This window comes from Melospiza georgiana, chromosome 17 (assembly GCF_028018845.1).
Source record: "Melospiza georgiana isolate bMelGeo1 chromosome 17, bMelGeo1.pri, whole genome shotgun sequence".
Lineage (NCBI taxonomy): Eukaryota > Metazoa > Chordata > Aves > Passeriformes > Passerellidae > Melospiza > Melospiza georgiana.
The window spans coordinates 15,219,026-15,362,156 of NC_080446.1; the positions used below are offsets into that span (position 1 = coordinate 15,219,026).

The window sequence follows — 143,131 nt, forward strand, 5'->3', positions numbered from 1 at the left end:
AAGTCCTCTGGCATCCTACCTCCACTGAGCAGCACCTCAGGTCCCTGCTCAGGAGGCTGCTGAGCATGTACTGTTTCCTCATGTCAGAGAAGCCCAACCCTCACAATCTGAGCTGCCCTTTCCCACCCTCGCTCTATTTGTTTTGGAGGGTTTTAGCTGCAGGACCTGTGATTTTGTGCTGGGGACGGTGCAGGGCTGAGGCTGAAAGCAGAGCCAGGCTCTGTATTCACAGACGGTGTCTCTCAGTTCTGAATTCAGCAGCCCATGTCCTTCCAAGCCCCAGCATAAGCATGGCCATGTGATGGCTTCACTTCCCCGGCTGTTTCGTGCAGTGCTCCCCGAGGGTCCCCATGGTCCAGGGCTCTCTTAGCCAGCAGAGGTGCGTTCTGGGGGGCTCAGCCGGGTGGGTTGAGGGAGGGAGGCAGTACAGCCAGGGCTTCCCCTCCTCCCTGTGTCCCTCGGCAGGGGCTGCCCAGCCCATGGGCCACTGGGGTGTGGAGAGTCTGGCTGGACCGGCTGGGTGAGTCGAGGTTGAGTCACTTTGGGTGGTGCACGCTGAGCGGAGGCAGCAGGGCCCACCACCAGCTCCATGGCGCTCAGTGTTGGTGTCCGGCGGCTCTCCCAGCTGCCGGGCCATGGCGAGCGGCAGGTCCATCTCAGCTTCCGAGGTGGGCTCAGGTGGCCGGGAGGGTGGGGGTTTGGGGATTTAGGGCTGGGGACTGCCTTCTCCTGCCAGCACCTTATGCCTCCTCTCTGCTTCTCAAGGCTTCACCCAGAAGACAAGAAAGGTCTGCTGTGGCCCAGAGGCCGTCTTCAAGGAGGTGAGGAAACTGGGATCATGTGGAACTTGTGGGACTGGGATGGGACAAGTCAGTGTCTCGGTCATAAAATCATAGATTGGTTTGTGTTGGAAGGGATCTTGAAGATCATCTCATTCCAACCCTCACACCATGGACAGGGCCACCTTCCACTGGTCGGTCTTCTGGGAATTTCTCTGTTGTCTCCTTCTTCCTTTCTGCTCAGAGGGGCAGATGGATTCCTCACACTGTGTATGTGACCTACGTGTACAAGCCTCCAGGAACTGAAATTCAAGCGAGTGACACTGCCTGGAAGCTTGGGCATATCAAAGCTGAAGGCAAAACTCCCCCTGCCCTCAGAAAGCCAGACTGTCACTGCAGTTGATGCCTTGTGGGACAGGAGTGCGACTTGTGTGTTTGAGTGCATGTATGTGTGCATATGTGTGAGTGTGCAGGGGCAGGGATGGGGTGGCCTGGGAAGCATGTCCATTCCTTCAGTGCCATCCCCACTGAAGCCTGTGACAGCCCACCTGTGCTGTGCCAGTGGGTGGTTCCCACCTGTCCCTTGCTCAAGGCCCAGTGCCAATATGCTGCCTGGGGAAAGGCAGTGAAGGTGGCAGGGAGCAGGAGGCCCAGCCACTGTTTTGGATGTGTGGTGAGTTGAAGCCTCAGAGTGCAGCTTTTCTCTAAGCCAGATGACTCCCTGCCTGGATGATCACTTCTCCCCAAGCACCTCTGTACGTTCTCATGTTCTGTCTCACTCCACAACCTGCCAGCTCAGGAACTCCAGCAGGCACAAGCATCCTTCTTTTTCCAGGGTGGTGCTGCTCTGACTTCTGTAGCAGCTGGCTTGTGGTTCTGTGCTGCTGGAGGGGCTCTATGCCTGGCCAGCAGGAAAGTAACTTTCTGTCACAGCTGCTTCTCACCATATCCATGGACTTGGTCACCTCACAGGGGAGCCAACCAGCCATGAGACATGGGAAAGTGTGGCTGAGAATGAGTTGTCATCCCTTCCTGCTCCATTTGTTTGCAGCTCTTTCGCTGGCCGCACTATGGGAAGCTTGTCATGGGTGAAATGCTGTCCATTAAGGTTTACAACTGCAGCAAGGTTTTCAGTAACAGGTGGGTCCTTTGATTGTTGGGGTGACCTGTAGAGGTGGGGGAGAAGACATACTGGTCTTTACATTGTCTTCTGGCAGTAGAAAATGTTTATTGAAAATTTGATGGAAAGAAGATGAGCAGAATGCCACTTATAGAGGAAGGATGGAGTGGTTGTTCTGGTGGGGCAGCAATACTGTATATATTAAGTTAAATAAGGGAAATGATTTAGCTGTGCCAGCAGTAACAGGGACTACATAAGGATCCAGATCAGACCTTCAGCTGGGAAAAAGGTTAAACAAGGCCCTAAAAAATAGCTACAAAGGCAGGTCTTGCTGGAGACTGAGGACCTACTGTCATCCTGAACATCCTTGTGACTGTGACCATGCTGCACCCAAATTCAACATATCTGTTGGTGTAGAAAAGCCCTGAATGCATTGTGTTATGGTTTAACCTTTAAAAAGACAGCATTTTCAATTTAAAAGATCAGAAAAGATCAGCCAGAATTTAAAATGCTTCTAGGTGGCACAGGCACATTGTCAACTCAGTAGCTATTCCAACACTTGTAAAACACTGCAAGGGAAACCCAAGAATGGAGATGACGGGGAGATCTCCTTCGCACTCCATGAGTCTGGATCTGCACAAACCTTTAACCATCAATGGCAGCTCAGTTGCAAGTAGCTGCCTGGGGAAAAGGCAGGACCTGCTGCAGGGTCAGTCTCAGGTATTCAGCTGCCCGACTCCCTATGGAAAACACTTCAGGGTAGCTCAGAGGGCCTGTGAGTGGGAGAATGGAGGTCCCAGTTCTCCCCAGGATGTAGGCACTGATGCTATGTACGGTGTTGTTGCAGTCTCTCTTTTTATTCCAGTGTTAGGAAAATTAATCCACAAACACCATAGGTTTCTGTCCAAAAAGGAGACAGAGGAGTCCTGTAGCTTTGTTTGAATAAAGGGAGAGGTCATGGGTGTTTTCCATGGGATCTCTCAAATTGTTAGAGGATACAGCCTCCTTTTTGTCCTGATCTCCCAGCCACATTTCCCTTCTCTTTTTCCCCATTGGCTGGCGTACTTGAGAGGTACAGACTTCCCGAATGCCTAATACCTATGACTCCCTTGTAATTTGTATACCCCCACCCCCTTTTTTTCCCCTTGTGTCAATCTATGGAATTTCTATGGAATGTATGGTTCTTCTTTTATCTCTCTGTATTTAACTTTATTTATCAGCAGACTTACTGTTTGTAAAGACAAATTTCTCATTCCATTCATCAATCAGTGGAATCCTTCCCATTGTTTCTTTTATCCCTCAGTACTAGTTTTATCTACCAGCAAACCCACAGTTTGTAAAGACAAATCCCTCATTCCTTTCACCAGGCTGCTCGGTACCCTTGTCCTCAGCCTTCAGCACCTGATGACATCTGGAAGACTAATTCTGCGTGAGTCCCTTGTGGACAAGAGCAACAGAGTCACTGATGTAAGTTCTCCAAGGACAGCCTGCTATCAGCAGTCAGTAAGGCTTTTTGGGAAACTTCACATGGAACTCTCCAGGTGGATTGGGGACTGAGGGGGAATCCAAAATGCTGTTTGAGCTGGAAGCACTGTGGCATTTATGCCATCTCTGCACAGATACTTCACATCCACCAAGAGGTTTCTTGGAGCATCTACAAATGCATGGGTTGGACTGGGGCTCCTGGAGAACTGTCAAGGGCCTGAATGAACAGAGGGAGGCTTCGTAAAACCTTCTCAACTCTGGGAAATGGATGTAGGAAGTGGCATCTTCTCTGCTTCATGCACCATGAAATGCGTGTGTATGGGCTGCTGCAGTGATGGAGTGAGGTGGAAGGTGGTAGCGTGCCTTGGAACCCCCAGCAAGCTTTTGGGTTAAACACTAGCATTAACTGGATGACTTAATGAGTGTCTGGGACAGCATGAGTGTCACTGACACCTGACTGCCCCTCTGCTCTGCGGGTCCTGCTCTCCTCCACCCCAGCACTGGGGCTCAGTTAGTCCTTTGCACTTGTAGAAGATGAACACCACCCTAAAATGAGCTGTTTCCCACCAGCTGGGCGTGCAGACACAGCTCAGTGGGTTCCAGACTGCCACACCTGTGCCAGGGCAGCTGGCAGGCAGGAAGAGCAGAGGCGGAGGCAGTGGTCCTGCAAGGTGCTCTCTGCTTGCTCTTCACACTGGCAGTATGACTAAACCACATGGTGGCACATGGTATGCAAGCTCTGTGGCCACCAGACCACCAGCCTGAGTGGCACAGGCACAAGCTGCTGGTGTTACTGGACTCCTGGAGCAGGTCCAGATAGAAATTGACCATTTCCAGGATGATTGCCCATGCAGCTCACTGGATAAATGTTCATGCCAGCAAAGAGACAGGGATTAGACTCACCTCTTGGTGCTGGTGATGATTTGAAGGGACTCCGTTGTGTAAGGTTAGAGGTACAATGTGGCCCAGCCCTTTGCCCCAGGTGCCTCTTCCCTTGTGCTAACAGCAACACGTGTAAGAGCCTAAATGAGAGATTCGTGACTCAAGGTGGGTCTCCAAAATGCAGTTTATTCCATCCAAGAGGTTACAGCAGTCCAGGGTCGTGGACAACAGTGCCTGTGCCTACAGCTGTCAGCTCCAGCTGCAGGCAGGCCTGGAGACCCTTTGGTTTTGGTTACATTGCATTATATACTCTTCTTTGCTGAGCATCTTAATACAGCAGAACCAATCTATACCGTAACTATTATCTATAGCCTATCATAACTACGATAATTACCATATTCATGTTACAATTCTCCAATCACTAGAAGTTAGTTCATTACAGTTTAAGCTAGAAGTTGTTATTCAGTTTTCTTGCAGTGAAAATTCTGAGACTTTTTTCTACTTCCCACATCAGCAGGCTTGTTTGCCTGTGCTATTTTCTTGCTTGGTAAAAACATCTTGTTTGAGGTGGGTTTATCCTTTGCTCTAAGTCATAAAAACCCCTTCCAACCAACACACCCTTTACCTCCTTGGTTAGCCAGCAAGTCAAAACTTGCTTCCATCTCTATTCCTTCATCAGACTCTACATTTAAAAATCTTTCTGCTAAGCATACATATCTGTGAGACTTTCTTGTCAAACTTTCATCCTTCCCAACACACATGTGCTGATGAGCTGCTCCAGCCAAAACCCAACCACATTCAGTTTTGCTGGTTTAGTTTTGGATTGTGCAACCCTGGCGGCACAACAGCTGCAGGGGATAGAAATAGGGCAAACAAGATGCTCATTCAAGTGGAGCCTGGGACCCTCTCAGCTCAGCTTGGAAGAGACATGACCCCAAGAAAGAGGCTGCTCCCGTAGAAAAGTGGGAACAAACCATTAGACTTCCTGCTAGTCCAAATCCAGTTCTCCTCTGGGATTAGAGTTACTTGCATCTCTTCTCCTGGTGATTTAAAGGAGCGTTTTTAGGCCCTTAGCTTTTCATCCAGCTTCGTCTCAGGCTTCTTCACCCTCTAGTCTTTTCTGCTGTCTCTCCTGATCACCGTACTGCTGATTTCTTGGGCTGCATTTCTTTTCCCAGAAATATGCATTTTCCAGAGATTGAGCTCTGAACCCAGAGTACATCCCCTTCAGCCTACTAAGGAGTCATCTCCTCCATGCTAGTGTTTTTGGCCTCTGCTGGGAAATCATTTGTGTATGTGTTGGTTTGAGATCAGGCTGGCCACCTGCAGACCACGGGTGTTAGACCTGTGTTGGCTGTGCCAATACCCAGCGTGCTCTGTGCGTCTCTGGCTGTCCTTCCTTGTCTCTTGTGATGCAGGCTCTTGATGTGTTGGTGGCTTCTCCAGCATTTTAATCCAAGCTAGGGATTCCTAGCTTGTTAGGATCCTCTGCCAGCTGTCTTGTGCTTCCTCCAGAGAGACTGCTCCAAATCCCTGCATGTTATTGTGCAGGGCTTTCCCCAGTTCCCTTGTCAAAAATGCCTCGAGGCTATTCTCTGGGCCTCTTTATGGGAGATTTGTAAAGTTGAGCCAGCCAGCTTTTATTCAATGAAATATGGAGTTTAAGAAGCTGTGGAGGTGGGAGTTTTGTTATGTCTAGCCTATTGGTGGAGGCAGACAATGGGAGTCTGGTATAAATATGCTTCTTGTGGGGACGCTTCTCACTTCTTTTTTTCTTCCATGTCCCACTTTCTCTTTTTTGTGACATTTTTGCCTTTGCTTTGTGGCTACCAAACTCTCAGGCCCTTTCACTTTCTGCTTTGTAGATCTACATTGAATTGGATTTGCGCTACCAGCCTCCAAATAGCTCAGCGGGGAGCTGGGTTGAAGAGGATTTTGTCTATCTTATAAAAGACAGGTATGGAAATCCTAGGAAGAGTAAATTTCCAGGCAGTCTGTACAGCTGCCTTTGTCAGTGGCAGCCTTTGGGATGCAATCCAGCCTCATTTACTCTCCACTTCTGGCCAGGCTGATGCATCTCAACTCTACAGCAGCAGTAAGGGAGCAGGACTCTAGGATAGAGAGATTCCTTGTTATCACAACGAGCCTTTGACTGCAATGATCCACTGTAGGTGCTGGGAGTCCTGGGACTCCCTAGGAGAGACTTGAGAGCATTTCTGCAGCCCTCCTGGCTTGTGGTTGCAAAGTTGCAGAGAGCATGGTTTTGGCCTCCAGCAATTCCATGCACCATGCATGCTGGTAATGCCCAAAGCCAGGGGAGTTGTAGGTTTCTGGGCAAACACAATGACAGGCAGTAGCAGGGCCTGCAGAGTGTCACTTGTGGAACTAGAGAGAAAACAGCAGACACACGAGGCAGACAGTGGATAAGCTTAGGAAAAAATTGCTGGTGTCCCTGCCAAAAAATAAACAGGAGAGTGGCTGGGGCACTGTTCATTAAATGAATCCGAAAACAGCTGTGGCACACTGGTCTTTACAGAAAAGCATCTTTTGTTTTTTACAGTTCGGAGTTAATCATCCACAATCCTGGATTTGAGCAGCTGGAGTAAGTAGCCCTTGAATGTCTTGGCTCACCCTCCTGGATGGAGGGCAGTGAACAGCCCACTTGTGAGGGCTGATGTATGGCTCATGGCATGCTGTGGGGCTTGCAGGACTGCCCAGTGGCTGAGAGCGAAGGAACTGGACAAGAAGGCTGCTGCACTAGGCAGGAAGCTGGCAAAAGGTCTGGAGACTGATGAAGAAGAGGAAGAGGAGGAAGATTTCTATGATACATCTGAGATTGAGGCCTCGGGCATAATCTTCAGCCCTGTGAAGAGGTATCCAGAGCATGGTCTTCTTTCTTGCCCTTGCTTGGGTCCTGGTGTAGAAAGTGCCATATCCTGAGGAATTCCCGCAGCTCATGACAATCTGCTTTGGCAAAATGTCAGAAGACTTCCATCTCTGAAGGCCCTAGATAGGGTGTGTTGGGGACTTGCTCATTCCCAAGGCAATGAGCCATTATTTTCTGTTGCTTCCCTTGGTGGGGACTTACTCAGGGTTCATGTTGACAAGGACACCTGCTCACTTGGGCTTTTTTTCTGTGCAGCCGCTCCAGACTCTGCTCTGCACGGGACCTCTTTGCCATCCCAACGCCGCAGAGTTTCCAGGTACTGCAGCACTGGGTGCATGTCCCCATAGCTGCCTCTAGCCCTGCAGCCAGTCCCTTTCTGCCTTGCTGGAGGCCTGGGCTTCTCCAATTGACACATACTTTGCTGAGGCCTCTAGCATGAAGACCATCATGCTTTGTGTGACTTCCCTGGGCAAGATGTAAGATTCCCTGCATCCATGTACGGCATGCAGAATGAACTGCATCCATGAGTGCTGGCCACAGTATCAGTAAGCCCATGTAGTTAGCTATGGATAAACAGGAGAAGGGAATCAGCTACATGTGCCATTGCAAAACACTGCCTGAGCAGAGCTTCAGAGAGTACCCAGGCAGGGCTGGTGCCTGCCAGCTTTCTGCCAGGGTCTTGTCTGTCTTCCTTAGGGACAGCTGTGGGACACGACCAGGGCCAGAGGGCTGTGTGGGGGCTTGCTTGGACATGCCAGAAGGCTGTTAGGAAGCAGTGGCTCTGGCTGATTATCTCATATCTGGCTAAATTGATTTCAGGGCAAGTCTCCCAGCATGGCTATGGATATAAATCTTCCTCTGGTTCTAAGTAAACATGGACTCACATTTTGTCCGATCAACCAAGCAGGAAGTTTTTGTGATGATTGAATTTACTGACATCATTCTCTTGAAGCAATCATTCTGTACCTTAACTATGGTCTATTTACTTGTACTAAGAGCAAATGTGAGAACATTTCTTTTATGTCTTAGACTCATAAGCAGTTGCAGTAAATGTAAGTAAATCTGAAGCAGCCACATTCCAGTCTCTCCAATGGTGCCCATCTCAGTAGGATTCAAAGAGGAGTATTAACAGAAGATACAAAAAGCATCTTCTCCAAGATGCTCTGTGGACCCTCCCATGTGGGAGCAGTGGGTTTTCAGTCACTTGGGATCAGAAACTGAGGGTACAGGTGCTGCTGGGAAGGTCAGCTCTTGTCAAAAGTACTGGGGCTCTTACACTTTATTTCCTCGCTTGTCTGAAAGAAACAAGTATCTCAAATACTACTTTGGTCTTTCCTGGCTGTAGTAGATTTCAGCAGGTATGCTTTTGCCTGCCCTAGGCATCCAGCTCTGAATTGAGACTGCCCTGTACATGTGCATACTGGTATTCTTGAAACAATCTCAGGATGGAGGTGTAAACAAGGAGAGTGCTGATTCAGACAAGGAGAGTGCTGGTTTTCTCCCATATTTTCTCAGGTTGGGATTAATGTAATTGAAGCACAGAAGTTGGTGGGGGTGAACATCAATCCCTTTGTTGTAGTCAAGGTGGGAGAAGAAAAGAGGCATACGGCAACACAGAAGTCAACAAACTGCCCCTTCTACAATGAGGTATGTGACATGGACAGAGGCTCTGTCCTTGCCCCACCAATGTCCCGAGTGCCTGGGACCATCCTTGCAAGGGATGCCTGGAAGCCTGGGGCTAAGCTGTCTTGCTCTTCTCTTCCAGTGTTTTTTGTTTGACTTCTATGAGCCAAGGGACATTTTATTGCACAGACTCATAGAGATCTCGGTATGTATGTCTTCCTCTTCATCTTTCACTGGTTAGTGGTACAGCCTGATGCTTCTGTGTGTAGACACTGGGTGCAATGGGAAAAGCAAAGCTACCAATACCATCAAGGTGTTCCAGCTGGAATCACCTGCCCAGAGAGCCACAGGGCCTTCCTGTGGCTACACTGGGACAGAGACCTAGCCTTGCTCTGAGCCAGTGCTGGGCAGTGTTGCCTTCCCAACTCCTCCAGGTAAGGGTTTTTTGTCACCCTGTGACTGCAGTGGGGCCTCTGGGGCACTTTCTTGCCTTTTTCCCTTGTTGCCCTGCTATTTGGCAGCAATTCCCTACTGCCCCCTTACCCTGGAGTCTCATCCTGCAGGTCCTGAAGGTAAGCGACGGATGTGAGGGGAGCTCAGAAATTATTTGTGCTGTAGAAAAGCCCAAGCAGGCAGAGAGTTTGAAAATCCCTTGGCACAAAGCGCAAAGACTTTCCCAAGACACAGGGATATTCTGAAGATAGCTAAACCCAGCCAGCACGCCCTTTGCCAAGTGGCCTCCAATACTTTCCTTGTGAAAAGCTGTGTGTCTCTTCTGCTGCCGAGAGTTCAGCAAGAACTGAGCAAGACTTGGGTTTTGGGAGAGATGCTGGCCTGGTGGGGTCATGGCTCTGCCCTAACCCAGCAGGATACGGACACAAGGACTTCCTGTGGGAAAACAGATCTGTCCTATCTCCATTGTTGGGCTGTGGCTTACCTGGGACTGCAGAAGCTGAATTGTTTGCACATGACTGCCTCGGTCTAGGTTTGACTGTGGGCTATGGGCTGGTGGGCTTTGTGGGAGTGGTTGGGTAGGAAAGGGTTGGTCCTATAGCTAACACAGATGAGTCAATCTGCATGAAAAACTCGCAACCACTGCCTCAGCTGTGCTTTGGAACACCTCTTGGCAGCCCTGTGTTCCTCGGAGATATCTGGATGTGTCACCTGGCCGTCCACACCTCATGGTGCTCAGGGGAACTTGTGCTGTCTACAGGTTTTTCACTCAAAGAAGATACCATTTCTGGGAACTTGCATAGGAACGTTCAAGATGGATGTTGAGACAGTGTACAGCCAGCCAGGTATGAGAACTGCACCACATACCTGTGTCTGATCCTGGCTCTGTGTGAAACTGGTGTTTCCTTCATGCTCTGATGGGTCTGGTCAAGGCCCTGGTTTTAAAGCACTTAGTTTGCATGAAGATCTGAGCTTGCTTCTCCAGTGACACCTTCTGCACCTTCAGAGGCAGGGTCAGGGCCAGAGCAGTCTGTGCAGACAGAGCTGGATGTGAAATGGTAACCTAGCTGCTCCCTAGGAAACTCCTCCTCTTCCCTCTCAGATCACAGGTTTTTCCAGAAGTGGGCAGTTATCAGTGACCCCATGGACACCCAGGCAGGCGTGAAAGGCTTTGTGAAGTGCAACATCTCTGTCTCTGCACGCGGGGATATTGTGGGCTCCCTTCCCACCTATTCCAGGAACCAGGATGAGGACATTGAAAGGTAGGTGCAGTGGGATCTTGCATGGCCCTGAGGAACACTGCCATGTCTCTCTTCACACAACCTTTTTTTCCCCATTTTCCCTTCTTCTGATGGGCAAAGACCCAGTGAAAAAGACCTGTGGTGAGGCAGGATCCAATCTTTCTGCAAATCAGTGAATTTCCCATCATTGTGTTCCGTGGACTCCAGGAGAGAGGCAGAACATGAATTTGTCTTTCAGGAATCTGCTGCTGCCTAAGAGAGTCCCTGCAGAGAGACCTTGGGCCAGGGTCTGCATCAAACTCTATCGTGCTGAGGGCCTGCCCAGCATGAGAGCAGGCATCATGAGTGGTATCTCCAAGATCATAGGGGAGAGAAAAGTCTTTATTGACCCATATGTGCAGGTCTCATTCTGTGGGCAGCAGGTGAGTCTGAGGGGAAGCTGTGTTGGGACAGGCTGATTCTCCCTTGGCTGTGTGGCAGCACGTGGTGGGCTCACGGTGCCAGGAGCCTCCATGAGGCACAGCAATCCCACTGAAAATAGGCTGGGAGAGCTCAAGTGTTGCTGCCTTTAGCAGTGGTCTGAGCTGTGTGGCCATGGCTGTGCAATGTCTGAATGAGAAGGCTGTTCTCTGCTTTTGTCTCTACAGAGTGCTGCTTATAGGACATCCTCAGCCCTGAGCACAGCTACTGGCTGAGCTACTGGCTTTGCAGGCAGATATTCATATCATTAAATACAGGGATAAATCCTGGAGCAGAAGTCCTTTTTCTGTGTCAAGCTGGGCTCAGCCTGAGACCCTTGAGAGACTTTACTGAGATAATGACCCAGTTTTTGCACACAAGGTCAGGCTTTTTGATCCCATTATATCCATTAATATGAGAATCAATCCCTGATTGGCAGTCTTGTGGGCCTGGAGTGCTCCAGGCAGCCCTTAGATACCTATGAGTCTGCTGCTCGTTTGCATTCCCTTGATTGTGTAGGTCATGCCAGGGCCTTGGGACAGGCCCCATTAATGAAACAGAGAGGAATTGCAGGAATGGGGATAGGAGCAGGGACACTGCCACATCCAGAGCCTGCCTGTCACTGTCTGCAGGTGGTACAAGAGTGCATGCCATTCCAAGACAAGCTTTGAGGCATCCCTTTCTCTGGGCACCAGTTGGGTCGGTGACACTTTCACACCTTCCTCTTCCCAGGGGGAAACGTCAGTAGACACCAGCACCACTGAGCCTGAGTGGAACGAGCAGATCAGTTTCATTGAGATGTTCCCACCTCTGTCCAGGAAGATAAAAGTCCAGGTGCTGGATGATGCCAATGCCGGTGATGTGGCCATTGCTACACACTACATTGACCTGCAGGAGATCTCAGACCCTGACAGGAATGGTGAGGCTTGGCATGGCTGCCTTGGGCAGGAGGTCTTGGGCAGCTCTGTGCCATGCACTTTCTGCTTGGCATGCTGGTGTCCTGGGGCTGGGAGCAAAAGTGGCTGAAGCACGCTGACACTCTGGTGTCATGGGCAGTCCTTTTTGGGGAGGTCTTTCTGCAGCAGCACCCTGGAGCACAATGAAACCCTGTCTCTGTCTCGGCAGGTTTTAACCCCACATTTGGCCCAGCCTGGGTGAACCTGTATGGCTCCCCCCAGAACTCAACTCTGCGGGATGTCCACAAAGACCTCAATGAAGGCATCGGTGAGGGCATCTTCTACCGTGGGCGCATCCTCATGGCCATCACAGTGGAGATCTTCAGCAGCCCCAGTGCAGGAGAGAGGAAGCTTGGGTACCGGATGAGAGGTGCCCTGAGAAAAATGAAGCTGAAGAAGAAAAGTAAAAAATCCAAGGAGAAAACTAAAGAACTGAGCCAGCTGCAGGGAGAGGGGGAGGCTGGGAGGTCTCAGGAGGCTGAGCAGCCCAGGGAGGTCACTGTGGAAGTGGAAGAGCTTCATCCACTCCCTGAGGTGAGTTCTGTGCTGACATGGCTGATCCATGCCAGTCTTTGGCATGCACATCTGTGAAGGGAAAGAGGCAAGGTGGGAGGCAGCTGTGTTGATGCAGTAGCCATCCCTTAGCCTACAACCTGCTCAGTGGCTTCACACAAGCATCAGCCAATCCATGGCTCTGCACCAACACCTCAGGATTTCCAAGAAATCCTATCCTGCTTCTGGCAGACCAGTGGTAATCTCAGCAGCATCCTGCTGAGGTCCTGTGGAAGGGCTGGCAGACATCAGTTATGCCCTGGTGCTCAGGCAGTGCTTTGGCACACGAGGGTCTCAAGCTGATTTCTGTCTCCTTGCTCAGAATGTGTTGGGGAGAAAGGATGAATTCCTTCTCTTTGCTGCCTTCTTTGAAGCCACTATGATGGACTCCTCTCTCAGCTCGAAACCTGTCAACTTTGAAGTCTCTATAGGTGCGTATTCCCCAGGGCCCCACGTCCAGAAACTATGGGAACAGTGTGAATCTCCCTCTGACAGGCAAGTCAGTTCTTCATACTGCCCTGTCAAGTCAGCTCAGGAAGTTGGGAAAGATGAGGAATGAGTCCAGGGAGTGTGCACAGTGCTTTACTAAAACCCTGAATGTCTTCTATGGGACTGGAGATTCGCACCATTTGTGGAAATACCTGTTTTGGGAAAGTTTGAGGAAACTCTTCTAGTAAGTAGGAGTACAAAGAAGTAGAAGAATTTGGTAGCAAGAAAGGGAAAAAAAGGAGGGAAAGCTGGGATACTGGGGTTGGCCATGTGGCACTGAGGGGATATGACAACAAGTGATGGGGAAACAATGGTCTGAGAGTGGGTCAAAGCCCTCACCTGCTAAGCTGGACGGGTGAAGATGCTTGATGCTGAGATAGTACTTGAGGAGCTGATGCTGGTCCCAGTGTAGGGATGTAGATGGTAGTCCGCAGGCACTTGGTGGAGCTGATAGAACTGAAGAAGGCATACACAAGGACCTCCTTGCAATTGCCCAGCTCCCTCTCGGACCTCCTGGTTGTCCATGTGATGTGCCAATGGTTGGACACAACTACTAGTTCCCAAAGAAGTAAATGCCTCTGTGGCAGTCTTCCTGCCAAGAGTCTGGTATTGCCAGCTAGAAAATGTCTTTTCTAAAAACACCTGAGTGATCCCACTTACCAGTTTATAATTTAATGCTCACCTTCAAGGAAACTACGGCAAATGTGAAGAGGTTGTGACCAAAGGATGGCAAAAAGTGGAAAAGGGAGAAGTGAAAGAGGAAAGGCAGCCTTTACTGGATGCTGGTTCAGATGGTGAGCTGGATGCTGAAATGCTGACTCCAGCTTTAGCAGCAATGAACAAATCAGTTACAAAGAGTCAGAGACCAGAGCCCATGGAATATGACAAGTAAGTCTTCTATATCTTTCTATTCCACCTTTCTTGGAGCTGTTACAGCTTCCCACATTGGTTGTTCCAGATGTTATTAGAGGTCTGCTCTAATAACATCTAATGCATCATAGGTTTCTCTTCCTTGCAACCCTGCAGCTTGCCATGGCCTTGCTGACTGGGATTTCCCACTAGCTCTATGAGCCCTATGGTGTCTACTTGATGTTTGCAGATGGCCAAGGATGGGGTCCCAAGGAAACTGAGACCTGTCAAAAACAGCCATCCCAGTGAGGAAGGAGAGGAGTACTCTTGGCATATGCTATCCTATGTTGAGCAGACAAGACACATACAGAAGCTCTTCTGATGTTTGTTCTGGGAATATTGCCTAGTTTGTCCCATAGGCCTGGCAATGTCTTAGTCTTTGTGTTGTGCAGCCTGTGCCTGCTACTATTTAGTCCCATAGCAGTGAGAAATCTTGGCAACTTCCCATGCTCCAGTCAGCCTCATTTGTCTAAGCACGTGTTGCTGTCTCTACTAGAAACCCTGTGTGCTAGTTTGGGATGGCAAAGGGCAGATCCAGCAGCTTGTACCCATGTCCATGGTGCAGAGCTCAAAACAGACAATTAATTCCCTATGAGGGAGACAGAGTTCAGCCTCTGCTCCCTTGCTGGATGTGCAAGTGCATGTGTTATGATATGGCATATGCTTTCTGTAGCAGTAGCCATAACCTCCTCTGCCTGCTGTCCTTAGGTCATACAGCTGCCTGCCCATGACACATGAAAAACCCTGCGTGTACGTATGGAGCTACTGGGAGGATCACACCTGGAGACTCTGCATTTCAAACCGGATTGTCAAACTGGCAGAGCGTCTGGTAGCATTCTCAGAGTTTTTGTCTGTGTCATCCTCCTTCCTGGTGTGCTTTGTTGCATGTGCAGTTGCTGTGCGAGATGTTTGCTGTCCTCACCCCCCATGCAAGTCCATGTCTCTCACAGGGCTTAGTCCCACCTGCCCTTTAGACACGATTGGGTAGGCCACATGGACTCATGCTGTGCAACTGCCTAATGGTGGTTCCTGGAGGAGTGAGTGATGTGATATGATGTCTGTGACAAGTTCCTCTGCTGCCAGTCCTGAGCTGTGTGAGCCATGGGCAGATGATTGGGCAAGCAGACTCTCAGGTTGTCGTGAAGGGGATGCAGTCTCTCCCCAGAACCTTGCCTTTCCCTTTTGGCTTGAAAATATGAAAGTAGAGCTTGCCACAATGTATATTAGTGGCTGCTTGAGGACTGAGACACAAGGTGTTGTAACAACAAATGCTAAGGTTATCCTCAGGCTCTGGAGAATCCCAGGCAGCATAGTGCTGATCTGCAGCTCATGAATCCCAGCTCTGCAGAAAGGCATAAGCCATTTGTGACAAATGCATCCTTGCAAGGTTTTACTCTGACCCCTCAGCCAGGTGCAAGTTTTGTGATATTGCAATTTCGCTGCAGGAGCAGGGGTTGGATGACGTGGAGAAGCTCTTGAGAAGACCAAAAGCTAAAGCAGAAGAGCGGCTCAGAGATGTGCTGGAGGAATTTGTAGGTGGATGCAGGTTAGCATGTCCCTGATGTCCTGAAGATTCTTGTTTTCAGATTAGGAGGTCATATAATGTTCTGCCTCAGCTGTGTGCAGCCTTCTCTCTTCTCCTTTTGAGGTGCATGTGCAAAAGAAAATGAGGATGACTTGGGAAAAGGACCTTCTCTGTAGCTCTTCAAGCTTGGAGAGGAGACTCCAGTCCTGTTCTAAGAATCAGAGGGGTCATAAATGAGAGCTTCAGTGCTCCTGGGCTCTCATGTCTTTCCTAAATGTGAAGGATATTTCCTTCACTATTTTCAATCACACAGTCAAAATATCACTCACTGACTATCCTGTTGGGGGCTGCTATGCACTTCAGTCTGCAGTGCTACAGTAGAAAGGGAGCCTCAGGTACCGAGAATCTCCAGTGTACCTTCTGAACCGACAAGCTTGCAGAAGAGAAGGCATTGTAGAAATGGAGCCACCTGACACATCTGGATTGGTACCAGGGATTTGGAGCTTGTGTCCCTGCTGTGAGCTGTGCTCAACATGCTGGGTGCAGAGGATACAGAGTCTGTGCTGCTTTTCTTATTGCAGGCAATATTCACTCAGCGCAGAGAGAAAAACAATGGCTCATCCAGATAACCTGGACAGATGTCGGACAAAATACCTGATGCGCAACATTGTAAGTCATGGGGTTTGGTGGTGGTTGGTGGGAGCCTGTGCAATCCCTGCTCTGGGGAAACTTCTGGAGGATCAGCAGGAACTGATGCTAAGAAGGAAACCTGGAGCTAAAACTCACCGTATCAGTCATGGGCTTTTACTACAGCATCTCCCAGTTCTGCTCAGAGCAATACAATTTCCGGCACAGGGAAAAGAGAGAGAGTCTGGCCATGGCTGCCCCTTTTTCTGTGCAGATGCTGTGCCCTGATACCTTTCTTCATCTCCACTGGGGCATATGTGGTTGAGCACGTGCATATTGCTGCCCAGTAGGTTGCTGGAGGCCTTTTGGTGCACCATATTCCTGCAGGCAGTTTTGTGGTGGCTCACTGAGATCCGCTACTCCTGAAAACTCAGCCCCTTGGCTGAGTACATATCCAGCAGGTCTACAACAGCCATTCATCTGTCTGTCCTTAGAAAGGGCAACACTTGGGCACTTATCACCCGGCACACAAGACTAGCTAGATGAATGAGAGCACAATTACATACCCTTCATCACAGCACAGCTGTAGAGTCATAGCCCCCGTCAGACTACAAAGCTTTGAAAAGCTGACCAAAATGCAGTGACAGCAGCAGGAAATAAAATTTAGGCATATCTGGATCCCAGTTCCCTTCTCTCTGCTTCCTTGCGGGTCGTCACCTGAGCTATGGTGCAGGTACTCTTCAAAGCCTGAGAGACTCTGTAAGAGAGAACCCACCTAAGAGATGAGTTTTCTGGCCTTGCCACTCCATAGTGGGTGTACACCCTGAATTTCTTCTGGATTTAATTATTAGTTTTGATTCATCCCAAAGTTTCTTTTCAGATGTGTACACTATCTCCGATATGTACTAATATCGGTGAAAGCCAAGCCCTGTGTTGCAGTTTACTACATCTTCATAATCTCACACTACTGTGGCCCCAAGTTGCTCCTTGGCCAAGATCTCCTGCAGGCACTATCTGGAGCCTTAGAACACCAGCTTCTGGAATGTTTATTCCTTAGACAACTTTCTGCCCCAAATGATTTTAAAGCTTATGGACTTCTGTTCCCAGATTATATTGGCCAGGCTGATGAGTTACTGTAGTCTCCAGTTCATGGAATCCTTTGTTAAATGGCTTGTGACAGGTTCATGAAGGTTTGCTCTCAGCAACTGGGCAGTGAGCCATGGTGGACATCAGGGCGCAATGGGGCAAGATGGACTTGGTCAGCACAATAGGCTCCCTGCAGACCCCCCATGTGGGGTGGCAGTGGGGCATGGCTGGTTGTGTAACAACTGTGCTTTGTGTTCAGATCCTGTGTGCAAAGCAGGGGCTCCGTGTGAGGCGGCACCTGACCCGAGATAATGTCAAGGAGAAGGTTAAGGAGACAAGGAGGATCCTGGCAAAGATACGTTCCATGGCTAAAGAGGTACAGTGGCTACGAGGGAACCCCTGCTCTGAGCTGGAGAGGTTAGGCAAGGAGAGGATACTAAGCTGGCTGCTCGGGCTCTCACCAGTCTGAGCTGAAGCTTTTCCTCTGCTGCTATGTAAAATTCCAAGTTCCAGCTACTGGAAGTTACCATGTTTCCTGTGATAGCTCTAATGAGGGATGAGGCCTGGCAGCTTTGCAGGGCTGTTGGTGGCGGGGCAGGGGTCCAAGCAACTTTGTAGTGGGTAGGAGGCAGAGCAGGGCCAGCTCCAGGCCTCCTGGGCCTCTCTGCCCCACCAGCCCAAGGCCTTGTCTGCAGCAGACAGTTTTGCCTTGGAAAACAGCCTTGCTTGTGCTGCCTGCACTTCCACCAGGGTCTGACCCTTGATACTTTCTGCAGATTCAAACTTGTATTGGAGTAAGATTCTCATCCATAGCAGAGACTCTTCACATTCAGAGTTTCACTTTTTCATTTTAAGTAACTGAAAAAATCGGCGTGTTGTGCTGTAGTGTCAACCAGAACGCCATGTTTGTTGACATTAGGTGGACAGATGCTGTTGAAGTTTGGAGAAGTCTTTCACCAAGTAAAGTCAAATAATTTTCACGTCTTTAGCTATGTGAGGGTAGAGTGATGTACAATTGTAGTGATGATGTTTTTCTTCCCAAGTCATCATTTCTGTGATGGAGCTCTGGTGTTCTGGGGATGGTTGAAGATCTGCCTGTCCACAGGAAGAGGGGAATGAATTCTTTGGTTTGCTTCGCTTGTGTGTGAAGTTTTTTCTTTCCCTATAAAACTGTTTTTATCTCAATCCATGACTTCTTTCAAGTTTACATTTTGGATCCTGTTTCCCATCACACCGAGGGACAGTGTGTGACAGGCTGCCTGGGGCTGAGTTGCCAGCCAGAGTCAAACCACAACACCTCCAGAGCCATATTGCAGGGCTGACTTTCAGAAGTACATGGCCAATGTTAGGTCCTTTATTTCTGGATCTCTAAATCACCATTGCTCAGCAGTCCGTCCTGCGGGGAGATGAAGCTTTCACCATGTCACTGGAGGGAGGATGACACATGCTGTTGTTCTGCTGTGATGTTCCTCCCTTCCCTCCCTCCAGCCCCAGTGCACTCTCCCTGATGTACTCATCTGGATGCTCAGCAACAACAGGCGTGTGGCATATGCCAGAATTCCTGCACAAAACATCCTCTACTCAGTAGTTGAAGAGGAGAAAGGCAAAGACTGTGCAAAGATCCAGACTGTCTTTATGAAGGTAGGGTTTATACCAAAACAGTGTGCTCTTGCTTGCTTCTCACTGTTTCCTTCCCCTTGCTTTCAGCCCTCCTTCCTGAAATCCTTGAGTTCACAAGGAAACACAACTCTCATTCCACAACTGCCTTTTAGCTCTGCTGATGTGATGCTCTTTCTCCTGTGCTCTTTGGTCATTCCCAGGCTGATGGTGGTCATCTTGGTCTGAGATGTGAAACCTGCTAAACCTTCTGTGCTTTCAGGTTCCTGGCTTACACACTGGTGAGATCTTTGCCAAACTGGAAATCTACATGTGGCTTGGGGTAACCAAATATGTGAAAAACTGTTTGGCAGAGTTGCCTGAGCAGTTAATTTCCGAGAGTGAGCAGGAGATAGCCCAGCTCTCAGCATATAGCCTTCCCAGCCGGCTCAGCAGGGATGGTGAGTGCAGATACCAGTTCTTCACATAAGCAGGAAAATAGGGAGTTGAGAGGTCCCATCCATGGATTAGTGTCTGTGGTGGTGCATTGTCCCCTCACAGTCCTTCACCTCAGGCCACACTCTGATTTGAGAATTGTAGTATGTCTGAGAATTAGGACCTGATTTAGGGTTGTCTCCAAGGCATGACTGGGATAGGCGCATCCAGTTTGATCTCATGAGGATGTATTTGCACATTCACAGCTAAAGCACCAGACAGAATGGGTGCTTTGTAGGCATTGAATGTGCTGCCAAATTGTCAATGGGCATGAGTTCTGCCCCTCTGATGAGGCTTGATGGTGCTCCCCCACAGTAGATGCTCATAGCAGAACACTGCACATTTCACATGTTGCATGTCATGTACTTCCCAGACGTGTCTGGGGAGTCCACTGAGCTTGTCGGGCTTGGCTAAGCCTTTTGAGATGTATTGGCCGGAGAACCACAGCCCCTAGAAGTGGCAACTATTTGTCACAGAATGCACCCATTCCTATCTGGCTGGCCTTCTCCTTCAGGCATTTTTTGGCCTCATACAGGACTTTGTCGGGGACTTCCTCTCTCCTTTTCTTACCAGACTTCAGCTATTTCCAGCTCCGAGCCCATCTGTATCAGGCTCGAGGGATCCTACCTGCAGATGATAATGGCCTTTCAGATCCATTTGCAAGAGTGGTGTTTTCAACTCATTGCCAGACCACCAGGGTGAGACCACTTAAACTCTTGCCTCTGTCATCTTGGGAACTTGGGGAGAGAAAAATGACCATGCCCGCACTGACATGTTTAAGGTCAGTGCTATGGAAGTCCTCCTGGGACTTTTGTATCTCCAAGGACTTGGGTATCTATGCTCTGAGCAGTGTAATTATGTTCAGAGAATATCTGACAGTCATTGAGCATGGTCTCAAAGGTTGATTGGCATGTGCTAGTTGACCTTGAGTGCTGATCCCACATCCCTCCTGCCAACCACCAGCTGCATGTGGCTGTGTGAGAGAGGGAATCAGCTCGGAGTTCCTCTCTTTCCTGCATGTGGTTTATTTCCACTGACTGTGGAACACTTGGGCCTTCTGTCTCCATCTGCAGATGCTGGAGGAGACACTGAGCCCTATGTGGAATGAGCTACTTTTGTTTGACCAGCTCATTATTGATGGGAAGAAAGAAGAGTTGAAAACAGAGACCCCCATCATTATAATCAACCTTTTCAGCCACAATAAATTTGTAAGTATGGCCACACTGCCCTCCTTATGTTGTTTCTGGAAAAGGGAAGGCAAAGGATTTCTGAGTACTGCCACTTCTCTGCTTGGTTTCCATGACAGCTTGGTGCTGGTCCACTGGTAATCGTGAGTTGTGGGGACTGTGGCTGAGGTTGAGATTTTCTGACTCAGAGATACTCTAAACTCATCAGGGGCTGATGAGTTCTTGTTGGATCCAGGATCTCTTATATTTTAAGAAACATTATGCCTGCTTCCTTGGCAGGTTCACACTGCAGAGGGCTCATATCATGGGGGAACTGATATTGCTTTTAGGGCTATTCCTTCCCTGTGTCCTCACATGTCATCAATCATCCCTCCTCAGTCCTTCCTTTTCTCTCTTTATAATGCTTTAAAGTCACACTGTCTCCTAGAGCCTCTTTGCTATCCTAAGGCTAATGACATAACTTGCACCAGGTTCTCCAGCTGTAACTCAGCAGCTTTCCTGTGGTTCCAGTACAAGACAAACCCTGTCATATTGGGATGAGTCCAGAGGAGGCCACCAAGATGGAGCACAGGACAGAGGAGGAGAGCTGAGTATATTCAGCCTACAGACAGAGGTTGACAGAAAGCCAGTGTCTTTTTGCTGTCTGCAGCTACCTGGTGAGAAAGGATGGAAAAGCTCAGTTCAGATTTCTCATGGAAGGTATCAAGGGGCCCAACGGCAAGCAATGAACACAAACTGGCAAGGAAGAAAATCCATCTTGATATAAGAAAGAAATTTTTACACAGAGGTAGAACGCATGCTGGGCTTGTAGCTCAGAGAGCTTGTAGTGTATCCATCCTTGGAGATACTCAAACCCTGTCTGGAAGAGACTCTGAAAAACCTGATCTAGCTTTCATGTCCTCTGGTACATGGTGCCAGGCTGTTTGCTGAGTTCTGCAGGGAGATGAACCGGGAGTTAAGTGGAGCTGCTGTAAACATGCCTTTATCTGTTCCTAGCTCTGGATGGAGCAGAGAAAATCAAAGCAGAGGATAACATGGGTGGAAGAGTAATTTTGTATTGTCCCAGATTGGCTGGAATTAGTGGTGGTCTTTGAGGTGGTGAGATACCACAGGGATGATTTGAGTCACTCCCCTCTTTCCTGCAGGGCTCCCCTGAGTTCCTTGGGCAGGCCTTTGCTGTCCCACAGGTGAAGCTGGTTGATGAGCCATACACCAAACCTGCCCTGCAGTTCTTTGACTTCTACAGAGGCAGCAAAGCAGCGGGAGAGCTCATTGCCACTTTTGAGCTGATCGAGCTCAATTACAGTGGCTATTTGGAGGTAACAGGCTTGTAGAAAGCTGCACATGGTTGTGAGGTCTCTGAGGAGAGCTGTGTGGGTGAGGAGCTGGTTGCATGGGGCCCCACCAGAATTCCAAGTTGGAGGCCATATCTGGCTTTCCAATGAGAGGAGGCTGCCTGTGAGCACAGAACTAGAAGGTGGAAGACAGTGGGCTTGTCATGGCATGGAATAGAAGTAATTTTCATCAAAACCAGTCCTGGTTTTACCTGTTCAGCCATCAGTGCCTGAGGATGTGGAGCCCAAGGAGCCAGACTACCTGGAAGACCCTCGTGCGGGACGGTTCATCATCCCTGAGGGCATCCGCCCAGTACTGAAGGAGTTTCGCATAGAGGTGTGCCTCCTTCTGCTGCACTGGCTTTCCCCTTAAGCTGCCCCTGGGTGGAGGGCAGGGCTTGGTGAGAGAGTCCAGTTTGATGGTCTAATGTGCCTGTGAGGCCTGAGCAGATGCCAGAAATGGAAGAGCTTGACCTGAGGGGGAAACCATCTGAGTAGTTCAACAGGCAAAGCTGCTGGGCAGCTGAGCTGGGAGAGCAGGCTTGTGCCTCTTCTGGGGACTGTGTCCTGTGGGTGGGGGGTGGTAGCATGGGCAGTGTCATGGCTGGCATGTCTCGGACAGCAGCTTCATGTTGTGCTTCAGATCCTGTTCTGGGGCCTGAGGGACCTGAAGAGAGTGAACTTGTTTGAGGTGGATGAGCCTCAGGTGATCATTGAATGTGCTGGCAAGAAGGTGGAGTCAGAGGTTATTGCATCCTACAAAGAAAACCCCAACTTCACTGAGCTGGTCAAATACATGGATGTGGTGAGTGGGAAGGTGGATTCCACCATGGCAGGGTACACCATAGCTACTCTGCATCATATCACTGCATGGGACAACACGGAGGGAAACTGCTTCCAGGATTTTGCTCTCCCATGACCACATGGTTCAGCTGTAGAACAAAACCTTTGTGAAATTGCTCACCAAGAACTGTCTTAGCCATGGCCTGTCACTGCAAGGCTTTGATTTTTGGGCATAGCTGCAAGGTGCCAGCAGGCTTCTCCTTATGTGATAGGGCTGCCATAGTTTGACAGCTCAACACAGATTGATCACCTTTACTCCTGTGAACCCCATGCACAATTCTTTTGCAGGAGCTCCCAGAGCAGGTGTACCTGCACCCTCCCCTCAGCATCTTTGTGGTGGAAAAGCGTGCGTTTGGGCGCACTGTGCTTGTGGGTAGCCATGTCGTCTCCGATGTGATGAAATTCTCTCCCAGAGAGTTGGAGGAGGAACCAGAGGATGTGCCCAAGGGTAAGCTACTTGGAGAGGTTCTCACAGGGACGACAGGCAGGTTTTGCCAGTGGCAAAGATCCCTGGCTCTTCCACTTTCTCTTAGAAAAATGATTTCTTGCAGCAGAATCCTCTCCCTGCAATCACAAGGTCATAGAATCACAGAATAGTTTGGGTTGAAAGGGAGCTTAAAGATCATTTTGTTCTACTTTCTGCCATGATTACGGACACTTTCCACTAGACCAGATTGCTCAAGCCCTGTCTAACCTGGCCTCGAACATTTCCAGGAATGGGGCAGCCACAGCTTCTCTGGGGAACCTGTGCCAGCGCCTCACCACCCTCACAGGGAAGAGTTTGCTCAATGAGACCTTCATCTTTAGGGAGCTGGTCCACTAGGACCAAGGATTGAAAAGTTTTCAGTTCTCTCATGTTGTCAGGTCAAAGTCTGTTCATTGGGTAATAACTTAGCTAAACAGCTCTATGATAGCAATAGCCAGCACTCCTGATCTGGAAGCATGAAGAAGAAGCCAAAGATTGATCCATCTGTGGCTATTTCTGAGTAGGGAAGGTATATCTCATAATTATGAATTCCTGGGAGTCAGCAACAAGCATATTGATGATGGTGGTTAATCTCAGTACTGTAGTTGGATTTCCAGCAGTATTTTTTCAGTGTCTGATTTAAAAAGCTCTGAAATCAATCAGAATAGTGTTTTAACAGTGAGGATTTTCCTATGGCTGAAAGTAAGAAGTAGTGGGCACAAATAAATGCATGGAAACATTAAGTTTTTTATTTTCGTCTCAGCTTGCAATGTCTCATCTCACCGTCTTCCATCTCAGACTGTGGTAAACATTGGACGGGCAGCTGGTGACCCGGGTTCCAGCACTCACCCCCTAAGTTTTGTGAAGGTGAGTCATATGTTGGGTCCAACAAATTTTGAAGTTTGTAAAGCCAAACTGTAGATTACAAACAACAACAACAACAACAAAAAGTTCAGAAATTCAGTGTTAGGTTTCATCCACCAGGTCTTTTTCTGGACTGAAATTCTCCTCTCTCCTGCCTGCTCATTGGCAGCATAATGTGCTGGGGCTCTGGCACAGGGACATTAAAGAGGTCTGCCCTGTGCCTTGAGAATGGCTTCTTTTGTAGCAAAGAACAAAGCTGGAGCCACGGGCAGCTTTGCACCTCCTGTGCTGTGCCTGAATGCTGAGACTTTGCCAGAGGCTCCCAGGGCACTGGAGGAGGGTGCATGAGTGTCCTGGATGGTCATTTCTTCCCTCTGAACCCTGTTATCTTTTCTCTCAAGGCTCCTTTGAAGAAAATTCCTATCAATAAGCTTGTAAAGAAGGAAGATGAATATGAAGAGGAAAAACTAGAACTGGAAGAACTGGATTGGTGGTCCAAGTACTATGCGTCCCTGAAAGAACTGTATAACCAGGTAATATTTTGTGACAGCTGCCAGCAGAAGGGAAAATAGGCTGCACTAGTCTGATGAAGATATTTTCAACCATATTGAGTGTCACAGGAGCTCTCCTGGCATGGATCTGCAGGAAGATGTGAACTTTAGTGTATCAAGCATATTTAAGGTAGCCAGGTATCAAGCATCTACCAGGTGGGCTGATTTCACTAGGAGGTGGGTATTGAAACATCCCTGAGGCTCGGTGCTCAACTGGTGTGAGAATGAGGCAGCTTCTGTCAAGGGACTTCTGAAAATGTGAGGTTGCTGACTTTAACAGGGACTTTCATACTGCTTACTCTGTCCTGGTTATGTACTAGTATGTGTTATGGGAGCAGGTCTGCTCCAAATTTCCTTCCTTGCACTGTCAACTTAAATTCCAATCAAAAGAAGCTAGAAGGAGGATCTGGGGACAAGAAAAAAGTCATTAAGACACTCGTTGAATGCAATCCTGCAATAATGTTATTGCAGAATGATTTCAGCTATGTCTTACTTACTCTGCCAGCAGGAAAATGTCAGTGTTGTGTGCTTGGAAGGTGAAGCTTTTTCTGTCAGAGATCTGAGGTGACTGTGTATGTTTCAGGCATGCAGTGATGAGGAAGATGCTGAGAATGATGACCTGAATGATGCAGGTGAGCTCTCTAGCAATACCTCACTCTTTAGTGGGGAGAACCAAGATTTTATACCATCCCAGAGGGTACTGGACTTGTGAGAATAGTGTCTGTGCAGACACCCTTGCAACATTCAGCAACAACAACATAAAAGTGAGCAGAGAGGCCGAAGACATTGAAAAGGGCTATCAGGCTATTTCAAGTTGAAAAAACACCAAACTTTCCTGAAAAAAATTCGGAAAAGTCAGAAAAGTCCTGGAAAATAGTTGAGTCTTGTAAAACGGTGTTAAAGCAAGTGTTTTCCTGTGTGAGAAAAATGAAGAAAAATCATCTGCAGGGATCATGGGATTGTCTAGGTGAGACCAGGAAGCAGTGGTAGGATGGAGAGAGGATGATGGACAGGAAAAACTGTCCAGGATCTGGGAATCACTCTGTGCTTATGGGGTACTCACGTGGGGTGCAGATGAATCAGGTAACAGGAGATACCAGAGGCAACGGACAACAATAACAATCTTTTTATGATCTGAGAATAGTGTTACAGCTGTAGGTTCAGGTTTGCAGAGGTGTAAGCAGTGACTCATATGGCTCTGGCCTGGGAAAGTGCAAAGTATAAAAATGATGTAAATCATCACAATTTAAGGAGAGACTTTGAGGGTACCTGCATCCCATTAGCGCTTAAGGGATCTGGAGCCTTGGGAAATGAGACAAGCACACACCCACTCTGTCCTTGGTTTGGTGGTGCCCCTGAGAAAGGTCTAGACATGGTCTCTTTCAGCTGGCTGTGCCAAAAGTGGCAGTGATGCTTCAGTTAGCCACCCAAACTACCAGGCTAGCAAATAAGCTCTCATCCAAAGAGGAGGGTGGACTCTCCTCTGTGCCTTCCCTGACAGCACCTGTAAGGTGGCCCAACCACCTTCCTTCATTTGGTTTCTGCCCAATTCCTGTCTAAATGGTGGCCATGCAGACAGATAGGCAGGTAGGTCTGTGCTAATTTTTGTCCCCCCACCCATCCAGCCATGCTGTGCTGGGAAACTGGAGATGCTGGAAAGACACCTGTTACAAATAGCAATAGCTCCAGTTGCTGTGACAGAGGCCAAATCCCTGGGTGAAAGCAGAAACTGTGGCTGGGGTGACTTCATGTAGAGACACTTGATATGATGGGCAAAATCAGAGTGTTTCCTAATCTCTTACCATCATTTCTAGATGGAGGGAATTTAAATGCATCTTTCATTGACATGGAAGCAGAGGATGAGGCAGTGATTGAAACTGAACCTGCTCAACCGAAGAGGAAGCTCATTGCCACCCTTCAGGTGATAATTGGGGTGACCTAGTCACTTTCAGCCCTGGCCCTTCGTCCATGTCTTCCTCACCTTCCTGCAGTGGAAATTATGCTGGGAGGAGAACCTGCAGTGTGTGCTGAGGACACACCATTGCTTGCCTTTGATGTAGCTAGTAACACCTTGGAGCCAAGCTGAGATGTGAAACCACATCTAAGGCTGGCCCTAGGGACATGCAGGAAAATCATTAACATCCTGCCCTGAGTAATACAGAAGTAAGGTAGGACTAGGTGAAATGATTGAAACAGAGAAAGGATGGTCTTTCTGACTCTCCTTCCCTTTGAGATGGCAAGAAAAGGCTCACAATAACTTTCTACTTATTTCAGATCTACAACTCTGAGCTGGAACATGAGTTTGGTAATTTTGAAGACTGGTTGTCTATTTTCCCCCTTCATCGTGGCAAAGCAAATGAAGATGAAGATGGAAATGAGGATGAACGCTATGTGGGGAAGTACAAGGTACTGTTTCATTTGGATGACATTTGTGCTGCTTGTGGAAGAAAATCCTTATAATCTGTATTTCAGGGCAAGCCAACACCAGTAAAACCTTGCAGAATGCATGGGTGTGCAGTTTGGGCTGCAGCACGGCCAGGGTATTGTTAGTGCCTGTTGAAGCAATTGTACTTTGGTCCTACTGTTTTTATCTTATAAATCCATCCAATTTAGATTTTTTAACTGCTACAAGGAGAAAGTATGAAACATAAAGGACTCACTCTGGTTGCAGCCTCTGGGTCTATTCAATATGCATGTAAGTACTATATAAGTAAGTTTCACTGGTTTTAAGGTTAGGAAAACTTATTTAAAAGAGGTGTCATCCTCCCATCCAGGAGCTCTTGAAGACTCTAAAATATCAACTACAGAAGTTGTAGCTGTCGCTAGAAAACGTTTGGTGTCCTCTGCCTTTGGCAATCCAAAGTGCCTAGAGATGCTCATATCTGACATTGGCAGAGGCATGACAGCCTGCAGCCTAAATTGCAAGCAGGGATTGCCTGGGCCATGTGGACATGATTTGACCTTTGGAAAACACTGTCCCCATGGCCATAGGGTGTCTGTGGTCTGCATGGGGGAAATGGCTCTGATTTTCTAGTTAGCAGGCGAAGCTGGTGGCTCCAATCCTTTCTGAGATATTCCCATGTATATCCAACTGTTCCTTGAAAATGTTTGTTTTCTGCAGGGCTCCTTCTATGTCTACCCCAGTGAGGAAACTGTTACAGAGCCCAAGGTCTCCCAGGGCATTCCAAGGAATAGACCCATCAAGGTTCTTGTAAGAGTTTACATTGTTAAGGTAAGTCTCTGGGGGAGGTGACAGTAATGCTTGGCGGTCTCTCTCCTCCCTGTGGACCTTCTGCCCTTCTCTGCTCAGTAAATGTGAGCAGTGGCGCTTGTGAAAAATGTGATGCTGGCTTGAAGCCTCTGCCAGTGGAAGGCACCTACCTCCTGTCCATGGAGAGTCTTCCATGCTTTGTAGCTTGAGGATGGGCAGATGGGTACTTCTTGGCTCCTCACATCTGCCTTGAGATCATGAGCAAGTAGGTGGGTCCACAGCTGAAGATATTAATGGCTTGTAGAGTGAGGATTTGTGTGGGATCAAGTGCCTGTTTCACTGCTGGGGTGGTTGCTGGAGGGACCTGACAAAGCGGGCTTGGGTGGTTTCAGGCCGGTGCAGTGTTCCTTGTTCAGGTTGCCCTCCACAGCTGTGTATAGCAGTATCTCTTATATATTCCAGGCCACAAATCTCTCTCCAGCAGACCCCAATGGCAAAGCAGACCCCTATGTGGTGGTGACTGTGGGGAAGCAGCAGAAGGACACTAAGGAGCGATACATTCCAAAGCAGCTCAATCCTGTGTTTGGAGAGTATGCAAGAAGGTTTCATCTAGTGGGTTTTAATAAGAACAGTGCAAATCTGGGGCTTGAAATGTGGTTCAGCATGTAAGGTCTTCTGTTCCTTTCTGATGGAGAATCTTGAGCTTTTACACAAAGCCCTTGGGCATGTCTCTTGCCTCCAGCTAACTCAGGAGCCATCATGCTTTGGGTTAAGAGGCGAGTACACCCAAGGATTTGATTTAAAGCCAAGCATTCCCTAACTCCAGACCCTCTATCCGAGCCATACACTCCTGGAAAAGGAATTCCTTTGAGCATGCACACTGAAAATGTCACATACTGAATTTAGAGAGAATCAAAGTTTATCAGAGGCCTTTAAGTTGTCAAATACCGTTCTTAAACATATAGGATTATCAAAGCAGAGCATGTGTTTAATTTCCATCCTCTGCTAATTGTGCTTTCCCTGTTTGATTCTGTCCAGAGTTGTGGAGCTGACAGTCTCCTTTCCCATGGAATCAGAACTCACTGTGGCAATATTTGATCATGATTTGGTTGGATCTGATGATCTGATTGGGGAGACCAAGATTGACTTGGAGAATCGATTCTACAGCAAGCACAGGGCCAACTGTGGAGTGGCTACACAGTATGACTTGTAGGTACCAATGTGACACATGAGGGCCTTAGACATTCTTCTCACCTGCCACATGTGCGTAATAGAGCTCCTCCTGTTGTGTGAGACAGAATATTCATTTGCAGGTGCTCATTTGCAGATTCACTACAAGTTACATGGATAACTCTTTCTCTTTAGACCCCTACCATCTTCCTGTGATAACTCTAATTCTTACTGCAATCTAATATACCTTGCATAAAATAGCAAAAAAACCTTTTCTATTCCTTACACATTGGTGTTCTGTGAGAAAAGTGCTTGCTTGACTCCGACCTCTTTCAGAAAGTACAGCAGTTTCTCTGGCAGCATTTTGTAAGCAGCAACACTCAGGACATCTGATTTTCTTTGGCCTCCTTCCATATGGATTCTCCAGATCTTCAGCCAAATTTCTGCAAATTTCTCCTCTCCTACCCTGCTATTGAAAAATTAGCTGTGGGAATGGAGCTGAGTATGCAGCACAACTAAAAGTTCTTTCTCACTTAGGAACTGCATCTAGAATTGTTCCTGCTCCTAGCATTGCTTCTGCTGCTCAGAAGCTAATAGTTCTGTGGGGTGCAAGTCCAGCTTGTTTTCTGTCAGGAAAGAATTTGTTTAGCTTTTCATTCATTAAGACTTTTTGTAACCTCTTTAAGCCCAGTGGAAATCTGAGCAAGGTTCTAGTGATATAGCCTGTGCTTTGGGAAGGAAGGCTGTTTCACAGCCTAGCAAGGAAACTTAAGTTAAACAATTTCCTGATGTTTTCTTTTTCCATGCAGAAATGGCTACAACATGTGGCGAGATGCTTTTAAACCCACACAAATCCTGGATAGTTTATGCAAGAAAAACTCAATCCCTGCTGCAGAGTACAGATGGGAGGAGATCAAAGTGGACAATAAAATATTCAAGGTCCCTCCAGAGGCTTTTCCTGAAGGTACATAGGGCTTGTTACACTGGTCCCTTAAGCAGCTGCCTGTGCTCAGCAATGCACGTGCTGCTGGGTGGTCTGCGAGCCCACAATCCTCTCTTCCCTGAGGTGTCCAGGCTGGCTTCCCCCTAGGTGCCCTGCATGGCCCAGGTTTTTGGGTTACTGTGAGGTGCATCCTTGGTTCAGTGCCCTCGTTTCAGTGGACATTGTTGCACTGGGAGAAGATGTGATCCAGGCCATTAGATAACTAAGTGGCTTCCGCGTCAGTGGGTGGAACAAAGTAAACCTACTTTCACAGCAGTGCTGGTCATGGAGGTTTGCTGTATGCCAACTTATTCTGGTGGCTGGCACTATCACAAAGCTGTACCTTCATCTGCTTATGATCACTATCAGCAAGATAATGAAGTCCTCTTTGGGGTTATGTGTGTTTTGCAGTTTTTTGGGTTGTGGATTTTTTTTTTTTGGTTGGTTGGGTTTTTTTGTCGTGATATTTTTTGTTTGTTTTTTCTTTAATGTTTTTTGGTTTGTTTGTAGGTGTTGTTTTGTTTTGTTTTGGGCGTGTTTTGGGGTTGGGGGGAGGGGAAAGGGAGTGTTTTTTCAGTCTTCTTCCTGTTTCTAGCTGGCTTTGTCCAGGAATGCTCTGTGCTTCCAGTGGCTTCAGGTGCCTTGAGTGATTCCACATTGCCTCTCTCTACTGTTGATCTCCACCTTGTGGGCAGCTTCTGCTTCTCATTTGCTGTTTTCTTTCCCTCTACCTGGCATTACAAGGGAGGGACCAGGGCCAGGGCCACAGATGTCCAAGAACACACTAACCTTTCACAGTGTCTACCAGCAGTGATGGAGATCTTCCCTCACCAAAGGCCAGACCCTGCTGCTGCCAACACCTGTGCAATTGAGTCCAACCTTGAGGAAAGACTAGAGCAGATGTGGCCCACATGTGGATGGCTGAGTACTGCAAGGCAATGCTATGTAGCCTGTAGGAAGGATGATCCCTGGCCTTACCTGCTCAGAGTGAGGACACCTACATGTATGGACAACTTTACTTTCACCTTGCTTCAGTGAAACTGCTCCTCAGTTTTCTGGTCGTTCCTATGACTTATGCAAAGAATGGAAAAGAAATCCTACTCAGGAGAGGGCAAGGAGCGTCCAGAAGCCACTCCTCCTTTTTTTCAGATCACTGTAGAGCTGGGGAGGGAGAAACAAGGTGCTCTCCTGGTGTTCCCTGACAGCTGGTTCTTGTTCCCACACAGCTGCAACTGGTGTCCTGTGAACCTCTGCTGTACTTGAACACTGCTTGAAATGGTTTAGGTCTCAGACTGCTATCCAAGGGGCAGTGGTGCTCCATAAACCCAGGAGTGAGTGGGTCATTATGCCCTCATCTGTTGGCTCTTGTTTATCTCCCACCAGCAAGATTTGGTCTTGAAGTGCCATTTGGCTTTGCTGTGCCAAAGGAGTCAACTACTAATTGTGTTCATTAATGGAGAACACAGCTGCATGTCTTGAGACTCGCAAGTAGTGCTTTCCAGTAGCACTTCTCTGGCAAAAATTCATCCATGGATCTGTTGACACTACCACAGAGATGTGGGGACTTAAACTGCCCCAGAAGATCACGTCCTCCTCAATGTTCCTTGGATCTTTTTCCCAGGGCCAGAGTAAATTAGTTTTTGCCCTTTCCATTGCATTTCTCTTAGCTTGTTTTTTTCCTGCTTGCCATTTCTGTCATCACTGCATCATACCGAACTCATTCCCTTCATCTTTGCCCTCCTGCTTCTCCCCATTTGTTTTTCTGGAGAGGTGCTTTTTTGCCCAGTCCATCATCTCCTGTTGCTTGTGCTAGTGACTGATGTCCTGACATGACTCTTGCTGACCAGAAGCCCTAATTTTCTCCCTGGCTGTGTCCTGCTGCAGAGGCTTCTGTGAGGAACAAGAGAGGAGTGGCAGATGAGAACTTGTCGCTGGATGTTGAACATAAGGCTCTGTACGTCCTGCAGCACTGGGAAGAGATGCCAGGATATGGGTACAAGCTAGTACCAGAGCATGTGGAAATCCGGTCTTTGTACAACCCGGAGAACCCCGGGCTTGTGAAGGTGAGATGTGTTTCCGTGCTAAACCTCAACATTGTTTCAGGGAAGGACCTTCTGGACAACTCGTTTCTAGTCAGCTGTCCGGTCGCCTGTGAATCTTACATATTGTCCCCCTTCATAGGTGGATGACTGGAGTTATGTCTGTGGATGGCTGGTCCAGCTATGAAGTGAGGACATTGGCCATGGTTGTCCTTTGCTTACACCTACCCTCTGACCTCTCATGATGCTTCTGAATACCCTTTCCTCAAGGAAATTCTGTCCATGAATGTTGTGCTCACAGTGTTGGTGACCCAGAGTTCTTCCTGTCTCCACAGGTCATTTAGCACTGGCTCTGATGAGGATACTGTGTGGGTGGCAATAGATGTGCTCTGCTTTTGAGCCTTGCCGCCATGCACCCCCATGGCTGATGGTATCCTTGCCTATACCTGCCTCCTCTGCATTGTCCCTTATCACTGCTGTTTTGCAATAACCTTGTTCTCCGCCCTTGGCTTCTCCATCCTTAGTTTTGTGCAATGCAGCCATCTGAACTCACCATTTTAATGTCCTGCACTGAAATCTCCTGTTCTCTTGGGTACTGGAGGTTTGAACAAAGCAGAGTCCTGCAGTCATGCTGGCTTTCTTTGGCATTGGAAATGCATGAGTCAGATCTATCACTTCTTAGTTTTGCTTGAGCATTGCATTACCATATGCTCCTTATTAAGACAGAGGGACATGTTTACCTCTAAAATGGATTCAGTGTAGGTGAAGTGGTTTTTCTTGGAGCAGAAATAAGCAATCTTTCATAGCCTTAATTTTTTTCCCTGTGTAAAATTGAATCTCATGTCACTCTCAAGTGCTGGGAATGGAGAGAACCAAGCAGGGGCTTTTTGATGAGAACTTTCCTCGCAGGATCAAGCCTTTGCTCCTTGAAGAGCTGGAGAGTGGTCTGTCTCTTGAAGTGTCTTTGCTCTCTTCTCTCGTCAGGGCTCCTTGCACATGTGGATCGACATGTTTCCAAATGATGTCCCTGCACCACCGCCCGTCAACATCAAACCACGACTGCCTGTCAGGTAGCACCTGTGGGGGTAGGCCTGGGGCTGGTGGGCTGCAAGGAGGGTCCCTTGCCATGGCTGGTGGGATGTGCCACAGGGCACTGGCTGAGGGTCAGTGCTAGTGTGGCATGTAGACCTCTTTCCTCCAATTCTGACCACAGGATGCTCTCTTGAGTGTATCATGTTGGGCCCTAAGAGCTTCAGCTACACAAAGGTTTGGGGAAGGGCAGGTCAATGTCTCTATGGCTGGACATAAAGGTAATAGAAACCCAGGCCAGAGCTACTCATCAAACTCTACTCTGGCTAGTGGACAGATGTCCTTAGGAGTCTGGAGAAATGGAGTTGAAGGATGAAATCTGCTGTTTTCAAGGATCTAATGGTACTTTTGAGATGGAGGATCCAGGTTATTCTCTGACATTCACCTGAAAGGACAAGAGATAATAAACATGAATTTCAGCAAGGGAAACTCTAGCTGACTACAGGGAAAATGTTTTCCCAGTGAGAGTGAAGCTACCCTGGAATAGGGACAGATTGACTCAGATATGCTGGGATGTCCACCCTTGGTGATATTAAAAACGGATGCAGACAAGGTCCAGCACAATTGACCTACTATGAAGCTAGAGCAAGAGCTTGGAGCAGAGACTGCAGAGATCCCTTCTTGCCTAAGCTTTTCTGTACTCCTATGGCTTAGCAGAGCAGGGTGGATTTCCCATGCAACAGGGATTTGGTTTGCAAAAGCTACCTGTATTGACTGTGGGTGTTTGTCTTGTAGGGTTGTAGTGTCCAGAAAGGGTTTTATGCCTGGCAGTGAGATTGCAGAGCTGTGCTTGGCAGGAGGAGCGGGGGGAACCACACTGCTGGGAATTTTCAAGTCCTGCGTCTCTGGCGTTGTGCTCAGGGCTTGATCTGCCCTCCCATGTACCAGGGACAAGGACATGAATCTCACCTCTGTGTCCTTCCCACAGCTATGAGCTCCGTGTGATTATCTGGAACACGGATAATGTGATCCTTGATGATGTCAACCCAGTAACAGGAGAGCCTTCCAGTGACATCTACGTGAAAAGGTCTGGTGGGAATGATTGGGAGGCCAGAGCTTGGCTGCCCTGCTCCCTGCCCTGGCCCACATGCTCACTTGCCTCCTCTGAACCTCTGGTGTGAGACGCCTACTCCAGTTCTCTTCATGGGCTGCTCTAGCCCCAGAGATGTTGTCCAGGTGTTGCTCTGGTTTGACCCTTTCCTGCTACTCCATGGTGTTCAGTGCTTCCATCCTCCTGCTCTGCCTCTCAGGCTGGCTGACAAGGGTAGTGGATAACTGAGTTTCTCCTGCAGCTGGATAAAAGGTCTTGACCATGACAAGCAGGAGACAGATGTTCACTTTAACTCCTTGACTGGGGAAGGCAATTTCAACTGGAGGTTCATCTTCCGCTTCAATTATCTCCCAACTGAGAAGGAGATCACCTACAAGAAAAAGGACTCTGTCTTCTCCGTGGAGGAATCAGAGTTTCGGGAACCGGCTGTTCTGGTCCTCCAGGTCTGGGATTATGACAGGATTTCAGCTAATGACTTTCTAGGTATGGTGTTACCTGCTGGAAGTGGGGTGACCTGTCCCTTACCTTGCTGGAGCATTTCCCTGGGGTTCAGCTCTCTGAGAAGGGACCCTAGGACCATCAGATCAAACTCTTCAGCTCAGCGGTCATCTGGGCTGGTTTTTCACACCTGAGCTACACACAGAGCCTGGAGATAGGCACCTCCCCTACACAGACATGCAGTGCTTACATGCTTGTCCCAGGGCCCTGGTGTATTTTTTCAGGGCTTGTCACATCACAGGACTCCCAGGTTCTGCTTCCTCACAACCTTTCCAATAAACATGCTTGTTTTCTGTGCTCTTAGATATGCAGATCTCAAAGTCTGGGCTTAAGAACACTTTTCACAGGACCTTATGTTGTGGGAACAGGGACAACCAGTGTAAGACCAGACAACCTTTGTGAGACTATTGTCACTTGAGTTGCTGGGACTTCAGAGCTCCCTGGATGCCCCTGAAACTTCCCAGTAGTAAAACCTCCTGAGCTGGGCATGCAGCAAGGCCCAGTGCCAAAACAGAGCTAGTGGTGATTCCCCACATATTATGCTAGCAAGTATTGCTGATTGTCTCCCACTTCTGCTGTCATCCCCCAAGATTATAGCACTCTGTTCAGTTGTTCCTCCCTTCTTCAAATGTTAACCTCCCTACTAAAAAGCAGCGCCTTTCCCCAACTATCTCCTGGGCATGTTTGAACTCTCCTTATACTTCACCTTTCATAGTGTATTTAAGAGGCTTTACTGCTAGAGGCATTTCCAGTGGTTCAGCCATGAAGAATTGAGGCACCGAAGAAAGAATTTACAATTCCAATGATTTCTGGCATGTATAATCTCAGGACCTTCTAGACAGTAAGAGGCTTCTGCAGGGTTTACTGCAATCTCCTGCCCTGGCTGTAGGTCAGGTTGCTTAAGACATTTTCTGAGTGGATTTTGATTATCTCCAAGGATGGATTGCTAGCATGCTTCTGGAGCCCTTTTCCTGGCTGCACCTTTTTCACAATTCTCAGGTTTTTTTACTTCCAGAATTTTGTGTCTGTTGCCTTAGGTGCTTTCATTATCAATTTCTGAGAAGAATCTAGCTCCATCTGTTCTGTAGCTTCCTCTAGGCTGTGAGGGATGCAGTAAGACCACCCTCTCGACCTCTCTTCTCTGAACTGAACATATATGTGTCTCTCACCCCTCTTGCTGTGGCACCTACTACATACTTGACTATCTCAGCCAATAAAAACTAAATAGTTGACACCTTTCTTGTATTAGGGGTCTAAAACTGGGCACAGTATCCAGATGCAGTCTCATTTGGAAATGAGCAGGGAACACTCACATCCCTTGTCTGCTTTTACCAGTACAGACCAGGATGTGGTAAGACTGTTTTGTTGCAAGGGCTCAGTGCCAGAGTGGGACAGGAACTCATTCTGAGCAGGACAGAGGCACAAGACCAAACAGGGAGATAAACTGAGGCTGTTGCAGATCTATGATAAACTTGAAACCCTTAAAGCACTTATAATTTTAAATTGTTATCATTTTATAAGTTTAATTGACATTTCCAGCAATTAGAGAGGAAGATCATCTTAGACATGTGAGGAGAGCAGGGTAGGACATAATAAAAGGGTGAAAATAACTCACCATATGAACACACCAAACAGCCCTTATCAAAAATGAGATGAGACCTGGGGCTTCTGCCTCCCAGTCTCTAACTCCTAAGCTAGTAATTTCTTATGCATAATTTCAGGTTCTCTATCTGTAAATGTGCAGGGTGCTGCTAGATAATTGCAGCAGCTGGGACCTGCTTGTGGCAGTTGGGAGCATGGCAGAGACAGCCAAATGTTGTGTGGGGCTGACCTCAAGGTTTTACCATGTGGTCTCCTCTTCCCTGTGCCTGCAGGCTCCATCGAGTTGAAGCTGCATGACATGGTGTGGGCAGCCAAGAGCTCTGAGCACTGCACCATCAAAATGGCCAAGGAGAATGCAACACCTCGATTCTCCATTTTCCGATATAAGCGCATGAGGGGCTGGTGGCCCTTCATCAAACTCAGAGATCAAGAAGATGACGAGAGACAGGAAAGAGAGTACAAGAAGAAGAAGAAAGCGAAGTGGAGCAGCTCAGTCAGACCAGAGGACATGGAATTCACAGACCCCAGTGGGAACAAGTATTTCCTGACGGTAAGGTGGGGAGCTGGAAATGGTGAGCACAGCCAGTGTTTTTCCTCTGCCTTGATATGGCAGCCTGTCCTACATGCACACAATCTACAAGGGAAGCAGTGGCCCAGCTTTTGCAGGATCCTGAAGACTTCTTCCATCTGCTGCTGATCCAGCACTTTGTCTACCCCTGAGAAACCAGGTGCTGTGGCATGCAGAGGTGTCTGACTTCATGTATTCCTCTGAGCTTTCCATAGAGCTCAGCTCCATGAGGGGAGCTGTATTGGTTTAGAAATTTAGTATTCCCACTAAAACACCTCAGACCATGTTCTCCTCACTCACTCCTACTCCAAAGCAAGAGGCATATGGCTCCCCATCAGCCAGTCAGGACAGCAGCAGAAGCTTGTCCTGGGGTCTCTGCCTACCCAAGACAAGCAGGTGCCGACTGACCAGAGACAGACTTACTCCTGATACCCCTGCTGCTGAACCACTGCGTGTCTCCAAGGGTGAATTTTGCTCAGGGCCACTGTGGGAGGGTAGAGACAAATCAGGTAGTTTTATTTCATTAAAATACAGTTCCTTGTCTGCAAAACAGTTTCTTACCAGGCCACAGTTTCCACTGGCTGTGAAGTAAGACTCTAGCCAATGGAGAAAAAAGCTCTGAGCCATCTGTAAGTGCAACTGGGAGAAAAATATCCAGTTGTGGCAGGATGCATGGTCATCGGGCTGGTTTGTGAAGCAACACATTCAACTGTGGCTCAGACATATTGTCCCTCCAGGGTAAGGTGGAAGCGGAGTTCCAGCTGCTGACTGTGGAGGAGGCTGACAAAAGTCCTGTTGGCTTGGGCCGAAAAGGGCCTGAACCCCTGGAGAAGCCCAAGTGAGTATATGTATAATCACCTTTAGGTTGAACAGACGGTGTCACATTCTCAGCAGCTGTTTGTATGGAAACCAGGAGTATTGGCTTGTCTGGAAGCCAAGAGCAATCTCTGACGTCCTGGGCATTGGGGTCTGCAGGACCAGGACTGCCAGAGTTTCCCAGAGTTCAAGTGAGTCCACAGGACTTGAGGCTGCAGCACCTGACCCAGGATTGATCTAAGGGTGATACTCAAGGCAGCTGTGCCATAACATTGCTTGTACAATGGTCAGATCTGTCTATGTGAAGGGATCCCTTGTGTACAAAGGTGAAGGACAGCTATGGGGACACTGGGACACTGTTCCAAAGAGTCCCATCCTTTTGTCTCTAGTGTTTCCACAGGCAGTGTGTTTACTGTAGCCCCTGGGCTGATCCTGCCTGGAAGCAGCAGGAAGAGCTAGTGATTCATGAGGGTAGCAGGACACCAAAGCAGAAGGGCCAATGTGATGTTCTGTAGATTGAGCATGTGCTTATATATTCTTCTCTTCCTGTTCTAGTCGGCCCAAAACAACTTTCAACTGGTTTGTGAATCCCATGAAGACCTTTGTGTTTTTTATCTGGAAGCGGTACAAGAGATACATAATTGTGCTGTTTGTTGTCACTGTTCTGACAATCTTCCTGGTTCTTTTGGTCTACACCATGCCTGGATACATCAGCGAGAAGATCATTAATGGATAAATGCTCTTCAGCAGAGAACTATTCAAGGATGGGTGATTGTGGCAGGAGTCAAGATAAGATCGGAAAGCTTGATGAAAACCTGCAGGTGCAGAGACAGCCTAGAGAGACAGAGACCGGCAGAAGTGAGCTTTGTTTTCCTTGTGAATAAAAACTCCTTAGCTACTCTCTCCGATGCTTGCGTTTTTTAGCTGCTTTCTGGAGCTGGGGGACAACCTGTTTATTTGTGTGGTACAGGCTGATCCTGGTTCAGCAGTCCTCACTACTGCCCCTTTGCCCTTCCTCCTGAGTAGTACAGCAGCAAGGACTACACTGGGACAACATGAGGTCATGAGTGTGCATCTGTGTTTGGTGTTGGGCTGACATAAACTAAATGAGAAAATAAATTCATAAATTGTTCTTGGCATGGTTTGTGGTGCACCAGGTTTCCTGTTATCTGCACAGACAAGCCCTGACATGATCTGATCCCAGTGGAGGTATTTCAACCAGGGTTTTGAGAGGATAGATTCCTTCTGAGTAGTGCAGGTGATGCTTAGTGGGACCACAACTTTTCCAAAGAATTTATCTGACTATGCAGTTTTATAGCAAAGGCGCTTGCATCATGGCCATTTCAATGGGGCAGGAACAGAGTATGTTTTGTGGAGAAAACTGTCTGGGCAGAGCCAGGCAGGTAGATGCGAAGCAGGTGAGGACTCTGGCTGGACATGAACCCAGAAGTCAATGTGTGGCAGACATGATGTTCCCCCAGTGAGTCTAGAGTTCAGCCATGGAGTGGGGACCCCAGAATGGCAAAGAGGGAGGCCTCTCTCCCTCTAGGGGACCTTTGGCCTGCAAGGTTGGGGTGAAACAGGCTGCAAAGGGCTCAGGTTATGCAACACCTGCTTGGGGCTACAGCAAAGCTCTGGGCTGTGACAGTGCTGCATCGCTCCCTTTTTTTCTGCAGGGCCTATTTATTTAGTGGGATGTTGCCTTCATAAATAATGCCTGGTCCTCTCTGGTAGTGCCCAGCGAGCCCCAGCAGCGATTGTTCCATGCAAACAAACTCAGTGTGCTCCAGCACATCCAGTGCACACCTCCCTCTTGGCTCTTTCAGCCATGCTCAACCACATTTCCCACCACACCACCTGTTGAAACGCTGGCATTGGTCTCCTTTTCGTAGCAGATAAACCGGGTGGATTTTGGTGTCTTTTTTCTTGTTGGTTCTACTTTCCCCGAGGTCTGGGCCGGCGCAGTGGCTCCCGCGGCTCCCACAGCTCCTGGCCGACGGTATCCTGTCGATTGTCGGATCTCGGACCAAAACGAAGAACAGTTCAGGATAAAATACCGAAAAGCCGCTGGAGGATTTCTGCCGCATTCTCGCCAGGCCAGGGAAAGGGGGAAAAGGAAACTTGTTGCTTAAGCTAACAAAAAACTCAAGCTAGCTAAACAACAAAGTACCACCTAATCTGCCTGGCACCCAGCAACACTCCGGAGCGAGGCTTTGAACAAAGCCCACGGCGCCCAAGTCTCCCACACCCCGCCCACTGACTCACCTTAAAGTTACAGCAAACTTTTCTGGTCATAAAGCCAAGACACGCAGGCTTCCTGAAAGTACTTCGTTTTATAATTGCTACTGTGTGCCTGGGATCTGCAGGTGTGTGTCCGTGTGTACAAAGTGAAAGGAGGGTGAGGCGGTGTCTGTTCAGGGTATGAGTTTGCGAGCCAAGAAGTTCTGTACTGCCTTTGCTGCTGGCAGCAGGGGGACCTCAGGCCTGTGCCCCAGACCCCTCCAAGCCCAAATGTGACCATGATTCATACCAGCAATTCCCCTTCCTGGTCAGCACCATGGCTGCCCTGATCTCAGTGTGCAGCCGGTGCAGGAGGACTTCAGGTCACCCACCACCTCTGCTTTCATCAGCTGCGTGGACCACTGCAAGGCTACTGACAACAGCATGGAGAAGAAGAGCAGGGGTGGAATGCTACAGGGATGCAGCCTAAAGGCATGTGACAGGTTATGGTGGCCAGGGGTGTCAGAGACTGCAGATGGGTCTAAGGCCTGACATATTTGGTCAGCAATTATGCACGCCAACAAAATAATGTAGAAGAAGAACTTATCGTTAGTTGGTAGGACTAACCTTCAGAAATGCAGCCATGTATTGGTCACCTGGTGGGATTTATCTTGTGAAAGGGAAACAATACAATTAAACTGTTGTTGGCATGGAAGTGTGATCATGGGCTGTTGTGATCTCATCTCATGCATTGACCCCATGTGAGTTGATGTTGAAACTGCCATTCCTGAGGAGGAGATATAGGGTGTGGTCGTGGGGTGGAGAGAGAGGACAACATGATGCACACCATGTTGATCCAGGGGACATCCCGAAGGTGTGCTGCCCTACTGCCTCTCCCGCTCAGGAGCCATGCTCTATCTCCTTCTCCTGCTTGGCGGCTTCTCCAACATCCAGGGGTCAGTATGTATTTATTGCTAACACAACAAATAAAATTGACTTGCTTTGCTATTCTAACTGTGTCGCGAGTTTTTTGTGCATGGGAATCTTCCCGAACCCATAACACCAGGTGACAGGCACCTGTTGGCTGAGGACAAGAGCAAGGGGGGAGATGTTTGTACAGGAAACCTGTGCCTAGTACTGGTCCCACACTATGGGTTGAAGAGAGGACAGCTCTCACACGCCCAGGCAAGGTGGCAGACTGAGGGCTGAGGCAGGGTCTTCCACAGCACAGATCTTTGACAAATGTGTGAATGCCACCAGGAGCAGCCCCAGGGTGTCCAGGATGGATATCTGGACAGCTGGAGCCTCTGGGTGCATTGAGGAACCAGCCTCATCCCAGCAGATCTCAGCAGTTTGGGAAGCACGGCAGCAATAAAGGGTGCCAAGCACATGATCCACAGCAGCTGCATCCTAATGCTGGCAGCTCTTGGAGCACCTTGGAGCTGCATATCTCCCACCTTCTGGTAACATACTTCTCATTCAAACCTCCATGCTATGTCCTTCTGCTTCCTGGCCATGTCCTCTTCCCCTGCTGTTGCTCTCCACCCTGTCCACAGTCCCTGCCCTTTCCAGTTCCCAGACTGAAGGTGTGTTTGTTGCTCGCATCTTACCATGGTGGAGGACCAGATTGCACTGGTCTGACAGTGGATGTTGCTGTTGTCCACATGTGATGAAAGGTGTTAGATGACCAGCCTGATTGTTGTTGTGCCTGAAAGTCATGGACCCCATCTGCATATCTGACCGAGCACAGTGGAACAGTCCAGCCCACACTGGTTCCTCCAGAAGCCAGATCCATGTTCTGGCCATGTTTGGGATGTATCACCCCTTCTTCCTCGGAGGAGTAGTTTGGTAGGTGGCCAGGATCAACTCAGCTCCCACATCTGCCAGTATTTATCCCCTTTAGTTTTGACCTGAATTGGTGTTGGCCCTAGCAGTTTCTCTTTTCAGCAGTGCTGTGATTCCTTGGCATTGACATCTCCCAGCTAATTGCTGAGAATGCTATCCCTGTATAGCTTATAATTCCAGGTTTTTAGCAGGTCACAGAGTGAAATTTTGGACACGGAGAAGAGTGCAGTGTCTACAGTGGCCCTGCTTCTCTGGACTGCAGGAGAAATCTTTCTTCCTGAGGACACTACAAAGGCAGAGCCCTTTCCTTAGGGACACCTTGCTTGATCTTGAGATCATGGTGAGCAGCACTGCTGGCTCCATGCACAGACCCTGCTCTGGGAAACTGAGACCCCATATGGTGCACCTGCACATGCCTGGGGCCTAGTGCAAAGAATCAGCTGCCTCCATAAGGATGCTTGAGCAGAAGGAGGCATCTTCTGGATCCCTCTCTCAAACTGCCCAGAGATGACCTGCTACCACAGCACCTCCTCTGCACACGAAACCTCCCAGTCTCTCATTTTTGTTCTTCACACCATTGCCAGGGGCTCTGGGATCAGGTCAGTGGAATTAGTTTTGGTTTGTGTCTGATGAAGAAGTTCTCTCCTTCTTTGATTCCTCCAGAATCAACTGCTGCTCTGCAGGGTTCACAGTCTTTGTAAGTGTGGTAAGGATTGAGCACACTGGAGATTGGGAAAGCAAACAAGTGGAGCCAGCACCACAGAGGCTGTGCTGTCCCTAATTCCTCCCACCCATGTTTTATTCTCTGTGTGATCCAGAAAATGTGCTTCATGACAGCCCAGGGCACAGTCCCTGCCCAGCCCCCCAGTAGTGGTGCAGAGGCCCTTTGAGCCTGTAACCAGTAAATACAGACCTTTTGCATTTTCCAGTGCTATTCTAGTTTGAGTTTATAGATCCTTCATCTTTGTGCCAAACTTCCTTGCAAAGCAAAGTGTTGACCTCCCCTTGGATAAAATATATCACTGTTCAGCTTGCACTGCTTTTTCACTGGCAGTGCTTTTCTAATTGCTGAGCACATTTCACAGTGCTCTGTCCCCTCTGAGCCAAAATTACATCCAGGTGTGCAAGTCCTGGTGAGGTGCTGGATGTACAAGGCTGTTGAGAGCTCTGCGTTGCTGGAGAGCAGCTTCACTCCAGGCAGATTTTCCCACCCAGAGGAATTTCTTAATCATTAAATTCCTGATTTGGCCTTGGGAACCTGACTGGGCTGCATGGAGAGGCTATGCCAGAATGCCAGAGTGGCAGGCACTAACGAAGAAAGGACAGCAGTTTTGACCTTACTGTATCACCCACAGTTCTCCCCCACTGCCTCTTCCCTTCGCAGTTGCTGCACTTGCAAAAAGCACTGGAGAGGCTACTGAGTCCAGTAGCATCACCTTCGCCCGTTCGTGCTCAGTGGAGTGGGTGCTTGCAAGAGTACAAAAGATAAAGTTATAGGAACTTGTGACTGCCAGCAGGGAAAGTGTGGGGTCTCTGGTAGCCACCCTGTGGGGAGAAGAGCTGGCATTCCATGGCATCTTCATGCCTGGGAGAACTAACATCTGGGTTTCCAGTTGCACTAGCAATGGCTTGTTTGTACTTCCCCCTTTAATATGGGGTGATGGTTCCTGGGCTTTTAGAAGGGACAGGCTATTAGAAGGAACAGCAGGCTTCAGCCACCTAGGATCATGCAGATTCTTGTTGCTGTTATGTAAGAAATGACATCAGAAGGCTGGTTTGCACAGCATCTCGCTTTACTTCAAATTCTCTCTTTTTATACACTGTTCCAATACAGATAGACCAGATTGGTCAATTATCAATACATTTCACCTGATTGGCTAATTAACAAAATGCCTTTCTTATTAACAATCTTTGAAAAAAACAGGAAAACCGAGAGTAGGAGAACAACCCCTGCCAGTTGTTTACAATAAGAAGTTATCACTGTTTATCTCTAACTCCCTAAAGTCTCACAAGCCAATTCTGGGAAAACTTATTTGTCACAGACAACTTTTATTAAAAATCCTTTCCTTATAATTTTTCTTCCTGAGAAGCTGAGAGGCCTCAGGAACAAAATATAAACATTGGTTATCTGCTGCTGTGGAATGCAACAGTCAGCTGGCTTGGACTCTCTCTCTGAGACAGAAGCTTTTGTTATCATTCTTTGCTATTCTATTCTTAGCTAGCCTTCTGATGAAACCTTCTTTTAGTATAGTTTTAATGTAATATATATTATAAAAAACTAAATCAAGCCTTCTGAAACATGGAGTCATATCCTCGTCTTTTCCCTCATCCAAGAACCCCTGTGAACACGGTCACACTTATCTAGTTTTCTCACTCTCTGACCAGGCTGTCACATCCACAGATTCTCCCACTCTGTTCTGTCTCCCATCTCTGTTGACTGGACCCCATGGACAGCAGTTTTGCTGTCTGGGATGTGTTCTGAGGGTCAGATCTGAGCACAGATCTGAGTCAGCCACCATGGTGAGCAGGGATGTCCATTAGGGCTCTGTTCTCCAGGAGCTGCAGAAAATGGTTTCTATGGAGAAATGGAGCTAGTGCTGACACAGCAACTGAGGGAGGCACAGGGTGCTACTGTGAGAACATGAGGGATTTTCTAGTAGAGAGGGGATACCTCCACAAACCAGCTGTGTTCTCTTCTGACCCTGGGATGAAGGCTGCTATGAAGCTCTGCTCTTTGCTCTTGCCTTGGGCCACAGAAGCCAAGTCCTGTGTCACTGAGCACTTAATGAATTCCCTGAAAAATGGAAAACCCTTTTCCCTCTGACCTTAGGCTACATGAGAGCTTTTTGATAGAGAACAGATGTTCTTCCTGGCAATGATTTAATGCCCTTGAAACTGCAGAACCCCAGGACTGCTAGGGTGGGAGCTGAATGGTGCCTGCATGGGCTCAGCAGGGCAGAGAGGTTGTGGGGCTCTTCTGCCCCAGCCTCTCTTCAGGCATTGGGAAGAGGGCTCACTGCTAGCATTGTGGACTTGGTAGGTGAATGTACACCACTTAGGATGAGGAAGCTGGTGTTTGACTCATGGCCAGGGTGATGATGCTTTGCTGCTAGTTCACAGGTCAGTTTACAGACCCTACATGTGTTGCATGCAGAGAGAAGTTTCTTGTACAGCACATGCTTCCAGCCAACCCTGTCTGGCCTGAAGTAAATGGTGGCAGTGGCAACAGCAGAACACAGCAATAACATCACTGAACACTTAAAAAAGGAAATTAATATTGGGCTATTTCAGTTCCCTCAGAGTGGATGAGCATCCAAGGGATGTCCTAGGAAGCTGGACAGAGAGGGTGGGTAAGAAGGCATACTGTGGTGCCACTGGTGTTTGTGACACATCACTGCAGGTGGCTTATGGGCTGCTGTTACAGAGGTACACAAAGGTGGTGCTAGCCCTGTGCTGCTCATCCTGTAGCATTGTTTCTGAGTCCTCACAGACGGCATTGCTGCTGTTGGGTTCCCTCCCTCCTCCACACCCCTACTGCTCACTGCACCACCCCTACCAACAGCTCTGCATGGTTCAACACCCACTACAAGGCAGCTATAGGGCCTCTGCTGACAGGTGCACACCACGAACTCTCCTCAGATGTAGTTCAGTGGTGGCTGATAAGTGAGGCAATGGGCAGGAGCTTGTTGGTCTTCCCAGGCTCCCTGAATCTGTTCACAATGGGGCAGGGCCAAGACTCCTCTTCATACCCGGCCCCCTGGGCTGTTTTACACCCTTTTCCTAACATCCCATCTGTTTTTGCTGCCCTTTCCCAGGTCTCTGCTAGGAGAAATGGGGCTCTGTCTCCCTTTGGGCTACTGTTGGAGGTGCTAATGCGGCATGTCACTGTGCTTGCTCCCCTAGACCCTGCAGGGTCCCAAGTGATATCCAGCTCCAGGCCATAATTCAGCAGCTCTTCAGTGTCTTCTGGGCCCTGACAGTTGATGCGTGGGACCCTTCTCACTTCAGGACTTGTGCAGTGGTGGGAAACTCTGGGCAGCTGAAAGAGTCCAGTCATGGGATGCTAATTGATGCTCATGACTGGGTGCTGAGGTGGGTGACCTAAAGGGACTTGCTCTCTCCCTATCTTCTGAGAACCCTAGCATGCCCCAGTCCCTGTCCATGCTGTTGAAATCTGCCAACACAAACCCTGTGAAGGAGGTGGCTGGCTGACCCTGCTTTCCGGAGCCCCGCATCCTGGGACACACAGGCCTTGTGTCACCCATATCCACTCTTTGCTGGCTAGGGTGGCCTGCTGTCCCTGCCTGGTGGGACCAAGCGCCTGGGAAGATGCACCTTTGTTTTGGGACACACCATCCTGCTGTCCTTTAGGATGAATGGAGCAAAGATCCATACTGGCTTTGAGCTGGATGTTGGCATGAGAACAAACCATCTCTTCATGTGTTGCATATAGGTAAAGCCTTAGAGAATAAGAGCCTTGTTACCCTTGTAAAATCATAGATTAGGCCTGCTGCATCAGCTGGGTGCAGCTAACAGCTAGCCTAGCAAGTTACTGTGAGAAAGGAATTTTACCTGTGAAAATAGAGGCTCTAACCGTGAGAATAATTCTGTACCCATGAAACAAGAATGTAAACATCATTAGAGAGGAAAGTTTTTGATGGACACATACACTAGCAACTACTAAGCAATGAACTGATTTGCAGTAAGTTACCAATTAGAATGAAACATGATGCCTTTAGAACTGTGATAAATATGATAAATACGAACTGTGAACAATAAGGATTGGGCTATTGTGCATGAAGAAAAGAAGTGTCTTGTTCATTTCTACAGTAACATTCATGTACCCAGAAGAGTGCAGTGAACCTAAGGCCCGATGTTCACCTTGTCCTTGTTCCCTTCAAACCTCTGGACCCGTAGTGGGTGACCAGTGTCTTCTCCACCTCTCCACTGGAGAACTCACACAGTGTGTCAGCATTGGGGGATGCTGTCTTTTGTGCTGGAAACCCCGTGGATGGTGCAGTGTGATCTGGGGATTCTAGTGCCTCACTGGAGACCTGGCATGAGTCCTGATGGCACAAAAGGTACTGAGCATCCTTCTGCCCTGCACTTTGAGGTAGTTGGGCATTGACATGTCCCCACAGGGCTTAGGCAATCTGCAGTACCATACTCCCTATGTGTGGGATGGCAGCTGTGCCCACATTGGGGCCATGAGTTTGATGCGTCCCTTCCTACAGCCAGGCCAGGGGATGCTGCTTGGCCAACTCAAGGGGTGGGAGATGCCACTGGGCTGGGTGCTGGGAGACAATGAATATCCTCTGCAAAGAAATGGGTCCCCTCAGCAGTGGGTGTACTACATGATCACTGCTTGCCTCTGCTTTTGCAGCACATGTGAGAGTTAACCAGTTCAAAGGAACAAGGTAATGGCTCCATGCACTCCAGCTCCTCAGGGGCAGGCAGAACTCTGTTGGGCAGTGACCCAATGGCTGCACTGTGTTGGGCTGACTGTCCTGTTCCAGCATGGAGAGCACCATATCACTCCACTCCCCACCCAGGTTTTGATCCTGAGCCCAGTTTTCTTCAAGTACATCCATGACAACTGGACAGAGCATCATGGGTGATAGCCCTCCACTGGCTTCACAGCCCTGCTCTTTGCCTTGCACACCTGCCATTAGGTGAGCACAGCCAGTGATACCAGATGCTGCCACTGTACCTCCCTTTGCATTGCTTGTCCATATGCTTGTAGGATGCTCCAGTGTCCAGACAGCATTGGCTCTGGCTGGCATGCACACAGGTCTCCATGTTTGGCTTTGGAGCAGACACTGAAGGGAACTGGCACCTCTACTGGGAAAAAACTCACTGGTCTGGAGCCTTTCGCAGGACAAGAGCACATGACACTGATGTTGAATTCAGCCTCATTGAGAGACGGGTATATGAAGGCAGGATTGTATTTTAAAACTGATGCATTTCCAAGAAACTGGAGCCAGCTGTTTGGCCAGGAATGGGCCAAAGGACACTGCCAACAGCTGTCCTGGCTCTTTAGCTTGGTGCTCCACCCCACCACCAGGGCTCATAGACCCTGCAATTTGTAGGGTTTCAGTACTGCTTGTGCTGGTCCTACCAGCTGGGTACTGTGGGTGCCATTCTCCCATGGCAGTAGCAATGTTGTGTTTAGCTGGACATAGGGTGGGCACAGTTCTGCCCAAGCTGGTTGGGAGGGACAAAGGGGAGATGGGGCTGGAAATGGGCATGGAGCCTGTAAGCTGTTGTGTGTGGCCCAGCAGGGCTGTGAAGCCAGTGATGGACAGCAGCTGCTCAAATATTGCTGTCCACTTGACAGAGCTGGTATTTCCACCCACAGATGGCTTTTGGGGGAGGTCTGTAGTTGGTCTTAGGAAAGGAAGAGGCCCTCCTCACCTTGCCCAGTCTTTTACTAAGACTTTTATTTTTACAGTCCTTAACTAAGGGAATATTTTTAAAATTGCATCAAGGAAGAATAAAAAGGGAAAAAAAAATCAAACATGGTGACAGAAGACAACAGAATCAAATACACTTGAAATGATCTTATGTTGAATAAACTTTGAAAAAACATGAACCACCACTTCCTTTGCTTTTTGACCCCTTACAACTTTGAAAAGGCACCCCTGCAGAACATGACCCCCCTGCAGATCAAGACTGCAGACCCTGGGGACTGAGCTCCCTAAAGAAGGTTTTTGTCCTCCAGAGCAGGATTAGCAGGATTTCTTTTATCACTTTCAGTCACTAACATCCTTGATTCAGACTCAGCTTTATCATGGTTCTTAGTCACTTGGGCTTTCAGTCTATTAAAATCACCAGATCTCTTGGACTCATATCGTCCCTACAGATAGCAGAAGCCTGTATTACTTAACTATTAGCTTCATTAATTTTCTGTCTCTCTAGATAGAATCTCCATTTCAGTGTCTTCGATTTCTTCTCTCCACTATTTCCGGTATCCCATGATGAGTACAAGTATTGCACCTTCACCTTCCCTTCACCTTTCTTTAGGTCCTCAGGTTCTGCTCTGGGCAATAATGTCCAGTGCTTGTCCAGTTTACAAGCAATTTGCTTTCCTATCAAGGATAAGCCAGTCCTAGATAGGAAACAGTGATGATAACTGTTTCACTGTGGGTTAAACTCTTGCTGCATTACTTCCTTTCATCTTCTCTCTCCTACTATTCCTATAAATTTAGTTACAAAGCTGACATGCACTGATGAGCAATTGAAGCTGTTCAGGTCACTTTTTGATCCTGAGAAATATACAGATACTGTAAATGAGAATGTTCCATTCCTCATCCTGTAGTAGTATTATGTGATCCTGACCCACTGGATTCATTAAATAGCTTTGTAAAAAATACATTTAAAACAAACCTGCTTTTCAACATTCTTGCTTGAAGATTATCGTTTTCCTTACCCACACCACAAATTGCTTCCCTCCCCAGCTGAAAAAACAGTTTTTAGACTCTCTGGTTTATAGGTAAGTTCAACTAATTAAAAACCCCAACCACCTAGCAAAACCTGCTTCAAAATAAATTGTAAAACAGCTTTCTCTCTGCAGTATCTGATCCTGTGCCTGTTCAACTGCTTGGACCAATATTAGAGTCATACCAAAGCAAATCCAGATCTGAGATTTAAGAGTAATCGGTCTGTTTTACATCCAATAGGCAAGAATTCACAAATTTTTTTTCCTCATTATTTTCAAATTTCTCCCAATATAATTTCAGATACCAAGCACTTTACTCATTTGTGTAATCATTTAAAATAAAAAAGCCCCATCATCATCACAATCTCTACATACTTTGCCACAATGCAATGTGTCTTTTAATTCTTATTTCCAATTTAGTATCTGGACTAGTTAAAATAATTTAATTATTCTTCCATGTGCCTTACTAGAACAAGAGAAGATGGACTTTATTTGAAAATACATACCAAGGGGAAATGAAAAAAAAAAATCCAATTAAAAATCAATTAAAATTCTGGACACCTTTTTTTTTCTGAAACATCAACTCACAACTTTCAGAAGACAAACAATTGGGAGCTCCCCCAGCACAGAAAGTACATCCCAAATGCTTAGGCGCCCCATGCATTCCAGGAGGGCTGGAAGGCAATAGATGGGATTCAGCACATTTTTACGAAGGTCTGACATACAGCATCAGCACACCCAGAAACATTTTATGGAGAAATTAAAAATCCCTGATGGTGTTGCTAGAAAGCTTATTTGATGGCAACTTCAATCCATTACAGGTCTCTTGACAATAAACTACATTATTCCTAGAGGCAAACTGAATGCAGTATCTCCAGCATCTCTGTAGGGAATGGGAACAGAACTGGAGGAACATGGACTGACACAAAAAGAGTGTGACAGTAGGGCCTGCAGAGCCAGATATGATAGCTAATCTTTATATAGCAGCAAGGCTCAAGTTGTTCCATCCACAAACTAAAGCCAAAGAATCAGGGCATATGAATGGTTAGGGCCATGTGGAAGTTCCAAACCTCTTCTCCTGTGCACTCTGAGAAGACCACTTGTGCTTCAAAGAGCCTGTTCAGTTCTCCTTGGAGGCTGGTGGGGGTTACTTTGTTTTGTTTGTTTTTGTTTGTCTGTTTGTTTGGTTTTGGTTTGTTTGTTTTTAAATGGGTTGATGCCATTGCTTATTTATGTTGTCTTCCCAAGTTCAATTTTCTTCTGGATGGCACGTGCTGAGTGATAGATCAAGGAGTCAATGAAACCGGCAACTAAAGGAAAAAACCAAAGGGATGAAGTCAGACATGCCTCAAAGACAGAACAACTCCCAAAGACAGAAAACACAAATCCTGCTGTCAGAGGAAAGGAATACCACGTCTGTTAGACAGAAAAAGGTTCTGCTGCTGCTTTTGCCGCTCAGAGCAGTAAAGTCCTCATCTCCTCAGGACAGACAAGACCCACCCTACAGGACAGAGGTGATCATGCTTCTCTAGAAAAGATCCCTTTTCCAGAAATAAAAGAGACAGGCTGCATCATGCATGTTTACTGATGACTGAGAAGAGTTTGGAGAGGAAGCTGATGTGCTTTACGCCACTTGTTGCCTTGATTCAGCATGCAAAGGACTTGTTTCCCATTTCTTGCTCATTTCACATCAACTCTAAAAGTACCATATGCTGGCCTTGAAGGATGCCCTTTATTGGAGATAGCAAAGTACACCTACCAGACACAAAGCAATACAAACCACTACCTTTAATTCTTTCTGCAGTATTTTCCTCAAACCTCTCCAGCCCTGAAGAAGCCTATTAATTCAGTGTTTGTTAGTGACCACAGAAAAACTCAGAGCGGCCTACTGTACCACAAACCCCAGACAACCAAGGTTTTCACAGGATAGGAACCTTGAGTTCCTGCCAGGAAAGGAACACAATGGTTGCTAGGGAGCTATTTTTCAATGACTGGGTTTTATAAAGCTTCATATTCTTTCTTTTATTCAAAACTTCAATCAAAGGAATAAGTAAATGATTACCTGGCTGTATACAAAGACATTTCAATATTATACAAAGCATTGCAGCTAAAATGGGAATTGAATCCTCTTTTTATTACTATATAATATTATATTCTTGGACTTCATATTTGGTCTATCATGCTTCAGATAACTCTTGTGTGGTTGTTTTGCCCTGAAATTATCTCTATTTCTGGAATCAATTTGATATGGTTACACGAACACTGAGGTGACTTTAGAATAGCACAGAATCATCTAGGTTGGAAAAGATCTCTAATGTCATAGAGTCCAATTGCCCCCAGCTCTGCCAAGCCCACCACTATAGCACGTCTTTAAGTGTCACATCTACACATCTTTTAGATTCCTCCAGGATGGGTGACTCAACCACTGCCCTGGGCAGCTTGTGCCACAGACAACCCTTTCCATGACAGATTTTTTTTTCTAATATCCAATCTAAACTTCCCCTGGTGCAACTTCAGGCCATTTGCTTTCATCCTGTCCCTGTCAGAAGAAGAGACTGACCCTCATCTGGCTCCAACCTCCTTTCACATAGTTGTAGAGAGCAAGAAGGTCCCTCTTGAACTTCTTTTTCTGCAGGCTGAGCACCCCCACCTGCTCAAACCTATGTTCCTGCTCCTTCCACAGCTCCATTCTCTTCTCTGGACTCGCTGCAGCACCTCAATGTCTTGCTTGTCATGAAGGGTCCAGAACTGAACCCAGGATTCAAGGTACATCACCAGTATGCAGTGGGGGACAGTCACTGTCCCGGTCCTGTTGGCCACGCTATTGCTGGCACAAGTAATTGACCTTATTGGCCACTAGCTGATTTGATCTCTAGAATACAGAGAGTGTGAGCATGGTGCATGGCAGAATTGGCTGTCAAACCCAGTCAGTGCTAACGGGCACTTGAATTTGTCATGAAAGAAATTTCTGAATGACTTTTCAATTCAGAGATGAATAGGATAAAATTTATTGCAGACAGAAATTCTGTTTAACAGTATCAGGTTAATTGAGCACTGTGACACCTCAGATGATGGGAATCTTGCAGATAAAGGTATGATGTTATATACATAATTGATACAGATGTTATGTGACACAGAAACTGGTTTCTCAGGTCCCTGACCACATCTTCAGGCTGGCCCTTAACACCCACATGTCTGACTATGAGCACTCTGGATTACTACCTGGAGAGCACGGCTGCACCAAGGCTGCTCCCATGCACAGAGCTGAGCAGATACTGATTAGCTATTCCAGATGCCAGCACTGAGAGTGAAGTGCAGATACTCAGATGTATCTGCAGGAACCTCTGAACCTCTTCTCAAAAGACTCCATCTAGTCCTTGCAGAATACTAGCTGGAGGTCCTATGTCTGGGAGCAGTTTGATGTCTCTCAGATATATATTATGCCCATGGCAACCTGGGTTCACAGACTTAACTGGTGTTGATTCCACATGAAAACAAGTATCTACTTACAGACCCAAGCTGGCCAAGAATGCAAGTACAGACACTTTCTTATGGTCTGTGAAGAACAGCTTTGTTAGAAAACAAAATGCTGTAACAGGTCTACATTATCTACAGCATCTTGTAAGCTTCCACTGCTAGCTACAGTCTGATGCCACTCCTGCGGCTCTGCAGAACATGTATCACTTCTCAAGGGCTGAAATAACCTCTCTTAATCAAACAGAGATTTATTACTAGACATGCAGACTTTAGAAAGCATAAGATAGTAAATATTTACACTTTAGAAAGCAAAATGATTGAAAGGTGCAATACCTGTAAATATGCCTCCAACAATGGCACAAACTCCAGTGAGAAAGTGAGTAAAGGACCTAGAATTTGAACAACCAACATGAGCTCAGATACCAATGTCAGGTATGTAACAATTAACTGATAATTCTAATAATATTCATCATACCATATAAGTATGCATTCCCTAAATAGTCATAGCTAACACTTCTCAAACTAAGGAATTAATTAACCCCTACTGGCTACAGAATGGAGTTTGTCACTGCTACTTTTAGTCATCAGCACTAAAAGAAGTACTGAATTTATAAACTTGAAAGATGGGCTTTCAATCCCTAAGACATTCCTACCCAGTGAGAATGCACAGGAGGGTCACGCAACACACTAATTAAATCCTAAGCATACATTAATACATTTTAAGATATAGACATTTTCTGCCCCTCATTATTAACCTCAAAGACTGGACAGCTACAACCCCTTCCCTTTCCCTGCAGTTGCATTGCCAGCCATTAACCCAGAGAGAAGAGGAGGTTCCACACTGGCTGGAAGATGTAGAAAAGTGATAGCAAATTCAGACTAAGGAACCAGTTGGACTGTGGGTCCTGCTGGTAAAATGGGTATGCTATGTAAATCTAATCTTCCCATTAGAAGTCTGAACCAAGAACCATTATATCACACTTCTGCTCCTTGCACCACTTTCCCATCTTGATACATAGCAACAGATAAACCCAGACCACAGTTCACACAGAGAGGAAGGGCACCAGTAAGCACCTCTTCCTTTTCATTGGCTGGGAAGGGGCTTGGATGAATTTCAGGCATTTGCACTATCATGTCTAAATGACAATGAAGTTTCAAGCTATGCAAAATTACAAAATCAATGAAGAATGAACAAAATAGAATGAAATGTCTCTTACCTGTGCTTCTCTGTCAGCTTCACCATCATGGGTGAAAGCTCATACAGCACAAAGACACCAGGCAGACCCTGGTCTCCCAGTAGCCCATTTGCTATTTTCTCATGTCGTGTAACTGAGAACTGGTTAGTTCTTACCACCTACCAGGAAACAAACACAGCAAACATTATTTTGCCAACAGGGAACAGGAAAGGCTACTAAAACATGCGTTCAGTGAACCACATCAGTGTGGCCCTGCCTACATCGGCAACCTGACAGTGGTTAGAAAGAGTTGAAGAGCTCTATCAGAGCTCTGTCAGGAACAGGTATTTGCTATCAGGTCTATTTTTACTATAGGCTACCAGTTAAAGCTGCAGCTAGCCCATGGTATGAAGGAAGCATAACATCCAGGCTGGACTATTTGGTCTCTGCTGGCACACAATAGCATAGGCTGTCCCTCTCAACCCTGAGTCTGTCACCCTCTGCAGGACCAAAATGCAGTCCTGCCAAGCATGCTTCAGGAGACAGCACTGATAGCCATAAATAATTAAGAGTGAGAAAAAGGAAAATAATATATAGAGGCAGGAGATCAGAGAAAGACAGAGATAGCATGTCTTCACATAAATTAAGATCAACCTTCAGCATTCTTCTGTGCCCTGCCATTCTTCTACATGTTGTTCATACTAGCCCTATTCTTAGAGCAATTAAACTGTGTTTCTGTAAAATAAAATTATGTTCTATCATCCCTACTAAGTTATCTGACACAAATTACAATCCAAGTGGAGGAAGATACTATCCAGGTTTCTTTACCGAATTCCACACTTGGGGTTTCCAAGTACTGAATGTACAATATAGCCCCTGGTATACATCTGGCAACACATCTGGATCCACAGTTACTGTCAGCATCAAGAATATGAGAAGAAAGTGAAGGCTTCCACTCGTCAAAGTAGCAGGGAAAAAGGTACTTACTTCACCATCTACTTTCCTATACACAGTGGGGACCACTTTGACAAAATATTGAAACATCATAGAAGCTATAAGCAAAGAAAGGGAGAGACACAATTAATATAAAGCCATAAGCTGGAAGCTTTTCACTGACAGGTCAGGTAGACACAAACTACTTTTGTTCAGGTTGTCAGGGAACATCTTTCTGCACAACAGCTGCTGGAGGTTTTCAAGGACAGTAAAGTAAATGTCTGAAATGTGTCTTCCTTTTGCCAAAGTGAATTTCATTTCTGCTCCAACCAAAACCAAAACTCATGGCATTTTGGCCTTGAATAAATAGAAAAACTATTTCTACAAACTTGCTATAGCTTTACCAGTAAAACTTCTTGCAAATTCAATTCTAGTCCAGAAAAATGTCTTAACAACATAGCCCTAAGAAAACTTCCTCAGATCTAAATGAGTATCTCATATCAACTTCAATTAACATTGCAGTTTATTCTTGTAGAAGCATGGCATTTATTGTATCAGAAGATGAAAAGGAAGATCTGGACCAGTGAAGAAAAAAATAGAAGAATCCCTTCTGTTGCCCCAGACCAGCCTGTTCCTTCAGTTCTCTTAAGGATAACACAATGCAAGAAAAAAGCTATTTTCTATGGAATTCCCTAGAGAAGACTATCCATCCATTTCTACAGCAGAAGTAATTCTTGCATATGGTATATTTAGCTGCAATAAACATAAATTTGACCTGTAATCTACTGCTTCTACTTCTTTACTGGAGCATCTCTTCAGAACAAATTCTTCAAGAATTTACCAACTGAGGTAAATTTCCCTGAGGCTCAGGATGAAAAGCTTGAGCTTATGCAGAAATTTACCAGTCAGCTACAGGTCCTCCCTCTCAGATAGTTTGTTACTTCATAGAATAACTACAGCATCATAATCATACTGAACATTATGATACCTTTTAATTTTTTGTACTTTTTTTCAAACACCATCCTCTGATTTGGGTACAAGGATCAAAATCAATGGTAGAAAACTTTAAAGAACAGATTCAGGTAGGACCAACAATCCTATCACCACTTCAAAGCAAATTACTTCTTTCTCCAAGCTTTATTACATACAGTTCCAATTACCTTCAAAGGAAAACTATTCAGGCTTCAGTGGATCTAAAAAAAACCCCTCTGCAATGGCATGTAAAGGACCTTTCATAGAAAAGCAGGCTTGTGGAAATAAACTTAAGCACAGCAGCAGCAGGAAGAAAAAACTGTCTCACAAGCCAGCAAATCTGGAGCTATCAAGATCAGCAATATTTCAACTTCACTGCAGCTTTTCAAGCTCTTACTGTTGGGTATGTCAAGATCAGGCAGACACCATAGCTCTCCAGCAACTACCAATTAGGCCTTTTTTGTCTACCTTGCATCTTCTTGTTCTCTCTCACGGTAAGAAGTAGTTAGACAGGGCTCTCCTTGAACTATATCTGAGGTAGGCCTTTAATAATGATACACTGTACCTGCTGTTGTGCATTCACAAATGCTGAAGAGATACCTCTCAGAAAGGTCACAGAATCCAAACATGTTGGCAGACTTCTTCCAGGCGAATGGAAACAGCCGCTCCAGAATGAGCAAAAGGTGGAGGAGTCATATTTCACATAACACTGTCAGGGTTTTTGTTGAAACTGAGAACTTTGCTCCTGTTCTCTTCTAACACTTATTAATACAGACACTTAAAAAGAGACTTCTTTCAGTGTTGTATTCATGTTGTTGTATAATTATATTTCCTGAGTCTCATACCTTCTTGGTGGTTTTCTCATGGCAGATCTTCACAGCAGTGGTGTTGTTGCTTCTCGGTCAGGACTCCTCTCCCCAGCTCTCCCTGACCACCCCGCCCCCTTTTATCTCAGTTCCCTCCATGGGCTACAGCTGCTGCCCAATCAAAGACATCACAGCTGCAGCCCATTTACAATAACTAGAATCAGGGCAGGGTCACTAATACAATACAAAGATCTTTCACTGCCATTCATATATTTACAATACATAAGTTAACTCAGGCCCCCACATTTCCCCCTTTTCTTTTAGCAACTTTACAATTACAATATAAAAAAAATATTTCACTGCCATTCATATATTTACTCAACCCCCTACATTTCAGCTGTCTTTTACCTTGCTGTGCAGTGATGGCTGTCCCATCCAGAGGGTTCACAATGCCTGGATAATCCCTTCCAAATGAGAGATGTTTGATATAGTGCGTCATATTGATCTGAAATGGAAATGCTAATAACTCAAATAGCTGCACAGCACATGAGGGATAAGGTAAGGGGCCTGAAGGTCGTTATTGGCATATTTTTCTGAGCCTGGCTCTAGAACAGAGACAGGTGCTCCTTTTCTCCATGCATCCCAACAGTAAACTCCAAAACATTTGCTCTTCTTTTTTATTCACTGGAGATTTCAAGACAAGGAATTTCTCCTTCTCCTGCTTGAAATCTACAGATCTCAGTGCCCTTTCCTCCCATCTACAGAGCAGGCTCTCCCACCCACTCCTCTCTCTGCAATAGGAGCACATACTATCAGCTGCCTTGGAGGAATAAGTATGAGCATTGTCTGCTTTCCTCCCAGCACAAGGTAAACTCCAACAGATCCAGAAGCAGCTGTGACAATATTAACCACAAGAAACTGTGAAGCATAGATTAAGGAAAAAGGCAGGCTCTGGAAGAGAAGCATAGGCTTGCCAAGCAGCATGCAAATGTCATAGAATGTATTTCAGAACCCTCTGTGAAAGCAGGACCCAGGTTTTGCTTAGACCCATAAAGCCAAATCTGCAGCAATCTAGGATCTCAATGTGGCAACGGGAGGGAAATCCAGAAGGAAAATAGACTAAAAGAACTGTAACACTGCCGTAGAAACACTTACATTATCAAGTCCGAAGCTCTGCAGATCGTGAACTGTAATAGAAAAAAAGTTAACAATATATCTCACATTTTCATAGCAATAATATCTCCCTCCCATATTCTAGCAATAAGGCAGCTCCTTTTATTTCCATCACAATCTAAAATGGCAAGAAAATTGTCTGGGCTTCTCTCTTACTTGCATAGTAGGGTGTGTGACAGATAAAACTGCTGTAATACCCCTCCTTACACAGAGCCACCACTAGAATAAAAGAAAATAAATTTAACTTGGGGTTACTTCAGCTTAGGTATTCAATCCTCACCTGCATGTACTCTTCATCTAGGGCAAAAAAAGACCCCAGAGGTCAGAAAAGAAAGCTTTGCTGTTAGCTACACATAACTTCTCTCACTACTGTAAAACACAGAGGCATAACAGATCTAAACTAACAAATGAGCAGAGCACATGCTTTAATATAACATGCAAGTGCCCTTTAAAATAATCATCATCTTAGTAACTCTCAGCACTCTGCCTATCAGCCTTGCTACTGCTGCCCAGAGAACATACTAGGAAAGGAAAAGTCTTTGCAGGAATGGTCCAAGCAGGGTATTTACAAACCACTAGTAGGACCACAGTGACTGTCACCAGTGTTGGGATTTGGGGAATTTGGCCTGCATCTCTGCCCTTCCCACATGTAGCAATGTGACAATGCTGGCAGCACCACACACCCCTAGAAGGGATCTGGCAGAGATATGGTATGGGGATTTTTGAAGGAGTTTTGAATGAGTTAGAGACGATACTTCTGAGTTTTTTAGATTATGCAATTTATTTTTCTTATCTTCTACATAGGCAGGAAGGGTGAGTTTGGCTCACATCTTCCCTGCATGGCTCAGAAGGTCACAAGACCTCTAGCTACAAGACTTTTAAAGAATTTATTGACCAATAAAACACTACCAACAAAGATATTTATGTTTTTGACCCAATCCTTAAATATTTTGTCTTATGGACTCATGATGCAGTGTAAACTTTATTAGCCAATCATGTTATGTATGACAAAAACCTACAGTACTGCATTCTAAACCTCTTGTTTACCTTTGTAACTACTTTTATTTTTTCTGTATCTTAAACTCCAAAACTCTAAACTGTCTTCTATTTAGCTTAACATGTCTCTGCTTTAAACTATAAATCCACATTCTCGCTCCCAGCACCTAAGTTTGGAAACCTTTTCCAGGGTCTCAGATCAAATCCTGTGTTTAATTCTAACCTTCGGCTTACAGGCCCAAAATTCTGAGAGTTCCCTGCATTTTGGATTCCAACATCTTCCCATTCTTTTTGTACTAAGAATACTCATGGCTTAGTCAATTATCTTTCATGCAGTGGAGTAGGTAAGGTACTGCTATAACTATGATGACAATCAATATATACATGCTTATCTTTAAAATCTGTGGGAGGCAATGGTTATCTTCTAGTTTGCTACTTAAATGACTTCATGACTTTATACCAGGAGCATCAGTCTCAGGATGAAAATCTAAATTGCAACTCCATTTCAGTATCACTCCTACCAGGTTTATCCAAAGTCATACAATGAACTCAAAGAAGCCAGAGTCTGTGGCCATTTTAACAGGTAAATTCATGTGCTCAGGAAGGCAGACTTCACCTTTCAATTTAGCAAAGTAAAACACAGTTCAATAATCGTGGGCTATTACCTTAGGAGCTAATGGAGTCAGATCACCAAGTGTTGCTACATTATTAACAATGATTAGAAATGCTGCTCCCTTGAGAGCCTAGCATAAGAGACAAGTTGCTGTGTTGATTTGGCACAGCCTGGTTTTTGGTAGTGAGGGAGGGCCACAGGAGTAGTTTCTGTGAGAAGCTGCTAAAAGCTTCCACCATGTCCAGCAGAGCCAATCTCTGATGGCTCTGAAGATGGACGTGCTGTTGGCCCAATTAGAGAGGCTGGTAAGGCCTCTGTGATGACACAGGTAAGAAAAATTGAAACACGCATGCGCAGTTTTCTCCAGGGGTGGTGAGGCGCCACGGCTGCTGCTGTCCTGACGCAGCGCGTGGCAAGCCTCTACTGCCTGGCCAGCCCCAGCCAGCCGTGTCATGGGAAGAAGGGCAGGGGCAGTGGCAGCAGCCTCTCCTTCCCAGGCCCCGCAGGAAGAGAGGGGTTAAATAGTGCGGGGCCGTGGTGGCCGTCACTGCCCGCTTGGTGGTGGCGGGGCCGCGTGGCCAGCAGCAGAAACACGGTGAGAGACTCTCTGGCACAGAACCTCGATGAGATTGACCTCTCGGAGCTGCAGCATCCTGTAGGAATCTTTGAATTAGCAGAACTCGTTATCAAAAGCACCTATGAGCACCAGTTTTACTTGCAGTCACAGAAGAGGAGGAGGTGGGCACATGTGAGAGACAACAACAGGGCAACACCAAGGTCAGTGGAAAAAGAGGGGGAAGAGGTGCTCCAAGTGTTAAAGCCAAGATTCCTCTGCAAGCCATGATGAGGACTGTGGTGAAACAAACTGTCCCCTGTGAGGCACGAAGTTCATGGGGGATGTAGAGATCCACTCACAGCCCATGGGAAAAGTGCTCCTGCCAGAGTGGGTGGATACCAGAGAAAGATGTGATCCAGTGGAAGACCCAAATAGAGAGAGAGAACCCCTGCCTCCAGAGACAGAGCCTTTGCTTCCAAACTCAAACAGACTATCCTTAGGGGACTGCACCCCATGGACAAGTGACATGCCACAATAGTTTTTGGAAGACTGTTTCTCTGTGGGAGGGATTCATGCTACAGCAGAAGAAAGACTCCGCTCCCTGAGCAAAAAGAAAAAGATCTAGGGTGACGAACTGATCAAAACCAACATGTCCTGTCTCCCTGCACTGTCAGTGGGAAAGAGGGAACAGCTGGGGGCAGAAAAAGATGGTTTAAAGTCTTATTTTACTTCTCATTATCTTCCTCTGACTCTGTTAATAAGAAACTTACTTTATACCTTTAAATTTGAACCTGTTTTGCCCTTAAGAGTGTTTTCTCTCAGTCCTCATCTCACAACTCAGAAGCCCTTAGTTTTTCCCCCCTTTCTGCCCAGCTGAGAGCAAGAGAGGGAGAGCATATAACTTTCAGGGGTGCCTGGTGTTTGGCCAGTAGCAAACCACAACAGCTACAAAGCTAAAGATCTGATTTGAACTAGCCTCTCCTTGAAAACATCTACTTAAGTGTGCTGCGAACTCTTTTTTTCAATTAACGTTTTTCAGTAAACCACCAGAAGCTGTACTTGTATTTATATAAAACCCTTACTAAACCTAAAGAGATAGGCATGAAAAATAGAGAACGTACAGTTAGAAAAGGAAATGCTAAAGTACACTCCTCCTAAGCCTCTGATGAAGGGAGAGGTCCTCTTGCAGCTAAATGCCCAGAGACTAGGTTGCTGTACTTGGAATTAAGTCAATGGGTCTGCATTTCAAAGAGCTCAGAGATGCACTGGCTTTAGATATTCCTTTTGCTATCTCTGACTGGAGTGCAGACCTGTCACTGCGACTAGCACAGTGACAGCACGCAGGTTTGTGTTCCTGTGCTGACAACTGTATGAATAAACTTTAAAAAAGAAATTCCTAGTAAAAATTTGGAAGTATATGTGATGGTGGGCAGGGGAAAGAAAGAAAGGAGAAGTGGCCTTGGCATTATGCTCTGTTATTCTTAACAGTTACCAGCAACACTAGGCTGTTTCATGTTGCACTTATTATGTGCACTTAAGTCAAGAGTTCAGTGCCTTAGCTGCCAGTGAAGTGTCAAGTCTTGCTGCCTTTTGTACAGACACTAGCTGGCTAACCTTCAGTTATAACAAAGTTCCACAGAGATCCTGGCTCTGATGGGTCTGCATTTAAACTGGACCTACGTGAAGATCCTTGTGGGTCCCTTCTATCTCAGAATATTCTATGATTCCATACCACCAAAGGAATAAAACTTTCTTTGTCCCACCATCTTTTGGTCCCTCAGCTCATTCCTATCCCACCCACCTTTCAGTCATGAGCCATCTCAGACTCTGTAAAAGGCTGAAATGCAAGTCTTGCTTTATCTGAGGCTATTCTTCTAGTCAGAACAGCTCCAAAGTAAGGTTAATTCCACAGCTGCACTGGCATAGTGATGCACAGGGAGGGAGAGGGATGATCCTTGTGGTAGCTGTGCTCCTAGAACCCTTTGCAGGATTATGATGTTTGTCAGATTTATCACCTGGGTAGTCACATGTGTTGGTACATGTGAAGCTGTATTGAGGACTAGTGAGCATGACAAAACTTACAGGAACAGCACAGTACCAAAGAAATCCCAGGGCATCACTTGAGAAGGACCAGACATTAACTAACATGTTACACTAGATTTACATTGTGTGTGACCCCTATTATTAGTTATGGCTACTGAAAAAAAAAATGTCCCCAGAATGTTCTGCTATGCTTTCCACAACTAAGTAGCTTTTATAAAACTTCCCTCCAATAAGTGATTTACAACTCTACAGTAGAGCTGTTCAGTTTCTAAAAGAGTCTTCCACCATCCCGCAGGTTTATTTCTCCTTGATCACCGATGATTATTCTAAGCACATATGTACATACTCTACATTGCAGATACACATTTAGCTTAACATAAACCAGCAGGCTATTAAGCCTGCTAAGATAAGGAACAGGACAAGGAAAGAGAACAGAAGATCTTTAAAAGACAGTCTGCTAGGACCAAAGAGTCTTATTTCTGAAGAAATAAGCACATTTTTTTCATTTCCTTAACCACATCTAACAGGCAAAATAAAGATACCTGCTACATATCTTAAGTTTGTCAAGAACTCTGTCTGCTTTATAGAACCAAGATTTGTTCATGGTTTTAGTAACACAGTTTTAACTAATGCTGTCTATCTGAAGAATTCTCCCCATCCTGCATTTCTGACCTGGACAATCACAAAGCCTCCTTGGACTTCACAAAACTCAGTTCTTAACCCCTAAAAGAGGATTAACAGCACTTACAGCCATTCAGGACTCTGTCAATAAACATGTGAAGGTTCCAAAAAACCGAAGACTGCCACCCAAACACATTGCTCCAAGGCGAGATAGGACACCACTTTTCAAAGTGGGGACAAATTTTATGGAGGAAAGTATCTTACAGGAGCACAGTGGCAGGAAGATGGAAGTGGCATAAAGATGTGTTGTGAAGAGGGGAATGAGGCAGGGAGCAACACAGAAAATGTTGCGGCGAAGCAAAGCTGAGACTCTGAGCCCTCTGCCAGATGCTACTGACTTGAAACACCACATCTCAACCTGCAACTGCTGTGATTACCCATAGAAAAATCCAATGGTTTACTTAACCCTTGTAAAAGTTCCTACAAACTACTCACAGATCAGCTGTCTTGGTACATGAAATTTCAGGACATATTCTCTAACGTGCTGTACAAATGAGATTAAGTGAGATAATTCTCTCATCTGACTTGAAAAGGCAGAAGTTGCTCTAACATATCAGCACATTCCACTCAAGCACATTAGCGGCACAGTGCAGCTAAACATTTGTCAAAACATTATCTCCAACATGGGGATACTAAAATCATTTAAGATAAGGATTCTCCACCTTTTCCACCTCATTTACCACAGAAGAATGACCTGGCACAGCTCTCCTATTAGCTTCCTGGAAACCTTCTCAAATCCCAGCCTAGATCAACAGCTCCTTCCAAAGGAGATTTATGAGCTCAGCAAATAACAAAAATCATGTTAGTTCTGTAGTCCAGAGGAAAAAAAAGGATACAGCAACACCTAATCTCAACAGCATACACTGGGAAAACAAGTAAAGTAGAAGAGAAAAGAGAAATGTTCATATCCTTACAAACAGATTCAGGTAGAGTAGTATTTAAAGTTCATACCATAAAGGGCAAGAGAAACATCTGTGCTTATGTGCTTTTTAGGCCATATAAAATCACCCCCTAGACAGCTAAAGGACTGGTATACGGTCAAGCAATCATTTAAAGTGTAACAGAGAACTCAAAATGCAGTAATTAATCACCAAAAGGAAAAACACAGTGGGATGTGCGTATATGTTAAGTGAACTCCAAAGCAGCATGCCGAACAACAGTATTGGTTATATTTAGATTATTTTTCAGTCATAAGATAAGAGAGATAATTTTATGAGCAAAGCTATTCAGAAATGCACCCAAGGTTTATATTTACAACATATTAACATTCAAAGCTGTGTAACAGGTTCTTTATTCTTAATCAGTCCTGTGCTATTTTCATCCCACCTGATATACAGAGGAAATAACAAATTATGAGGCTGATTTTGTTCATTCTGTTGCAAGATCCTGACAAAGGTGAATACCAGGAAAGATTGGGGGCAGGGAAATGCATGTTTGAACAGCATATCTCGAGGGAGGTAAACTCCTTTTTTGTTTGTTTCAAAAGCTTGTTCATTTGTATTGAACACTGTGTAGTATATACATTTAGCACTAATCAGTAACTGTCTTAAGCTTACAGAGCCTTATGGTTGTATGGGCCTCTGACTCCTTCCCACAGGAATTTGATCCCCTTAGCTACATCTCTGCTGGGGCTTCTACAATAGTATGATTTTTGGTATGGAGAAGGAAAGGCAGCTCCAGAGGGCTACTTGACAAATGTTAAGCATTCCCAACAACTGGTACAACTTGAGCTCTGATGGATGATAGTGAAGTGACAAATGAAAATGTCATTTCTGTTGTCTCCAAAACAGACTTGTTATAACTTGAAAACAGTTTGTCCACCATAAATGGGTGAGACCTTGCATCTTTCAGCACCAAGACAACCAAACTCTGGTAAGAGGTCACTAGGGTAAAAAGAAAAGTCCTCAGCAGTGCTGAGGATGAAGTAAGACTCTCAGTGTTCAGTATTCACTATGGGGATAAAAACAGTTCCCTAACAGACACTACTTTGGGACAGAAGTCAGAATGAGCTCATACACACCTCCTCTATGGAAGGAATCGTGTACAGGTGATCAGAGGATTTGGATCTTCCCACACTGAACTGGTGTCCTGATGGAGACTGAGTCCCACATAATTTTTTTTAAAGTATGTTGTTGGGCAGGAGAAGAACTCAGATAAGTAACTGGTACCTGTAGAGGCCTGTGCAATAGTAACAAGCCCACAACTACTTGGGTTATAGGAAAGGAACAGAGAAGGAGACTGCAGTCTCTGCAGAAAAAGGAGCTAGTGTGACATGCTCTTGGCTTACACTGGGAAGGTGCCAAGGGACTTGAAAAATGACAATCAATCTGCAGTCAAAGACTTGGTAGCTTTTCACAATTCATTAATCAAAACACTAAAAAGTATGTAAATAAGAGGCTATTTGGGGTCATCCACAGCGTCCAAGAATGAGTTCAAATAGGTTCTGGCTGTCAAACAAGCTCTAGCAGAGAAAGAAAGAAGCCCTTTGTTAAATACATAAACAGAACACTAACGAGGATGTACAACTGACCAGTGGATCTGACTCCTAGAGAGCTAACAAAGCTTCACACCTTTCTAGGCAAAGCTTGGTGGCTCCAAGAAGACTCCTTTTCCAGGACTATCATCATAACAAAGAGCAGCACACCTGTGTTTTTTCCTTCCACAGCCATCACCACAAAAGAGGATGAAAACAAATGGTAATCTCTCAAAAACAGCATCTTCAAAGATAACTTTGTTCCTCCAGCTGACATGTAGGGTGCAAAAAAACCACAAAATCTGGACCACATACAGACTGCTTCATCCACAGAAATTATCACAGTCATTCAGAGTGTGTCTTCAGGACAGAATGTCCTGAATGATGCCACCAACACCATCTTCCTTTTAATGAATCGAAGGAGTCTAATGAGACATTTTAAATAATCCTGAAAAGCTCTCTGGCTGTCAAAAAAAGCATGATGGCCAATGTCTTTTCTAAAAAGATGATGGTGTAGCCACATTTCTCTTCACAGAGAAAAGCAAGGCACAATATGACAACATGATGGCACCTCATCAACAGAGTGACCCAAAGACAAACTAAAGGAGGAATGAGAACCCTCAGCCTTTTCCCTTGACTATAAGAAACAGAGCAAGAAAGATGGGAAGTGATATAGATAATGTCACTCTCCTCAGGAGCCTATCATTAGGTAGGTGAAGTTTCCACAGGCAGGAAAGTCACTCTCAACTACTGCCGATGAAGCAGGAGATGGCTGCTGCTGTACAGGCATGGACAGACATGGCAGCAGCCCCTGAAGCACAAATCTCAGAGGTTAAACAGCTATATCACCCAATCATTTCTCTTTCCTCTGAGACAGGAAGGAAAGACCACAGATGTGAATTGCTGCAAAAGAAAACAGATACAATATTCAGAGTCACAAATTGGCCCAGCTGATGGTGGAGGCTGTCCTTGCAGATGCAAAAGTGAAAGAGAGAACTTCACCAAAATCTGCAGCACATTGCATGAACCAAACATAAAATCTCAGTTTAGGATTCAAAGTCTAAACAGACAACAGTGAAGCAATCCCAACCTCAGCAAGAACCAAATGAATAAGCAGGGCTTGAGGCTGTGCTGCTTAAAACAGAAGACTCTAAGTATTGGTAATGTTTGATTCTGGCCTCCCTCAATGCAGGAGAACCAAAGCTACTTGTTTCAGTGTTAAGAATTCTGATTGGAAGTGCTTCAGCCCTCCTCACAATCTCTTTCAATCCTCCTCCTAATGATCTGGGATTTCTTAGTGCAACTGAACAACAAATGACCATTTGCAGCCACTATGACATTCCAGAGTTGGAGGTCTTCTCTGACACTGATGCTGTCACATCATGGTGCAAGCCTAAAGTGACCAATTTTAAATGCTTCCAATAACTTGGAATGAAAAGCAGCATCACTGCTTGCTTCAAAAGCAACACATTTCCAAAGATTCAGCTCAGATTCTCAGGGAACACAGGATGTGAAGAACAGAGACAAGTACCAGTCAAGAAGTTCAAGCATGGTATTTATGCACCAGCTAATAGGCAATTAACCATTTTAGATGGCACAAAAGCATAAGATCAGCCATGTGAGTCATCCTAGACAGGACAATTCTGATGATCTGAGATTAAGAATGAGTAGCAATACACACTAAAACATAGTAATGGTGAAAACTGAGATAAAATACTAACTAGTAGTAAAGTGCTCAGTCTCTAATGGAGAGTTGAGAACACAGAGCTTACGCAAATAAAGTTATATATAACTGAAGTTAAATAACTAAACAGAAATGAAATTGCACCCTCTTATTCTACTTTCTGAGATAAAGCCATTTCAACTTGCTTCTCCCTAGGAAAGAAGTTACAGTTTCAAGATCTTAACACCAAGCAAACAAGAGTTCAGAAGCTCAGATCAGGATTCCATCTGTAGTCAGATCTACAAAGTGCTGCTTAATAGGACCCTTGGGACAGTCACAGTGATGCCCATGTCCATTTTCTGGCTGGAGATGTATGATACAACAGGAACTTCAGCATAAAAAGAGAGGAACAATGCAAGAAACTGAAAAGCTGATATGCAAGCTTCAGTATTTCAATGCCACCTCAAAATAAAAATCCAACAATCAGCTGTACAAACGTGGTACAGACTCCAATAGGAGGCAAGAAGCATGGTGCAGTGGACTGAACTTTCCACACTACTCATATTCTTGATCCTCATATTATCTACTGATTCATATCAGTAGGGAATAGAAAGAAAAGCAAAAATACTGTCAGTCATTAGAGTTCTGCATCAAGTAGGTCAGGTAAAATGATTTAGTGAATTGTTAATGTGACTTACAACAACAGTTTGGAATATTCAGACTTCTCTTAGACATTCAACTTCATCCTGTGTGACATTCTGTTAAATGTATTAACAGGACTGCATGTTAAAGCAGACCCTACTGAAAGAATCAAACACCACAAGCACTTAAGTTCTTGTCTGGAACTATGATCCAAATGAGATACAAGTTCTGGAAATATCTCACAGAACTCTGTCCTCTCATACTAGTCAAATTCTTTACCTGAAATTAAAGGGAAGAAAAAACCCCAAAAGATTAGAAAGAAAGGTTACAGGGAGTCATGTACAAGAAAACACATACACTGAGCAGTCCATTTTCCTTACGGGTCTGGAAAACTTCCTTGTTTGTCGGTTAGTGTAATGAAAACACTGCCAAGGAAAAGGCTGGGTAAAAAGGAAAATCCCACATTATGAATAACTAGGAAAGCAAGAGAGAACAAAAGGAAGAAAATCATTAGGCCACTGCTTCTCATGTTTAGCAAGGATCACAATTCTGGATGCAGTCTGGTACCTTCAGACAGAGCTGAACTGAAAGAGGCTCAGAGAAATCCTGCAAGGAAGCTCAGAGGTTGACTGGTGTCCTCAAATGACCAGCTTCATATGCTGTGACTCTTCAGCAGGGAAAGATATGCCCTGAGCCCTGTACAGGAAAGGCCTATGAAATGCTGACGGGCAAGGAGAGAGTAGGAAGCAACTACACTCTTTTCTGTAGGCAAAGAGGAGGCCATCAGATACAGCCAGCAGGAACAAGCAAATGAGTGGATGAGATTGGCAGTTACTACACAGTCCTTTTGGATTTTTGTAGTAAATGCCATGGACCTGGGCAAGACCCCATGGAGAATCTGAACAATAGGAATGCTGAGACAGCAACAGAACTTCCTGTCTCCCTGACCGCTGCCCCAAAGCTTATCTCTGTAACCCTATAGGCTATGTTACTTAACCCTCACTACTGGTCAAATCTGGATCCCCCCCAAACCCTATAAAAGAGGTATATTTTAGCCCATTCGACAGAAGAAGATCTGTCACTGGGACCCTTCACAGACTTCCCCAATAAAGCAATCTCTGTGGAACCACCAGCATCTCTCCCACTCCTCTCTCGCCATCTGCTGCAGCCTCAGCCCGGGGGCACCCCTACCTAGCAGGCAAGAGCCAAAACCCTAAGAGAGCTTGCAATCACTAATAGAGCTGATAATCACCATGCTTGCTAGAGGGTAGCCCCGCAGCATCAGCCTTGAGCTAGCTTAGCTTTGGGCACCCTGTCTCCCTGGGGACTGAGCTCCCAAGCTATCTTGCACTGCTTGATGATAAGGCCAGAATGGAGGCCTTATTAGGTTTTATCTGTATTTTCTGAGTGAATTTTAATTCAGCTCTGCAGCATTTCTGGAGGACACGGAATTAGAGAGTTATGCTGACCTCTCTGTACACAAAGTAGCTGCTCTGAAGTAGCCAGCTTGAATTCCTGTCTGTTACAGAGAGGAGTATGCTTCTCCTTAACATATATGCCATGACTTTGCTGATTCTGGCTGTAGTAAGGTTGCTGCTGTCACGAGAGTTTAAGCACACAAAGGAGGTTTTGCCACAATAAGTGAAATATTTTTTTTAATTACAAACGATCAGTATTATGGGGGAAAACATTATTGTTGTTTGTACAAAAGTGCTACTGTGCTCAAAAGTTTGTTGTTCTCCAAATACACCAGTTACTCCCACCAAGCACATTCACATTCTCCCCTGACCTTAACCACAGCAGTACAGACTAAACTGGAGTGAGTGACTCTTCACTGGATAAGGAACTGCTTGGATGATCATGTGCAAAGGGTAGTGGCCAATGGCTCAATATACAGATGAAGACAGGAGCGAGTGGGGTCCATGTTAGGAAAAGTACTGTTTAATACTGTCATCAATGACATGGACAGTGAGACTGAGGGCACCTCAGCCTATCTGCAGATAATAGCAAGTTGAGTAGTAAGGTTGATGTGCTTGAGGGGCAGGACACCATCCAGAGGAACCTGTACAAGTTTGAGAAGTGAGCCCAGTGAACATCATGATCAAGTGGAAGGTGCTGCACCTGGGTAAGGGCAACCCCCGGTACCAATACAAGTCAAGAACTGCCCAGGGGAGATGGAATTGGGAGTGTTAGTGGACGAGAAGCTTAACATGACCTGGCCATATGCACTGGCAATCCAGAAACCATTTGCATATTGGGTTCATTCCCAGCAGTACGGGCAGCAGGTGAGGGGGAGGACACTCCCTCTCTATTCCACTCAGGTGAGACGCCACATGCAGAGATGCCTCCAGCTCTGCGATGCTCAGCACAGGGAAGATGTGGACCTGCTGGAGCAAGTCTACATGAGCACACAAAGATGCCCCAAGGGCTGGAGCACTTCTGCTATGGAGAGAGGCTTGGAGAGCCTGGAGAAGAGAAGGCTCTGGGCAGACCTGAGAGCCCCTTCTAACAGCAAAAGGGAACTGTAACAAAGATGGGAACAGATATTTTAATAAGGCCTGTTGCAATAGGACAAGGGGCAATACTTTTAAACTAAAAGAGTGCAGATTCAGACTGGATATAAGAAATTGTATATGTTGAAAGTGATGAGACATTTGCACAGGTTGCCTAGAGAGCTGGCAGACACTCAGTCCCTGGGAACATTGAAGGCCAGGCTGGACTGGGCTCTTAGCAATCTGCTCTAGTGGAAGGTGTCCTTGCTCATTGCAGGGCGGTTGGACTACATGGTCTTTTAAAGGTCCGTTCCAACTCAAACCATTCCATGATTTTGTAAACTACCACTATGGTTCTCACCACGCTATATTTATACATATACTCAAGGAAGTCCTTCACAACATAATTTTACTCTGAACCTCATGAATAGAGGAAAATATCCCTTCTAGAGGTACTTGTAGTTAGGTTCAGGTCTGAAAATTTTACTTGAGGTTGTTTGACTGCAAAGCAGCAAAGTTTTGCAGAACTGAGAGACTACCCAGAAACATCCTCTACCAAGTCCTTCCACGGTCATGTGGCAGCACCCCTAGAAACCACTTTTCTGTTTGTCCACGATAGTTCTAAACCACTGTAACAAAACTTCAACAATGTCCTCCTCACTGAAGCAGTGATGTTGTTACTACAGACAGTAATGCAAAGATATTAAAAGAAAATGGTCAGACACTTGAAACCAAAAGGTCCAATAAACAGGAAAAGAAAGTACTTTACCATGTACATGAGACTGTTGAAAACTTTTTCCTGGTGCAAAGTGAAAATTTCCAGCTACCTGCAGGAGACAATAAACATTCATTAAATGGTCTGAATCTATGTAAGCAAAGCAGTTGTACTGGTGTTTGGACTTTTAGGATTTTGTTCACACAAGACAGACACCAACTGACTCATTTTCACAGGGGACAGTAGCAGCAGACATTATCCTAAGAGAGGTATGAATTTCCCATGTTCATTACAGCCAGTGATGCTGAAATCCGTAATTAAATACTGATGTGGATAACAGCTGTTCTATCCAGATTATTTTGTGGACATAAAAAAGAGAAAAGGAGGAATTAACTCCAAGTAGGGAACTGTCTGGTCCTTCAGAAAATACAAAACACTATCAAAGAAAAAGAGAGGAGAAAGTGAGGATGAACACTTATAACAATAGTCAGCAGTGATCTAATGTAAAAACCCATGAAAAGAAGAGCATGCAAAAATAAAGCACTTAACCTACTAAACCCCCCTCCCAAAGCAACCCCCCAAAAATCTGCAAAAGACAAACTGGTAAAATTTCATCCTGGACTCTGAAAGGGATATGGATATTAGGCGCCAGTCCTCCCTGACACTTACTCGCAATCACATGCACTCTGCCTTGGAAGATCTGAATGTACCAAGCTCACTCATTGTATTAAATCTTTGATGCCTGGGCAAACCTATGCTTTATGTTAACTGCAGACCTGTTGAGAATGAAGATGCACAAAGTTCCAAGTGCCTAAAAAAAGGCCCCAAAAACTTCCCCAGTGACACTCACACTTGGACCACTCCTACATCCAGAATTTCCCCTGGAATCTTCCTGCTCATCATATATTGTGAGAGAGGGTCCCATAACAGTTCAATAGCTATGATAATGCTCAAATCACAATCTCTGGATATGACAGTACAAGGTCTACTTTCTAGAAATAAAGACTGTGGTCTCCAGGAAGAACACACAAGGATAAAAAAAAAAAAAAGAAAAAAAAAAACCCCAAAAAATAAAAAACCAAAATCAACAGAGTTTGAAGTTAAAAACAAACAAAAAATAGCCTGGGTCTGACTTCTTCTAGAGGGCATTTGGGTATGCAACCTGTGTATTTGTGAGGGTAACCCACAAAATGACAGGTTACATAGTTACCTGGTGCATCTTGTGTATTTTCATACATCATTTGCATAAACCACCTCTCTGAGCATTTTCAGCCTTGACAACCAACTCCAATAGCCTTGCTTCCTGTTTTTCTAAAGAAGATAACATTTCACTCTCTCCAGCACCTCTGCAGACAAGTTGGTTACTGCTATCTCCAGCACCCACTTGTGGCCTCTGATTTAAAACCGGAAGGGCAGTGGAACAATTCAAGCTAAATGAAGCTGCCTCTCCTCTTCTAGAAATCTCAGCAAAAATACTTGGTACCCAGGTGGGATGAAAAGACGAACTTCTCCAGCTGCCATGACTTCCTATCAGCCCACAGAACACAAACGAGAACTAGCCTCTTTTCCACTGCTCTTCCTGACTGTCCTCCTGAACCTCATGACAAGCACAAAGACGTAGCTGACCCCAGAGGTTATTCTATGATAGTACTGTAAGCACCTAAAACTGGAAAAGGAGAGGAATGCCCCAACTCTGCCTTTTCACAGTCCTCACCATCATGCAGCAGGTTCACAGCAAAAGCTCTCTCTCACCTTGTTGACCTCTAGGAAACCATACACTTGGCAGCCCTCATTCTTCTGCTCTTGCATTTTCTGGCTAAACCCTTCCCTCTTGCACTGCTCTATGCTATCTGGGTTCTTGAAGGCCCAGCCTCGCCGCCTGTATGCTTCTCTGACATCGTCACAGGTATTACAACACCTGCAAAAAGCACAAGCACCATCTTACCATCTTTATCATTAAGACGAGATGCCCCAGCTCAGGACTTGAATCCTTGACAGGATTCAACAAAGCAGTAACACAAATATTGGGGACTGGACCTTGGAAAGTGGCCTAATGGTCCTGAATAAGCATGATCTTCTTGATGTGCCTTTTGACATTTGGAGGTGAGGATGCACACTGTTTGAATACAGGACTGGAGTCCAAAGAGGGTTCTGCCTGGCCATTTGCACAGCCAAGGCATCCCTTGGCAAAGAAATTTATCACAAAAACAACATCAGTGTCCCCCAGTTATAAGCAGTTTGGAACTTCCTCACGTGAACAAAGCATCTGCCTATTTCTATTGCTCCTCTCCTCTGTTTTTAGGCCAAGACATTGGGCTAAAGGGGGGCTTAACTACAAACTTTCTTTGTACTTTTCTACATGTGGACAATACTTGGTTACCAGAAAAAAACCCAGGTTTCTTCCTTGGTTTCATGTTTTGGTGGACATGTTGAACGAATTCCTGCTGTTGAAGGCAGCAGTTATGAATACCTCAAGATGAAAACATCTCTGGGAAAGGACACAACTTGACAGACAGGACAAACCAAGTTATCACTGAGCCAAAAATAGCCAAAATTAGTCCAGAACCTATATGGACTATCATGGATCCATTCTTACAATAATTTCCTGTTCGGAGGAATGAGAAATACGAAAAGATGCCTGTTGTTTGTGTGAACCATAGATGTCTGGTCTTTTCTCCTGTAAGGAAACAATGCCACCAGCAGCAGTGAGAAGGCAAGGCCAGGGCATAACCAGGTTTTATGTCAAGATACCTCGTGTAGCAGTGAAATCATTTAAACACCTCTGCTCTGGACACCAAACAAGCCCAGAAAATCTCTCACCTGCTGAGATACAAGTTTTGTACTGCTTAAACAGGCACGTAGACAATTCAAACAACCTACAGATGCACCTTCTTGACAATCTTGAGTGCAGCTTCCAAAGACATAGCCAAACCACAATAGCTCTTATCACTGAACATGTGCCTGAGAGCAGGATTTCATTGCACAGACCTTCATAGACATTTGGAAAAAACATATGCATATAACATACCAGGATTCAAGTGCTAAGAAGATAGGAAAAAAGTGTAAAGGTTACCGAATGTCCTCTGACTCTGCCCCATAACAGCTCTCGCAGCGATCAGCATCCAAAGAATTTGGATCAAACACTTTTTCTTCTTCTTTTCCCAGCTCTAAGACAAAACAGGATTCATGAGACACATCTAGAAACTCTGTCTTGTACTCTTGTTCTGCTCTATGAATAATGAATACTCTGCACACAATGTGCTACTGCACATCCTGCACCCAACATCCACCTAAAATGGTACGTATGTAGCCTGCTGAGGTGTGGAGCAAAACCAAGAAGGAGCATAGTATTTGTCCTCTCAAGAACAGCCTCCATGGAAAGAACTGGCTATCTGTAAGCCTTGCTGAAGCATCAGACATTGCTTGCATAAAGGCTTTGCTAAAGCATCTAAAGTAGACCCCACCAGTACATTATGAGCAATACAGGACTTGCTTAAAAACACGTAGAATAGTTTTTTTACCCAAATAATAATTTTTAAAGTCACAACCTGTGATGGTTGCTAAGTGACACAACACATAGTAAGAACACTATCACCACATTCCCATGACAACCAGAGAAACCCTGCCAATTGTTCAGCTCTTGGCTTAGTTTAGCCTTTCAGTGTCAACAACAAAATGTTAAATCTAAAGTGATACAAAGCTAAAAATTTGGTCATGTTGATACTCAGAACTACACTGACTCCCAGAAAATAGAACAAGTAACTCATGTTCTGGAAAGGAAAAGTCAAAATAGTAATAGTGTGCGACTGAAAAATGCTTTGTCAGAATCCTTTCTGGTTGGTATCAAAGAACAAGGATGAGTCATAACATATAAAAAATGTAGAGGAGAGGTTTATGTAGCCAAGGATCCCTTATTACAGCTTGCAAACAACAGATCAACTCACATGTATTTATCCAGGTGTGCATTAACACACACAGAATTAAAGGAGTAAAATGCAAGTTTAGGCTTGTAAAATGCAAGTTAAGTCACTGGAGCCTTTCCTAGAATCACACAGTCCCATTTGTTCACCCACTGTGATTTAAAGCCAAATTTTGCAAGAACAGCTGCTTGATTTCTAATCTCAAAAGACCACCAACTGTGCAACTTTATTCCTCAAATACATCCATGGGTCTTTATTATAGTTTCATAGGGACTGGGCAAAGATTTTCTTGCAAAAGTACTGAGTGTAAGAGTAGTTTAATAGATCTGCATGCTATAAGGTATTCAAGACTTTGTGGCATTTAAACACTCTACAGCTGTCACCTTGTTCCCACAAATCTCAGAACAGCATACAACGGAAACACTAACAGAGCATCCAACCAGGACAGGTAGAAGAGCATCTTACCATGTCTCTCAGCCTCTGGAGTTACACGATTCCCAGCTTTATCCAAGCGTTGTTTAAACAGATTGTGTTCTACATCCAGCTGCTGCTCTCCTGCTACATCCATTGCATCAATGCTCAAATCTGAAACCAGTGCACAAGGAAAGTGATCTATAAGCATACATTTGTTATGAGCACACTGAGCCTCTTGAGTCCCTGCCAAGGACAAAAATTATCACCATTCAGAAGTCGTACTCACAAGCACAAGGCATATGTGGAAAAATAACATCTAGATTGATCTTCAGTTTATCTCCCCTTGATTTATCAACGTATAATTCTGGATGAACCTGGGAACAAAGGAAAAACAGTCCCATTTTACTTGTGAGCAAATCAAAAGGCCCCTTTCTCTTGGTGCTGTGGCCAGGAGCTGATTTTTAAGACAGAAGAGGTTTGCGAGACAGCTGAGCCACTGCCCTGCACAGCCCAGAGCATGCCATTTGCAATGCTGTTAAATAACTGGGGGATCTCTGAACGTGGGGAGGGAACAAGGCTTCAGCGCTTGTTTCCCTTCTTGGCTTGGCATGGCTGCTCGCAGGAGGCGCGACGTACCGCCGTCCTGGCAGGACGCCACAGACGGGGGAGGGCAGCTCGCCCCCACCGCCGCGGCGACCGGACAGGGCACAGAAAAATAACGCGAACCGCAGGTCTATGCTGGGCGAAGCTGCTGTCTGGGCAGCACAGGGGGGCGGCCCGACGGGGGCAGGGGCAAGGGCGCTCCGGCCACCCTGAAAGGTTGCCCGCCGCGAGTCGGAGGCAGCACCGGGGTCTGGGGCCGTGTCCGCTCCGTCGGCGGTACTTACCTCCTTGGTGAGGTAGTACTGCAGCTCCGAGAAGAAAAGCAGCACCATGATGAACCCGCTAACTGCCGTCACTGCAGGGGAGACGAGAACCACTGTCAGCCCCGCCGCAACCAGACCGCCGCCGCCCCGAGTCTCTAACGAGCGCCGGCCCGCCAAGGTCCCCCGGCCACCCGTAGCGCCCCCGCTCACCCAGCGCTCCCCCGCACGTCTTAACCCGAAAATCTTCTAGAGTCTTCGGAAAAGCGTCGAACCGCTTCAGCCGCCACAGCGACTCCATGACGCCGCGCGGCCCGGAACCGAACCCTTCTTCCGGCGCCGGCCTCACCCCGCTCCCGGGCCCGCCCCCGGCGGGGAGCAGTTGTCTGTAGCCGGCGGAGCTTCCCAGTCCTGTCTGTAGCCTCAAGAGTAGGCCACTGACAGCTTTTCGAGAGCAGTCGAGCTGTCCCCTGGACCTGCTGTGGCGGCAACAGTACGGAAGAAAAGGGTGTCGGCAGAGCACTGAATCATGATTTTAAAGGGTTAAAAGTTTAGCTGACGGTTAGAACCAATTCATATTGAAGTTAGATACACCAACAATAGGTTAATGATTATTAGATGCTTAAGGTAAAGCTAATTGTTATGTTATGAGCTCATTTGTAGAAAGAAGTGGAGCAATTGAACCATTATAGGAACGTATTGAAACCAGTAGAACAATGTCCAGCGCCAGGACTCTATGTTAATCCATCACGAAGCAGAGGGCCCTGGATCATGCCAGAGGGTTACAGAGACCTGACAAAGACCTTCCTGACTTCATCTCTGGGACCACTGACCCAATTCAAGAGAAGAATTGTGCACGCATGAAAGACTAATAACCTCATTTTAATACAAAACAGAGATGGGAAGTGCTGGAGTTATGCATATGTATTATTTTGGGAAATAAATAGAAGGCCAAGTACCTTGTATCACTGGCCAGGGGCTATGTACAAATCATGAACAGGATGGAACTGCTAGGAACACGTCTTGAGCTGTATCATTTTCCAGCATATGTCTCATTACATGATTATGACAATGGGAAGATGCCATCAGCTCCCATCCCAGGCAGCCGACCAAGAATTTAATGTTACAACTTACTTTCTAAGTTTTTGACCAATCACACAAAGTAAAAGTATACTGACAGTAGTTCCATCCAACCACTATAAGCAGAAATGTCACTTAAAACAATGCTTACTTATTTCAAATACAATACCTGCTAGTAAGCTTTAAAACGCCATAGACAGAGCTCCATTATTAAGCTTGGAACTTCCTGACATCTGCCTAGATATACTTTTCTGCAGCTTAGGGAGTTATTCTAGACAAACGTTAATAAGAGACAAATGTTCTATTTGTCCTCACTTTTCTATATCTTAGATAATTTTTCTGCGGACCAATCTTATGGTTACTGCTTAGCTGGAATCACAGTTCTGCTGTCACTGAGGCCTGCCTTTTGTGGCTTTTCCAAAACTCTCTGATTTTATGGATACCCACACCTACCGCCCCACTGTCTGCAAGTGTGACTGGCAACAAAGGAAAGCCATTTTCCATGAGAAAAAGAAGTCCTTTCACCAGGGTCTGGGTATCAAACAAAAGGTGGCGTCTGGGGCTTTACAGATTTGCAGGATCCTAGTTGCTGGCAGCTTTAGTTTTGGAGAAACCCAACAAAGTTTTCTAATTTTAAGCTTGGCACTGCCCTGTCGGCCCAGGCGAGCGGCTGCAAAATGGAGGGATTTTTCTGTGGGACAAAGAAGTCCTTTCCTCAGCGTCTGGGTATCAGTTGAAAGGTGACTTTTAGGACTCTAAAAGCTTGCAGGGTCCTATTTGCTGGAAGCTTTAGTTTTGGAGAAATCCAACAAGGCTTGCCCATTTCCAATCTGGTGCCGCCCTGTTGAGCAGGGCAATTGGCTGCAAACACAGGCCATTTTCCATGGGAAAAAGAAGTCCTTTTGTGGGAGGAGGGGACAGGGAAGGTGGGGTGGGAGCGCCCTGGGACGACTCTAACATCAATCACCTCTAACCCACTCCTTCCCTTCTGGAAAATTCCCCATTCCCCACTCCCCTCTTTGGACCTTGCCCCAGGACCACTCTCTCCCCCCATTCCTATAGGTGTACCCCCGATCACCCTGCCTTGTCCCCTCCTCCTTTCCCCACTGGTTAAATGGTACCCCGACCCCACCTACCCTCTCCCCTTTAAAAACCCTGGTCCCACCCCGGTTGGGGGCTCGAGCTCACCCCGACACCGGCTCTCCCCTTGGAGAAGGCTTGGCATTGTATTTAGCAAGCAGAGCAGAAAATGCAGCTTTATCTTTTGCGCTAGAGTTTTCAGTCATTTTGTGACCAAAACCACAACAGGGAGGTGCAAACTTAAGTTAGACAATCTCACAGCCTTTGCTGTGTTCCCCTTTGCTTCCCTGGCTGGGTGAAGAGACAAAATCTGCCTGGGAGGCTCTGCTTCCTTCCTTCCTTCCTTCCTTCCTTCCTTCCTTCCTTCCTTCCTTCCTTCCTTCCTTCCTTCCTTCCTTCCTTCCTTCCTGACAGTCCAAATTCACACATAAACAAAAACAATTTCCCCTTTTGCACTAAGAGATCTTTTGGGAAATTCTAAAGACAGAACCCTCAATAGAGTATGGGGGTGTATTTCACCTGGGCGCGTGCAATTTGTGGGAAATTCAAAGAGCTTTTGTTGCTTTCCAGTTCTGTTCAACCCTTTCGGGATGAGGGAGAAGGTGTGGCTGAAGCAAATCATCTTTCCCCTGTTACAGACTACAAACAGCCCTGTAGACCCTTCTGTCTATCATAATTCTGCCCATGATGCCGATTTAATGTCACAATCTGCTCATACCAATGGGGGTGGTGATGGTTCATTAACTGATCTTGGAGTGCAACAGACAACATGGAAAGGGGATTGCAGTACCAATCAAAACAAATGCACCTTTATAGAATGACCACAGCAAATGCATGAAAGGAATTAAGGAGAGGAAAAGAATAGAAAAGAGAGGGAAAAAGAGAGAGGGACTTGTCCTAGGTTGACTATATGATGCTTTTATCCCCAATCGTCTTGTTCTGTTTATGCTGAATAATAAGTTTTGCACCTTTAAGGCTTGTTGTAGAGAGTGAAGGGAGGGAGACAAGAAGCGTGCAGTTTGTTTTCAGACACTGCACTCACTCCTCCACATTCCTGCTGCTGGACTGTGTTGTCTGTGGATGAACAGACAGCGGGACAGAGCTCTCCTTTGCTTTTAGTTAGTTTTAGCTTGCTGAGGCAAATAAGTTTCCTGGACTGTGCTTTTTTTTCTTTTTTCCCTTTTCTTTGGACCTCTTGAAACCTGCTCTGGACTGAACACCCAGCAGAGCACTGGCAACTGCACCTGTGGCCCACCAGGCCAGGCCTGGCCCATGACATTTCCAGTGCTGGAGGGACTGATAAGAGACTGAGTGAGCTGAACTGAAACCCGGGGAGGGGACTTTCTCATTTTGTTATCTCTTTTGGAGCAACAAGGTAGTTTATTGTTTCATATTGTTTGGGTTTTATTGTTTAATAAACAGTTTTTTTCCACTTCTTTCCAAGGAGCTATTTTCTCCTGGACCGGTTGGGGGAGGAGCCAAATGAATCTGCTTTCCTAGAGGAACCCCTTTGTGGGTTTTCTCCAAAATTTGCCCTGAACCAGGACAGGAGTATAGCGACCAAACTTGGAGAGACTAAGTCCTCATAGTCCAGCTGGTAGAGTTTGCCTACTCATGTCGGGAAAATCTCAAAGTCCTGGTTAACTCAAGATTCTATTATAGTAGATTTCTAAGGGGGGAAACAGATCTTGAAATGGCTGAGGGGGAACAGATACATTCAAGAAGAAGAATGTATTGAAATTGCTGAGGGGGACAAAGGTATTGAAGACGGGTACAGACAGTCCACGTTCTCAGCAGGATATGTCAATATCAGCAGTGAGTGGGACCCATTGTTTCAGGACTGCTTTCTATGGGAAACCAGTCTAGGTCCAGTGAACACATCTGTAGCCAAGAATTAGCAGGCATCCTGCTTCAGTCAGGCCAGCACCCCTGGATCAGAATTACGGGGGTCTCAGTTTCAGTCCTTGATAGAGGGGCTTCAGTTTCCGTCCCTCACGGTGGTTGTGGAGCAGATGAAGGACTTTTCATGGGGGGGCTACCAAAATTGCCTCAGCAAGTTCATCTGGCCGAGAGGTGGGAAAATTCCTGGCCTATTGTGGCGAAGCAGGTGCAAGCATATGGGCTGCATTGCCCCTTGGCAGGCCATGCTAGAAGCAGTCACTGTAGACACAGCTGTGAACAATCACTTGGCAGGCCAGAATTCTGCTCAGGGGTCTCAGGATTTTTGGCGTTCATCCACCAGCAGCAGGCCAGAACTCCCATCAGCGTCTTTAGGGTCGCAGTATCTTTCCTGGGAATGGCCGTGAGGCAAATGAGGGGAACTTCAGACCGTCTTTCACACATACCAGAAAATCTATTTACTAAAATGGCCAAAAAGAATGCATAACATTTAGAATTGAGGGAAAAAAAAAACAAACAAAAAAACAACAACAAACTCAAAAGGTTAGAGCAATATCATTCTAGAGAATGGCATGTATTTATGAAAAATACAAAAAACTTCTACTTTCAAACGCACCTACAGATCACCATTTTGCATTTGGGTTTTTTTTTTGTTTGTTTTAAAGCTCTGGCACTTATCTGATTCCTTTTTGAGCTAGTTCAGCTCATTAATCTGGTAAGAAAGCAGCTAAAAATAAACAGAAAAACCTATGAGGAACAGGATGCCACTTCAGCCATGTTGTAGGGAAGCATTAGGTCAGCCTTCTGTGTTGTAGAAATATGTCTGTCATATATGAAAATCAACACATAGCACTATCTTAATTTGGACTTTCTCATTGCTACTGGGTTCCTGAATGATCCAGATGGTTTCAAACCAAACAACAGCCAGCCCTCTAAGATACTCCCCTAACTATTCTAATGGAATAACTTGATCAGGTGAAGAGCTTGCTATGCAAAAGCTGAATATGATGTCAAGAATGCTTTGTTGCGGATTACCATTGTTTGGGATCATTTATCCCTTACCCTCCCATGTAGTATAGGAAAAAAATTAAGTAGCCACAAGGCTTTTACAGCTGTTCTTGTATTTTGGGATAGTAAGGACTTAGGGTAGTAAACGAAACTGTGGTGTGTTTTACTATTGACTTTATCACTGTTTCACTTTGAATTAACTGCTTTGTATTTTAGCTTACCCATCAGTATAATGAGAAGAATAATATCTTTCTTCCTGCCCAAAAGATGTTGAATTATGCCAGTGAATTATGCCAGTCACGGACTTAAAAACAAAAACCATTGTGATTGACAGGAAGTATTGGCATGCTACAAGGTAACTGTAGTGAGCTGTGTTTCCTCCTCAGCTTCACTGTGATAGTAGAATTTTAATTAGCAGTTCCAAAACTTTGTCTTAGCATAGTCTGGTGACATATCTCAGTAGAGCAGTGTCCTAGGGTGACTTTATGATGCTTGTATCCCCAGTCATCTGTTCTGTTAATGCTGGATGTTATATTCTCTGTCTTCAAGACTGGTTCTGAGAGCGAAGGTGGGGAGAAGAAGAAGCACGGAGTTTGTTATCAGAGACTGCACTCACTCTTCTAAAAGCAACACTGCTCCACATTCTGTGCTGCACTGTGTTGTCCGGGCACCGACAGAGCAGAACAGAGTGTTTCTTTGCTTTTCAGTTGGTTTAGCTGGCTGAGGCAGAGTTTTCCCTGGACTGTCTTTTTTTCTTACCCTTTTCTTGGAACTGTTCAGACCTGCTCTGTACTGGGACCTGGGGAGCACTGAGATCTTGCACTTTGTGGCCTATGGGGGCCTACTCTGGGCAGCAGCCTTTCCCAGTGCCAGAGGGATTGATAACAGAGCGAGCATCCACAGGAGAGACTCGGAATTTGTCTTCTCTTCAGAGAGGCGATTGAGTTTTGTCATCTGGTATTGTTCACTTTTTGTGCTGGGGAGTGCTTTGCCTGTTAAATAAACAGGTTTTTTCCACTTCTCTCAGAGGAAATTTTTCACAAACCAGTTGAGGGGAGGGGCTGTGTGGGTGGGCTTTCTGGGGGGGTGGGCCCCTGAGACATAAACCTTAAGGAATTTAGGGATTTTAGAGGAGCTGAGGTTTTAGTTAGAGATAAGCCTTATTAGAGTTTATCAAAATAAATTGGTAGGCCTTGATGAAGTTAAGAGTTAGTAGTTATCTAATAACTGATTGCTTGTCAACATAATGTTTGGTTAGCTGGGTTTATAATGAAAAATATAGAAACTGATAAATAGCTTTTAGGAACATAAGACAATTGTAGGCCTCCTCTGTTCTGAAACCAATTGAAGATGGGGAATGGGAGTTCTACCAATGGGTTCATTTGTCATATTTGCATTGAAAATGTAGAAAGTTCAGAACGAGGAAGACTTCATTTATTTCCTCATTTTCGGACACCTCCCCATGAAAGGGACCACTGACTCATTTTGAGGAACAAACTAGTCATGCTTAATAGCTTTTGAACCAATTACCATACAAAGTGGGGAATGGGATGTACCAAAATTATGAATATGTACTTGTATTTTGGGTATTCAATACTTGTATAGCTAAAAGGACTCTGTAATCACCTGTAAATCACAGTGTGTATTTGGGAGCTATCCCACACACTGCCCGGTGTTGCAATAAACATGCACTTTCTAACTTTAAACTGTTAGAGAGTCTTTGTCTGTCACAGTTGGATATCAGTACTAGATCAATATTTTTAATAAATCACCTCTTCTTGAGGTTTGCTGCCAAGTTTGCCCTAAACCAGGACAAGCAGTATATGTGACTTAGAGAATGATGGAATCACTTTGGTTGGAAAAGACCTTAAAGAACATTGAGTCTAAATGTAATTAGCAAATACAACCATCAAGATATGTTTTGCTGTCTGAAGAGAACATGGTTTATCTGGTAAGCTTTGCAAGTATTTGTGTCATCACAAGCATGCATGTCCAATGCATTAGATAGGTATATAATAAGAAACCTGTGCAAATCAACAGAATGATTCTCAGGGTAGGATATTGGGATGATTCATCCTTGTTCCCAACTTTGTCCAAATAATTATTTTTATAAAGTATTGTTACTCTTTTGACAGTTCTTATTGCATTACTGATATTTTTGGCATAGGAATGCCGAATGAGTTAATTCACCTAGTTTTTCAAATAAAGACCAAGATTTAGTGTTGCTTAAGCTGGAGGCAGAAATATTTAAATCCTCCAGCCTCCTTCTTAGTACCTAATTTCTATTACAAAATTAGTGCACAATCTAGTCTCTTAAAGTCCCGGTAGCTCAGTTTATACCGACAGGGTGACATTAGTAGGGCTTACGGGATGCTGCACACAGAAGCCCTCAGGGTGCACCTCTAGCAGACAGTAATTCCATGCAGTTGGACCATCCCAGTGCTGACTTTGGATCACCAGAAGAGTAGAACTAGAGAGATTTGATAGAGAGCTCTCTGGAGTAAGTGGCCTGAAGAAGACAGCAGAAATCCCATCTGTGTGTTTGTACAAATAATTTGAATGCCATTTACAGAAAAAGATCTTCAAATCGATCTAGCTTTTTCTGCAGATTATTTGTCAACTCCATGCATTACATGGACAGTTTCACTGAGCATCTGAAACACAACTGTGTTTAAGTGGATTGATTCAGGGTTGGGAAGCAGTGAAATAAAGCTTTTCAGGAATAGCTGACATCCAAGTCCCACAGAAATTTATCTATTTTTAATGTCCAGATGCTTTTTAAAATAATGGCTGACCATTTAGCTATGTAATAGTTTTAATCAGAAATATGAAGAAAATTTTAAACTCACATCTTTTATAGTTTGAATGTTTTTCTCCATTTCTTTCCTGGTTTCCAATTCAGTTATACAAATCATATGATTAGGTAATGAGAACTCATGCTGTATAAAAATATTTCATGCTATACTTCCAAGTCAAGGCCATGTTTTTCCTGGAACTGTTAAAAAAAAAAAATTCTACCTGGATTCTCTCTAGCCCCCACTCATCATTATATGAAGATCATTTAAATATTATATTTTGACTTTATATGGTGCAATTATATCCAGAAATTCAAAGCTCTACTGTTAGGTTGTTTATATGGTTTTCTGGCACTTCTAACTTCCCACAAACACTCTTTACAGCTATATATTTTTGCAGCAAGGCGTCACAGGGGTCTGTGAGAAGTTTTAATGTGAAGAAGAACTAACATGCAAAATACATGTGACATACTCAACATATTTCACTTCAGAAGGTTACAGTTTGCTTAGACGGAATGAAATATGAAATAAATAAGCTTAACACAACATTTATAAATCTTGGAAATCTATTACCTGAACTTTGAGTCAGTTTGCAGGACAGGACTCTGTAGAAATGCAAATGGGAAGTCCAAGGAATAGAGCGGGTGTATTGGGCAGGGGTACAGAAGATTGCTCTAAAGGGTGATGTAAGCAAGATTGTATCCTATAAAGATAGCAGCTGCTTTTGCTGGTGCCAACATAGAGAATCTGTGCCACCAGCCTAGTTTTCTGGGAACATTTGACCTGTACACTCTTGAGGGCTTGCAGATGTGAATGAATCTGTCCTTTGATATTTTTTTTCTTTTGAATGTCTATGACCTGATTTGCTATTGTGTACTGTACCATATCGTTTTATAAATAGACATGTTTCAACTGTTTGAAAGCCATAGTTGAAAGTGAGGTTGCAATTATGAGTTGGCTGTCAAAAGAATTAATTTTCTGCTTTAAGCAAAATATCAATAGAAACATTAAATCCACTCCTATGATACAGATTTATTTTGAATTTACAGGGTCATTTGCATTAGTGATTGTACTGCATGTGCAATAAATACAACTTGCTTGGTTTCTAATGATGATAATAGTCCTCTTTGTATTACTCTAAGGATTGAATCCACCATCATTATTTTCCTGTTCTTCTTTTACTGTAAAGGAAAAATAGTTTTGCATTAACCAAGGAGTAAAATGCATGCATTTAGCATCATTCTTGCAGGTAGTCCTCAATTCTGAAAATACCTCTCAGAAGCTGCATCAAATGGGAAAGCTAGACAGATGGCTGAATGCAGAACCTGCCATTTAGGATCAGGTACAAAATAACACCCCAGAAATTCTTCATGGATGCTGCATCAGTACAAAGACGCCATTATTTAAAGGTGAAAAATAGTGAATGTGAAACTTGGTTGATGAATAAAAAACTATGCTGATCAAGAGACTACAGTGCCAAGTGTGCTGCAAAGCTTTTTTTTGTAATTAACATCATTCCCAGCATGAAAAAATACTATTTTTATTGTAGATTGTTTAAGAGTGCACAACAGTTTAAGTGCTCTTCTTTTTCTGTTAATAAGAACTGTGTATCATTCTGAGAGATACTGTAAACAGGTTTTTGAAAACAATCTTATTTTGAAGGTTCATTCTATTCATAAATACTTCACATGAAAAAATTTGATCTGCTCTTCGTCCTGAAGACTCTTAAAGGAAAATGTCTTTGTTGCATTCTCTTCTCACTAGTTCAGGAGCTCAGTCGTACCTGCATTCTAATACTTTTTTATGTCTTGATGGCACAGCTTAGGCATCCTTGTCTCCATTACCATCATGATTTCCATATCAAGTGATGAGAATTTTTCTTCAGGATTGGTGAAGTTAAGTGTCATAACATTTATGTCAAGTCAATTTGAAGGTTTTTTTCCCAAAGGAATCTCTTCCTTCCTAATGAAAACCATTGGCAATAGCAAACCTACTCAGTTTTTCAGGAAGTGAAATAATATGTCTCCACTGTAAGATGTCCTCCTCTGTTTTTTTTTTTTTCACCAGAAGAAAACTGCTGTTTTCTTCTTCTTCTATCACTTTAGACTTACTTTATTCAAAATCTTCTTAAACCTTTAGATTTCTATTTATAGCTAATTACTTTCACAGTGTGCTATAGTGTATGTATTTGAAAAGGCCATTTGTAGATATTCAAATGGCTTACTTCTATTCTATTAAGAAATGGCTGTACTTCTATTAAGGAAACATAAAGGTGCAGTAATATTTTATCCTCTACAAAATTTAAAACCCCCCAACTATTAAAAATGATACCAGCAAATGATGTCTGTAGGAGGCTTTTTCCAGAACAATGTGCAGTTCTTCCCAATTTTATTTTTCCCTCTGATTACTTTGTATGCAAATATTTTTACACAGTCTTCTAATAGTGGCATGTTACTACTGGGATAGAATATTGCCCTGCCAGCATTGGAATTGACTCAATTTTTACACAGTCTTCTAATAGTGGCATGTTACTACTGGGATAGAGTATTGCCCTGCCAGCATTGGAATTGACTCAATTGTAGTTGTGTTCAAATTTGTTGATGAGACAAGGTTTATTTGCTGAACACACTATAGCAAGCAAGAGAGATTCTTAGTCTTTAGATGCTGTGAGTCCCAGAAGAAGATGAATAAGGTGATGACATGCCTTGTGTTCTGAAGAGAGATCAAAACTTATTTCTGGGGTCACCCTCTTCTTGGTACATAAAGAGCACAGAGGGCTTTGAAGCAGCACTTTCACCCTCTTTGCATTCACTAGTAAATCAGAGACAGAGCTTGCCCCAAGGTTTGTGCAAAAATACTCTTTTGTTGCAACTCTTAACCAGACCATATCTGTGGGAAAATTTGCAGTGGCAGAAAGCATGCCCTTCCTGGGAAATCTACTGAAACGGTTGTGAAGTTATTTCCATTCACTGTTGCTAACCTCTGCTGTCTAGCTGTCAGATATGTTTGGGACCATGTTGAAAGAATTCGAAACAATGTACTGATGCTGCACTATTGAGTCAACCTAGGTCTTTTCCATAGGTGTAAGAGAAAATTATTTCTACTGGTAAAAATGATAGAAAACAATACCAGCATGGCAGGAAAAAAAATTACAATAGATTGAAGATGCCCAAAATTCTTATTTTGAAGTTACACAGAGTCAATATTTTCCAAAGAAGGTTGTGAAACTTACTAAGAAGTAGGAGTGCATTCCACGTGACTGGTGCACAAGTTTATGTTTCCATCTTACAAAAAACATATTATTAAAAGAAAAATGTTCTACTTTGTATAAAAGTAACCCATTTTATCCAAGGTAGGATTAGATCAAGTATTCCTATAAGAGAGTAGTAGTACTACGAAAAACCTTTTGGCATCTATTGAACTACAGAAAACTTGAGAAAGCAGAAGAGTGTCTTTCCTGCTGCAAGCTGTACTTCCTATTTGCTAGTGCTGCTTCAACATTGTCTAAAGAAAACTTGTCAAAATAAGACTATTGGAAACAAGCAACTGTAACTATCCATTCCATTCCACCTAATTTAACCTAGCAGGTATGAGTCACACACTCTAGGTGAATATTCTAATGCATAGATGGAGTATACCATCACTAATAAATGGGGACTCTGGACAAAAGAGCAAATGCAGATGAATTTCAGGGAAGGAAATTATTGGAGAGCTAACTGCAGTCCCTCGACTTCACAAGGAATGGTGTCCGGTAATCCCAACCAGAAAGAAATAGAACTCCATTTTCAAATGGGTTGCCGTCTATGGTCCTCTGTTCTTCCTGTATGAAGGAACTGTGTTTTGAATCAATCTTCAAGATGGGATGGCTAAAGACCTTAGATGCCTCCAATTTTATTTTTTTTTCCAGAAGCAACTGTCTCAAAACCTCTTTAATGCTGACTTTTTCCCTTAAGATGCCGTCATTTAAAAGAGCACCTTTTCATTTAACAGGGTATTGCAAACATCATTTACGAATTTAGACTAAAAGTAACACTTTTCCTAGTAGTCTTTCATTTTGTGCAGCTCAGTGCTAACATAGGCAGCAAAGAAGAGAGGAGACCGCAGCTCTTTCTAGAGCTTCTTGAACAAATGCCCTTGCTTATGTTCTAATCATTCACTTCACCAAAATACCTAATGATGAAGAAAAGGTTGTGAAAGCATTGCTAGTAGTGTTGCACGGCAATAGATGGGTGTGATTTCTCAAGTAGAATTTGTATCACGTAGATGATACTTGACAAACAGCAAATGAAGGGGTTTTCTTCAGCTCTCAGACTGATGTTATGTGTGGGTAATTTAAAGAAAAGATAACAAGAAGGATATTTTTAACATGTGAATTTAATTACACCCCTACCATGGACATCTGAATCTTAGGAATAGACAGTGTCTGGTTTAGAAAGAAATAAAAAATTATTACAGTTTAAAGAAACATAGGATCTTATACCCTTTTGCTGATGGAACGTAGTCTATTCATTGGTTGAAATGAAGCAGGTAGACAGGACATATGAAATATTTTTTTTGTGGATCAAACATTTATTTTCGAAAGTGATGCTGACAGATGGTGAACTCACCAACTTAGATATTGCCAGTAGACAAGGTTGCATAACTTGCTCCATCAAGTTATGCCTTGGAATCATCATCTAAGGGGATTTTCCCTGCATCTGTGAAAATGTGCCTACCTTTCTCACAATATTTTTGCAGCAGCATTGTTAGGGCCTGATCAGCTGGTATGGAGGGTGAATTAACAGCAGCAGCAAGGTGGCTGGCCAGGAGAATTTGCTTCAATGGATTTTGATCTCCTGGATATTTTGAAGATCTGCTTCAGCCCTGTTTGTCAAACACCACCTTTAAAGGGTGCTAAACAATTGTTCAGGCTATGGATCACATGAAGAAATACTTTCTGGTGTCCGCACTGGGCCATATGCTCTTTCTTCTCTCCCTCAACTTCTCCATCACCTCTCATCTGTTTCACATGCGCTATCTTCAAGGTCCACAGGCTACTTTTCACAGAATCTTCAGGCCTGATGCAGTAAGAATGATGAATAGAACAGAGCTGGGATCAATTTTCCAGTTTGGATAAAATGCATTCTGCACACAAATCCAAGGAGAAGGTGTTCCCCCTATGCCCAGAAAAACTTTCACTACTACTAGTGCTCTACACCAACCGCAACTTAGTCTGAAAGAAAAGCTTTTTCTCTGAAAGCATCTGAGAGGTTTGCATGAAGCACTGATATCTGACATATGCAATTTTGAATTGGAGAGGAAAAAGAAAATGGCAAGAAGTTTTTAATTTTACTGGTTTCAATTTTAATTTCCGTGCACTTTTTCAAAAAGTGTCAAGCTCAAATGCCCATCAGCATCTTTTAGACATCTGTAAGACAGTATTCATATAAAATGTGCTTCAAATCAAAACAATTTCCAATTTTTACTCTAAGTTTCTATGCCTAGATTTATGATTTCCTCCACATATTAGATGAAAGGAAGGCCTTTTTTACTGTGGGAGTGCTGGAACACTGGAACAGGTTGCCCAGAGAAGTGGTGGGTGTTCCATCCCTGAAAGTATTCAAGGTCAGCTTGGACGGGGCTTGGAGCAGCAACAAAGGAGAGTCTTGATGGTGGAGAAACAAAGTTGGACTATAGAAGAAACTTGGATTGAAGTATAGGAGCAAGTTTTCTCTCAGCTCTTGGGGTAAATTCAAAGTTGTACAAAATTACATTTATCTGTGATTTTCGCTAGTGTAACAGAAAGGTTCGTGAAAACTGTACAGAAGATAGCAAACTTTAAAAGAGGTAAGAATTACAGCATAAAATACATGGGATGGGTTTCAACATAGGACAATCTCTAAGAGAAAATCTCTGTATTTCAACACTTCATCATGTTAAGATTTCATGAAGTGCCGAAGAAGGCGGCAAAATATCATTTGGGACATTATTTCCTGGAGTTCAGCCTGGCCATTAGTAGGAATTGGTTTGAACATAATGTAGATATACCACAGACACTTTCCCTTTACTGAAAAATTACTGTTTACAATGAATAAGCAATTGAGAATCAAAATGGATTGAAAGCATCTTAACCATGTCAAGTATTTAATTGTGGATGATCTGTGATCCAAATACTTCTTCCACCTTAGAGAGGGACAAAACAATTCTTCCATATCATGATGGTTTAAAATTGTATCAACCAGTATTTTCTGTTGAAAAGATATCATCTATTTTTTCTGTTTTTCGAAGAAAATATTCCTAGACATACAACACGTGAGAACTAAGTAATTTTAAAGAAACAAATGAAACGTAAATATTCTGTAAATAGAATTAAATGAAAAGCTGTGTTTTAAATAGGAGGTAGATATTCAACAGAATTTTTGTATCAGGTATTTGAATTATTGCAGCAGCTCTTTTGCCCATAAAGAGAGGTATTTAGCATTTCAGTCTTTTCTAAGGTGTTCATGAGCTGCTATGCTGATCTCTGTGTGTGCCTAGGTGTGTGTGGAAGGGTGGGGCATGTGAAGGGGAGTGTGCATATCTGCTTAACAATTGTTGTGGCAGATTCATGCCTCAGCTCCACATTTTGTTTTAGAAAGGTCACCCAGAGTGGATATGAAGTTTACTATCAACAAGAGATCAATTCCCAAATCATCCATTTGACTCTACCTTATAAATCATGTGCTTTGTTGCATATTTTATCCAATATACTTTCAAGCCACATGGAGGAATGAGAATGTGGAGAATGACAATGTGGGAATCCCTCTAATGTCTTGCAACTTTTATGCAAGTAGATTTTCAAGAAAATCATAATTTCTCTTTTAAATATGTCTGGAACAGGCATGATGGTGGTGTCAAGCTGTTGGAGTTTTTGTTGCTGGGAGAAGTTGTACAAAAGGATTGGTTTTTACATTGACCAGTTAGTGAATCAAGTGCAGGAGTACATTGGAAGTTCAACTGGGGGTTCCTTTTTCCAGCAGACTATTTCTAGAACGAGCTTACTGAAGCTGATTCTTTTGCTCTCTTTTTGTTTCTTTCCTATTTTCTTGGCTTCTTTGCCACTATCTAGACAAATTTGGAACTTTTTTCCTAACAAAATTGTTTCAATAGTCTGATCATGATAATACATTTTTACAAGGAATTTTCAAAATCTTTCTTCGAGTTAAGAAAGTCAAGGACTTAGGTCTTTTTCTTCCCTTATCAGTATTGCAATGAAATTGATAAATAAAGACCAACTCTTTATTATTATTTTTAACCCAAGTAGATAATTCCCATCCATTCATCCATTTTGTGGACCAATATTTGCCATTCTGACGTAAGTTGTCACTTCTTAACAATAGACATTCTGTGACTATGTTGACAACACTTTGGGTGAAGATCCTAACTGGTCTTAGATACACATAGGGAGAAATTTGCTCAGCCAGCATCTGTCTTAAGCATGCGTATCAGAAGATCTTTCTATAGCTGGGAATTTTCCCATGAAAGGGATTCAGTTAGGGAAGAGACACTGTCCTGGTTTAGGGCAAATTTGTTGAAGAATCTGCAAAGGAGGGCCCCTCCAGAAAGCAAAAGCCATGTGGCCTCTCCCCCCAACCAGTTCGGGAAAAAATTCCTTGGAGAGAGGTGGAAAGAACCTGTTTATTTGACAGCACAGCACCCCGCAGCACACAAAATGAACAATACCAGATGACACCGCTCTGAGAAAGATGACAAAATCAGAAAGTCTCTTTCGGGGGTGTGTCCTGGTTTAGGACAAATTAAGGGAAATCTCCAAAAGGGAGCCCCGCAAAAAAACAAACCTCCAACCACCCCTCCCCCAATACCGGGTTCGGGAAGGAATTCCTCGGAGGAGCAAAGTGGAAAACAAAACCTATTTATTAACAAGTAACAAAAGAACACTCCCCAACACAAGAAAAGAAAAGAAACTAGGCAGTGTTGTGGAGGGTGCTGAGCTTCTCTCGCTGACTCCGGGGGTCCTGGACGTCTCAGGTCAGGTCCGGAGCCGGTCCAGTATCTTCAGGGGAGGATAAGAAAGAGGGAACGAAAGAAAAGGAAAAAACAGTGCAGAAAAGCAGAAAGCAGCAAAAAACTATCAGCTAGGGGCCGAGGCAGAAGCAAGCAAGCAAGCAAGCAAGCAAGGCAAGCCAAGCAGCCAAAAACCAAAAGCCAAAGTGCTCGGTCACACTCCCTCCTCTCTTCCCCGCCCCGCCGCGGCAAGACGACCTGGGGAAGGGAGGGGGGGGAAGAGAGAAAAGGCACAGCTGCCAGACACAACACACGATATTGGGATAAAGGCTGTCACCCCACGACACTCCACCCCTTATCCCATAACGTGAACATACAATAAAAACTTTCATTTCACTTACTCACACCTTTGACACTTACGCATTCCTCTCATCTTACTTGCTCAGACCTTTGACACTTACAGTTTCCTTCTGTCTCACATTCAACAAATAATGACATTTATATATGAGTCCCATCCCACAATCAGGTCTCCCTGAGGTACACACCGTGTTGTTCCATCTTTCTGCATTATCCACCATGTATAACCTGGTCCTTGAGCAAAGACAATCCCACGGATGGGTTTGTCTGTACTCGAGGCAGGGTTGATCCATACTGTCTTTCCCAACAAACCTCTGACATGGGCCACTGGGGCTTTATCCCCATCTACTATATTAAGGAGCTCAGACTGAGCAGGACCCGCTCAGTTGGTGGAACATCGAGTGTTAACTAACCAGATAGCCTTTGCCAAATGCTGCTCCCAGTTTTTTAAAGACTCCCCACCCAATGCTTTTAAGGTGGTTTTTAACAATCCATTGTACCTTTCCACTTTCCCTGCAGCTGGTGCATGATAGGGGATATGGTATATCCACTCGATGCCATGTTCCCTAGCCCAAGTATTAATAAGATTGTTTTTAAAATGAGTTCCATTATCCGACTCAATTCTCTCGGGAGTACCGTGCCTCCAAAGGACCTGCTTTTCAAGGCCCACAATAGTGTTACGGGCTGTAGCATGAGACACAGGGTAGGTTTCCAACCATCCCGTGGTGGCTTCTACCATGGTTAGTACATAGCGCTTGCCTTGGCGGGTTTGAGGCAGTGTGATGTAATCAATCTGCCAGGCCTCCCCGTATTTGTACTTAGACCACCACCCCCCATACCAGAGGGGCTTAACCTGCTTGGCCTGCTTAATGGCAGCACACGTCTCACAGTCACGAATAACCTGAGAGATACTGTCCATGGTTAGATCCACCCCTCGGTCTCGTGCCCACTTATAGGTGGCATCTCTGCCCTGGTGGCCTGAGGCATCATGGGCCCATCGTGCTAAGAATAACTCTCCCTTATGCTCCCAGTCGAGATCTATCTTCAACTCCCCTATCTTTGCAGCCTGATGTACTTGCTGGTTGTTTTGCTGCTCTTCATTAGCCCTACTTCTGGGGACATGGGCATCTACATGGCGAACCTTCACAGGCAACTTCTCTAACCGAGTAGCAATATCTTTCCACTCTTCCGCAGCCCAAATTGGTTTTCCTCTGCGCTGCCAGTTGGCCTCTTTCCATCTCTTCAGCCATCCACATAGAGCGTTGGCTACCATCCAAGAATTGGTATACAAATAGAGCCTTGGCCACTTCTCTCTCTCTGCAATACCTAGGGCCAGTTGAATAGCTTTGATTTCAGCAAATTGACTGGATTCACCCTCTCCTTCAGTAGCCTCTGCAACCCGTCGAGTGGGACTCCATACAGCTGCTTTCCACTTCCATTTCATCCCTATGACGCGACAAGAACCATCGGTGAATAGAGCGTAACGTGTTTCTTCTGCTGGCAACTGATTGTATGGCGGAGCTTCCCCAACCCAGGTCACTGGCTCTTTTTCCTCATCTGCGACACTAAAGCTTTCACCTTCGGGCCAATTTGTGATTATTTCCAGAATCCCAGGGCGATTTAACTTCCCAATTCAAGCGCGCTGCGTAAAAAGGGCAATCCACTTACTCCAAGTAGCACTGGTGGCATGATGGGTAGAGGGAACCTTTCCTCTGAACATCCATCCCAGCACCGGTAGTCGGGGTGCCAGAATGAGTTGTGCCTTTGTACCAAACACCTCCGAGGTGGCTTGGACTCCTTCATAGGCGGCCAAGATTTCCTTTTCTGTTGGAGTATAGTTATCTTCAGACCCCCTGTAGCTCCGACTCCAAAATCCCAATGGTCGGCCTCGGGTCTCACCAGGTAGCTTTTGCCAAAGGCTCCAGGACAGACCATGGCTCCCGGCTGCAGAGTAGAGCACGTTCTTCACATCTGGTCCCATCCTGACTGGACCAAGGGCTACAGCATGAGCGATCTCCTGCTTGATCTGGACGAAAGCTTGCTGCTGCTCAGGGCCCCAATGGAAGTCGTTCTTCTTGCGGGTAACCAGATAAAGGGGTCTCACAATCTGACTATACTCAGGGATGTGCATCCTCCAGAAACGTATAGCACCTAAGAAAGCTTGTGTTTCCTTCTTATCAGTTGGTGGGGACATAGCAGTGATTTTGTTAATAACATCCGCAGGAATCTGATGCCGTCCGTCTAGCCACTTCACCCCCAAGAACTGAATTTCTCGGGCAGGTCCTTTGACTTTGCTCTTCTTAATGGCAAATCCGGCTTTCAGGAGAATATGAATTATCTTCTCTCCTTTCTTGAACACATCTATTGCCGTGTTCCCCCAAACAATGATATCATCAATATATTGTAAATGTTCTGGAGCCTCACACTCTTCTAGTGCAGCCTGGATCAGTCCATGACAGATGGTAGGACTGTGTTTCCACCCCTGGGGCAGTCGATTCCAGGTATACTGCACTCCTCTCCATGTAAAAGCAAACTGAGGCCTGCATTCTGCTGCCAGAGGGATGGAGAAAAATGCGTTAGCAATATCGATAGTCGCGTTGGACTTTGCTGCCTTGGACTCCGGCTCGTACTGCAGTTCCAGTATGTCCAGTACAGCCGCACTCAGTGGTGGAGTCACTTCATTCAAGGCACGATAGTCCACAGTCAATCTCCATTCTCCATCAGATTTTTGCACGGGCCAGATAGGGCTGTTAAAGGGTGAGTGGGTTTTACTGACCACCCCTTGGCTCTCCAGCTCTCTGATCATCTTGTGGATGGGGATCACGGCATCTCGATTCGTCCGGTACTGCCTGTGGTGCACTGTTGAGGTGGCAATTGGCACTCGCTGCTTCTCTACCTTCAAGAGTCCTACTGCAGATGGGTTCTCTGATAGTCCAGACAAGGTATTCAATTGTTTAATACCCTCTATCTCCACTGCAGCTATTCCAAAAGCCCACCTGAATCCCTTAGGATCTTTGTAATAGCCATTCCGGAGGAAGTCTGTGCCCAAAATACACCGAGCCTCTGGACCAGTCACAATCGGTTGTTCCTGCCACTCCTTCCCAGTCAAGCTCACCTCAGCTTCCAACAAAGTCAACTGTTGTGATCCCCCCGTCACTCCAGCAATGGAAACAGGTTCTGTCCCCACGTGTTCCGATGGCATTAAGGTACACTGTGATCCAGTGTCAACCAATGCTTCATAGTCTTGTGGCTCTGATGTGCCAGGCCATCTGATCCACACCTTCCAAAAAACCCAGTTTTCCCGTGCCTCTTCCTGGCTGGAGGCAGGGCCCCTCTAAGCCAGACTGTCCTTCTTTCCTTGGGTGTATGCCTTAGAAGTTCCTTCAAGGGGATCGGACATGTCATCGTCATCAGCATACTTAACATCTTGGCTACGAGCGACCGGAGCTGCTCTCCTTTTGGTGATACTTCCTCTTTCCTTCAAATCACGCACCCGTTGTGCCAAAGCAGCGGTGGGTTTTCCATCCCATCTCCTCATGTCTTCTCCAGACTCACGCAGAAAAACCCATAACTCAGCCCGTGGGATGTACCTTCTCTCCCCATCAAAGGAGCGCCAGCGTTGGATACCAGGGCCTCTAATTTGTACAGCCAAGATTTGAATAAAGTCCTCCTTAATCTCTTCCCGGAGTTTCTTATGATTCTCCTCTATTTTGTCTTCTAGTTTCGGCAGTCGGGTTTCCACTGCTGCAATTCTGGCATGAGTTGGGCCATGCACAGCATCTGCATACGCTCGAAGCTTCTTTGCCATATCGAGCACAGTCTTATATGTATCATCCTGCTTCATTATTGCTAGGGCAGAAGCGTATTCATGTGGCCCAAGTCGCACAAGTTTCCTCCACATTACAGGTGTGCACGGTACCAGGTCCGGATTCCTAGTTGTTACATCATCTGAGAAAATGAGCTCTGCCACCACCATCTCTCTCAGGCGTTGGATCCCCTGTTCTATGGTCTTCCACCGTGTCTGCTGTATATAGAGATCATCTGCACATAAGTATCTTTGCGCTACACTATCCAGGACCCGTTCCCAGAGGCTGTGAGGGTTAGCCCCCCTCATCATACCTTGATCGATGACAGGATCATGTGACAGGGATCCCAAATGCCTCACTTCAGTACCATCCAAAATCGTAACCTCCCCTGCAGCATCCCAAAGGTGGACTAACCAACTAATTATAGATTCGTCAGGCTGTCGTCTGTAATCCTTTCTTAGGCCTCTGAGGTCCTTCAGAGAAAAGGAGTCAATATTAGCTCCAGAATCTGTGCCCCTTGATGTGGCCTCTGATTTTGGTGAGGGTCCTTCTCCTGCATCATCATCATCATCCTCCACCTTTCGATCGGTCGCATCATCATCATCATCATCATCCTCCATCTTTCGATTGGTCTTGCCTTTACACTTTCCACCTCTTGTATTAGCTGCAACAGCCATGGGTTGAGGCCTATTGTCTGATTCAGCTGCTAGCCTGGAGCCTGGGATGTTAGCTGCAGCCTGGGTCACTGGGATAGTAACTAACTTATCTCCCTGTTCCCTTTCTGCTATCTGCTGCTCCACAGTATCTAGCAGAGTATGGTAAACAAACGCCAAGGCCCAGCTCACTGCAGTAATCCTTTCTTCCTTAGTATTACCATGGCACTTCTCCCTCAAATACTTTGCCACCTCGACTGGATCCTGAATTTGATCAGATGGAAAGTCCCAGTCTATAGGATCAGAAAATTCCTTTAAAGTCTGCCCCATATCCTCCCATTTCCCACTCCAGTCAAGATTTTTCCTGCTTTGTTTTACTCCTGAATCAGGAGTCTCTCTAATCCCTCTAGAAATCTCAGGTCTCATTTTATATACACTCCAGACAGTATAGAAAAGGCTTAATAAATTAAATGCCAGAAAGATGGTTTCTTTTAAACTCAGGGGAAATTCAGTATTTTCTAATAAAGATGTCAACAATTTGGAGGAGAAGAAGGAAGACAAAGGCTGAAAAGCCCCTTCCCCTTCTTCTCCCCAAACAAACTGAATACACAGCCATAACAACAATCCATACATTCCTGAAACAAAGTCCAACATTTTTATAAACTTCCGACAAATCATCACACATAAGACCAGCCGAATGACTATTCTGGTTAGTGCCCCCTGCTTACAAAAGCTACTTATTAGGGACAACACCAGAACTATTTCTGGGTAAGGAAATATCCCTAGGGACCACAAAGGTATTAAAACTTCAAAAACCCCTAGGGATCAGAAATACCGGCAAGCTTCCACCCCAAATGACATTATGAATTACCAATATGCCCACAAAACAACCAAAACCAAAATATTATTGTTATAGGTTTTTTTTCCACTGTCTTTGGCCTCCGTTTCCCAGCCAATACACCAAAAAAATATATTGTCCTGGTTTAGGACAAATTAGGGGAAATCTCCAAAAGGGAGCCCCCCAAAAAAACAAACCTCCAACCACCCCTCCCCCAATACCGGGTTCGGGAAGGAATTCCTCGAAGGAGCAAAGTGGAAAACAAAACCTATTTATTAACAAGTAACAAAAGAACACTCCCCAACACAAGAAAAGAAACCAGGCAGTGTTGTGGAGGGTGCTGAGCTTCTCTCGCTGACTCCGGGGGTCCTGGATGTCTCAGGTCAGGTCCGGAGCCGGTCCAGTATCTTCAGGGGAGGGTAAGAAAGAGGGAATGAAAGAAAAGAAAAAAACAGCACAGAAAAGCAGAAAGCAGCAAAAAACTATCAGCTAGGGGCCGAGGCAGAAGCAAGCAAGCAAGCAAGCAAGCAAGGCAAGCCAAGCAGCCAAAAACCAAAAGCCAAAGTGCTCGGTCACACTCCCTCCTCTCTTCCCCGCCCCGCCGCGGCAAGACGGCCAGGGGAAGGGGGGGGTGGGGGGGAAGAGAGAAAAGGCACAGCTGCCAGACACAACACACGATATTGGGATAAAGGCTGTCACCCCACGACAGGGTGGTTGCTCTGTTGTCAGTCCCTCTGGCACTGGGGCAGCTGCTGCAGGCCAAAATGGTGCAAACTCTCGGTGTTCCCAGGTCCCAGTCCAGAGCAGGTTCGAGATGGTCACAGAAACAGGAGAGGAGAAACAGTCCGGGAAGGAATGTGGACTGTTTAGCTAGAGCTAGCTAATAAGCAGAGGCCAAAGCAGAGCAGAAGCGAGAGCAGAAAAGAGAGCAAGTAAAGCAACAAGCTGAAAGCAAGAAGTGAAAACAGCCCTATGTACTGCCCATCTCTGTGTCCCTGATAAGAGAAACCCAAACAAAACTTCCACTCTTCAAAGCCAGTCTTAAAGGCACAGAACAGATGAATGGGGATAAAAGCATCATAATGCCACCCCAGGACATTCCACCCCTTATCCCCATATCATCAACATACTACAACACATCATGCATTATTCATACAAAATTTCCATCTGTTCCCCCAAAATTTACAAGCAATACCCATCATGCCTTCATCACATCCCCACACTGGACCACTGAATCCAGGCCCTATATTACAGAGCTGCAGGATTCCCCCTTTTCACTTTAGTCACTTAAAGCTCCATCTATCACTTGCTCAGACCTTCGACACTTACACATTTCCTTCTATCTCATGTCTGTATGGTTTAGTGTACAGACAATGGCTGTAACATCCAATGAACAGTGATATTGCATATCATTCTTAACCCACAATCAGATCTCCCTGAGGTACACATCGTGTTGTTCCATCTCTTTGCATTATCCACCACGTGCAACCTGGTGCCTGAGCAAAGACAACCCCACGAATGTGTTTGTCTGTACTCGAGGCAGAATTGATCCACACAGTCTTCCCTAACAAACCTCTGATATGTACCACTGGGACTTTGTCTCCTTCTATTACATTCAGGGACTCAGACTGGGCAGGACCTGCTCAGTTGGTGGAACCTCGGGTGTTAACTAAGCAGGTGGCCTTTGCTAAATGCTGCTCCCAATTTTTGAAAAATCCTCCACCCAAAGCTTTCAACTGGGTTTTTAGTAGTGCATTGTACCTCTCCACTTTTCCTGCGGCTGGTGCATGGTAGGGGATATGGTACACCCACTCAATGCCATGTTCCCTAGCCCAGGTGTTGATAAGGCTGTTCTTGAAATGAGTCCCGTTGTCTGACTCAATCCTCTCAGGGGTACCATGTCTCCACAGAACTTGCTTTTCAAGGCCCAGGATGGTGTTCCGGGCTGTAGCATGAGACACAGGGTAGGTTTCCAACCATCCAGTGGTGGCTTCCACCATGGTCAGCACGTAGTGCTTGCCCTGGCGTGTCTGGGGCAGGGTGATGTAGTCAATCTGCCAGGCCTCCCCATACTTGTACTTGGGCCACCGCCCACTGTACCAGAGGGGCTTCACTCACTTGGCCTGCTTGATGGCAGCACATGTCTCACAGTCATGGATAACCTGAGAAATACTGTCCATGGTTAGATCCACCCCTCGGTCTCGTGCCCACTTATAGGTGGCATCTCTGCCCTGGCGGCCTGAGGCATCATGGGCCCATCTAGCTAGGAATAACTCTCCCTTGTATTCCCAATCTAGGTCTATTTTGGACACCCCTATCTTTGCAGCTTGGTCTACCTGCTCATTGTTTTGGTGCTCCTCATTGGCCCTACTCTTGGGTATATAGGCATCTACATGGTGGACTTTCACAGGTAGCCTCCCTGCCCTGGTAGCAATGTCTTTCCACTCATCAGCAGCCCAAATTGGTTTCCCTCTACATTGCCAGTTAGCCTTTTTCCACCTCTCCAGCCATCCCCACAGAGCATTGGCTACCATCCATGAGTCAGTGTAGAGGTAGAGCTTTGGCCACTTCTCTCTCTCAGCAATGTCTAGGGCCAGTTGAACAGCTTTGAGTTCAGCAAGTTGGCTTGATCCACCTTCTCCTTCGGTAGCTTGCGCAACCTGTCATGTGGGGCTCCATACGGCTGCTTTCCTCTTCCGGTTCATCCCTACGATGCGACAGGAACCGTTGGTGAAAAGAGCGTAGCGTGTTTCCTCTGGTGGCAGTTGGTTATAGGGAGGAGCCTCTTCAGCATGTGTCACTGGTTCTTGTTCCTCTTCATCTGTGACACCAAAATTCTCACCCTCGGGCCAATTTGTAGTTACCTCCAAAATCCCAGGGTGATTCAGTTTACCTATACGGGCGCCCTGAATGATGAGAGCAATCCACTTGCTCCATGTAACACTGGTGGCATAGTGAGTGGAAGGAACCTTGCCTTTGAACATCCACCCCAGCACCGGTAGTCGGGGTGCCAGGAGGAGTTGTGCTTCAGTGCCTATTACCTCCGAGGCAGCCTGGACTCCTTCATAGGCAGCCAAGATTTCCTTCTCTGTTGGAGTGTAGTTGGCTTCAGACCCTCTGTAGCTTCGACTCCAAAATCCCAGTGGTCGACCCCTAGTCTCCTCAGGCACCTTCTGCCAAAGACTCCAGGACAAGCCATGGTTCCCGGCTGCAGAGTAGAGCATGTTCTTTACCTCTGGTCCTGCCCTGACTGGGCCAAGGGCTACTGCATGAGCAATCTCCTGCTTGATCTGGACAAAGGCTTGCTGCTGCTCAGGGCCCCACTGGAAATTGTTCTTCTTGCAGGTGACCAGGTAGAGAGGGCTCACGATCTGACTGTACTCAGGAATACGTATCCTCCAAAAACCTATTGCACCCAGGAAAGCTTGTGTCTCTTTCTTATTGGTGGGTGGAGACATTGCTGTGATCTTGTTGATGACATCTGTAGGAATCTGACGCTGTCCATCTTGCCACTTCACTCCCAGGAATTGAATCTCATGAGCTGGTCCCTTTACTTTGCACTTTTTAATGGCGAAACCAGCTCTCAGGAGGATCTGGATGATTTCCTTCCCTTTCTCGAACACTTCCGCAGCTGTGTTCCCCCACACAATGATGTCATCAATATACTGCAGATGTTCTGGAGCCTCTCCTCTTTCTAGTACAGTCTGGATCAGTCCATGGCAGATGGTGGGGCTGTGCTTCCACCCCTGGGGCAGTCGGTCCCAGGTGTACTGCACTCCCCTCCAGGTGAAGGCAAACTGAGGCCTGCATTCTGCTGCCAGAGGAATGGAGAAAAATGCATTGGCAATGTCTATAGTGGCATACCACTTTGCTGCCTTGGACTCAAGCTCATACTGGAGCTCTAATATATCTGGCACGGCAGCACTCAGTGGTGGAGTCACTACATTCAATGCACGGTAGTCCACAGTCAATCTCCATTCTCCTTCAGATTTTCGCACCGGCCAAATGGGGCTGTTGAAGGGTGAGTGGGTCTTGCTAACCACCCCTTGGCTCTTCAGCTCTTGGATCATCTTATGGATGGGGATCACAGCATCTCGAGTGGTCCTATACTGTCGTTGATGCACTATGGAAGTGGCAATTGGCACTTGTTGCTCTTCTCCCGTCAGGCATCCTACTGCAGATGGATTTTCAGACAACCCAGGCAAGGTGTTAAATTGCTGGATGCCCTCTGTCTCTACAGCAGCTATTCCAAATGCCCATCTGAGTCCTTTTGGGTCTTTGAAGTACCCACTTCGAAGGTAGTCTATGCCCAAAATACATGGGGCCTCTGGGCCAGTCACAATAGGATGCTTCTTCCACTCATTTCCTGTTAGGCTCACATCAGCTTCCACCAAAGTGAAATCCTGGGATCCTCCTGTCACACCAGCAATAGAAACAGACTCTGTCCCCACATGTCTTGATGGGATTAATGTGAATTTCGCACCAGTATCGACCAAAGCTTTGTACTCTTGTGGTTCCGATGTGCCAGGCCAACGAATCCACACAGACCAAAAAGCACGATTTTCCCTGGCTAGAGGCAGGGCCCCTCTAAGCCTGGTTATTCTTCTTTCCCTGGGTGTATGTTTTGGATGTTCCTTCGAGGGGATCAGACATGTCATCATCATCATACCTGGCCGTTTGGCTACGGGCAACTGGAGCTGCTTTCCTTCTGGTGGCTTCCTTCAGTTCACGCAACCGTCGTGTCAGAACAGCAGTAGGTTTCCTATCCCACCTTCTCATGTTTTCCCCACAATCACGCAGGTAAAACCACAGCTCAGCTCGTGGGGTGTACCTTCTCTCACCATCTGGGAAACGTCTGCCTTGGATACCAGAACCTCAGATCTGTACTGCTGAAATTTGGAGAAAGTCTTCTTTAATCTCCTCTCTAAGCTTCTGATGATTCTCCTCTATCTTATCCTCTAAGTTCTGCAGACATGTTTCTACCGCTGTGATTCTGGCATGTGTTGGGCCATGTACAGCATCTGCATATGCTCGGAGCTTCCTTGCCATGTCAAGCACAGTCTCATCCCTCTCATCCCTCTTCATGATGGCTAAGGCAGAAGCATATTCATGTGGCCCAAGTCGTACGAGTTTTCACCACATCACAGACGTGCATGGTACTAAGTCTGGGTTCCTAGTTGTTACATCATCTGAGAAGTGTGGAGAGATTTATTCATAATTGGTTAGCTGAGAAAGGCCATACTGACATAATGCCGCTGGTTAAGCTGAAGGAAGAAAGTCAGCAGTCAGCAAGCTGAAAGGAAAGGTCAGCAGTGACCTTGCTGCAACATGAGGATAGGGAGTAGAGATTATTCCTGAATATATCCTGAGAATATGTAGAAAGTATCAAAAGTATAACCATAAGAATGCAGAAGTAGGTGTAGGTGCTGATATGTAACTGACCAATCCTGAGCTCAACTTTTGCAATATGAATGAAGCTCATTATTAACTGTATTTAACCTGCCCTACTGATCAATAAAATTGGGCCTGTGATGATCAAATTGATGTCCCGGTCTCCTTCCGTCGACAAATGGTGGAGAATGCGGGCAAAGCCGAATCTCTGCCCTTTTTTCTCGGATTAAAAGAAAAAGGAGATTACGCCACGGTCGAGGAAGTTGGGTTTGGGTCCTTGCAGCCGGGACGGTGCCGGAATTTGAAGCACCTTGAGGTTCACAACGGTGACTCAAGCCAATACGTGTCCGCCGGAGCCTGGAGAGCTGCAACAGCGCGTGCTGATTAATAGGTATGGATAGGCAAGCGGCATATGATTTATTCGCTGCATATTTAGAGCAGTGAGGGATAAAAGGGATAGATTTAAAAAAGGAGTTACCAGGGTTATTAGCCTATGGCCATGCTAAGGGTATCTTTTCTAACCCTCATACAGTTCATGAGCTAGCAGAGTGGAAGAAGTTTGGGGAAATACTGTGGGATACAGTGTTAGACGATGATAAGTCAGCAAAGAAATTAGGAAAGTTATGGCGGGTGGTGTATAACACGTTACTTCAGCAGGTCTCTGAGAGAAAGGCAGCAGAAAGGGTGACAGAAGCTCATAAGAGGAATATAGGGTATGGTCATGAGGATGATCCCCTGGCACCTTCTGTAACTAAGATACTTATGCCTAAGGGTCTCCAGCAAAGTGGTGTGGAGGATTTTCCTATAGGCGCAGTGGAACCGTCTGCACCTTTCCTGTCAGAGGGGGAGGGCGAGTCTGGTGGGGGTAAGAGCAAACCAGCTTTGCCTCCGCCACCAACTTCATGCGGGTCGGATGGTGGGGGTGGGAGCAAGCCAGCTTCGCCTCTGCCACCAGCTTTGCCTCCGCCGCTTCCCCCGAGTGAGCCGGCTCCAGTTACAGCTCCAGCGGGGGGGCCGCTTCCTCCGCGCGAGCCAGACTCTGCTTCACTGCCTTCCCCGTGCGAAAACTCGGTGTCTGTACCAAAGTGCCAGCAGCATAGCACCCTTAAAGAGCCAGCTCCCATCCCAGGGGCACACCGTGATCCATGGGGGGAGATGGCTAAACAGAGGAGGGAAGCTTGGGCTGCTTTGGCGAAAGAAGTAATGCAAATGGGGGATGGTGAGGCAGTGGAAATAGCTTCTAGTCTTGCATGTCCGGTCACATACACACCACAGTATGATGCACAGGGGAACCTTACGCATAATATAGCAGAATATACTCCCTTTGATTGGAAGCTGTTAGCTCAGCTATGTTCTATGGTTAGTCAGTTTGGAGTAAAAAGTGAACCTGTTAGGCAAATGCTAGATTATCTTTTTAATACTCAGGTTTTATGTCCTAATTATTTAAGAGAAATAGTTCGGTTGATATTTACTCAGCATCAGCAGTTATTGTTTAATGCACATGACCCATTACATGGAGTAATAGTAGAGGAGCTGATGGGCTTAGGGGCATTTTTATGTACAGAGGCACAGATGATGTCAGGAGCAGATAAACTTAGAGAGTCTATGTGGTTAGTGCGTGCTGCAATAGATATGGTTAAAGAGCCAGGAGGGTTACCAGCTTATATGGGTATTAAACAAGTTAGAGAAGAATCATTTGGAAATTTTATCGATAGAACAGCTACTGCTATAGATCGGGCTGGTGTTGCAGGGCGCTATTGAAGCAGTGTGCCTTGCAAAATAGCAATCCAGCAACCCAAAGAGTGTTAGCTACTTTAGGGGCAAATTAGACTATTGAGGAAGCATTAGAGCGAATGGCATTAATGCCAACAACTTCACAGGCATTTATAGCAGAAGCCTTAAAGGAATTAGGATTAGGGTTACAAAAGCAAGCAGAGTCCACTCAGAGTCAGGTGTTAGCTGCTCTTGCTCCTCTCCGAAGTGGCTCACTGGCATTCACGCAAGGAGGTTCAAAACCATTCATCAAGTGTTACCGGTGCGGCAATGAGGGACAGACACAAGTTGCCGCCATGACATCGGAGACACCAGCTGCTGCCGTAACATCGCTGCTACCTCCTGTCTGCAACCCGCAACATCAGGGAGCCTCGGCTTGGACTTATGAGCAGCAGTAGATGTCACACTAATGACGAACCGGCCTGAGAGGATACCAACTGGAGTAAAGGGTCCTCTTATATTAAATGGACAAACGTGTGGAGCATTATTGCTGGGACGTTCTTCTACAACTATGTTGGGATTATTTGTTTTGCCTGGTGTTATCGATGCGGACTTTACAGGGGAAATACAAATTATGGTCTACACCATTTGTCCTCCGATTAAAATTACAAAAGGACAATGCATTGCACAATTGGTACCACTATCACAAATGACATCGGGAATACAATCATTTACTGGGCAAACACGGGATGAAAAAGGTTTTGGTTCTACTGGTGTTACACTTTTGACTGTGGATTTACAAAATAGACCAAAGCAAAAAGTTGAAATTACCTATGGGCATCAAAGCATAACCCTTTATGGATTATTTGATACAGGAGCAGATAACAGCATCATTTCTCCAGAAGTGTGGCCACAACATTGGCCTCTATTTCCATCATCAAACACAAGCATGTTTGGCTGAGGTTTTGTATGTGATTAATAATTTATGCATTTTTGGGGAAGATGATACCCCTCCTGCAATTAAACATCATCCAAAGTCAGGTCAGGAAAATACTAAGGAAACAGAGGTCTGGGTTAAGTATAAGAACCCGAGTACAGGATTATGGGAAAAACCTGCAAAAGTATTATATTGGGGTCGGGGGTATCTTTGTGTTTCCTCACCTACAGGGCCTTTGTGGGTGCCTGCTAAGTGGACTAAACCTGTTTTTGATGCAGCCTCTGGTGGATCGCCTTACGGAGGAGGACAGGGAGCGACTGGGGAAGAAACTGCTTCTAGTCCTACAACCACTACTGTTACAATTGAAGGGGTACTCGGAAGTGGTGGACAGAGCACTGACACGTCACTATCGGACAGCCCAGGAGTTGATTGGTTTTATTGACTCATTATCTTTTCGCTTAACAAATCCAGTGAAAGAACATTGTCTTGACTGTCACAATCCACATTGTGCTGCCTGGATAGCTCTACGTTGTGGAGGTTGTGAAAGAACTTTTTGGATAGAACAATCATTACTGTGGGATTTGTGGTGTCACACTTGTGAACATGAGCACACGTGGGGAAAAAGCTGGCAAGATGAATTAAGGAGACAAACAGGGCAAAATGCATATATAGCTTTAAATCTTTATGAGTCTCCTGAACAGAAAATTCTTGCTTATTATCGATGGGAAGTACAATGTATTGTGAATAGAATTAAGGTTCAAAGTAAATCACGTATAGTTTCTATAAGGTGTAGGAAAATTCGTGCCTTTAACACAGCATTCAATTGTAGGACCCTTCAAAGGACATCCTGATAGGGCATTAGATTGCTGCATTGACAAGTTGCAAAAATTGAGTTTGCAAGTGGCAGGACCAGTAAAATCAGGAGCAGCAAGATTGAAGACAGATAAGAAAAGGAAGGCAAAAAGGGAACGGTCTCATTTGAATAAGGATATCAGTGATTGCTAATTAATTTTCTATGATTAGGACAATTTTACAGTTGTGGGACCCTCAGGAGGATATAGTTGTTGAGAAGGATAACGAACAAGAACTACGATTACGAAATAAGATACACCTTGTGTTAAAGAAAGACCTTGAGCTGTTAGCCTCATATAGTAAAAAAGCTGAAGAGGCTTTGCGATCACCACCATTGAATTGGTTGCTTTGGATTGAAGAACCAGACTTTTATACTGGTCCTTACTTACATTCGCTTCCTTGTTATGTTTGCAAAAAGGATAAAGATAAATGCTATCCATGGCATTTTTTTTGCATTGTGCAGATTGTAATCAGGTTTATTGGTATTCACAGAGGTCACTAGGATATTTATGGTGTGCACCTTGTTTTGGAAAGTGGATTCGAAATTTTATCTGGGTTAGAGCTCTTGAACAAAGTACTGGCCTGCCAGGTCGGACAGGATTACAGCTTTTTGAGAGTGCAGAACAAGTGGTTATAGCATATCTTAGGTGGAAGTTGCAGGAAAACCTTAGAATATTTGAAATTATTAAAGCCTCACGCATCATAGCAGCTCGCTGTAAAGCTGATTTGCCTTCAAACTTATCTCATGCTATACTTGTGAGCAAGGATGCTGATTTAGAATTAGATCAGTATATTCAAAAATTGACTCAGCCTTACAATAGACAATCTAGCAAACCAGGGAAAAGACAGCGAAGAAAGGAAAAACAAAGCAAGCAGAAGGAAGGAAAGGAGAAGCAAAACAAGCAGAAAGAAAAATGAGGTTTGTTCTTGTTATACTGCTCAATGCTGTAGCAAGTGAAACAGTAGGAATAACACACTTTAGTCAACCAAGAGAAAATTTATGGGTGACACTTGCTAATCAAACTAACCAATCATCACTTTGTCTTAGTCTTGGAGGAGTCACTAACCCATTTCGAACATGCCTGGTGGGACTTCCGGTGTGGTCTCCTGAAGAATTTTGTAGTTTGCTAAACAATCGAACCTTATGTATGTCTAACATGTCAAACATCACATTGCCGGTGCAACAAGGGTATACTGCAAGTCAGAGTGATGGCTATCGTCAATGCTTACTAATCCAATCACTTAACACCTCTTTGCATTCTCCTCCTGAACAATTGGATCTTTTTGGAAGTACAAATGCCAGTATATCTAACACTACAGCTGGCGGATGGTTTAGCTTCAAACTTTCGGATGCTCAGAATTTAAACCAACCGAAAGAAACATGGGCTACCCTAGATTCATCCCTGAATGTGAGTGAATTCTCTCAGCAGCATTACAGTCAATGTAACAGCACAAATATCACTACACCAATGAAATTACCCACAGGAATATTTTTGATTTGTGGAGACAGGGCATGGAATGGTATACCAGCTAAACCACAGGGTGGACCCTGTTTTTTGGGAAAATTGTCACTGTTTCACCCTAATGTGTCCTTGCTAATGCAGCTGAGTCAAAATTCAAACAGGAAAAAACACAGCATACATGACTTAGACTGCAGCCGGATAGGAGATCCACGGTTTTGGGGCACATTCAAACAGGTGGTGGTTTCAACTATCTTGCCAGGAGGATCTGCCAATAAAGCCATGAATTTAGCAAAACAATTAGGATGCTGGGCAAGGGATGAGCTGAACAAGACATCACAAATTCTAGACATGTTAACTGCAGATGTACAAAGTGTTAACCAGCTGTTTTGCAAAATAGAGCTGCTGTAGATTTTTTGCTCTTGGCACAAGGGCATGGATGTGAAGAGTTCGAGGGAATGTGTTGCATGAATCTGTCTGATCATTCGGTGTCCATTCACACTAAGATAAAAGAATTGCAACAGGGACTTCACAAACTTAAGGAAGAAAATGGTTTAGGAATTGACGAATGGCTTAAAGGCTTAGGACTTGGACCGTGGCTGAGGAACCTTGTGATCTATGCTATAGGACTTCTGGGTGTAATTTTACTGTTTTTGCTTATTTTGCCTTGTATCTTTAACTGTATTCAAAACATGGTCAGCCGTACAATAGCAAAAACATGGCAAACTAATCTCCTTGCTCAAGAAGAAAACGGGGGAAATGTGGAGAGATTTATTCATAATTGGTTAGCTGAGAAAGGCCATACTGACATAATGCTGCTGGTTAAGCTGAAGGAAGAAAGTCAGCAGTCAGCAAGCCGAAAGGAAAGGTCAGCAGTGACCTTGCTGCAACATGAGGATAGGGAGTAGAGATTATTCCTGAATATATCCTGAGAATATGTAGAAAGTATCAAAAATATAACCATAAGAATGCAGAAGTAGGTGTAGGTGCTGATATGTAACTGACCAATCCTGAGCTCCACTTTTGCAATATGTATGAAGCTCATTATTAACTGTATTTAACCCGCCCTACTGATCAATAAAATTGGGCCTGTGATGATCAAATTGGTGTCCTTCCGTCGACAGAGAAGATAATCTCTGCCACTGCCATTTCTCTCAGGCATTGGATCCCTTGCTCTATTGTCTTCCACTGAGTTTGCTGCATATAGAGATCGTCTGCGCGCAGGTATCTTTCTGCTACACTTCTTAGGACCCGTTCCCAGAGGCTGTGAGAGTTATCCCCCCTCATCATTCCTTGGTCTATGACAGGATCCTGTGACAGGGATCCCAAATGCCTGGCTTCAGTGCCATCCAGAATTGTAGCCTCGCCTGCAGCGTCCCAGAGACAGGCCAGTCAACTAATTATGGATTCATCAGACCTTCGAGTGTAATCCTTCCGTAGGCCACGAAGGTCCTTCAGGGAAAAGGACTCAATATTTGCATCTGATCTTGCACCTGCTGCTTTGACTCCTGATTTTATGTCAGGAGGCATTGAGGTTCCTTCTCCTTCATCATCATCATCATCATCATCATCATCATCATCATCATCACCACCACTGGTCGATTGGTCTTGTCTGTGCATTTCCCACTTCTAGTGCTGGTAGCAACAGCCATGGGTTTAGATGCTGGCTTAGGCTCACTATCTGGTTTGGCTGCTGGCTTTGAGCCTAGAGTGTTAGTTGCAGCCTAAGTCACGGGGACAGTTGCTGATTTAAACAAACACAGAGTAATAGAAACCAAAATGCAGTCAAAACAGGGTTTTTCCACTCTCTCTCTAGCCTCACGTTTGGGCACCAATATTTTGTCCTGGTTTAGGGCAAATTTGTTAAAGAATCTGCAAAGGAGGGCCCCTCCAGAAAGCAAAACCCACACGGCCCCTCCCCCCAACCGGTTCGGGAAAAAATTCCTTGGAGAGAGGTGGAAAGAACCTGTTTATTTGACAGCACAGCACCCCGCAGCACACAAAATGAACAATACCAGATGACACCGCTCTGAGAAAGATGACAAAATCAGAAAGTCTCTTTTGGGGGTGGTTGCTCTGTTCTCAGTCCCTCTGGCACTGGGGCAGCTGCTGCAGGCCAAAATGGTGCAAACTCTCGGTGTTCCCAGGTCCCAGTCCGGAGCAGGTTCGAGATGGTCACAGAAACAGGAGAGGAGAAACAGTCCGGGAAGGAATGTGGACTGTTTAGCTAGAGCTAGCTAATAAGCAGAGGCCAAAGCAGAGCAGAAGCGAGAGCAGAAAAGAGAGCAAGCAAAGCAGCAAGCTGAAAGCAAGAAGTGAAAACAGCCCTATGTACTGCCCATCTCTGTGTCCCTGATAAGAGAAATCCAAACAAAACTTCCACTCTTCAAAGCCAGTCTTAAAGGCACAGAACAGATGAATGGGGATACAAGCATCATAATGCCACCCCAGGATAGACACTTGTCCTAGAGTTTTACATTCGTCTTGAACACTGCTTAAGGAACTTAGATGCCATGTCCATTTGGATCTCTGTCTGCACAGAACGTTGTCAAGCCAGTGGTTGAAATGCATCTCGAAGAGAATTCACTAGCACAGAATGAATGAGAGTGGAAGGGGTTGGTGGGGCTAACCAGGCCCAACCCCCATGCTAAAACCAGGATACCTAGAGCCTCTTGCCCAGGATTCTATCTGGGTGTACTTTTAATGTCTTCAAAGATCCAGGCTCCACAATCTCTCTGGGCAGTCTGTGTCGTGGTTCAGTCACCCTCACAGTAAAAAAACATTTGGTGATGTTCAAAGGCAATCTCCTGTATTTCAGTGTGTGCCCACTGCCTCTTGTCTTTTCACTCAGCATCATTGAAAAGGCACTAGTTCCCTCCCCTTTGCACTATTGCTTCCATATATATGTGTGCTGCCATGTAGAGAAATGTCAAAAACCTCCCTGAAGCCCAGGCAGACAATATTGCCTTCATCTACCAGTCAAGTTGATTCATCAGAGGAGTTTAAAAAGTTGTTCAGCATGAAATTCCCCTGGTAAATCCATGCTGACTACATTATTTTGTCCTCCTTCATGTGCCTGGCAATGCTTTCCAGGAATAGCTGCTCCATCAACTTCCTGGGGATAAAAATGAGGCTGGCTGGCTTGTGCTTTTCAAGTCCTCCTAGTTGCCTTTTTGGAAGATGGTTGACATTTCCTTTCATCCAGTCTTTGAGCACTTTCCTCAGTCGCCATGATCCATCCAACATGATTAGGAGTGGCCTCAGAATAACATCTGCTAACACCCTTGAGACCTGTGACTCCATCTCAACGGGACCTGTGAACTTCATGGAATACATACCAATTCAGTGCCAGTGCCAAAAAAAGTTTGCATGGGATAACAGGACATATTAACAGCTTTAGCTTCAGAGAGCTCCGTATCTTCGTCTTTAGCGTCTCTTCTCACCTACATCTAAGCAAAAGGCTTTTCCACGATGTCTCACGAGGAGAAACTGTGCCTGTTCGGAAAACATCTCCGATGGTGTTTTAGAGGTTGCATGCAGGTCTGCAGAGTGTTTTCCAAGAAGCAAAAGAAAGTTGTCCAAAACTCCTTCTTCTCGAATATTAATGTGAATGGAAAAGGCAGGAGAGTGGAAAGGTACTTTTTTCTATGAGTTTGCAAGCAGCGCACACAATCTCAGTGTTGTGGGGCTTCGTTGTTCACTTATCGGAGGCTGCCACTCTTTCCGCCTCCCGGAAGTGAAGAAGTGGCTTCTTTGCGTGAAGAGCATTGTGCCGGTCGCAGAGCATTATGAGAGTCAAAGAGCATGGTGGCGATCGCGGTGCACTCCATAGCGCAGTTCCTAGACGCAAGTCGGCACCAGGGCTATTCGGGGTAGTTTGACAGTGCCAAATGGCTCCTGCAATCTGCCATCAAGAACCGGAGATGGTGAGTTCCATTTTCCAGGGAAAAGAGACAAGGTTTGTATTCGGGGCCTATGGCCCGAGTGGCCGGCTGGCTTTTGAAATTCCACAATATGCCGGATGATTACCAGAACCAAGCTGGCACCAGTGCCAATTCAGGTGGTTTGACAGTGCCAAGTGACTCCTGTAATCTGCCATCAAAACCGGGGCAGGTGAGGTTTTTTTGTGAGGAAAATGGGCCAGCATTTCTGTCTGGGGTCCTGTGACAGGAGTGGCCAGCTGGCTCCTAAAATTCCACGATACTCTGGATGGTTCCCAGACCCAAGCTTGCACCAGGTGCAACTTGGGCTGGATTGAGAGCGCAAAGTGACTCCTGTAATCAGCCATCAAGAACCAGGGATGGTGAGTTTAGTTTGCCAGGGAAAAGAGCAGAGCTTTTTATTCAGCGCCTGTGGCAGGAGAGGCCGGCTGGCTTCTGAAATTCCGCAATACACAGGATGGCTCCCAGACCCAAGCAGGCACCAGTGCCAAGTTGGGCTGGTTTGACAGTGCCAGGCGTCTACATCAATCAACAATGAAGTTCCGGGGCAGGTGAGTTCTCTTTTCAAAGGAAGATGGCCAAGGTTTGAGTTTATGCATCTGTGGATGAAGTGGTCGGCTGGCTCCTGAAATTCCGAAATACGCAGGATGGTTTCCAGACCCGAGCAGGCACTAATGACAAGTCAGGCTGGTTTGACAGTGCCAAGTGACTCCTGCAATCTGCCATAAAGAACTGGGGCAGGTGAGTTTTGTTTGCCATGAAAAAGGAGTGAGGTTTTTATTTGGGGTCTGGTGGCTGAAGTGGCCGGCTGGCTCCTGAAATTCCACAATACGCAGGATGGTTCCCAGACCCAAGCCGGCACCAGTGCCTAGGCGGGCTGGTTTGACAGTGCCAAGTGGCTCCTGCAATGTTCCATTGAGAACCGGGGCAGGCTAGTTTTGTTTGCCACGAAATAGGACTTAAGATTTATTCAGGGGCCTCTTGCTGGAGATGCCGGCTGGCTCCTGAAAATCCACAATAGAAGGATGGTTCCCAGACCCAATCTGGCACCAGTTGCATCTTGGTCTGGTTTGACAGTGCCAAGTGGCTCCTGCAATCTGCCATCAAGAACTGGGGCAGGTGAGTTTTCTTTTCAGATAAAAATGGCTGAGGTTTTAGTTCAGGCTCCTGTAGCTGAGAGCCACTGGCTGGCTCCTGAAATTCAACAACACGGAAGATGGTTCCCAGACCTAAGCTGGCACAAATGACAAGTGAGGCTGGTTTGACAGTGTCAAGTGGCTCCTGCAATCTGCCATCAAGAACCGGGGCAGGTGAGTTTTGTTTGCCAGGAAAAAGGTGCGATGTTTTTATTTGGGGGCCTGTGGCTGGAGTGGCTGGCTGGCTCCTGAAATTCCACAATACGCAGTATGGTTCTCCGACCCAAGCTGGCACCTGGAGTAACATAGGCTGTTTTGATAGTGGCAATTGGCTCCTGCAATCTGCCATCAAGAACCAGGGCAGGTGAGTTATTTTTGCTATGGAAAATGGGCCAGCATTTCTGTTTGGGGGCGTGTGGCCGGCGTGGCCATCTGGCTCCTGAAATTCCACAATACGCAGGATGGTTCCCAGACCCAAGCTGGCACCAGTGCCTAGGCGGGCTGGTTTGACAGTGTCAAGTGGCTCCTGCAATCTGCCATCAAAATCCAGGGCAGGTGAGTTGTCTTTGCCTGGAAATTGGAGCGAGGTTTTTGTTTCGGGGTCTGTGGCTGAAGCGGCCAGCTGTGTCCTGAACATCCACAATTCGCAGGATGGTTCCCAGATCCAAGCTGACAACAGTGCCAGGTAGGTCTGGTTTGACAGTGCCAAGTGATTTCTACAATATTCCATTGAGTACCACTGCAGATTAGTTTTCTTTGCTAGGAAAAAGGAGCGACGTTTTTATTCGGGGGCCTATGGCTGGAGTGGCCGGCTGGCTACTGAAATTCAAAAGTACATAGGAGGTGTCCCAGACCCTAGCTGGCACCAGTGCACCATCGGTCGAGTTTGACATTGCCAAGTAGCTCCTGCAATCTGCCAGCAAAAACTGGGGATGGTGAGTTTTCTTCTCAAAGGAAAATGGCCGAGATTTTAGGTCAGGCTCCTAAGGCTGAGAGTTGCCAGCTGGCTCCTGAAATTCAGCAACATGGGGGATGGTTCCCAGACCCAAGCTGGAACCAATTACTAGTCAGGCTAGTTTGACAGTGCGAAGTGGTTCGTACAATATTCCATTGAGAACCGACACAGGTTAGTTTTCTTTGCGTGGAAAATGGGCCAGAATTTTTGTTTGGGGGCCTGTGGGTGGAGTTTCCGGCTGGCTCCTGAAAATCCGCCATACGCAAGATGGTTTCCAGACCCAATCTGGCACCAGTTGCAACTCGGTCTGGTTTGACAGTGCCAAGTGGCTCCTGCAATCTGCCATCAAGAACTGGGGCAGGTGAGTTTGCTTTTCAAATAAAAATCGCTGAGGTTTTAGTTCAGGCTCCTGTGGTGAGGGCCGCCGGCTGGCTCCTGAAATTCAACAACACGGAGGATGGTTCCCAGACCCAAGCTGACAGCAGTGCCATGTCGGGCTGGTTTGACAGTGCGAAGATACTTCTGCAATCTGCCATCAAGAACCGGTGCAGATGAGTTTAGTTTCACTGTAAAAGAGGCAGAGATTTCAGTTAAGGGGCCTGTGGCCCGAGTGGCAGGATGGCTTCTGAAATTCCCGAATGTGCAGTATGGTTCCCATACGCAAGCTGACAGCAGTGCCAAGTCGGTCTGGTTTGACAGTGCCAATTGGCTCCTGCAATCTGCCATCAAGAACCGGTGCAGGTGAGTATTGTTTGCCAGTAAAAAGGAGCAAGGTTTTTATTCGGTGGCCTGTGGCTGGAGTGGCCGGCTGGCTCCTGATATTGAACAATACGCAGGATGGTTCCCAGATCCAAGCTAGCACTAGTGCCAACTCGGGCTGGTTTGACAGTGCCTAGTGGCTCCTGCAATCTGCCAACAAGAACGAGGGAAGGTGAGTTTTGTTTGCTGGGAAAATGGAGTGAGGTTCCTATTTGTGGGCCTGTTTCTGGAGTGGCCGGCTGGCTCCTGAAATTCAAAAGTACGTAGGATGGTTCCCAGACCCAAGCTGGCAAAAGTGCAACATCGTTCTGGTTTGACATTGCCAAGTGGCTCCTGCAATCTGCCATCAAGATCCGGGAATGGTGAGTTTCATTTATCAGGGAAAATTGGCCAGCATTTCTGTTTGGGCGACTGTGGCTGCAGTGGCCGTCTGGCTCCTAAAAATCGGCCATACGCAGGATATATCCCAGACCCAAGCTACCACCAATGACAAGTCAAGCTGATTTGACAGTGCCAAGTGGTTCCTGCAATCTTCCATTGACAACTGGGGCAGGTTAGTTTTGTTTGCCATGAAATAGGACTTCAGGTTTATTCAGGGGCCTGTTGCCGGAGATGCCGTCTGGCTCCTGAAATTCCACAATAGAAGGATGGTTCCTAGACCCAATCTGGCACCAGTTGCAACTCGGTCTGGTTTGACAATGCCAAGTGGCTCCTGCAATTGGCCATCAAGAACTGGGGAAGGTGAGTTTTCTTTTCAGATAAAAATGGCTGAGGTTTTAGTTCAGGCTCCTGTGGCTGAGGGCCGCCGGCTGGCTCCTGAAATTCAACAACACGGAGGATGGTTCCCAGACCCAAGCTGACAGCAATGCCAAGTCGGGCTGGTTTGACAGTGCGAAGGTACTTCTGCAATCTGCCATCAAGAACCGGTGCAGATGAGTTTAGTTTCTCTGCAAAAGAGACAGAGATTTCAGTTCAGGGGCCTGTGGCTGGAGTGGCCGGCTGGCTCCTGAAATTCCCCAATATGCAGGATGTTTCCCAGACCTAAGCTGACATTAATGACAAGTCGGTCTGGTTTGACAGTTCCAATTGGCTCCTGCAATCAGCCATCAAGAACCGGGGCAGGTGTGTTTTGTTGGCCATGAAAAAGGAGCGATGTTTTTATTCGGTGGCCTGTGGCTGGAGTGGCCGTCTGGTTCCTGAAATTTCGCATTATGCAGGATGGTTCCCATACCCAAGCTGGCACCAATGCAGAGTCGGGCTGGTTTACAGTGCCAAGTGGCTCCTGCAATCTGCCATCAAAAACCGCAGCCGGTGAGTTTTGTTTGACTGGAAAAAATGGCCAAGATTATAGTTCAGGGGCCTATGTCTTAGAGTGGCCGATTGGCTCTTGAAATTCCAGAATACGCAGGATGGTTCCCAGACCCAAGACGGCACCAGGTGTAATACGGGCTCTTTTGACAAGTGGCTTGTGCAATCGGCCATCAAGATCCGGGGATGCTGAGGTTTTTTTTGGTATGGAAAATGGGCCAGCATTTCTGTTCGGGGTCCTCTGGCCACAGTGGCCAGCTGGCTCCTGAAAATCTCCGCCATACACAGGATCGTTTCCAGACCCAAGCTGGCACCAGTTGCAACTTGGTCTGGTTTGACAGTGCCAAGTGGTTTCTGCAATCTTCCATTGAGAACTGGGGCAGGTTAGTTTTGTTTGCCACGAAATACGACTTAAGATTTATTCAGGAGCCTGTTGCTGGAGATGCCTGAAATTCCACAATATGCAGGATGGTTCCCAGACCTAAGCTGGCACTAATGACAAGTCAGTCTGGTTTGACAGTGCCAAGTGGCTCCTGCAATCTGCCATTGAGAACCGGGACAGGTGAGTATTGTTTGCCAGGAAAAAGGAGTGAGCTTTTTATTCGGTGGCCTGTGGCTGGAGTGGCCAGCTGGCTCCTGATATTGAACAATACGCAGGATGTTTTCCAGATCCAAGCTGGCAACAGTGCCAAGTAGGGCTGGTTTGACAGTGCCTAGTGGCTCCTGCAATCTGCCAACAAGAACGAGGGAAGGTGAGTTTTGTTTGCCGGGAAAAAGGAATGAGGTTTCTATTCAGGGGCCTGTTTCTGGAGTGGCCGGCTGGCTCCTGAAATTCAAAAGTACGTAGGATGGTTCCCAGACCCAAGCTGGCAAAAGTGCAACATCGTTCTGGTTTGACATTGCCAAGTGGCTCCTGCAATCTGCCATCAAGATCCGGGAATGGTGAGTTTCATTTATCAGGGAAAATTGGCCAGCATTTCTGTTTGGGCGACTGTGGCCGCAGTGGCCGTCTGGCTCCTAAAAATCTGCCATATGCAGGATGTGTCCCAGTCCCAAGCTACCACCAGTGACAAGTCAGGGTGTTTTGATGCTGCCAAGTGGTTCCTGCAATCAATCATCATGAACCGGGGCAGGTGAGTTTTGTTTGCCAGGGAAAATGTGATAGCATTTGTATTTATGGTCCTGTTGCTGGCGTTGCCGGCTGGCTCCTGAAATTCCGCAATATGCAGGATGGTTCCTAGAGCCAAGATGGCACTGCTGCGGGCAAACTATATACAATCGAACATGTCGGAGCAGATCTGGAACAGTGACATGAGCCTTTTTTTCAGCTCATCAGTCTCAGTACATTTTTAGGACAATGGAGACCGGATGTTAACAGCTTGCTGATCCACAGGAAATGCCAAGGAGGTGTTGCATTACAGCATAGCATAAAATCATCTTGGCCTAGATTTCAGCCAATCACACCTAGAGCAACACATATTGACAAGAATTCTATGCAATCATATGAAACACACGTAATGGTAGTTAAAACAAAGACTTGTTCATAAGAAACAAAGAACAGAGCTCCATTCACACTACCCTTCTAAAGATATACATTAAATAACCTTGTTGCAATCCATAAGGCATTTCTACAGAGGTCTATTGTTATTTGTCACGTCTGCTCTACTGCTTAGAAAACTTTTTTGCTGTATGTGCAATGCTAACACAAATTCTGCCTGAGGCCTGCCCTTTTAAACCCTTTTCCCAAAACCCTCTAACTTTATGAATCCCAGCAGGAACCAATGCCAAGAGGGGCTCTTTCGACAGTGCCAAGTGGCTCCTACAATTTGCCATCCAGAAGCGGGGCAGGTGAGTTTTGTTTGCCAGGAAAAAGGAGCAAGGTTTTTATGTGGGGGCCCGTGGCCGGAGTGGCTGGATGGCTCCTTAAATTCTGCAATACGCAGGATGGTTCCCAGATGCAAGCTGGCACCAGTGCCAAGTCAGGCTGGTTTGACAGTACCAAGTAGCTCCTGCAATCGGCCAGCAAAAAATAGGATAGGTGAGTTTTGTTTGCCAGAAGAAAGCAGAGAAGTTTTCATTTGGGGACCTTTGACTGGAGTGGCTGGATGGCTCCTGAAATTCCACAATATGCAGGATGGTTCCCATGCCCAAGCTGGCACCAGTGCCAAGTCAGGCTGGTTTGACAGTGCCAAATGGCTCCTGCAGTCTTCCATCAAGAACTGCAGCAGGTGAATTTTGTTTACCAGGGAAAATTGGTGAGCATTTCTGGTTGGGGTGCCTATGGCTGGAGGTGCCTGGCTGGTTCCTGAAATTCCGCAATACGCAGGATGGTTCCCAGACACCAGCTGGCACCAGTGTCAACTCTGGCTGCTGTGATCGTGCCAAGTGGCTCCTGCAATCTGCCATCAAAAACCGTGGCAGGTGGGTTTTGTTTGCAAGAGCAAATGGCATAGAATTTCTATTTTGGGGACGGTGGCTGGAGTGCCTGGCTGGCTCCTGAAATTCCACAATTTGCAGGATGGTTCCCAGACCCAAGCTGGCAGCAGTTGTAACTTGGGCTGGTTTGAAACTGGCAAGTGTCTCCTGCAGTCTGCCATCAAGTACCGCAGCCGGTGAGATTGTTTGCCAGGAAAAAGGAGCAAGATTTTTCATTCAGGGACCTTTTGTCCGAGTGGCCAGCTGGCTCCTGAATGTCAACAATTCACAGGATGGTTCCAAACCCAAGCTGGCCCCAGTTTTTACTCATGCTGGTTTGACAGTGCCAACTGTCTCCTGCAATCTGCCATCAAGAACCATGGATGGTGAGTTTTGTTTGCCAGGGAAAAGAGCCGTGGTTTGTGTTCATGGTCTACGGCTGGAGTGGCTGGCGGGCTCCTGAAATTCCCCCTTTGGAGAATGGTTCCCAGACCCAAGCAGGCAGCAGTGCCAAGATGGACTGGTTTGACAGTTGCAAGTGGCTCGTGGAATCTGCCATCAAGTTCTGGGGATGGTGAGTTTTCTTTTAAAAGGCAAATGGTGGAGATTTGAGTTGACGGGCCTGTGGCTGAGAGTGGCCGGCTGGCTTCTGAAATTCCGCAATGTGCAGAATGGTTCCCAGACTCAAGCGGCAGGAGTGCCAAGTCAGGCAGGTTTAACAGTGCCAAGTGGCTCCTGAAATCTGCCATCAAATACCGGGAGAGGTGAGGTTTTTTTTTTGCCAGGGAAAATGGGCTAGCTTTTCTGTTTGGGGGCCTGTAGCCAGAGTGGCCGGCTGACTCCTGAAATTCCACAATACGCAGGATGGTTCCCAGACCCAAGCTGGTACCAGTGCCAAATTTGGCTTGTTTAACAGTGCAAAGTGGCTCCTGCAATCTGCCATCAAGAACCACAGAAGGCGAGTTTTCTTTGCCTGGAAAATGGGCTGAGGTTTGTATTCGGGGCCTATGGCTGGAGTGGCTGGCTGTCTCCTGAAAATCCACAATACGCAAGATGGTTCCCAGACGCAAGATGGCATCAGAGCCAAGTTGGGCTGGTTTGACAGTGCCAAGTACCTCCAGCAATCTGCCACCCAGTTGCGAGGCGCGTGAGTTTTGTTTGCCAGGCAAAAGCCCCGAGGTGTGTATTCGGGGCCTGTGCCCGGAAGTATCCTGCTGGCTCCTGAAATTCCACGATACGCAGGATGGTTGCCATACCGAAGGTGGCACCATTTCAAGTCAGGCTGGTTTGACCGCGCCAAAGGTCTCCTTCAATTTGCCATCGAGAAGAGGGGCAGGTGAGCTTTTTTTTGCCAGGTTAAAGGGCCGAGGTTTGTGTCCGGTGGGCCTGTGGCTAGGAGTGGCCGGCTGGCTCCGGAAATCCCACGACACACAGGATGGTTCCCAGACCCAAGGTGGCACCAGTGCCATCTCTGGCTGGATTGACAGTGCCAAGTGGCTCCTGTAATCTGCCATGCAGAAGCAGGGCAGGTGAGCTTTGTTTGCCAGGGAAAATGGCAGAGGTTTGTGTCCAGCGGGCGGTTGACCTGGATTGGCCGACTGGCTCCTGAAATTGCACGATACGCAGGATGGTTCCCATACCCAAGCTGGCACCAGTGCCATGTCATGCTGGTTTGGCAGTGCCAAGTTGCTCCTGCAACCTGCCATAAAGAAGCAGGGCAGGTTAATTTTCTTTGCTATGGAAAAGGCCTGAGGTTTGAGTTCGGGACCCTGAGTCTCTTAGTGGCCGGCTGGCTCCGGAAATTCCAGGACACCCAGGATATTTTCCAGACCCAAGCTGGCACCAGTTCCAAGCCAGGCTGGTTTGACAATGCCAAGCCGCGCCTGCAATCTTCCATCCAGAAGCGAGGCACGTGAGTTTTGTTTGCGAGGGAAAAGGGCCGAGGTTTGTGCTCAGGGGCCATTGCCTGGGAGTAGCCTGGTGGCTCCTGAAATTCCATGATATGCAGGACGTTTCCCTTACCCAAGCTGGCATCAGTGCCAAGTCATGCTTGTTTGACAGTTTCAAGTGACTCCTGCAATCTGACATCCAGAAGCGAGGCACGTGAGTTTTTTTGCCAGGGGAAAGGGCCGAGGTTTGTGTTCAGAGGCCTGTGCCCAGGATTAGCCTGGTGGCTGCTGAACTTTCACGAAATGCAGGATGTTTTCCAGTCCCAAGCTGGCATCAGAGGCAAGACGGGCTGGCTTGACCGTGCCAGGTGGCTCGTGTAATCTGCCATACCGAAGACGGGCGGGTGAGTTTTGTTTGATAGGGAAAAGAGCCGAGGTTTGTGTTCGGGAGCCTGTGGCTAGGAGTGGCTGCCTGGCTCCTGAAATTCAATGATACACAGGATGGTTCCCAGACCCAAGCTGGCACCAGTGCCAAGTCAGGCTGGTTTGACAGTTCCAAGTGGCTCCTGCAATCTGCCATCCAGAAGCGGGGCAAGTGCATTTTTTTGCCCCGAATAAGGGCCGAGATTTGTATTCGGAGCCTGTTCCCAGGAGTAGCCTGTTGGCTCCTGAAATTCCACTATATGTTGGATGATTCCCAGACCCCAGCTGGCACCAGTTCCAAGTTGGGCTGGTTTGAGAGTGGCAAGTGTCTCCTGCAATCTGCCATTGAGAAATGGGGCAGGTGAGTTTTGTTTGCCCGGGAAAAGGGCATAGGTTTTGTTCGGGATCATGTGGCTTGGAGTGGCCGGCTGGCTCCTGAAATTTTACGATATGCAGGATGCTTCCCAGACCCCAGCTGGCACCAATTCCAAGTCTTGCTGGTTTGACAGTGCCAAGTGTCTCCTGCAATCTCCCATCCAGAAGCGAGGCTCGTGACTTGTGTTTGCCAGGGAAAAGGGCCGAAGTTTGTGTGCAGCGGGCCTCTGCCAGGGAGTAGCCTGTTAGCTTCTGAAATTCCACGATACGCAGGATGTTTTCCAGACCCAAGCTGGCACCAGTTCCAAGTTGGGCTGGATTGACAGTGTCAAGTGGTGCCTGCAATCTGCCATCCAGAAGCGGGGCTGTTGAGTTTTGTTTGATAGGGAAAAGGTCCGAGGTTTGTGTTCGGGGCCTTTGACTCAGAGTAGCCTGGTGGCTCCTGAAATTTAATGATACGCAGGATGTTTCCCAGACACCATCTGGCCCCAGTGCCAAGTTGGTCTGGATTGACAGTGCCATGTAGCTCCTGCAATCTGCCACCCAGAAGCGAGGCGCGTGAGTTTTGTTTGCCAGGCAAAAGCCCCGAGGTGTGTATTCGGGGCTTGTGCCCAGAAGTAGCCTGCTGGCTCCTGAAATTCCACGATACGCAGGATGCTTGCCATACCGAAGGTGGCACCATTTCAAGTCAGGCTGGTTTGACCGCGCCAAAGGTCTCCTTCAATTTGCCATCAAGAAGAGGGGCAGGTGAGTTTTTTTTTGCCAGGTTAAAGGGCCGAGGTTTGTGTCCGGCGGGACTGTGGCTGGCTCCTGAAATCCCATGACACACAGGATGGTTCCCAGTCCAAAGCTGGCACCAGTGCCATCTCTCGTTGGTGTGACAGTTCCAAGTGTCTCCTGCAATCTGCCATCCAGAAGTGGGGCAGGTGCATTTTTTTAGCCCTGGAAAAGGCCCGAGGTTTGTATTCGGAGCCTGTTCCTGGGCGTAGCCTGTTGGCTCCTGATGTTCCAAAATATGCACAATGTTTCCCAGACCCAAGCTGGCGCCAGTGCCATCTCAGGCTGGATTGACAGTGCCAAGTGGCTCCTGTAATCTGCAATCCAGAAGAGGGGCAGGTGAGTTTTGCTTGCCAGGGAAAAGGGCCGAGGTTTGTGTCCGGTGGGCCTGTGGCTAGGAGTGGCCGGCTGGCTCCTGATGTTCCAAAATACGCACGATGGTTCCCAGACCCAAGGTGGCACCAGTGCCATCTAAGGTTGGATTGACAATGCCAAGTGGCTCCTGTAATCTGCCATCAGAAGAGGGGCAGGTGAGTTTTGTTTGCCAGGGAAAAGGGGCCACGGATTCTGTCCGGCGGGCCTGTGGCTAGGAGTGGCCGGCTTGCTCCTGAACTTCCACAATATGCAGGATGGTTCCCAGACCCAAGCTGGCACCAGTGCCAACTCGGGCTGCATTGACAGTGCCAAGTGGCTGCTGCTATCTGCCATAGAGAAGTGGGACAGGTGAGTTTTGTTTGCCAGGGCAAAGGGCATAGGTTTTTGATGGGGGGGCCAGTGGCAGGGATTGGCCTGCTGGTTCCTGAAATTCCACGATACGCAGGATGTTTTCCAGACCCAACCTGGCACCAGTTCCAAGTCGTGCTGCTTTGAGCGTGCCAAGTGTCTCCTGCCATCTGCCATCGAGAAACGGGGCAGGTGAGCTTTGTTTGCCAGGGAAAAGAGCCGCGGTTTGTGTTTGGGTTCTGGAGGCTGTGAGTGCCCAGCTGGCTCCTGAAATTCTACGATACGCAGGATGGTTCCCAGACCCACGCTGGAACAAGTGCCAAGTCACGCTGGTTTGACAGTGCAAGGTTGCTCCTGCAATCTGCCATATAGAAGTGGGGCAGGTGAGTTTATTTTAAAGGGAAAGACCCGAGGTTTGTTTTTGGGGCCTCTGACTAGGAGTAGCCTGGTGGCTCCTGAAATTAAATGATACGCAGGATGTTTCCCAGACACCAGCTGGCACCAGGGCCAAGTCGAGCTGGATTGACAGTGCCATATAGCTCCTGCAATCTGCAATCCAGAAATGGTGCAGGTGAGTTGTGTTTGCCTGGGAAAAGGGCATAATTTTGTGTTTGGGAGCATGTGGCTAGGAGTGGCCGACTTGCTCCTGAAATTTATGATACGCAGGATGGTTCCCAGACCCAAGCTGGCACCAGTGCCGACTCGGGCTGGATTGACAGTGCCAAGTGGCTCCTGCAATCTGCTATAGAGAAGTGGGGCAGGTGAGTTTTGTTTGCCAGGGTAAGGGCATAGGTTTTTGATGGGGGGCCAGTGGCTGGTATTGGCCTGCTGGTTCCTGAAATTCCACGACACGCAGGATGGTTCCCAGACCCAAGCTGGCACCAGTGCCAAGTCAGGCTGGTTTGACAGTGCCAAGTGGCTCCTGCATTCTCCCACAGAGATGCGTAGCAGGTGAATTTTGTTTTCCCAGGGAAAATGGCCGATGTTTCTGCTTGGGCGATTGTGGCCGGACTGGCCGGCTGGCTCCTTAAATTACACGATACGCGGGATTGTGCCCAGACCCAAGCTGGCAGCAGTTCCAAGTCATGCTGGTTTGACAGTGCCAAGTGGCTCCTGCAATCTGCCATAGAGAAGTGGGGAGGTGAGTTTTGTTTGCCAGGGAAAAGGACCGAGGTGTGTATTCGGGACCCTGTGTCTATTAGTGGCCGTCTGGTGCCTGAAATTATACGATTCGCAGGAGGGATCCCAGACCCAAGCTGGCAGCAGTTCCAAGTAGGGTTGGTTTTACAGATCCCAGTGTCTCCTGCAATCTGCCATCCAGAAACGGGGCAGGTGAGTTTTGTTTGCCCGGGAAAATGGCTGAAGATTTTGTTTGGGAGCCTGTGGCTTGGAGTGGCCGGCTGGCTCCTGAAATTCCATGATATGCAGGATTGTGCGCAGACCCAAGACGGCACCAGTTCCAAGTTGTGCTGGTTGGACAGTGCCAAGTGTCTCCTGCAATCTGCCATCCATAGGCAGGGCAGGTTATTTTTTTTGCCAGGGAAAACGGCCGAGGTTTGTGTTTAGGAGGCTGTGGCTGGGAGTTGCCAGATGGCTTCTGAAATTCCACGATAGGCAGGATGGTTCCCAGACCCAAGCTGGCATCAGAGCCAAGTCAGGCTTGATTGACAGTTCCAAGTGGCTTCTGCAATCTGCCATCCAGAAGCGGGGCACGTGAGTTGTGTTTGGCAGGGAAAATTGCCGAAGATTTGTTCAGGAGCTTGTAGCTAGGAGTGGCCGGCTGGCTCCTGCAATTCCACGACACGCAGGATGGTTCCCAGACCCAAGGTGGCATTAGTGCCAACTCGGGCTGTTTTGACAGTGCCAAGTGGCTCCTGCAATCTGCCATAGAGAATCAGGGAACGTGAGATTTGTTTGCCAGGAAAAGGGCATAGGTTTGCGTTCGGGGTCCGGTGGCTATGAGTGTCCGGCTGGCTCCTGAAAATCTACGATACGCAGGATGGTTCCCAGACCCAAGGTGGCACCAGTGCCAAGTCGGGCTGGTTTGACAGTTCCAAGTGTCTCTTGCAATCTGGCATCCATAACCGGGGCTGGTGATTGTTGGTTGAAATGGAAAAGGGAGGAGTTTTGTGTTCGGGAGCATGTGGCTCGGAGTGGCTGCCTGGCACCTGAAATTCAATGCTACCCAGGATGGTTCCCAGACTCAAGCTGGCACCAGTTCCAAGTCGGGCTGATTTGACAGTTCCAAGTGGCTCCTGCAATCTGCCATCCAGAATCGCGGCAGGTGAGTTTTGTTCGCCAGGATAAAGGGCTGAGGTTTGTGTTGGGGGGCCTGTGGCCTGGAGTATCCTGGAGGCTTCTGAAATTCCACACCATGCAGGATGGTTCCCAGACCCTAGCTGGCATCAGAGGCAAGACGGGCTAGTTTGACAGTGCCAAGTATCTCTTGCAATCTACCATCCAGAACCAGGGACGGTGAGTTTTGTTTGCCAGGGTAAGGGACCGAGGTTTTTGTTCGCGAGGTTAAGCTTGGAGTGGCTGGCTGGCTCCGGAAATTCCACGATACGCAGGATGGTTCCCAGACCCAAGCTGGCATCAGAGCCAAGTCGGGCTGGTTTTGCAGTGCTGAGTGGAGCCTGAAATCTGCCCTAGAGAAGTGGGGCAGGTGAGTTTTGTTTGCCAGGGAAAAGGACCGAGGTGTGTGTTGGGGGCCTGTGCCCGTGTGTAGCCTGGTGGTTTCTAAAATTCCAAGATATGCAGGATGTTTTCCAGACCCAAACAGGCACCAGTTCCAAGTTGGGCTGGATTGGCAGTGTCAAGTGTCTCCTGCAATCTGCCATCCAGAGGCGGTGCAGGTGAGTTGTGTTTGTCAGGGAAAAGGGCCGAGGTTTGTGTTTGGAGGCTGGGGCTGGGAGTTGCCCGATGGCTTCTGAAATTCCACGATACACAGAATGGTTCCCAGACGCAAGGTGGCAGCAGTGGCATCTCAGCCTGGTTCGACAGTGCCAAGTGTCTCCTGTAATTTGCCATAGACAAGAGGGGCGAATGAATTCTGTTTGCCAGGGAAAAGGGCCTAGGTTGCGTTGGAGGGCCTGTATCTAGGAGCTGTCAGCTGGCTCCTGAAATTCCACGATACGCAGGATGTTTTCCAGACCCCAGCTGGAACCAGTTGCAAGTTGGGCTGGTTTGACAGTGGCAAGTGTCTCCTGCAATCTGCCATCCAGAAGCGGGACAGGAGAATTGTGTTTGGCAGGGAAAAGGGCCGAGGTTTTTGTTCGGGTGGCTGTGTCTGGGAGTTGCGGGATGGGTTCCGAAATTCCACCATACGCAGGATGGTTCCCAGACCCATGTTGGCATCAGAGCCAAGTCGGGCGGGTTTGACAGTGCCAAGTACCTCTTGCAATCTGCCATGCACAACCGGGGCAGGTGAGTTTGGTTTGCCAAGGAAACAGGCCGAGGTTTGTGTTCGGGGGCCTGTGGCTAGGACTGGCCACCTTGTTCCTGAAAGTCCCAAATACGCAGCATGGTTCCCAGACCCAAGCTGGCGGCTGTGGCATCTCAGGCTGGTTTGACAGTGCCACGCAGCTCCTGCAATCTGCCATTGAGAAGAGGGGCAAATGAATTTTGTTTGCCAGGGAAAATGCCTAGGTTTGTGTTGGGGGCCCTGTAGCTAGGAGCTGACAGCTGGCTCCTGAAATTCCACGATATGCAGGATGGTTCCCAGACTCAAGCTGGCGTCAATGCCAAGTCATGCTAGTTTGACAGTGCCAAGTGGCTCCTGCAATCTGCCATCCAGAAGCCAGGCACATCAGTTTTGTTTGCCGGGGAAAGGGGCTGAGTTTTCTGTTCGGGGGCCTGTGCCCTGGAGTAGCCTGGTGCCTCCTGAAATTGCACGATACGAAGGATGGTTCCAAGACACCAGCTGGTACCAGTGCCAAGTTGGGCTGGTTTGAGCGTTCCAAGTGTCTCCTGCAATCTGCCATCGAGAAGCGCAGCAGGTGAGTTCTGTTTGCCAGGGAAAAGGGCATAATTTTGTGTTCGGGACCCTGTGGCTATGAGTGGCTTGCTGGCTCCTGAAATTCCACGATACGCAGGATGTTTTCCAGACCCAAGCTGGCACTGGTGCCAAGTCTTACTGGTTTGACAGTGCCAAGTGTCTCCTGCAATCTGCCATAGAGAAGTGGGGCAGGTGATTTCTATTTGCCAGGGAAAAGGGCATAGGTTTGTGTTCGGGACCCTGTGGCTATGAGTGGCCGGCTGGCTCCTGAAATTCCACAATACGTAGGATGTTTTCCAGATCCAAGCTGGCACCAGTTCCAAGTCTTGCTGGATGACAGTGCCAAGTGGTGCCTGCAATCTGCCATCGAGAAGAGGGGCAGGGGAGTTTTTTTTTGATAGGGAAAAGGCCCGAGATTTGTGTTCAGGAGCATGTGGCTAGGAGTGGCTGCCTGGCTCCTGAAATTCAATGCTACACAGGATGATTCCCAGACCCAAGCTGACACCAGTTCCAAGTTGGGCTACTTTGACAGTGCCAAGTAGCTCCTGCAATCTGCCATCCAGAAGTGGGGCAGTTGAGTTTTGTTTGCCAGGATAAAGCGCCGAGGTTTGTATTTGGGGCCTGTGCCGGTAAATAGCCTTTTGGCTCCTTGAATTCCACAATACGCAGGACGGTTCCTATACCGAGGGTGGCATCAGTTCAAGTCTGGCTGGTTTGACTCTGCCAAAATTCTCCTGCAATCTGCCATCGAGAAGGCGCGCAGGTGAGTTTTGTTTGATAGGAAAAAGGGCCGAGGTTTGTGTTCGGGATGCTGTATCTATTAGTGGCTGGCTGGCTCCTGAAATTCCACGATACGCAGGATGGTTCCCAGACACAAGCTGGCATCATAGCCAAGTCGGGCTGGATTGACAGTGCCAAGTGGCACCTGCAATCTGCCATCCAGAAGCGGGGCAGGTGAGGTTTTTTTTTTGGGAGAAGACCCCAGGTTTGTGTTCGGGGCCTGTTACTAGGAGCAGCCTGGTGGCTCCTGAAATTTAATGATACGCAGAATGTTGCTCAGACACCAGCTGGCACCAGTTCCAAGTCATGCTGGATTGACAGTGCCATGTATCTCCTGCAATCTGACATCCAGAAATGGTGCAGGTGAGTTTTGATTGCCTGGGAAAAGGGCATAGTTTGTGTTTGGGAGCACGTGGCTAGGAGTTGCCGGTTTGCTCCTGAAATTCCACAATACGCAGGATGTTTTCCAGTCCCCAGCTGGAACCAGTTGCAAGACAGGTTGGTTTGACAGTGGCACGCGTCTCCTGCAATCTGCCATCCAGAAGCCCGGCAGGAGAATTGTGTTTGGAAGGGGAAAAGGGCCGAGGTTTGTGTTCGGGTGGCTGTGTCTGGGAGTTGCGGGATGGGTTCCGAAATTCCACCATACGCAGGATGGTTCCCAGACCCAAGCTGGCATCATAGTCAAGATGGGCTAGTTTGACAGTGCCAAGTACCTCTTGCAATCTGCCATGCACAACCGGGGCAGGTGAGTTTTGTTTGCCAGGGAAACGGGCCGAGGTTTGTGTTCGGGAGCTTGTGGCTAGGAGCGGCCGGCTGGCTCTTGAAAGTCCCAAATACGCAGCATGGTTCCCAGATCCAAGCTGGCAGCTGTGGCATCTCAGGCTGGTTTGACAGTGCCACACTGCTCCTTCAATCTGCCATTGAGAAGAGGGGCAAATGAATTTTGTTTTCCAGGGTAAAGGGCCAAGGTTTGTGTTCGGGGCTTGTGCCTAGGAGTAGCCTTGTGGCTCCTGAAATTCAACAAAATGCAGGATGGTTCCCCGACCCAAGCTGGCACCAATGCCAAGTCAGACTGGTTTGACAGTGCCAAGTGTCTCCTCCAATCTGAGAAGAGAGGCAGGTGAGTTTTGTTTGCAAGGGCACAGGGGGGAGGTTTGAGTCTGGCGGGCCTGCGGCTTAGAGTGGCCGGCTGGCACATGAAAATCTACGATACGCAGGATGGTTCCCAGAGCAAGGCTGGCACCCATTCCAAATCGAGCTGGTTTGACAGTGCCAAGTGGCTCCTGCAATCTGCCATCCAGAAGCGATGCAGGTGAGTTTTGTTTGCCAGAGGAAAGGGCAGAGGTTTGTGTTGGGGGGCCTGTGGCCGGGAGTTTCCGGATGGCTTCTGAAATTTCACACCATGCAGGATGGTTCCCAGACCCAAGCTGGAATCCGAGGCAAGATGGGTGGGTTTGACAATTCCAAGTGTCTCTTGCAATCTGGCATCCAGAACCGGAGCTGGTGAGTGTTGTTTGATAGGGAAAAGGGTCCAGGTTTGTGTTCGGGAGCCTGTGGGTAGGAGTGGCTGCCTGTCTCCTGAAATTCACTGATACACAGGATGGTTCCCAGGCGCAAGCTGGCACAAGTTCCAACTTGGGCTGCTTTTACAGTTCCAAGTGGCTCCTGCAATCTGCAATCCTGAATCTCTGCAGGTGAGTTTTGTTTCCCAGGATAAAGGGCTGAGGTTTGTGTTAGGGGGCCTGTGCCCTGGAGTAGCCTGGTGGCTCCAGTAATTCCACGAATCGCAGGATGGTTTCCAGACCCAAGCTGGCACCATTGACTAGTCAGGCTGATTTGACAGTGCCATGTAGCTCCTGCAATGTGCCATCCAGAAGCGGGGCAGATGAGTTTTTTTTGCCAGGGAAAAGGACCAAGGTTTGTATTCGGAGCCTGTTCCCGGGAGTAGCCTTTTGGCTCCTGAAATTCCACAATACGCAGGATGGCTCCCAGACCCAAGATGGCACCAGTGCCAACTCGGGCCGGAATGACAGTGCAAAGTGGCTCCTGCAATCTGCCATAGAGAAGCGGATCAGGAGAGTTTTGTTTGCCAGGGTAAAGGGCTGAGAACTGTGTGCGGGGGCCTTTGACCAGGATTGGCTGGCTAGCTCCTGAAATTCCACGATACGCAGGATGGTGCCCAGACCCAAGCTGGCACCAGTGCCAAGTCGGGCTGGATTGACAGTGCCAAATGGCTCCTGTAATCTGCAACCCAGAAGAGGGGCAGGTGAGTTTTTTTTGCTAGGGAAAAGGACCCAGGTATCTGTCCGGGACCCTGTGTCTATTAGTGGCCGGCTGGCTCCCGAAATTAAACGATTCGCAGGATGGATCCCAGACCCAGGCTGGCACTAGTTCCAAGTAGGGCTGGTTTTAGAGTGGCAAGTGTCTCCTGCAATCTGCCATCCAGAAATGGGGCAGGTGAGTTTTGTTTGCCAGGCAAAATGGCCGAGGTTTGTGTATGGGAGCCTGTGGTTTGGAGTGGCCGGCTGGCTCCTGAAATTCCACGATATGCAGGATTGTGCCCAGACCCAAGGTGGCACCAGTTCCGTGTCGTGCTGGTTTGACAGTGAAAAGTGTCTCTTGTAATCTGCCATACAGAAGCGAGGCACGTGAAGTTTGTTCTCCAGGGAAAAGAGCCGCGGTTTGTGTTCGGGGTCCGGTGGCTATGAGTGGCCGGCTGGCTCCTGAAATTCCACGATACGCAGGATGATTCCCAGACCCAAGCTGGCATTCCCAGAGCCAAGTCAGGCTAGTTTGACAGTGCGGAGTGGCACCTGCAATCTGCCATCCAGAAGCGGGGCAGGTGAGTTTTGTTTGGGAGGGAAAAGGGCATAGTTTTGTGTTCAGGAGCGTGTGCCTAGTAGATGCTGGCTTGCCGATGAAATTCCACGATACGCAGGATGATTTCCAGACCCCAGGTGGCACCAGTTGCAAGTTGTACTGGTTTGACAGTGGCAAGTGTCTCCTGCAATCTGCCATCCAGAAGCGGGGCAGGTGAGTTATGTTTGCAAGGGCACAGGGGGGAGGTTTGTGTTTGGGAGGCTGTGGCTGGGAGTTGCTGGATGGCTTCTGAAATTCCACGATACGCAGGATAGTCCCCAGTCTCAAGCTGGCATCACAGCTAAGTCAGGCTGGTTTGACAATGCCAAGAAGCTCCTGCAATCTGCCATCCAAAAGCGATGCAGGTGAGTTTTGTTTGCCAGGGAAAAGGGCCGAGGTGTTTTGTCCGGCGGGCCTGTGGCTAGATGTGGCCGGCTAGCTCCTGAAGTTCCACGATAGGCAGGATGGTTCCCAGACCCAAGCTGGCACCAGTGCCAAGTCAGGCTGGATTGACAGTCCCAAGTGCCTCCTGCAATCTGCAATCCAGAACCGGCGCTGGTGAGTGTGGTTTGATAGGGAAAAGGCCCGAGGTTTGTGTTCGGGAGCATGTGGCTAGGAGTGGCTGCCTGTCTCCTGAAATTCCACGATACACAGGATGTTTCCCAGACCCAAGCTGCTTCCTCGTGCGAAAACTCGGTGTCTGTACCGAAATGACAGCAGCACAGTACCCTTAAAGAGTCAGATCCCATCCCAGGGGCACACCGTGATCTATGGGGGGAGATGGCTAAACAGAGGAAGGAAGCTTGGGCTGCTTTGGCGAAAGAAGTAATGCAAATGGGGGTTGGTGAGGTGGTGGAAGTGGCTTCTAGTCTTGCATGTCCGGTCACATACACACCACAGTATGATGCACAGGGGAACCTTACACATAATATAGCAGAATATACTCCCTTTGATTGGAAGCTGTTAGCTCAGCTACGTTCTACGGTTAGTCAGTTTGGAGTAAAAAGTGAACCTGTTAGGCAAATGCTAGATTATCTTTTTATTACTCAGGTTTTATGCCGTAATGATTTAAGAGGAATAGTTCGGTTGATATTCACTCAGCATCAGCAGTTATGGTTTAATGCACATTGGCAAGCTCTGGTTAATGAGTCGGTTGCTGTACAACGAGCCCAGGGAGACCCATTACATGGAGAAACAGTAGAGGAGCTGATAGGCTTAGGGGCATATTTGCGTACAGAGGCACAGGTGATATCGGGAGCAGATAAACTTAGAGAGTCTATGCGGTTAGTGCGTGCTGCAATAGATATGGTTAAAGAGTCAGGAGGGTTACCGGCTTATATGGGCATTAAACAAGGTAGAGAAGAATCATTTGGAAATTTTATCGATAGAGCAGCTACTGCTATAGATCGGGCTGGTGTTGCAGAATACATGAAGGGGGCACTATTGAAGCAGTGTGTCTTGCAAAATAGCAATCCAGCAACACAAAGAGTGTTAGCTACTTTAGGGGCAAATTGGACTATTGAGGAAGCATTAGAGCGAATGGCATTAATGCCAACAGCTTCACAGGCATTTATAGCAGAAGCCTTAAAGGAATTAGGATTAGGGTTGCAAAAGCAAGCAGAGTCTACTCAGAATCAGGTGTTAGCTGCTCTTGCTCCTCTCCAAAGCGGCTCACTGGCATTCACGCAAGGAGGTTCAAAACCATTCATCAAGTGTTACCGATGCGGCAGCGAAGGACACACACGCCGAACATGCCGAGCGACTGGCATATGGTGTCAACACTGCCGATCCAGTTCCCACAATTCTACGGCTTGTAGGCGCCGGTCGGGAAAGCTTCGGCGCCTACAAGCGCCGGCGGAGCGCGAATCACGGGGGCCACGCCCAGACACAAGTTGCCGCCGTGACATTGGAGACACCAGCTGCTGCCGTGACATCACTGCCACCTCCTCTCTGCAACCCGCAACAACCGGGAGCCTCGGTTTGGACTTATCAGCAGCAGTAGACGTCATACTAATGACGAATCGGCCTGAGAGGATACCAACTGGAGTAAAGGGTCCTCTTATATTAAATGGACAAACATGTGGAGCATTATTACTAGGACGATCTTCCACAACTATGTTGGGATTATTTGTTTTGCCTGGTGTTATCGATGCGGACTTTACAGGGGAAATACAAATTATGGTTTACACCCTTTATCCTCCGATTAAAATTACAAAAGGACAACGCATCGCACAATTGGTACCACTATCAGAAATGACATCGGGAATACAATCATTTACTGGGCAAACATGGAATGGAAAAGGTTTTGGTTCTACTGGTGTTACACTTTTGACTGTGGATTTACAAAATAGACCAAAGCAAAAAGTTGAAATTACTTACGGGCATCAAAGCATAACCCTTTATGGATTATTGGATACAGGAGCAGATACTAGCATCATTTCTCCAGAAGTGTGGCCACAACATTGGCCTCTATTTCCATCATCAAACATGCTCACAGGAGTAGGAGGATTTACATTGGCAAGCAGATCGTCGCCTTTGTCTGTGTGCATTGAGAATCAACAAGTATCTGCTGTGTTTTCAATTGTTCAACTACCTCCTACAGATTCCTGTTTAATTGGAAGGGACATTTTAACACAACTGGGAGTAGTGTTAACTAATCATCACCCTTTGGGGTAATTGCCATTGCTTGGACTTTCCCCATTCCACTCACCTGGAAAACGGACACACCGGTGATGGTTAAGCAATGGCCATTAAAAGGGGAGAGTCTTATGCATGCCCATGAATTGGTAAAGGAACAATATACAAAGGGACACCTACGACTATCCACGAGCCCTTGGAATACACCTATTTTTGTAATCAAGAAGAAGTCAGGGAAATACCATTTGATACATGATTTATGGGCTGTAAATGACCAGATGGAACCAATGGGGGCCTTACAACCTGGTCTTCCAAATCCAGCTATGATCCCAGAACACTGGCCACTTTTAATTAGTGACCTAAAGGATTGTTTCTTCACTATTGGGCTGCATCCTGATGACATGAAGAAATTTGCTTTTACTTTACCGGCAATAAATCGTGGAGAACTGGATAAAAGATTTGAATGGACATCTCTTCCGCAAGGCATGCACAATTCCCCGACTTTATGTCAGCTTTATGTTGATGCTGCATTACAGCCACTATGTCGCAAATGGCCAGCAACTATAATATATCATTACATGGAAGATATTTTGTTTGCACAGCAAGAGCCATTCTCCTCTTTACAGATTGACAGCATTAAAAATACTCTTGCTGCATATTCACTTGTTATTGCTACAGAGAAAATTCAGACCAGAAGGCCCTGGAAATATTTGGGATGGACTTTGATGGATCAAATAGTAATACCTCAAAAATTGGAATTACAATTGGACATTAAGACTCTACATGATGCACAGAAGTTGCTGGGAGACTTACAGTGGTTGAAGCCCATTGTGGGAATACCAAATCATTTATTAGAAACCCTACGGCCTTTGTTAAAGGACGTTGACCCTACTACTCCTGTACACCTGACAAAGGAGCATCATCTTGCTTTGCAGCAAATTAGTAACTGTGTACAGCAAGGGTATGTGTCTCGTCGACAACTCGACCACCCCATTGACCTTATTATCTGGAATAGCCCTTGCCACTTGCTTGGTGCTCTCTCTCAACAACAAAAGAAAATGGAGGAGATACGGGTTTTGGAATGGTTGTCACCACCACTACAGCATAAGAAAACAATATCTTCAAAAATTGAACAATTGTCTGCATTAATCAAAAAGGGGCGTCTCAGAATTCTTGAAGTGGATGGTAGAGAACCTGCTACCATTAGATTGCCTATGGAAAAAGAAACCTTGGACTGGTACTTGATTAATTCAAAGGATTTACAGGAAGCATTATTGACGTCACCTGCTAAAGTAGAGACTAACAAATTAGTGCCTAGAGTTTTGCAATGGATGACAGAATGGAACTGGATCACTCGACCTTTGAGAGAAGAATACCCCATAGAAGGAGCTATTACAGCTTTTACAGATGCAGGAAAGAAATCAAGGTGTGCTGCTGTTACCTGGCAAGAAAAAGGACAATGGAAGCATCAACTTCTCACAGCAGACCCTGCAGATAGCTTACAAACTCTGGAATTGTTAGCAGTAGTATGGACAGTGTCCAACTTACAGGAACCTTTAAATGTGGTCACAGACTCTATGTATGTTGCAGGAGTAGTCAGACGAATAGAGGAAGCAGCAATTAAGGAAGTGAATAATAAACGATTGTATGAGTTACTGATACAGTTAAGGAAGGCTTTACGAGAGAGAAATGCAGCGTATTCTGTGATTCATATTAGGAGTCATAAATAGTCTGAAGGTTTAGGAGAAGGGAATGAACATGCAGATAAATTGGTTACCCTACCCATTGATAATTCTTGTCCTATTGATAAGCATACATTGGCCATGGAAGCACATAGTAGATATCATCAAAATGCAAAAGGATTAGCAAAACACTTTGAGCTGAGTTTGTCAGAAGCTAAGGCCATTGTTAGAGCATGTCCAACATGTAGTTATCATAATGGTGGAATAGGTCTAGGCATCGGGGTTAATCCTTGAGGTTTAGAAATAAATGAAAAATGGCAAATGGATGTTACACATGTGGCTAAATTTGGTAGAGTCAAGTATGTGCACGTCACTATAGATACATATAGTCATTACATATGGGCTACGGCTCAGGCAGGAGAGAAAGCTATACATGTTATCAGACACCTGTTAAGTTGCTTCGCTGTCATGGGGGTCCCAAAGAGTATCAAAACGAATAATGGTCGAGCTTATATAAGTGCTAGGGTCCAGAAATTTTTGAATCAGTGGTCTGTTAAGCATACAACAGGTATTCCACACTCCCCTACTGGACAGGCAATAGTGGAAAGAGCAAACGGTACCCTCAAGCAGTATATTGAAAAACATCAAGATTTGAGAGATCCACAAGCATGTTTGGCTAAGGTTTTGTATGTGATTAATCATTTATGTATTTTTGGGGAAGATGATACCCCTCCTGCAATTAAACATCATCCAAAGTCAGGTCAGGAAAATACTAAGGAAACAGAGGTCTGGGTTAAGTATAAGAACCCGAGTACAGGATTATGGGAAAAACCTGCAAAAGTATTATATTGGGGTGGGGGGTATCTTTGTGTTTCCTCACCTACAGGGCCTTTGTGGGTGCCTGCTAAGTGGACTAAACCTGTTTTTGATGCAGCCTCTGGTGGACCACCTCACGGAGGAGGACAGGGAGCGACTGGGGAAGAAACTGCTTCTAGTCCTACGACCGCTACTGTTACAATTGAAGGGGTACTCGAAAGCGGTGGACAGAGCACTGACACATCACTACAAGACAGCCCAGGAGCTGATTGGTTTTATTGACTCATTATCAACTTTTTGCTTAACAAATCCAGCGGAAGAACATTGCCTTGACTGTCACAATCCACATTGTGCTGCCTGGATAGCCTTACGTTGTGGGGGTTGTGAAAGAACTTTTTAGACAGAACAATCATTATTATGGGATTTGTGGTGTCACACTTGTAAGCACGAGCACACATGAGGTAAAAGCTGGCAAGATGAATTAAGGAGACAAACAGGGCAAAATGCATATATAGCTTTAAATCTTTATGAGTCTCCTGAACAGAAAATTCTTGCTTATTATCGATGGGAGGTACAATGTATTGTGAATAGAATTAAGGTTCAAAGTAAATCACGCATAGTTTCTGTAAGGTGTAGGAAATTAGTACCTTTAACGCAGCACTTGATTGTAGGACCCTTCAAGGGGAATCCTGATAGAGCACTAGATTGCTGCATTGACAAGTTGCAAAAATTGAGTTTGCAAGTGGCAGGACCAGTAAAATTAGGAGCAGCAAGATTGAAGATAGATAAGAAAAGGAAGGCAATAAAGGGAACGATCTCATCTGAGTAAGGATATCAGTGATTGCTAATTAATTTTCTATGATTAGGACAATTTTACAGTTGTGGGACCCTCGGGAGGATATAGTTGTTGAAGAAGATAATGAACAAGAACTACGATTACGAAATAAGATACACCTTGTATTAAAGAAAGACCTTGAGCTGTTAGCCTCATATAGTAAAAAAGCTGAAGAGGCTTTGCGATCACCACCATTGAATCGGTTGCTTTGGATTGAAGAACCAGACTTTTATACTGGTCCTTACTTACATTCACTTCCTTGTTATGTTTGTAAAAGGGATGTTGATAAGTGCTATGCATGGATAGCTTTGCATTGTGCAGATTGTAATAAGGTTTATTGGTATTCACAGAGGTCAATAGGATATTTATGGTGTGCACCTTGTTTTGGAAAGTGGATTCAAAATTTTATCTGGGTTAGAGCTCTTGAGCAAAGTACTGGCCTGCCAGGTCGGACAGGATTACAGCTTTTTGAAAGTGCAGAACAAGTGGTTATAGCATATATTCGGTGGAAGTTGCAGGAAATACTTAGAATATTTGAAATTATTAAAGCCTCACGCATCATAGCAGCTCGCTGTAAAGCTGATTTGCCTTCAAACTTACCTCACGCTATACCTGTAAGCAAGGATGCTGATTTGGAATTAGATCAGTATATTCAAAAATTGACTCAGCCTTACAATAGACAATCTAGCAAACCAGGGAAAAGACAACAAAGAAATGAAAAACAAAGAATGCAGAAAGAAAAATGAGGTTTGTTCTTGTTATACTGCTCAATGCTGTAGCGAGTGAAGCAGTAGGAATCACACACTTTAGTCAACCAAGAGAAAATTTATGGGTGACACTTGCTAATCAAACTAACCAATCATCACTTTGTCTTAGTCTTGGAGGAGTCACTAACCCATTTCGAACATGCCTGGTGGGACTTCCGGTGTGGTCTCCTAGAGAATTTTGCAGTTTGATAAATAATCGAACCTTATGTATGTCTAACATGTCAAACATCACATTGCCAGTACAACAAGGGTATACTGCAAGTCAGAGTGATGGCTATCGTCAATGCTTACTAATCCAATCACTTAACACCTCTTTGCATTCTCCTCCTGAGGAATTGGATCTTTTTGGAAGTACAAACGCCAGTATGTCTAACACTACAACTGGCGGATGGTTTAGCTTCAAACTTTCGGGTGCTCAGAATTTAAACCAACCTAAAGAAACATGGGCCACGCTAGATTCATCCCTGAATGTGAGTAAATTCTCTCAGCAGCATTACAGTCAATGTAACGGCACAAATATCACTACACCAATGAAATTACCCACAGGAATATTTTTGATTTGTGGAGACAGGGCATGGAATGGTATACCAGCTAAACCACAGGGTGGACCCTGTTTTTTGGGAAAATTGTCACTGTTTCACCCTAATGTGTCCTTGCTAATGCAGCTGAGTCAAAATTCAAACAGAAAAAGACGTGGCATACAAGACTTAGACTGCAGCCAGATAGGAGATCCACAGTTTTGGGGTACATTCAAAACAAGTGGTGGTTTCAACTATCTTGCCAGGAGGATCTGCCAATAAAGCTATGAATTTAGCAAAACAATTAGGATGCTGGGCAAAGGATGAGCTGAACAAGACATCAGAAATTCTAGACATGCTAACTGCAGATGTGCAGAATGTTAACCATGCTGTTTTGCAAAATAGAGCTGCTGTAGATTTTTTGCTCTTAGCACAAGGGCATGGATGTGAAGAGTTTGAGGGAACGTGTTGCATGAATCTGTCTGATCATTCGGTGTCCATTCACACTAAGATAAAAGAACTGCAACAGGGACTTTACAATCTCAAGGAAGAAGAAGGTTTAGGAATTGACGAAGGGCTTAAAAGTTTATGACTTGGGCCATGGCTGAGGAACCTTGTGATCTATGCTATAGGACTTCTGGGTGTAATTTTACTGTTTTTGCTTATTTTGCCTTGTATTTTTAATTGTATTCAAAACATGGTCAGCCGTACAATAGCAAAAACCTGGCAATCTAATCTCCTTGCTCAAGAAGAAAACGGGGGAAATGTGGAGAGTATTATTAATAGTTGGTTAGCTGAGAAAGGCCATGCTGACATAATGCCGCTGGTTAAGCTGAGAGAGGGAAGTCAGCAGTCAGTAAGCTGAAAGGAGAAGTCAGCAGTCAGTGACCAATGACAGGCAAGGACATAATGCCCTTGCCGCAACATGAGGATAGGGAAGAGAGATTCTTCCTGAGAATATGTAGAATGTATCAAAAGTATAACCATAAGAATGCAGAAGTAGGCGTAGTTGCTGATATATAACTAACCAATCCTGAGCTCAACTTTTGCAATATGTATGAAGCTCATTATGAACTGTATTTAACCTGCTGTACAAGTCAATAAAATTAGGTCTGTGATGATCTAATTGATGTCCTGGTCTCCTTCTGTTGACACTCACCCATGGGGCCCTGCCCCTCACAGATGGAGCCTCGACCCTCCAACATGGAGTACTGCCCCTCACTGCATGGAGCCCTGCCCATCACACATGGAGCCCCGCCCATCACTGCCTGCAGCCCTACCCCACACACATGGAGCCCCTTCCGTCAAACATGGAGCCCTGCCCCTTACTGCCGGGAGCCCAACCCCTAAAACATGGAGCCCCGCCCATCACTGCATAGAGCCCCGCCCCTCACTGACTGGATCCGCACCCCTGACAGATTGGAACCACGCCCCTCACGCATGGAATCCCTTCCCTCACTCATGGGGCCCTGCGCCTCAGAATTGGAGCCCCGCCCCTAAAACGTGGAGCCCTGCCCCTCACTGCATGGAGCCCTGCCCATCCCAAATGGAGCCCCGCCCATCACTGGTTTGAGCCCCGCACCTCACTGACTGGATCCGCACCTGTGACAGATTGGAACCACGCCCCTCACGCATGGAATCCCTTCCCTCACTCATGGGGCCCTGCCCCTTACAATTGGAGCCCTGCACCTAAAACATGGAGCTGCACCCATCACTGCATGGAGCTCTACCCATCCCACATGGAGCCCTGCCCATCACTGGCTGGAGCCCTGCCCCACCGACATGGAGCCCCTTCCCTCACACATGGAGCCCTGCCCATCACTGCCTAGAACCCTGCCCCTCACTGTCTGGATCCAAGCCCCTCACACGTGGAGCCCCTTCCCTCACACATGGAGCCCCGCCCCTCAAATATTGAGCCTCGCCCATCACTGCTTGGAGCCCTGCCTCGCATACATGGTGCCCAGCCCCATACACATGGAGCCCTGCCCCTCACACATGGAGCGCTGCCCCTCACTTCCTGAAGGCCTGCACTTCACACATGGAGCCCCGCCCCTCACTGCATAGAGCCCCGCCCCTCACTGACTGGATACCCACTCCTGACAGCCTGGAACCCAGCCCATCACGCATGGAGCCCCTTCCCTCACACATGGAGCCCTGCCCATCACTGCCTAGAACCCTGCCCCTCACTGTCTGGATCCAAGCCCCTCACACGTGGAGCCCCTTCCCTCACACATGGAGCCCCGCCCCTCAAATATTGAGCCTCGCCCATCACTGCTTGGAGCCCTGCCTCGCATACATGGTGCCCAGCCCCATACACATGGAGCCCTGCCCCTCACACATGGAGCGCTGCCCCTCACTTCCTGAAGGCCTGCACTTCACACATGGAGCCCCGCCCCTCACTGCATAGAGCCCCGCCCCTCACTGACTGGATACCCACTCCTGACAGCCTGGAACCCAGCCCATCACGCATGGAACCCCTTCCCTCAATCATGGAGCCTCGCCCCTCACAACTGGAGCCCCGCCCCTCACACATGGTGCTCTGCCCCTCACTGCATGGAGCCCTGCCCATCCCTCAAGGAGCCCTGCCCATCACTGGCTGAAGCCCTGCCCTACACACATGGAACACCTTCCCCCACTCATGGGGCCCTGCCCCTCACAATTGGAGGCACGCCACTAAAACATGGAGCCCTGACCCTCACTGCATGGACCCCTGCCCATCCCACATGGAGCCCCACCCCTCACTGGCTGGAGCCCTGCCCCACACACATGGAGCCCCTACCCTCACTCATAGAGCTCTGCCCCTTACTTACGGGAGACCGACACCTAGTACATAGAGCCCTGCCCATCACTGCCTGTAATCCTGAACCTCACTGCCTGGATACACGCCTCTCCCACGTGGAGCCCCTTCCCTCACACATGGAGCCCTGCCCCTCAAACATGGAGCCCCGCCCATAACTGCCTGCAGCCCTGCCCCTCACAAATGGAGCCCAGCCCGATAAACTTGGAGCCCCGCCCCTAACACATGGAGCATCGCCCCTCACTTCCTGAAGCCCTGCCCCTAACACATGGAGCCCCGCCCCTCACTGCATTGAGCCCCGCCCCTCACTGACTGGATCCCCACCCCTCACAGCCTGGAACCATGCCCCTAAAGCATGGAACCCCTTTCCCTCACTGATGGGGCCCTTCCCCTCACAATTGGAGCCCCGCCCGTCAAACATGGAGCCCGGCTCATCACTGCATGGAGCCCTGCCCATCCATCAAGGAGCCCTGCCCATCACTGGCTGGAGCCCTGCCCTACACACATGGAGCACCTTCCCTCACACATGGAGCCATGCCCCTTAATTCCGGGAGCCTGACCCCTAACACATGGAGCCCCGCCCATCACTGCCTGAAACCCTGCCCCTCAGAGCCTGGATCCACACCCCTCACACGTGGAGCCCCTTCCCTCACGCATGGAGCCCTGCCCCTCAAACATGGAGCCTCGCCCATCTCTGCTTGGAGCCCTGCCTCTCACACATGGTGCCCAGCCCCATCCACATGGAGCCCCGCCCATCACTGGCTGGAGCCCTGCCCCACACACATGGAGCCCTGCCCCTTGCTTCCAGGAGCCCAACTTTTAACACATGGAGCCCCGCCCATCACTGCCTGGAACCCTGCCCCTCAGAGTCTGGATCCACGCCCCTCACACGTGGAGCCCCGCCCATCACTGCTTGGAGCCCTGACTCTCACACATGGTGCCTAGCCCGATCCACATGGAGCCCCGCCCCTCACACATGGAGCCCTGCCCCTCACTTCCTGAAGCCCTGCCCCTCACACATGGAGCCCCGCCAATCACGGCATAGAGCTCCGCCCCCTAATGACTGGATCCCCACCCCATGAAAGCCTGGAACACTGCCCCTCAGGCAAGGAACCCCTTCCCTCACTCATGGAGCCCTGCCCCTCACAACTGGAGCCCCGCCCCTCATACATGGAGCCCTGCCCCTCACTGCATGGAGCCCTGCCCATACCACATGGAGCCCCGCCCATCACTGGCTGGACCCCTTCCCCACACTTACTGAATCCCCACCCCTGACAGACAGGAACCCTGCCCCTCACGCATGGAACCCCTTCCCTCACTCATGGGGCCCTGCCCCTCACAATTGGAGCCCCACCCCTCAAACATGCAGCCCTGCCTCTCACTGCATGGAGCCTGGGCCATCCCACATGGAGCCCCGCTCATCACTGTCTGGAAGCCTGCCCCTCACTGCCTGGATCCACGCCCCACACACGTGGAGCCCTTCCCTCACACATGGAGCCCCGCTCCTCAAACAAGGAGCCCCGCCCATCTCTGACTGGAACCCTGCCTTTCACACATGCATCCCAGCCCTATCCACATGGAGCCCCGCCCCTCACACATGGAGCCCTGCCCCTCACTACCTGCAGCCCTGCCCCTAACCCCTGGAGTCCCAACCATCATTGCTTAGAGCCCCGACCGTCACTGACTGGATCCCCACCCCTGAAAACCTGGAACCCCGCTCCTGTAGTAGATAGGGTCAGGCGTTCGGAAAATCTCGCGATGTTACGGAAAGCAGTAGAGCTCCTCTCCCCCTAACTCCTAGTGATAAAGGATCACCCAAGAATGTTGTCCCCCCTAACATTAGTAACTTTCTACTCCTTACTAACCAATTACAGTAAAGTAAGACCCCCTGACGTAGGGAAAAAACTTTCCCGGTATAAAACCCGACAAAACGGGACAATAAAGGTCTTGAACCATCCAGCATACTGGTGTCTGTGTGTGTTCTTGGCCTGAGTGACCCTGGGCAGTGGGTCGCCGTGCCGTTTCCTCGGAACCAGGTCACCTCGCCTTGCATCGGAAGGCAACAACTGGTGTCGAAAACCCGGGATCGAACCAGCGCCCGGGGAACGGGAATCCACCTGGAGAGAGGACGGCGGCTGCACAGCTGGCCTTGTGCAGCGGAGGGGACGCCCTCGAATCATGGAAGCGATCGCAAAGGTAGTCAGTGAAATGCATGCGCAGTGGGGTATCGAATGTAAGCTTAAAGATATGACTCTCGCATTGCCGAGATTGATTAAGCTGGGGGCTATAGAGAGCCCCGTGGATGTTTTACACCCGGAGGTGTGGGATAATTGTACGAAAACCCTGGCCGAGGATACTATGTGTTCAGGCTCGGGGAAAACCTTAAAATCGTGGGGCAGAGTCATCCGGGCTCTGCAAAAAGCTCGAGAAGAGCAAGAAACCTGGAAAGCTGCCAGAAGCTGCTTAATAGCCATTCCGCAGCTAGGGGTGGGAGCTACGACCCAGACCACCCGGGAAAGTGATCAGATTGCAGACGGGGATGCACGGGGGCTAGGCGCGTCCAACCTCACCCCGAGCCCGAGCCCAAAACCCCCGGGTGACCCCCCAACCCCCCCGCGGAGCTCGCCAGATCCCAGCCCCCCCTCAGAGCCTCTCGACAAAACCGCGGCTCCTCTACCCATCCCCCCCCCGCCGATTGCCGACCCAACGCAGGAGGCAGAGCGACAGGCGCAGTGTTTTTGGGGGGGACTGGCGGAGGAGACGCGGGAAGTGGCGGGACGGTCAGAAACTGCCCGGTTCGATAAAATCTCTCCACCACCGTATGGGCTCGAAGATGGCGGCCGACCGCATGGTCAGGGTGGAAGAGAAGAGGGGACAAAGGGCGGAAATGGAGTCAGCGCGCTTAACATCGCATGCGCGGGAGAGTGGGGCGGGGGGGCGGTCCCCGCGGTGAAGGGTCAGACCACTCAGCGTGCTCTATTCAAATTAAGCCCGTATAAGGCAAGGACCTCCCCCAGCAGGAGGCGGGGAGACCCCAGGGGGAGGGAACGGTCCGCCCCCCGCAGGAAGGGGCGGGGTCGGAGCCCGAGAAAAAGGCAGAGCAGCCCGGAAGTGCTTGGCCATTCCACATCTGACTCCGACTCAGACTCGAGCCGGGACGAGTCTGAGAGCGAGTCGTGGAGCTCCGATTCGGATTCTAGCCTTAACAGAGGGAGAACAGCAGCATATAAGGTCTCCAGTCACAGCGCTCCCACACGGGTGAAGGGGTAATCAGAGAAAGACCAGACCCCGCTTACAGATTGGCGAAAAATAAAGATAGCGTGCGCCGAGTACAACCCTTCAGCT

At 46.7% G+C, this 143,131-nt stretch overlaps 2 protein-coding genes across 3 annotated transcripts; one reads left to right on the top strand and one right to left on the bottom strand.

Moving 5' to 3' along the window:
- Nucleotides 1–771: 771 nt before the first annotated feature.
- Nucleotides 772–40,624, top strand: LOC131090605 (fer-1-like protein 4). Its single transcript, XM_058036080.1, has 44 exons — nucleotides 772–821; nucleotides 1,831–1,919; nucleotides 3,267–3,366; nucleotides 6,132–6,223; nucleotides 6,827–6,868; nucleotides 6,975–7,139; nucleotides 7,409–7,469; nucleotides 8,669–8,800; nucleotides 8,919–8,981; nucleotides 9,990–10,074; nucleotides 10,332–10,491; nucleotides 10,709–10,892; nucleotides 11,662–11,848; nucleotides 12,055–12,419; nucleotides 12,760–12,868; nucleotides 13,616–13,814; nucleotides 14,544–14,664; nucleotides 15,281–15,381; nucleotides 15,942–16,029; nucleotides 17,333–17,449; nucleotides 18,562–18,714; nucleotides 18,953–19,130; nucleotides 19,738–19,862; nucleotides 20,238–20,372; nucleotides 21,497–21,670; nucleotides 21,906–22,022; nucleotides 22,329–22,490; nucleotides 22,817–22,976; nucleotides 23,758–23,861; nucleotides 24,260–24,391; nucleotides 24,993–25,041; nucleotides 26,224–26,330; nucleotides 26,684–26,815; nucleotides 27,531–27,641; nucleotides 28,083–28,222; nucleotides 28,659–28,829; nucleotides 29,600–29,754; nucleotides 31,657–31,835; nucleotides 32,796–32,881; nucleotides 33,829–33,927; nucleotides 34,193–34,434; nucleotides 36,324–36,601; nucleotides 37,357–37,457; nucleotides 37,991–40,624. Exons 2-44 carry the CDS (start codon nucleotides 1,864–1,866, stop codon nucleotides 38,169–38,171), a joined length of 5,898 nt encoding a protein of 1,965 aa, XP_057892063.1. The 5' UTR covers nucleotides 772–821; nucleotides 1,831–1,863; the 3' UTR covers nucleotides 38,172–40,624.
- Nucleotides 40,625–47,918: 7,294 nt separating this feature from the next.
- On the bottom strand, nucleotides 47,919–75,877 carry ERGIC3 (ERGIC and golgi 3). 2 transcript variants are annotated; one of them, XM_058036007.1, is made up of 13 exons: nucleotides 75,759–75,877; nucleotides 75,570–75,640; nucleotides 74,969–75,056; nucleotides 74,734–74,853; nucleotides 73,422–73,515; nucleotides 72,101–72,266; nucleotides 70,403–70,460; nucleotides 57,457–57,488; nucleotides 56,710–56,806; nucleotides 54,578–54,642; nucleotides 53,633–53,769; nucleotides 52,749–52,804; nucleotides 47,919–50,248 (listed from the first exon to the last, which is right to left on the bottom strand). In XM_058036007.1, the coding sequence occupies exons 1-13, from the start codon at nucleotides 75,844–75,846 to the stop codon at nucleotides 50,169–50,171; spliced, it is 1,152 nt and encodes a 383-aa protein (XP_057891990.1). In that variant the 5' UTR covers nucleotides 75,847–75,877; the 3' UTR covers nucleotides 47,919–50,168. The 2 variants fall into 2 exon arrangements, 1 of the variants encoding a protein (XP_057891990.1); XR_009115328.1 differs by lacking the exons at nucleotides 47,919–50,248; nucleotides 52,749–52,804; nucleotides 53,633–53,769 and having other exon boundaries at nucleotides 54,576–54,642; nucleotides 56,061–56,806; nucleotides 75,759–75,859.
- Between the last annotated feature and the right edge of the window lie 67,254 nt (nucleotides 75,878–143,131).

Excerpts from the sequence above, each read along its gene's own strand:
- ERGIC3 (XM_058036007.1), bottom strand. The coding sequence starts at position 75,846 with ATGGAGTCGCTGTGGCGGCTGAAGCGGTTCGACGCTTTTCCGAAGACT. Across the intron at positions 70,461-72,100 it reads GTTTCCTAGAGGTCAACAAG|GTAGCTGGAAATTTTCACTT; the intron begins GTGAGAGAGAGC and ends TGTCTCCTGCAG. Across the intron at positions 53,770-54,577 it reads ATAGGAAAGTAGATGGTGAA|GTGGTAAGAACTAACCAGTT; the intron begins GTAAGTACCTTT and ends GTTTCCTGGTAG.
- LOC131090605 (XM_058036080.1), top strand. The coding sequence starts at position 1,864 with ATGGGTGAAATGCTGTCCATTAAGGTTTACAACTGCAGCAAGGTTTTC. Across the intron at positions 10,075-10,331 it reads GACAGTGTACAGCCAGCCAG|ATCACAGGTTTTTCCAGAAG; the intron begins GTATGAGAACTG and ends CTTCCCTCTCAG. Across the intron at positions 28,830-29,599 it reads GTGGCTACACAGTATGACTT|AAATGGCTACAACATGTGGC; the intron begins GTAGGTACCAAT and ends TTTTCCATGCAG.